The sequence below is a fragment of the Gopherus flavomarginatus genome, chromosome 14, assembly GCF_025201925.1.
Source record: "Gopherus flavomarginatus isolate rGopFla2 chromosome 14, rGopFla2.mat.asm, whole genome shotgun sequence".
Taxonomy (NCBI): domain Eukaryota; kingdom Metazoa; phylum Chordata; order Testudines; family Testudinidae; genus Gopherus; species Gopherus flavomarginatus.
The window spans coordinates 32,627,211-32,771,389 of record NC_066630.1 but is presented as its reverse complement, the minus strand read 5'-3'; the positions used below and the strand labels follow the sequence as shown (position 1 = coordinate 32,771,389).

At 40.5% G+C, this 144,179-nt stretch overlaps 1 protein-coding gene across 1 annotated transcript; it reads right to left on the bottom strand.

The window, feature by feature from the left end:
• Nucleotides 1-25,166: 25,166 nt before the first annotated feature.
• Nucleotides 25,167-137,647, bottom strand: SLC6A2 (solute carrier family 6 member 2). The gene is made up of 15 exons (XM_050922700.1): nucleotides 137,492-137,647; nucleotides 135,083-135,395; nucleotides 107,915-108,046; nucleotides 103,112-103,349; nucleotides 88,960-89,098; nucleotides 87,423-87,557; nucleotides 82,771-82,874; nucleotides 77,131-77,255; nucleotides 75,809-75,921; nucleotides 70,965-71,093; nucleotides 63,995-64,094; nucleotides 45,195-45,295; nucleotides 36,001-36,168; nucleotides 32,093-32,164; nucleotides 25,167-30,489 (listed from the first exon to the last, which is right to left on the bottom strand). The coding sequence occupies exons 1-15, from the start codon at nucleotides 137,519-137,521 to the stop codon at nucleotides 30,466-30,468; spliced, it is 1,923 nt and encodes a 640-aa protein (XP_050778657.1). The 5' UTR covers nucleotides 137,522-137,647; the 3' UTR covers nucleotides 25,167-30,465.
• Between the last annotated feature and the right edge of the window lie 6,532 nt (nucleotides 137,648-144,179).

The window sequence follows — 144,179 nt, the reverse complement described above, 5'->3', positions numbered from 1 at the left end:
TATTTCAGGTATGTGTGTTTTGGCTTGAGTGTATTGTTTGCAGTCTCATGCTGCATGTCTTCCACCCTCTCCAGCCAGATATACTTCTCATGGAGATTGTGTGGCCTAGTGGCATAGGTTTAAGAGAGGATGTGAGGCCATTGTTGGAGCGCTAGTCTTTCAGATGGAGACACTTGAGTCAAATTGGAGTAAGTCATAATTAAAAATATGGTTGGGTTGGTTTTGGTGGTCTCATCCAGTTCCAGATTATGCATGAGATAAAGTTGCCACACAGCTTGGTACAATGCACAGTGATTAATGGAAGTAAGATTGGGAGGAACCCAGGCCTGGAATGGGGAGGATGTGTTTGTTGTCAGGACTAATGTTTATTCATGAGCTTAATTTCTTGAGCCAATAATATTGTAACCTGGTTTTCAGCTTCATCTAATTGACTCTCACATTTTTAAAGTCAAATATGTCATCAGGTTTAAAGTGCCTAGTGATCAGAAGACTTGGAAAAATATGATGCTAGCTAATATGGTAATCACAGAGGAAATGCATTGTATGGAAGAGATAGGCAGCTGCTTGTCTACTAATGTCTGGCTTCTATGAAAGATTGCCTAGCCCATGAGTAGGCCCACTTGATGTCTTCCCTCACTCCATGAGCTGCTGAAAGAAGGTGTTGTAGTTTTTCATGTTCATCTCTGGTGCATGGCAATTGTGTGTTCAAATGAAAAAAAACTGCACCAACTGTATCTTCTCGGGTGTTTATACTTACGCCCATCTGTTTGGAAGACATCAAGTGGGCCTACTAATTGGCTAGTCAATCTTTCATAGAAGCTAGACATTAGTAGGTAAGCAGCTGTCTCTCTCTTCCATACAATGCATTTTTTTTCTGATTACTTGATCAGTCTGCTCAGCCATTTCACCCATTATAAAGTTCTCTAGCGGACTGATCTCTGACTTGTGATGGGTAAATATTGTCACAAAAATTTCCAACATCAGGTAAAATATTAAAAGACATTTGCTTTGACTTGATTGAGGCCCCTTTTGTGTTTGCTTTCCACCCATGTCCTGGAGAATGATTGCAATGGCAGGATAGTCTGCAGGAGCTGCAACTCTTAAGTGAAAGATGGAGAACATTCACAGAAAGCAAACTTTGAATTCATCACTATTCCCCCGGAACACTGTGAAGTTAGGCTCATCTAATCAGAGAACAGAACTATGCCAAGTGACTTTTGTGTCCAATCAAAGCAGTTGCAAATTTTAAATATTGAATATTCTCAAGAAACTGCAGAAATTATTCAGTGAAATAGCTTAAAATAAATTTGGGAAAATTACAATCTACTTACAGACTGAATTATTTCAATCTTTATCAGACGTAATCATATTGGAACACCAGGTGCTACTTTGCTATGTGTTTGAAGATATATTAGCTCTGCCTTGTTACTTAACAGATACGCTTTAATACAGTTTAATCTTTTATGCAGTCATGCAACAGGAACATGTGTATGTCGTGTTAATAAGCACATCTAAGATGTACTAAATTATAGTGTCCAATACTATATCATTACCTGCTGTGAAAATAAACACTCCAGTGTGAAAACTTACAGTAGATCAGCTCTTATCAGTGCTATATCACAGTTAGATTTAGACATCAACATGTTAAGTACTCATCTCAAGAGGACACCAGTGTTTATGTGAAATTCTCTTTTCTTAATTATTACTTCTATAGGAAAAATCTGTAAACCACCCACTGAGATCAAATAGAAATCTTTGAAAAACATTCTAGTTGACTTCTCAACAGCATATTTTCTGTATTGTGTACCCTTGGTTCTTTACTACTAGTCACCTTTGCATGAAAATAAGATCTTTCCTCCCTGGAGTTCTTTTACTCTTCTTGGTTCTCTCTCACTATAAGTCGTTATTTCTGTGTATGACACACACATCTCCATGACAACTTCAGGTGAAGGACCTCAGAGGAATTGTTAGTAGGCTGCAAATTTTCTGTTGCTGTGCTTTGCCTTCTCTTGCCATTATGACTTTATTGGCAATTGTAGTAGCAAGAGAATAGGTGAGTAAAGGTAAGATCCTTGGGATTTGGTTGCCACATGTTGGAGGGGCTGCAGTATCGTTGTGAGTCAGTCAGCAGGTGCTGTGGCAAATACCTGATTGATTCTGGTGTAACAGTTCCTCAGCCACTCACATCGTGTGACATCAGGAAAGGGTGGGCAGGCAGTGAATGGCAATAAATGACTCATTCATCCAGCATACACTACTAGAAGGATTTTGTGTGTGTGTGTGTGTGTTTGGGGGTAGGGGCAGCACAGGTGTGGTGTGTCCAGGCATAATAGAAAGCACAAACCTACACCCCTTACTCTTATGAGTAATACTTATTTACACAAGAAGTCCCATTGACCTCAATTGACTCTTTTTGTAAGTAAGTGGTGAAGGATCAAGCCCACTGTCTTTATCCACCCCTGTACGGGAGGGGGAGGAAACAATATTTAAGATAGGTTCTAAGTCTAGTTAATCACCTCACAATGTGAAATGGTTCAGAATAAAGGAGAACTTTACTCTGGGATGGATCAAGTAAACAGTCCAAGCTCACAGCACTCTGATGGGAACACACAGTTATGCTTACACAGCATGACAAACAAATTCAGTGCCTCATGGATTTGCTCTGCTAAAATGAGCTAAAAGCAGCATAATGGTGAATGTGTGAATGTGTCATTCTGCAATGCTTCTATATTATGGGCAGAAGATGCCATGATGAGATTGTTGCTTCATGCAAATTCAGCTTCTCCACTGTTTTAGCTTGTCAGGTCTGAGTTTGACTACCATCATGGATCTCTCTGTCACTGAAAAGAGCTGTGAATGATGGGTCCTTAAGAGGAGGTGCTGACCTGAAATCTCTTTCTTTGGAAATCATAAATTCACAGCATGAAAGAGGGAAATTTCCCTTTTTGGTCTTTAGGCCCCAGATAATAAAAAGCCAGAGCATCAAGCAGTTCTGTGCTCTGATAGACCGCAACCTTGTCAGGGTGGAGAGGCTTGCATGGGCTAAAGACCTTCAGAGCTACATCATCTGGAGCTTTTATACTCCTGGTAGGGTCCCCCTTGGCAAGCAGGCCTGAGGTGAGGCTCCTGACTAACCACAGTCCAAACTTCACAAGACCCCAATGGTGGAGCAAGTGCATATAGAGGACCTTCTAGTACACAGTGGCTGTAAAGGCGAATGGGGGCTGCAGCAGAGGGAGGCCCTGGTTGTCTTGGATCTCCTTGCCACTGGTTCAGAGTTTTTCTCCTGTGATGTCTCATGTGGTCACCGCCTGCACACCAGTTTCCCCACGTTAAAAGATTTCATGCGCAGGCCTCTGCCAAAGGGTTCACACCCACACAAAGTCCTGCAGCAATGGATGAGTGGCGGGGAAGACAGGAGCAGTGATCTCTGGGAGTCATTGGTCACAAATCTGCATGCAGGTGGCAGCCATGTGATGGTCTTTTTGTGCTTGGATGAGACGAGTGCATTTTGGCAGCAATGGCTGTGATTGAACAGGCCTTTTTAGGATCCCCTCTGTTCACCCCAAATGGGGAGGGGGCTAGAAAAGGTGCCCCAAACATAGGATCTCTCTCACTCTTCTGACTGGATGGCTGTATCCAATGGGATTCAACTCCGTGGCCAAAACAAGAGATAGAAGACAATGAATTTTGCCATCTGGAATGTCCACACCCTTATGGACTCTCAGAGCAGTGAATGCCCAGAAAGAACTGCCATAATTGCCAGAGAACTGGCAAGACTCAACATTGACATTGCAGCTCTTAGTGAGAGCGCCAGGCCGATGATGGCCAAGTAAAAGCGGATGGAGGTGCCTACACCTTCTTTTGGAAAGTGAAGCCACCGAAGAGAGAGACAGTCATGGGATTGGCTTTGCCATCAAAAGTAAGATCACAGTCAGCTTTTGGAGCTTCCCGTCAGGATCAACGAGCGTCTCATGACGCTCAAGCTCAGCAACAATCAATATGCCAAGGTCATCAGCACATACTCCCCAACACTCGATGATGAGGAAGACAATAAGGAGCAGTTTTATAGAACCCTTGATGCAGTCCTCACAGCCACACCTAAGGCAGACAAACTCATCCTCCTGGGAGATTTCAATTCCAGAGTCGAATGGGATTCCCAATTCTGGAGCGGCACAATAGGCAAAGAAGGAGTGGGAAATGTAAACCCAGTGGTATTCTCCTCCTCAGCAAATGTGTGGAGCATGACCTGCTCATCACAAATACCCTCTTTAGGCAGAGTAACAAATTTAAGACCACTTGGAAACATCCTCAGTCCAAACACTGGCACCTCCATGACTATGTTATAGTCAGAGCCCAAGATTACTCCAGTGTCTGTATAACATGAGCCATGAGAGTTACAGATGACTTTTGGACAGGCCATTGATTTAGTAGGATCAATCCTGTATCTGCAGCTTGCTCCACCACACAGCAAACATCCAAGGACTAAGCAAAAGAGGTACAACGTCAAAGCACTTCAAGACCAAGCCAGTGCAAGAAGTTCCAGCAACACCTGTCTGAGAAACTCTCTAACTTGCCTGATAACATCATTGACATTCAAGAGCACTGGGCTCAACTTAAAATTACCATTCACAGTGCATGTGCTGAAACTCTAGGATATTCCACTCATTGGCACCAAGATTGATTTGATGAAAATAACGAGGAAATCCTAGCATTAATTCAATAGAAAAGAACTGCATTCTGTAACTGGCAAAATGATTTCTCTAACCAACAAAAACATGAGGCTTATCACCTGCTCAAAGCCAAAATCCAAAGGAGGCTACATGACGTCAAAAATAAATGATGGCAAGAGAAGGCCTCTGAGATCTAGGATTTCGTAGATCAGGATGACATGAGAAGCTTTTTTCAAGAAACAAAAACTATATATGGGCCAAGATCCAAAAGCCCAACCCCCTTACATTCTCAGGATGGCTCTACCCTCTTCAAGGACAATGCGACCATTAAACAATGCTGGAAGGAGCTCTTTGAGAGCCTACTAAACTGCAAATCCACTGTCTCTGAAGACACCATCAAGTCTATTCCACAATGCTCACCAACGGAACACCTTGCTGATCCCCCATCTTCTGAGGAAGTCCGGCATGCCATCACCCAGAAAAAAATCACAAGGCACCACTCCCAGACGACATCGAAGCTAAGGTTTTTAAAGTTGGTGGAACAATGCTACAGCACAAAGTTTACCAACTCCTTGACAAAATCCGGACCTGCAAAGAAATTTCACCTGACTTTAAGAACACCAACATTGTTACAATATTCAAGAAACGGGACAAATCTTTGTGTGGGAACTACAGAGGTATTACCCTCCTCTCAATCACAGGGAAAATCCTTGCCCAGATCCTACAAAACCACCTTCTCCCCCTTGCCGAGGAACTCCTTCCCAAATCACAGTGTGGCTTCAAGCCATCCCGAGGCACAACTGACATGATCTTTGTGGCAGAAGAAGTGCAGAGAGCAACACCGGGAACTGTTCATGGCATTCATCGATCTAATCAAGGTCTTTGACTCAATTGTGATGTCCTGTGGAAGGTGCTGTGTAGGTTTGGCTGTCCACAGAAATTCATTTCCATCATCAGACTACTCCATGATGGGATGACTGCCACCATTCTGTGCAATGGCTCAGAGACTGAACCATTCACAATTCACACCGGTGTCAAGCAGGGTTGTGTCATTCCATCACTCCAACATTCTTCTCCATTTACCTTGCCGTAATCCTGATTCTCATCCATGAACGCCTTCCTGATGGAATTGGGATTGAGTATCGTATGGGTGGTCAACTCCTCAATCTCTGATGTCTCCAAACAAAATCTAAGGTGACAAAGAATTGGCACCACTGACCTTCAGTATGCAGATGACTGCATCATTCTTGCACACACAGAGGCTGACCTGCAACGTACCCTAAATCTTTTTGCAGATGCCATTCTGGGTCTCTCAACATCAGCAAAACTAACATATTCTACCAACCCTCATCTGCCCAAATTACTCTTCGTACTCCACAAATCACCATCAGAGGAAAGGCAAAAAAAAAGTCTTCTCTCAATTTTATTTGCAATTTTTAAAAAAATCTGATTTTTTTAACAAAATAAAGGGAAAAAACAAAGCACTTTTCAGGTTTTGAACCAAAAATATAAATGTGGTGTTTTTTGGTGGTTCAGTTTTTGGTTTTTTTTATTCTCCCTTATTTTCCTTCTTTTGCCCTTCCTCTGTGTTTCTTTTTCTATTTTTTTTTTAATGAAAGGGGGGGGACCAAAAAAAGAGATATAGGAAAACTTAAAAAAAAACAGAGAATTTTGATTTTTGTGACAGGCCATTCTTCAATTTAAAAATAAAATTTCAAATGAAAATTTTCAGCCATATCTGGACCGATTTGTATATGTTCAAATTTTGCAAATGTTTCTTCATCTCTTCTGAGAAATAGGTGGTGTGAACTGTGGTCTTTTTGTTTTTCAATGAGAGACATTTTGAAGTCAGCAATGTGTACATTAGTCTCTAAAGATGGAATATGTCAGTGTAAAAATAAGTTTTTATTAAATATTATATGCTTTGAAGGGTATGCTTATGGTCGTTTTGGATAAAATGTGGTTTGCAGGGTGCTTATGCATAGGGAAGCATGCTGTGGCTCACCACCCTAGGAACATTCTAAAGAAGGCCAAGGGGAGGGGCTTCTTGCTGGAGGGACTCTGCCTGATTTTCGTACCAAGGGCTCTCTTTTTGTACATATTAAATAAAGCCTTGTTGAACTGAATCGAATTGCATTGAATCTCATCGCATCGAATCGAAGTCCCTTGATTCTACCCAGCATCAAACTCACTGGGAACCACAAAATCCCAACAGTTTCAAGTCTTTAGACAGGTTGCTTGGCAATGTATGAATATTATCAATTCACATGTAAGAAAAGTATGTAAAACTTCTAGTGTTTAAGTGAGAAAGAAATGAAATGTGCTAAGAAAAAGAAGTTAGGTTATACTCACCAATGGAAAACAACCACATTCTTTGTGATTCTGAAAATAAATATATATTTAATGTAATACTTTTTATTTAGTCATGGGATCAGCCATGTACATTTCTGCCACATCTCATCACATTCTGTTTGTACATCTGCCCACAGCTGGTGTCTTCCAATTTTAGTTAAAAGCAGATGAGCAGATTCATCCCTAGTGTTTTGGTGGTGGTATACATCAACTTTATGCAGCTGTAGATTGTGTTAATTTGTTCTGAATCTGCAAAAGGAAGATATGATGATTTTCCCCTTTAGCAATTCTTTTTCATGCATATTTATTCCTATGATATGTTCCTGTTGTGGGACCCATGTTTAATCCAGATTTCAAGTGCTGGCTGAGATTGGTGCTTTAGTATAATGCTCTTTTTTGTGAGACTGAAAGGTCAGTTCCTTGTCTTCTGTCACTGTAACCTGGCCACCATCCTTGAGTGTACTGTCCATCAGGATTCTAATGCACAATATAATCTGATGTATTCCAGAGACGCCTACAGCCAGAAGTACTCAGCATGTGGATGCACATATTAGCTTTAACTGAAAGTGAGTTTATAATGTTCAGATATGGTGTTCCATTAGCTTTTCAAGTAGTATAAGAACAAAATAAATGGACACTTTCTGCTGTTGCCAAACCAAAGAATTAATGTCATAGCAACTTGACAGCACAAAGATGAGCTTTTGGAAAAACATGTAAGCAATACGGTGGTTATATCTGAGATAAACTAGGAAATTGGCAAGCAGGTTCAGAAAAAATGAGGCAAACACATCCTCAAGTGTTTGTCCATTTACAGATTCAAATTCAACTGAATCTGTTGTTTTAAGGTTCCAAAATGTTATGGTAAGGATGTAGGTATATGTGGAAGTTCCATTCCGTTTTGCACATCTTTTCATTTGCCATTAAGATCATAACAGAAAGTGCCAGTGCCCATGGATGAGTGTATGTTACAGATCTCCCTCTTGCGGGGTCAGCATCAACATTAACAATCAACATTAACATTTCTTGAATGCAGATGTATGGTTTTTGTAGGGCTAATGACTTACTGCACATTCATTTTCTCTATAGCATTGTGTTTAATTTCTCTAATCCATATGTACATTGCTTTTGTAGGATTTTATTGGGATCAGGATTAGGATAAGTACGCAAGTGTTTGCATAACATTCAGACAACTAAGAATAGATTCAATAAAAACTGTCTCCCCCTATAGTTATGGAATACTTGTTTTCCTGTGCAGAGATGTGCTTGGCTGAGTGTTTGCTCTTTGCTAGCTGTCATTTATAGAAAGAGGAAGAACATTACTACATCTCCTCAGGGAAAAGTGGCAGCTTCACTGAAAGGTTCTTAACAACCCTCCTTCTGTGATTGAATATGGTACAAATTAATTCCGCACAGTCATGGGAGACACCTTGCTGCATTGGGTTCTACACTGGCATTGTGCTGCTTCTATCAAACAGTGACTGCAATAATGCATTGTTCAACTGCTAGTATGTCTGGTTGTTCTTGGTGACTTTAATGGACTTTGAATCAGGCCCTTAGACAGACTTGTGTCTTTCTAACTCTTACAATGCTTCTAGCTTTTGCATTCCCATCTAGTATGTAGATTTTCATCAATAATGTCTTCATTCCTCACCTTGGATTCCTTTCCATTATTTGTGGCCTGTTACTAGTTTTTTGTTGTTGTTGTTTTGCATCTTATTAACAACAGGAGATAAACTTCTCTGTCTCCTTTTACCTTGTGGGATGATGAGCAGTTACTTATTGCCTAGTAATTGACGTCACGGTAGAAGCTTGCTTATAATATCTCAGCACTTCTGGTTCTAGTGCATGGAAAGGTGCAGGAAAATGAAAAATAACCAAAATCATCCATTTTTTTAAATAATCTTTTTAAAAAACCTTCCACTGCTCTTCCCATACCAGGAAGTAAAAAGTTGCCAATCTCTATCAAACTGAAGAAAATATGGAAAAGAAAGGAATTTTCACTTGTTTTGTCAAGAGCAGACTAGAAGTTGGTAGCAGTGTGCGAAATGCCATAAAAGAAGAGCTGTGACTGTCTGGCCAGTATTCTCTTGGTCCTTATTATATGGTGTGATGTGGTTACAGTGGCTCAGTTGTTAGGATCCTACCCTGGGACTTTGAAGACATGGATGCATTCTCTGCTCCATCACAACCATCGTTGGGCAAGTCTCTCTATCTTTCTGTGCCTCACCGGTAAAAAAAAGATAATACAGCTTCTATAGATTACAGAAGGATTTCTCTCCCACATACGTCCATGCACATACACGCATGAGTGTGCGCACACAAACATTTTCTATCTACTCATATAGGCCAGTCTAGGTTCCCACTAGATGAAAGCAGCAAGTAGTCTACGTTACCAGAAAGTTGGTAAAAAATAAAAAAAATAAACTAAATCTCTATGTAGTGCCCTCCAGCCGTTAGACAACAATGATTCCATATAATCAGAAGTAATGTTTATGGTAGCCAACAAGCATACTGTGAGAGCTGGGAGGGTCATTTCTCTGCAGAAAGGGCTTCCAAGAGCTTTTTGGGGGCCTTTAAAAACAACAACAACAAAAACACCCCCAAAATAACTCCATCTGGCTGCGGAGATGAAATATACAAAGATCTAACATGAAAGGAAATTTCCAAACATTTATACCACGTGCTAAATATATCATTGCAGTATGAGTAAAGCTGTATGTTTGTCACAGCCATGATTTCCTCAACAAAAGTCACAGCATAGGTTCTTTTGTCACAAAAATTGTTTGCCTTTTCTCACCTTGACCTGTGCTCCACCTAGTGAGATTTGTCCATGATTGCCTACACATTTTGCTTTGTTTTTTGGTGGTGTGCAATCGTCACCTGCTTTTAAACTGTTGAGGACTGTAGTTTAAAACATTTCCATCATGTAGAAGAAGCGTAATAAATATTAAAGTGTTATTTGGCATGACTTTTCCTTTTTTATTTTTTTAAAGTAAAATTGCAATTCGCATTTTCTGCCATCATTAATTATTTAATAAAACCAACATTAATTATTATTTTAAAATATATTTGTGTCCTGCTACACTGCTAGGGTATTTCCCAATATGATTAAAAATATATTTGTTGTGTATGTATGTAACAGTATTGGCTAGGCATCATCATAAAAAGTTGGCCCTGTTTTGCAAGGTGTTGTGTAGACATGTAACAAAAAATACAGCCCCTGCCCTGCAGATCTCACATTTTAGGACCTCATTCCTATAAATTCTTTGGCTTTGATAGAGCTACTGATGAACATAAAAGTGAGCATGTGCATAAGTGTTTGCAGGATTGGGGTCTAGTTGTTCAACCAGATGCAATGGGTGGACAAAAGGGATGAAGGGGCGAGCAGGGTTGAGAAGCTGAGGTAACAATGAAAGAAAGAGAGCTTTGCAGAAGAGAAGCTCCAGCTTGCCACCAGACTACCCAGTTCTAATCTAGTGGTTGTAGGGGTCCATTTCACGGAGGATTTAAAGCAGTAGTTTAACCTAGATATTTGTTTATTATTATTATTATTGACCTGGAGATGGCAATATAGTTGCTAACATAAGTTCAACAGGTCATTGTACGTTTAATATTAAAAATCTATGTTTAGATTGGGCCACACTATTGAAGATATTGTAACAGTAAAGATCATCTTCAATAATGTGGCCCAAACTAATTTCAAGGGATCTGCTAGCTGCAAGAACTCCCCATAGATCGCTCAGTTTCAAGAATAGCAGAAGTCCTATAGCAGGGACTATCATCTGCTCTGCGTGCAGCTTAAAGATATATACACATATCTAGGCAAGAACTTTGCTAATTCACATGACTGACTGGGAAACTCATTGTGAATGGCTGAATTTTCTGAACCTTCAAGTAAATGAATGAATACAAACCTAATAATAATACCGAGCTCTTATACAGAATTAATTGATCACAAATTATACTTTGTTCATGTATTTTGCCAGTCACCATTTTAATTATTTATACTCTGTAATAGTGTATGTAAATACATATTTAGTATATTTTATATAAAAATATAATCTAAGTAATATACGTATAAATCTAAGTAACATACATATTGCACCCACTCTTAATTATTTGCTGAGAGGTCAGGAAAGGCTGCTAATTTTCTATACAGATTGTAACATGTATAATTCAACAAAGCGAGGATTAGCAAATCATAGTTTTTCTGAAAAAAATTGGAGCTATATAGCACAACACACAAGCCTAATATAGAATAACATGAAATTCAAGAGTTATACTAGGTTTTTCAATAGTCAGAGCTTCCTAGAATGTCACCTTTGGTGATTTTTTTTATTAGTGTTTGAGTATGTATTTTCACGGATCTCAAAGATAGCTCCTGAACAATACTTCTGATGTCAGTGGCAAAAGTTTGGGTGATGGTTATTTTTCACATGGATGGAAAGGTTTCAAATTTTTACCTTTCCAATATAAGTTTCTGCCTGTTTTAGAAAAGTTTCTGTGTCTTCTGTGCAAGGGAAGAATAGTATGCTAGGGCTTTTTAAATACTACATTAATATTATCAAGCTGATTGCAGTGTTGCCTACTCTTGAGATTTTGTTACAGGTCTAGTAATATTTGGCATTTTTCTTAAACCTCAGTCAAATGATTACCTGAGCATCTCTGCTGTCTATATTAAATAAAAGTTTCTATGCCTATTGGTTATGGAGAAAAATTTGAAAACATGAACCTGAAAGGCTCAGACAGCAGAAGGCAAATAAAAAGAACCCCAAACTTAAAATCATTGATAAGGAATGGCTTGATTTTACGTGATTCTGGTTGTGGCTGTTGATCTATTGTTCATCTATTGCATTCTAATATGCTTGTCACAAAACTGTACAAAACATCTGCTGCTGTCAAAGGTCGAAAGAGAATGGTACTGGCAAAAAATCAGGTATCTATCAGGATTTGTTAATAGGAGAAACTGAGGATTGCATAAATAAGAGTTGTAACTCGATCACTAAATCCAATTACATGCAGTTTTCCACCATTCTTGTTGGCTGTAAACTTTAAGCAAACTGAGAACAGGCCCTGGACTTTCATGATAAGTAATAAATTCACATACTTGTATGTGAGATTATGTGAAAATCAGGGAGGGAGAGTATGACAATTGTGGCCGAATGGCATTGGGCCTTGAATAATAAGAGGAGATGATAAAGGAAACCACCCTCAAATCATATACTACAATCTATCCACAGCACACAGTGAGAATTTGGAGAGAGGCTGCTGTAAAAGTTTGTTATGTAAGGTTAAGTTCTTGTATCCAAATCTTTCTTGTTTGTTTACAAATGTGAGAGTTTTTATTAATGCAATACAGCCACTAGAAACAAATTGCCTGGTCATGCTTTTCTACTGCCCCAAGGCAATGACACTGAAATCACCTTTCAAATCTCCTTTAATGTTTTTATGTGCCTGTGTGCTCTCTAATTCACTTTAATGTAGGCCAACGTTCTCCAGATTTTAGCTCTCGGCAGGATAGATAACCTGTTCTGTTTCTGCTACCACAGTATACCAAGAAGCTTATGGTAATTTTGTGAAAACTATAGAAAAAGACCATTTTCAGAGTACATTTTGTATTTATTGTGCTTTAGTACATTTTTTAATGGAAATAGAATATGATAATACTGATATTTGGCATGTGTATTTTAGTTCGTTTCTGCTCAAGATCATGCAGTGTTTTGCAATGGTAGGTACAGTGTTGTCTCCATTTTTAGAGAGGTCTTATCCACCTCCTGTGAGGAGATAATTTTGTTTTATTGCTGAAATTACTGATTGGGCTGCCAGACTATGCAAATGATGCAACAGAGCACATCTTGCCTACTCCCTGCTATGGCACTAGAATTGAAAAAAAATATATATAATTTTTTTTTGATAAAATGAAAATTTTCCATTTTAAATGTGATTAGTGTTATCACAGGGATGATCCTCAAACACGTCACACCTGATTTTCCTTTCAATGTCACCACCTGTTTTATACCAGTATAACTCCACTAGCTTCCTCGGCAGTATCCCCGATTTGCATTGTTCTGAGAAAAGAATAAGACGCTTCCTCTTTTTCCCTACCCTCCATTCCAAGCCATTTTTTTTTTTAAAAATCTTTCATTGAATATGGAACATAACTCATGCTTCAGGTAAATGGTAGGGGTCAAATTAAGGTTCACATTTATTCATAAGATTCCAAAAAAGCCAAAGAGTAATAAAACTGCTACTTGAAAATGCAATTAACACCATATATTGTTACCATTATTGAGTCCTCAACTTGGAAAGGACATGCAATTTTAATTAATTAATTCATATTAGATTTAGCTTCTCTAACAGAAGAGGCACAATGTAATTGGCCAAAAGCAGAGAAGAAATAGTTACTTCCATTACACTTTTAGGAGGACACACAAACTAGACTTTCTCCAATCAAAGACTTATATGGGACCACTTTAGTAGTACTAGTTGTTAATAATGCTGATTTTTAGAGGCTTGAAAACAATTTACAGAAGTTTGATGCAAAAAATAACATGGCAAATAGACAACATTTAAGACAATAATGAGAAGTGTGGCCTGAAAACAGACTGACAAAGTGAAATAAGGAATATCAATAACTGATACCTGCAACTCTGCTACCTATCTAGCTGAAAAAACACCGAAGAAGGGAATATTTTTCCTGGCTAGGCAGAGCAGTACTTGATGCCACTGTATTTGATTTAAGGGGTATAATCTCTATGGCTCTGAGCATTTTAATCAAATTCAAAAGAGGGAAAGCAACTTCTCTGAATGGGGTCAGCTTTTGAACTGCTAGATTTAACACACCACAGGGGACAAAATATTCTTCCCTGCTTGCTGTAAGTTTCCATAGTAAGCATAAATTCTGGGCTCACTTACATTGCTGCTACCTCACTGGCTGGAAGAAGGTCAGTGGGTGGATCAATAGTAGAATTTGGACCTGTAAACTAAAACAACACCATCCTCAGACAGTTTAGACCAGTTATGCTTCTAGAAGTAGACAGACATTCAGGAAAGGGTAAAAATAAGAGATTCTTTTTTGGTCTTTGTTTTATTGCTGAACAAGTCAACTCCCTAGTGATGGTTCCCTTACTTAAAACATCTGGAATGTTTCTACTGTGGAAAGAAACAAAACAATCAGTTGTTAAGGCATCCAACACTTGACATATTCTCTTTGCTAGTGGTTAAAATAATTTCCTCATCTGCAGACTGAACGAGATGGTTCACTTTTTCTACCAGAATATTGATGATCTGAGCAATGCAAACTAACTGCACCAGGTATAGCAGTGGGTTAATTCCCCCTGCAGACTCCTGTACTGCTTCAGCACGTAGTGGAAGCAGAAGAGGAGGGGTTGATGGTTTGGGAGTAGGATGAGGTTTGAGAAATGAAACAAAGTACTTACACTTGTGATTAAGTTCCATGGGATTTAAACAAATGCTTATTTTAAAGCTAAGCTAGCATTTAAATGCTTTGTTGAAGCAGGGCCTGGATCAGCAAGATATGTAATGTAATGGGTAATCATTCCAATTAGTGAGGAATACAAATTAATGGAATGTGATTTGCCTGTGTTTATATTAACTTATGTAAAACAAACTTAGTTCATTATTTTTAACTTTTCCTTTAGCACCTTCATTCATCATCCAAGTTTACACAAGATCGTAGACAGCGTATAGAATAACTTACTCCAGTGTTCAGAGTGTACACCCAGCTGCTTATGTTCTCTATAATTATTGCCACATTATTTCGAACCTTCTTGACAGGGCACATTAAACATCTCAAAAACCTAGTGCATTCTCTCATCACTGGCAGTTTACATTTTGGGCTGTGATCCTCATCTTGCTGCATAAATGCACCCAGCCAGGAGAGTCAAATAGTTTATTCCTACCCCACATCAATGCATTGATTGTCAAGCTCAATGTACATTTTACAGGAGAAATGCCAACAATAAACACAGGACAGTTTTGACCGAGTTGTATTGTTATGCCCTAATCTTGGGAAAATGCAATTTCTCTCCTACCCGCTGCCCTCATCATAGTTAGTTTTCAGTTGACTCCGAAAGCTTGTCTTTTCTGAGGCCTCATTATCAATCTTGAACATGAGTGATGGTGAATTATGAAGAATTTCATAACAACACAGCAGTCCGCTGACAACACAGTGAGTGAACGCAGGATGGGGTGATACACTGCTGAGAGTTTTAATTCACAAAACAAGCTTATGTTAAAATAAGCCTCTAGCTTACAGGATTTGTGGTGATTCATTTATGATAACAAAGTACATCTTATTTGAAAAAAAATACTGTTAAAATATAGGAGTCAAACCTTTAAAGTTTCTGGCTTGCTGTACTTTTCCAGTCATACAGTACTGGAAACCGAATAAGTTTTTCCTGAGGATATTTTAGCCTTCTAGTTGCTTGTGCATCATGCTATATTTTGGCCTTCAAACATCCCTACATTGCAGATGTGTACTGTTATGTGTAACTTCTCTAACACTTTAGTACACTGTGACACCTCAAATATCTAAAGCAATGCTATAGTACATCCAGAGTGAATAACTTGCTAAAATCAGTTAAAAGACCTCCTCAAACATCTACATTTCTGCATTTAAGTGCTTTCAAAACTAAGATTTTACAAACTGACTCTAGATATTGTATTTATTTTATTATTTGAGATGTTGGTCTTATACAAACTCCAGACAAAAGGATGTCCATCCAGACTTCTAGGCACCCTTCCCTTTTACATCTGCTTATACAATCAAAAACATAAGAGATGCAACATTAAAAATAGTCCAAAGCCACTGCACTTCTTTCTGCACCATTCATATGACAAATTCTGTTTCTTGACCACGTCTACCAAATACACACAGATTTTGAAAACAAAATGAATATTCAGCCCACTTGAAGATCCAGCCTTCAACCAACATTTCACGAATTGGGCTGGACAGGACTGGACTATCTGTTGGTAATTTAGATTGTAAGATTCTTGGAGAAGGAACTGCTTTCTCCTTTGTACAGCACCAAGCACAATAAATTCATTCTCAATAAATAGTAATCTGGAAGTCGGCAACTTTTTGACTCGGTACATCAAGAAGTGGTTAAACTAACTTCAACTTTGCAAAATCCTTAGGGAATCTTTGCTGCTTTTCCCTAATGCTTTCACCCAATCTTGAACTTTTGTAGTATGTATATGCTGTGTCTGTCTAGCTCTATTTATTTGTCACTCTATTCCTGAGCATTCACCATAACAACATGAGAGGTATAAGTGACAGTAGACTGAGTGTGTTGTGTAATGTGTCACATACTATATATATATACATACACTGTACCATTGCACTCTCCTGAAGTCCATTTGTGTTCAGCAATACACTTTTATTGAGTGTAATATGTTGTTGCTCCTATTACCCAAGGGTTGGAGATGTGAGAACCCAGCTTTAATTCTAATGTCATCTCTGGATGTAGTTGTATTAATGCGTGGACCATTCCTGCAGTCAAAATGTCCCTTTTTTTTTTTTGTATCTGGATGGAACAATGAATAGGGGAAAGATTAAAATTTTAAGAGCTGTGGGAGTTTTATGATGCTTTCGCAAATCTCTTGGCATTCAACATGGATATTTCACTAAACATCTCACAACTTCTGGACTGAGCCCTTTGACTATACTTACTCATTAAATAGAATCCACAACACGTTGCTGAAAATATTTATTATGTACACTAATCCACACAGCCAGTTATGATAGCCAAAGCCATGGACAGAAACAAAGGGGAGAAAATTGGAAAAACTGTAGTGTCAAAATTAAAGCAATACAATGACTAACAGATTTTTCTCTTCTGAAAAATATAATTAACTTTTTTTTTATACAATGTGGTTACTCCATGTTTGTATCCTTTTTTGAGCACTAATATTGGAATCCCATGTACTTATAATTAATTATATCTTATTAAAATACACTGGGCCTCAGTTCAAGCTTTTTGCTTTACATGCCTCACAGCAAATCTGTGAATGGAGTGATAGGATCTTTAGCTACTCCAGAGTAAGTGCTGGTGTCCTGTCCCCCACTGCACCTGAGGTAGCAAAGGGAGGCAACCTGCTTCACACAGCAAACTGGTCCTTTAGACTCCTGGATAAGTAGGGGGAGCCATTTATGGGGTACAATTTGTTCTCCCTGTGCAAAACCAGACTGCAAACTTATGTCTCCACCTCCTGTCTGACCTTTTGGGGGTTCCATATGAAGCAGGTTGGAACATTTTCAACTAAATTAAATTTCATTTAAATATGCTCTTTTGCCAATATGTACATCTTTTGACTAAGTTTTCATTGGAAAAGTTCTTTGGGCTCTTCGGTCACTTCCGACCAGAGCGAGAGAGCAAGAAAAAAATTCTCTCATGCTCTAATAGTCTAGTGGTCAGGTGATTGGGCTGATTCAGAGGGATCTGGGATGACAAACTATGCTCCTATTAAGATAGAGCAGCGCCTTGAACCTTGTTCTCCTAGGTGGATGCCCTGGCCCCACAAACTACCAGGTTTTGATTTGAAAATAGACAGTTCAACACAATTTCATTCTTTTTGTGAAAATGTTCAAAAGGTTTTTTTTTCATTCCAGTGCAGAACACAACCCTCAAAAGTTGCCACAAAAGTGAATTGTCTTCCTTTGGCCTGCTTTAGTTCTACACACTTTGGGGGTGTAAACATGAAGTCGGTGCCTTCCTCAGTTCACGGGGACTTCAGCTCTGTATGGATCTTACAGAGGCTAGGAGGGAAAGCTCCTTATACCCTCCTTCCCATGGGACACCACAATCTGTAGTTATGGCAGAGACATTCTCGATGTACCTTATGTATTTGAAGATTTAAAAGGGCCTGATCCTGAAACTGTATTTTTGTGTGTCTAATCCTCATTTAGCTTCTTGGGAAGTAATTACATAGCATGTAGCTCAGGATGGTCCTGGAAGTGTTAATTGCAAACTAAGGTCTCTGTTTTGGCTTTGAGAACAAGGTGGTCCGTGCAGGGCTGGCTCTAGCCATTTTGCCGCCCCAAGCACGGAAGGTCCACTGGAGCCGCCTGCCGCCCTCCTGGCAACTGGCAGAGCACCCCCCGCGGCATGCCGCCCCAAGCACGCACTTGGCATGCTGAGGCCTGGAGCCGGCCCTGGGTCCATGCTGTGGGGGGTGGGGTCGAAGCAAACAGGTGCAGATGCAACATCATTCTGCCTCCAGAAAACAAGGCAGCTAGAATGTTCCAGGGGCTTGAGGGCATGTGTATGTTAGGGAGTAATGGGAAGGGGGGGAACACGCTGAAAGGCAGCAACAATATTTATCTCTTAAGTTTAGCTTGTGCCTCCCACAACCAACCTGCAGCTGCCAAGGAGTGAGCAGTAGCCAGGCCCCCAGACTCCATTTTCAGTGTGAAGTGGCCCTGACTTCGCTTGGGTTATTTATCTCAGTTTCCAAACTGAGGCAGCAGTCGCACAAGCTTTATATACTTGATGAACACATCTGACATTCTGATTTAATAGAAGAACAGTTTTTCACGGACAATATTTATATTGTAGAAATAATTCTACCACATTATTTAAAACCAGATAGATAAAGTAGGTAGATATTTTGTATCCCCCTATTGAGCCATTACCCCTCTAACAGGCTTGATTGGTCCTCTATAGTCTAAGCTGCACCTGAGAGGGGATATCCTCTGCTATATTCCTTCAATAGCAGAGCTGGTCAAAAAGAGTTGTGAAACATTTCAAAGCATTCAAATTGGACCCATTGTGAGTAGGTTTTAAATTATTTTATAAATTAAAAAATAAACTTTTCAATGGTACATTTGATGGTTTCAGCTGTAGGGAAAAGAATCAAATTATCCCATTTTAAAAAAAATAAGTGACATCAATTAAGGGGAAAAGCAGAAGTAAATCTTTTCTTCCTGGCTAATCCATCGATTAAGGTTGTTTTTTGTTATAGTTGTTACTATAGTTATGGCATATTTTATAAGCAGAATATAAATGACAGCAAGTAGTTAAAAAGGTTAACCATGTTTACTTTGGGAAATAGCAGTTCTTGCATCTTGCATTTTGAGAGAGGTTTAAATTGTTTGATTTTCACTTACTGTGTGTTTAGTATGACCGCTTTACAGAGTTACTTGGATTACACTCACTCTAGGAATTAATAATCCCTTTACTTTTGCTAATCCATTTGATTAGCTGAATGGTAAAAGGATGTGGGCTATAACTGAGCAAAGATAAGAATTTTGTGCAGTTTCTACATTTTGCCTGCTATTTTTAACTGGCTACCAGCCTGGAGGATCAGCCGGAGACAATGTTCGATAAGAGTGGCTAGTTTGCATATTTTTAATAGGACTGGTGTTTCTGAACCCCCACTCACGTCAAGGCATAGTTTCCACCTGGTGGAGATCATTTCAGGATTATCCATTCAGAACAATTTGGACATCTGAACTCCATTTTCATTTTAACAATTTCAACACACTGCATGCAATATTACCATGACTAAATTGTAGATACAGAAGATACTCTTTATTGTTTATAGTCTTTTTGTATGTGCATATTTGTCAGATGTTTATTCATTTAAATAATACTTTGTACACAATATTGAAATAATCTATTACATTTATGGTGCACAGCTTAAAACAGTTCTTATTTACACTGATCACAGAAGGACTGAAGAATGAGGACAAATACTTTACATTCACCAACTTTATCAACATTTTTAACATAGTTAACCAGCGCATCTATCACATGTACACCCATATTTATAAGAAATGTAGTTGTTTCTGGTTACATACGTATGTAGCTATGTCCCTCCTTTTAAAAAAATAAATGAAAATGAAATGCTGTTTCTTCCCAGACAACAAAAGGTGTTAATGTATGATTTACAGAAATGAAATAGTTGATAAAGGGCTCTGCAGATCATACAAACCCATGGAAGTAGATGTGAAAGTTTAGTGGCATTATTCAAACATTTGTGGCCGCTGGGATACTTTGCAGAACGTTCAATCACTGGTAAATTGTCAACTTCTATGATTTTTTTTTTAAATTAAATACTATTTCTTGACTTGGATAGGGATCTATATTAGACACTAGTTTGTTTTATTTAAAGTAGAGTTCTCCATAACAAAACAAAATTACAGGCAAAATATGCTCTGATTAGTTCTTCAGAATATAGACTACAAATGCATGACTTCCTTTTATGAAATTAAGGCAGTGTTGGAGAATATTGTTCTACAGTGCCCTTTGGCTGTAGACAACAATTCTTTATTCTCCTTTATCACATTTACATTTATAATCAAAAGGCCAACATACTGAAGAACTAGACTGACTGATTACATAGATTTATAATGGAGAGACAGGTCCTATATGATAACACAAAAGCTCAGTTTCTCGCCTTACAATATACATTTACATTTTGTTAAAAATAAAAAAAAGGTAAAAATATTAAAATATTCATATATAGAGATACCCTTATTTCAGATTAATTCTAATCACTGCTATAAAAAGGCATTACAAATTAAGTAAAACATTTGTGTAAACCAAGTAAATGCTCACTATAAAGCTTTCATTTGTAAGGCAAACCTTGATAAGTTACTTTTAAAATGCAGTATTTGGAAAAACGCCCTTAGTAAATAATATTTTCCCTAAGTGCACATATGTTAAGCTCTCACAAATAGGCTCATTGAGAAGGTGCAACATAATAAATGATGAAGGCAGGTCACCCGCAAATTTAACACTGTCTTGGCAGTGATCAAGAAGCAACATGACACATTTAAACAGAGACAACTTAATGCTTAGTGATTTTCTGAGTTCACTGCATTTTTGCATGTTACCCTGTTAAAGAAATCTAGCAATCAAAGAGCCATTTAAAGTTGCAGTAAAAGAGGAAAAGTAAGCACCTTTTTACAAAAGAAAACAAATATACAAGTGGCACAGTCTTGCAATCAGTACTTAAGCAAGAGGTCAGCTGATCTCAACGTCAAAGCTGATGCAATAGAAATTTTACCTAGGTGAAGACTGCAGGGTAGCACTGAAAGAAGTTAAAAATGTTTCACATAGGGGCCGATCCAAAACCTTCTGAAGTACACAGGAATGCTTCCAATTAATTCATTGGGCTTTGAATCAGTCCTATTAAAATTACCTAGCTCAGGCACAGCATTTTTCTTCAGTAGATCTGAAAGCACTTTACAAAGGAGATCAGTATAATTGAAAACATTCATTGTTCTATACTACATTTGGTCCTTTTGTTCTCCTGGATTTCTCTGTCTGCTTCTCCCCCCATATCAATTTCTTCAAATAATGATTGCTATATGACTAAATACATTTGCTTTTGGTACTGAGGAGGTGGAGAACAAAAAAAAACAAAAACACCTTTTGTAAGTTGTCACTTAACTAAAACACAAGGAAAATTCTTATGCAGGCTGAACTGTAGCCTAATTCTCTCTGGTAGCCCAAATGATAAATGTGTGATGGACACAGATAAAGAATTTAAATGGAGAGCATCCAGAGGTGGTGGTCTTCTGGTTGTGATAGTATGTCCAGATCCTTAGGGGATGAACAATGCAGCTATGCAGAGTTACAGCCCACTGAGGATATGGCCCTATGTTTAAATGAACTTGCCATTCTTAAAAGTTATAGTGTGCTTTGGTGAATAATTTGAAAATGACCTGAGTGCATAAAATCTACAGCTTCTGTCCCTAATGATCATACTCCCCATGTTTGTACCGACAATGCCTTTTCCTGCAGAAACACCTAGGCATCAAAAGATGTACATTGGGCTGTATAGTTATCCACGTTTGAAATGTTTTCTGGAGTGAATGAAATTTGGGGAAGTGGCTTAAAGATAAGCAGAGGGTATTCACATTTGTGGTCCTGCAAAAGGAACCACATCATCTTGACACGTGCATGATATGCAACAGGCAGTAAGTAGCACTCATGAGAGTGTAGCATGCAAGAACTGGTTCATTTCAAATCAAGGTAACGTAAGAACTTACTGAAAAACTGCTACAGATGCTCTGTGTTGCTGCTCATCAACCTAGTTAGTTACTGCTACTCCACCTCTTGTTGGTGTCACTACACGATACTGTGTGATGAGGGGACTAAAGGGGACATTCTAGTCTATCAGATGCTAAGGTGAGAAAAATCCATGTCAATATCCAAAAGTTGGGTTACTAGTGTAGAAGAGAGCCCCCAGCTTAGTGGCACTGAAAAACCAGTGAACACATGCAGCACCAGAGTGGACAGGATACTTGCAAATACAAGTATCCTGTTAGCTTATTTGTCTCACACACAATGCTACCAATGTCTCCAACACTGCTGCCAAATGGCACTGCCCAGTTTTAAAATAGAACTACACCACTTCTTTCACATAGTTTAGACAAACTTTGCACATCAGCAGAGTTGTTAAAGTGCCCTCTCTTTGCTAGTGTGATGCAGACCATGTCTCTCTTCTGGAATATTTTGTCAGACAATAGATATTAGAATATTCCTCCTCACCAGTGATGTCCTTGGAAGTGAAAATGAATAGTTTCTTATAATTCTTATTCATTTTTTCCCTTATATTTGCCATAGTATTTTTTTCTGTTCAAGAAAACAAGTTTTGCTAGAAAATATTGACACTGAAATTAAAGATATGACTAATACATTGAAAAGTTGCTCAGTAATAATCTACCCTTATTAATGTTGACATCCACACATTTCCTAAATCACATCAACTTGGTTTTAGTGCCAATGTAAAAAGCAAGTCAACAACTTCTGTTCACAAAAGTTCGGAGGGTTAGATGAAGGAAGTGCCTGTTCTTGCTTCTACTTTTATCCGGATATTTTTGTCTTTTTTCCCCATTCCCTTTCAGATCAACACACTGAACCACTTGTGATACAAAGATCAAAAGTCCTAGATGTTCTACCACCGTCATGTGACCTTCATGCACTGTGAGTGGGAAGATCAGGTTCAGAAACATTTTTTGTCTAAATAATAATAATAATAATAAAAAAAAGCAGTTATACATGGGGTAAGGTCCCTCTCACAATAGGCCTTTCAGGGCATTGCAGAAACATGTTAATTGCATTTTTCATCAAAGCTAACGAACATGTACTCACTTGATTGGTCTCATTGACTAACATTATCCCTACCTCAACAAAACCTTGCCTCCCAAGCATATTGGTTAGGAAAAAACAAACCAAAACAACAACTCATTGTAGTGCAGTACAAAGCACTGGGTTCCAATGCCTAGATTGGAATTAAAAAATGTGACTGCAAAAATATATCGAGGACTCAATTCTATAACACAGAAATCCCCACCCCCATCCCCATGGCCTTTTTTAGATTCCTTCCAGGGAGAAGATTTTCATTAGAATATGCTTCTTTGCCAAACAAAGAGGAATAATTTGGTGGGGGAGGGGGGTGGAGGGTCAAAGGACTAACTGAGGCTATGTCTTCACTACCGCGGTAAGACGACCTATGCTACGCAACTATAGCTACGCAGTTGGAGTTGACGTACTTTAGGTTGAGTTACCACAGGATTTACACTGTGGGGGGTTGCCGGAAGAAAATCTCCTGTCGACTTACCTTACTCTTCTCGTCAGGGGTAGAGTACAAGGGTCAACTAGAGAGTGATCTGCAGTTGATTTGACAGGTCTTTACTAGACCCGCTAAATCGACCACTGGTGGATCGACCTCAGAGCATACATACTCAGAACATACATATTGTAGTGCACACCTGCCTTGAGTTTAACTCTAGGGTTTTTTTTATTTGCTATAAATTAAATGCCAAAGAACCAGATTCTGCAACCACTTTGCACTGCTCTCCTGTCATAATCTGGTGCAGCCAATGCTTGGATACTCATCAATGCTTTGATTAGGGGGTTGGACTAGATGACCTCCTGATGTCTTTTCCAACTCTAATCTTCTATGATCTCAGTATAAGGGTGATCCGTTGACACAGAGCACAGGTAGGTAGGAACTTTTATACCATTCCTAGGCACCCTTTTTATTGCCAGAGTGGCAGAGGAAAGAGGGCAATGGCCTGGATGCCCAAGCACTGCACTGATCCTCTGCTTCAAATTCAGCTCCTTAGGGCTGTTAGCCAGTGTTATTTAGAAAAGCCCTCATGCTGTTGATGCAGTCCTTAATGCAGACGGGCCAGCCCTGCAGAGGCAGCTCCAGGAGCTGTAGGTCATGTTTACCCCCCTTCTTTTGAACGGAGTGTGTTCAGACAGCACTAACTTCATTCTACAGTCCACAGTAGCTTGACTTCTAACTGAATAGCTGTTATAGGTTATAGTATGAGTCATGCTAATCAATACAGAATACAAAGACTTTTCCCTTTGGATGAAAATCTCCAAGGATTTTTATTATAAAATCTACCTCTTCCTGTGTTGTAGCCAAGAGTCTAAAAGAAAATCAATGATTTTTGAGGCCCAGTTTGAGACACTTTATCAGGTCCTAACTTAGGACCCTTTTTAAATGTCTCAACTCAAATGAGACAGCAAATAATCACTAGTCATGTCAGAAATTCTTGGTCTATGTTTTTGAGTTGATTCACTAAATCTGTTCCCTGTGTTTAAGGAAATGTTTGACATAGCTTCAAGATATACAATAAGACAACATTCAAAACACCCAGGAAAAACAAATGTTGTTTTTGTGCCTATCTGATGCATTCCTTCTGAATCCAAATTAATGTTAAATGGAACAACTTTTTTGGATTATGAAAACTGTTTGAAAAATGAGATTGTTTTCTACGTGACATTTCTCTTATTAGGTTGGGGGGAAGTAAATTAAACTCACCTCTAAACAATAATGTAAGAAGAGAAATGTATATACTAGATGTTTGAATGTGGCTGTTTTATCAATGTTTCATCTTACTGTGGAAAAAGGTCAACTACAGGGAGCTTCCTCTGGGAAAATTACATACAACATGCATCTTACGGGCAATTGCTGTACACATACAATAGAACAGCCAAGTGTTTCTCCCCCTTTACTTTATATTTATCCTAGATTTCCTGCCAAATCACTCACTATGGTAAAATACCTTTCAAGTGCTGCCAATGTATATGCCTCAGGACATGCAGAAGGCAAGATGGAGCCCTGCAGTGGTTCAAATTGAGGCCAAGCATTAAATCATACTGGTACTTTTTGGATTACTGATTTAAACGGCTCTCTATATTTCCATTAGAAATCTAGGTCTCAAGGGCTTTAACCATGGAGTGATGGAAAGCTGCAGATATTTGGAAAACTCACAGCATTACTGCTGAGCTGCAGTAGAAGAATATGAAGGGAAAGCAAGTTCTCGTCTTACCTGCTAGTTGGTTTTCTGTGGCTTGGTGAGACAGTGTGGATAATGGCTGGGTCCTAAATTTCAGTTAGAGCTGGGCAAATAATGGACTTTTTTTGGTTGCTGGCAATTCCAAAAAATTGGGAAAAAAGAGTTTAGAGTCAAATGAAGTGTTTATTTTCAAGAAAGATAAGTTTTATGTTGATTTTGATCATTTTCAAATATTTTTTATTGTTTTTAAATAAAATTAAAGGAAATTTTAAAATGAAAAGTAGTTTTGAACCAAAAAATTGAAATATTTTGTTTCATAAAAGATAGACTGAATTTCAGAATTTTTTTCTCCAGTGAAAATATTTCAGGGAAACAGAGATGAATTTGCAACATGTTTTGGTGTTAGCGAACTTCTGGTTTTTTCAGAAAAAGCTTTGCATGAAAATTTTTGCCTGGCTCTAATTTCAGTGTCAGGCAGACAGTGAAAGACTGCCCAGGAGCAGGAGACATGGCACGGAGCCCCCCTCCTGGCTGGCTCTGAAACAAGTCATAGAGCACAAGTTAAAAAACAAAAAGGTGTGATTTTACCTTGGATTAGCTAACATGTGTTTGCTACCTTGGGTTAAAATAGCAACAAAGACACAGCAAATTGGCTTGTAACTCATGTTAGCTGCTTGAATTAAAGGTTATATGCGAGGATGGGGTTGAATTTGGGCTGACTTAAAAGTTGAGCTGCAGTGCCTTCGTTGCTGTTTTAACCTTAGCTGATGCAGTAATGCCAACCTGAGTTAAGAACTCACTGGTTTTGCAGAGTAGCCATACAATGACTTCCAAAGCTCTCAAATAAATCTGCTTAGCCCTACACTATGCTCCCTACAATAGTCACTTCACCCTTTCCCTCAGACCAAGGTGAGCGTCCGCACTGGCTCACCAATCTACAGAACTAGCAAGCACATTTTAAAGGGAGAGATAATGCTGCATCTGGGGGTGCAGATGAACAGGGCCTTTCCTCTATCAGAAAATGGGTTACCATTCCACCTCTTACTCTACTAGGGATTGTGTGTGTGGTGGGGTATCATCAGAGTTTGGGATCTGTGGGGGAATATATGGGGTGGGGGCAGTGAAGTGAAGTGACAGAAGTTTGAGCTTGGAGTCATAGCCCTCTTCTGAGGGAGTCTGTTTCTAGGCGATAGGAGGGGAAGGAATTTTTATTCCTCTGCAGAGGCTGCGAAGAGGTCCCAGGAATTACTGAGCTGTGACAAGGAATGGCGTAAGAGGGGCATTCATTTAAGAGACTTTAGGCTTTGCTAATCTTGAGATTTATGAGACTCTGCCTCTCCCTAAATAAGCATGTACTGGAGTTGGATGGACTCTTTCTCTCCAGTGTCCAGTGCCTTCAGAAATGGGTCTCACAGAACTGCTCCAAGCCATGGGGAGTGTCTGCTCTCTCAGGCAAGTGTGTCTGTGTGGGAAATAGTGAGTTGCTGCATGGCTGGATGTGTCAGACACATTGGTTCTGTTATGGTGGGAGCCATTTAGCTCAGCCACCTCACAGAGGTGGTGAGCCTGCTTTGCCTAAGCAATCTTCCATAACTGCTGTGGTTGAAGCCTAAAGAAGCTGACTCCGTGCGAGGCATTTTCTACTATCCTCAGTGAGACACAGGAACACACTGGGGAGATGGTACCTGAAAGGAGTAGGATGTGGCACCAAATCTCTCTAATTCCTGACTGATGGACATTTTTGATGGACTTCGATGGCTTCTTTGATGGACATATTGTCCATATTGTCTTACAAAGAACAGAGTGAGTCTTTAGCACCTTGTTCACACAATCAATCATGGCTTCCTTGAAAGTATTTCATTACTCAGCAGGCCCTGAGGTTGCATCTAATAGCAACACACTTTTCTGTCATCCAAGAGATGTGATAAAGTGACTCATATTGCTCCCTCATTTAATGGAGAATCAGAGACAACGTTTTCCATCTCTGGGGCAGAAGAAATGCCTCGTAATAATTGTGAGAGACTCCTTCTGGCTGACACTCTGAAATAAGGACCAATCATGCAAGCACTTCCTATCCTGAGTAGTTCCATTGACAACAGAATTCCTCTGTCTCTCACCTCCACCTATTATCTCCTGTCTTATACTTAGGCCTGGTCTATACTAAAAAGTTAGGTTTACCCAGTTATGTTACTCAGAGGTGTGAAAAATCCACACCCATGTGCAAGCTGACCTAACTCCCAGTGTAGACAGTGCTAGGACCTAGCTATTGCCTCCAGGAGATAGAGTACCTACGCCGAGCGGAGAACCCTCATGTCAGCATAGGGAATGTCTACTCTGAAGTGATGCAGTTGTGCCACCGTAACATTTCAAGTATAGACGAGCCCTTAGATTGTTTGTAAGCTCTTTGGACAGGGACCATTTTCTTGTTCTGTGTTTGTACAGTGCCTAGCACAATTGGGTCCTGCCCCATAAGTAGGGTCCTAATGTGCTACCACAATACAAATCAATAATAATTTAATGAGGAATCACCCTAGCCCTGGGCATAGCCACCTGTGGAAACTATTCACAGTAGTAAGAATTACTATTACTACCAGAGTAAGAACCCAGTGAGTACTTGCAGGATCAGGCCCCTAACATGCTGGTTGGAGCAAGCTCCAACGTCCTTTAGGGCTAGTCTACACTGGCAACACAAAGCGCTGCTGCGGCAGCACTTGAATGTGGCTTGTATACTCACAGCAGAGCACTGGGAGAGAGTTTTCCCAGAGCTCAAAAAAACCCACCTCCACAAGAGGCGTAGTAGCTCCCAGCACTGGTGCACTGTTTACACTGGTGCTTTACAGCGCTGAAACTTGCTGCACTGGGGTGTGTGTGTTTTTCACACCCCTGAGCGAGAAAGTTGCAGCGCTGTAAAGTGCCAGTGCAGACAAGCCGTTAGATAGAAGAAGGAAAAACCACAAAGGCTTTAGGATGTAAGAGTATTACATCGGCCGCCATTTCACTGTATATTGGCAGATTTTCACAAGTAAACATTGCCATAGCTTATTAGCCTGTAAGTTTACCACTGATGTGCAGAGCTAAAGGAATATGACTTGATGAGACATGATGATTTGCACATTTAGCAGTCCTCTGGTATTTCTCAATTTGATCACCATAACCATTCTGAGACGCTTTTCGGTCACCTCAGAACATTGACTGCGCAAGCTATGCCATTCTCCAAGTAAGATTTATATCTACAAAATAAGGACCCCAGCATAATTTTAAGAAGCAATGTTGATTAGAGTGACGATATAATGACCACTTAAAAAAGAATTCTAAACTTATTTTCCTCTTTATAGAAGATGTTGTTTGGACTCTTAGGTAAATACAGTACTTTAATTTTAACATTTTAAACTCCTTGATTTTTGTATATAAATTACCATAGCTGTCCTGCCAGGTTACTGTTCATTAGCTTGGGTAACAAACTGACAATGCCCTTTCAGTTTAAAACACTGTGTTTTGAAGAAGAAAAGAAGACAATGACAATACTTTGTCACTTAGACACTGAAAATAGAAAAGAAGCTATTTTTAAGAACTGTTAAATATTTCTGGCTTTTCAATCATGCTGGGACATAAAGAATAAAGTAAAAAAGAGAAGCAGATATATTTCAATTCTATTAGAAACATCGGGGGTTGGAAGGAAGTCAATGGTGGTTAAATGGAAAAGGACAAAATCAATAGGGAAAACTTTTATTTTCAGACTTCCAGGATGATATTATAAAAAATGAAGAATTAAAAAAAATATAAATAACGATTAAAAAAGGAGACGCTACATATATTTTAAAAAACATTAGGAAACTGAATTGAACTTATAAAGGCAAAGAAATTCAGCATTAAGGCTCTAACTCCAGACTAGATTCAACTGAGAACCTGCTATCTCTAAAATTTAGAATAGTTCTTGTAATAAGTAGTTCCCAGTTACTGCAATCTAGTGATCACTGAGAAGATATGACTTTAAAACAGTGACCATACAGAACAGCACCCAATCACACTAAGATTGCTCTGTATTTTCTAGCTGGCATAAAGCTGCTTGAAATATACAAGAGAGGGAGTAGGCCTAGATAATTCAGTTATGCCTAGAAGACCCCTCCATCCAAGATGTTCTACACAACTCTTAAAACGTTCTGGCAGTTGAACCTAGAGGACATTTAGAATAATAGTGCACTTGCACAAAGCCAACATTTGATATTTTGGTGCCACTGGATAGCGTGGCTTATTCTAAAGATCATTGCCTTTGTTCCTATATATTTATATATACTGTACATTCTTTGTCACACAATATAACAGAATGTAGAAGGAAAATCTGACTACTTGTAAATATTTTTGGTGCTTAACTCAAAGTCTGTAGAATACGGATCATGTGATAAATAAAGCCATTTCAATAGCTGACATAAAGGAATATGTTTGCATTGTTAAGTACAGTGTATTGTTAAAACTACTTTCTGTACTCAATAGCCACAACAATAGGAATTTAATTCCATCCCTGTTGCTTTTCCGTGTGTATAGTTCAACTGCACAGAAAATGGCACAGACATATACAGCAAAGACAACCTTCTTCACCAAAAGAAGAGACTAATAACAAACCACTGAAAGTGAAGCACTGAGTCTTTACTTCAGAAGGATGCAAAATTATATCCAAAGGATAGTCCTGAAAGAAAGCAAATGGCATGAATGTGCACTTAAAGTCACTCTTGTCTCATAATTGAGATGCATCCATCTCTGAGTATATAGTTGGTCTCTAAACAATGTTGTGGCAGGAATTATTAAAGGAATTATGTTTTTTTATTTATTTCTCCAAGACAAGAGTTTCTTTAATTAATGATGATTTTCTGCTCCCTCCTCCACTTCTATCTCTATCAAAGCTCACAAATTTGCTCAAGTATGGATCTCATGGCACTGAAAGATATAAGGAAATGGAAAACCAGTCTGTAAGTTCATTTGAAACCAAGTAATAGAGAAAACAGGGAGCAGAGGCTGTCTTCCCTCAAAGGAATCAGTAGATGAGCTCTGAGCCAGCCTGGTCCAAGCACAATCAAGAGAGCTTTGAACTTGACTTTTCATTTAATCCCAGTTTAGTTTAATATATTGGCTTTTTCCTCAACCTGTCAGTTGTCATATTGATAGCCAGTGTTGAAGCTGAAAGGAAACAGAAGCCATTATTTATTTGATAATATATTATTGATTTAAATGATACTGATGAGAGTAAGTATGAAATAAGGGAGATGACAAATCTTAAATTACAGAAAAGCAGGAAAAATTGGCTACCAGTATTTTCAGAATTAATCCCAGTTTCTATTAACAACCAGCTTGTCTGATACAGCAATCATTTAATAATTGGACAGTTTTAAAATATACAATAATTGGACATTAGGGAAACATAACTAAGATACTAGTTGCATCATGAGATAGGCACACTGCTTAATGTTTTGTTAAAATGCTTAAACAATGTCCAATAATCATGATGTTTTTCTGCTACTGATGCTGGCTATTTGGAAACAGTAATTTAAGTCAATAAACAGGCCTAAGTGATTGACACATCATCCAGGAATTCCATTGTCAGAGCCCCACTCCTGCTTTTTTCAAATTATGCCTTTCTACTTTTTGTATATTTTCCCAGCCTCCATAATTTAAATCCAAAACTGCTGAAAAGATACATTATACCATTATGTATTTGGGTTCAAATGTTCAGAATTGTGCAGAAATATGTGCATATAGCCCATGTTCATGTGCAGTAATTACAGAGAAAATATGGAAACACACATTTGAAATCTTGAGCCATAATCACTTACATTTGAGGTATTAAAATATAAGGGAAAATATCTACTATATCACTCTAAAATATATAGAAATAATTCTCCTTCATATATAGCAAGTATTTCGCCTATTCAGTTTCTTGCTTTTGTTTCAAACTAAATATAAAGAGCCAAATTTTCACTTTATTTTTCATGACCAGTACCTGAATCTGAATCAGCAAGTTTTGAACTATTGTACATAATTATTAGTTACTTTTAACAACGGAGGCAAAAAACAATAAGAGTATGAATGTTGATAACAGAGCAGAATGAGATTTTGTATCCTTTTTCACTTTTAGGAAAGAGTTTTTCAACAGGCTCATTTTATTTGCGAAGTCGAAGGCCTCATTGGAAACTTACAGCATCTTTGTCATGGTTGATTAAAGACCACCCATGCAAACCAAAGAACATGTTCAACCTGTAAGCATATGGGGAAAACCTATTACATCTCCATATCGGGTCATCTCAGCATAACCACTTTGTAAATGAGTTCTTGTCACAGGATATTTGCTTGCCTCTTTGTCATGACCGGTGGCACATATTTGGAGTTTGAGGTAGAAACCATCAGTCCAGATCCCTATGAAATAACTTATGTGAGAAGCATCTCATAATACTTAATTTTTTCAAAACTGCATGATGGTCCAGAATTGATCATTGCCAAGATGTTCTTTGATGAGATCTCACCATGACTGCATATGAACAAAAATGCTTGGAACTTGAACTGCTGTGGGATAACCTCAGGGACTCTATAGGGTCATATTGTTAAAATGATAAAAGGCACCAAAAGTCCTACGAGGCCGATGCACATGGCATTTTCCCACCCACAAAAGCCACATACTGGCAAAAAGGCAGAAAGGAAACAAATCCACTTTCATTTGCCAGTCAAACTTGCTAAGGGTGCAAAGGATAAGGGAGTGGGCAGGGAGGTAGGGAGAAGGAATACACACCTTAAACTGCCTCACGTTCCCTTGTGCCACAAGATGGTGTTCATTCTCGGGTGTGATGCAGTAAGCTAGTCTCTAAACAAGAGTGGAGGCACACAGAAAAGAAAGTTAGCCATGTTAAATGGGTTAGATCTGCAGATAGGGGATGTTATCCCTGAGTTTACAGGGAAATAGTGTGTGACTTAATTTTTAATATCATTGAGCCCAGAGAGGACGTAATCATTGAGAGACCAAAGTGTATTATAGTTTGAGCTTCTTGATGGTAGTCCTAATCTCACAGCAACAACAGAATGTTTATGATAAATTTTAGCTGGTTCTCCCCCCTGTCCCCACATCATGGGAAAAGGGCTCCAGGAGCTACATGGCACCACAGCCCTTGAACTTCCTGACTGCAAGGATTGCTGGAGGCTAGTAACAATGCAAACAGGTGAAGAAAGGCGCAGGGGAGGGTACCCCTCCACGTTGTCCACAAAGGCTAGGTTGTAGTGTCATTTGGGAGCACACACAAACATCGCTCTGGCATGCACTTCCATGGGCAGTGTGCACGCCTCTAGGAGCTCTACTAGAGAGGTTCCCTCCTCTCTCCCTCTATTGCAAGCTGAATAGCCATAATTTAGCCCTTGATATCTTACACTAAGAATTTTGGGCATGGCTTCCCCTTTATCTGCAGCCCTTTTATTTTTGGGTATTGCTAAGCAAACCTGAGCTTGCCCTATAATTTTGTGTCATCAGCTTTTGCAAGCAGGTGAAACTCAGTGGACTAAAGTGAATTCTGCTGTGAGGTTTTGGTGTTGCTTGAAAGGGATTTGCAAAGAGAACTGAACAAAATAAAGGGTTTGCACAAACCCCAGTGAAAAGGAAGCCAAAGGTTTTGCAGAACACTGATTGCACGGGGCTGGATCGTAACCCTACAAACCAGCAGGCAGGAGTAAAGGGCAGTGCAGGAATCAGATTGTAACTCAGAGGACCTCAGTCAGGTTCCTGGCTCCCTGTCTACACTGGTTTTGCTAATTAACCTGATGTGCTGGGGGGTGTAGTAAAGTCTTCATCTGCTCCCTGCCCACTCTCATCCATTTGAGCAGGAGAAGGAATAGCTGATCAGCAGTGGCCGCTGTCTTCTCCATGCTTGTACTGTAGCTAGCCTGCCCAACAATATAAGAAGGATCAGACTCCCTCTTACTCCCCTGTGCATGCAAGAAGGCTCCCAGCTGAGCCTATGGGTCTCTTACCTTTCTCTTGTCCTAACATATTAGGAGACTATTTGAATTTGAGGCTCAGAAATAGAAGACTGAACTATAATAATATGTCTGGTTACCTCACAACTCTATTTGAATAATAGGTTTAAAATATAATTAAATTCTACCTGAACTAAAGGACCTGATCCAAAACCTTTTGAAGTCAATTGGCACCTTTCCATTGGCCTCAGCAGGTTTCGCATCAGACCCACAGTGCATTTTCTGCACTTGTTCCACACACAGATCTTCTGCTGAGATCAATAGAACATCTGCGTGCAGAACACATGAAAAATATGAAGGATTCATGTCATTTGCTGGGGAGAAGAAAGGAAAAATAGGTGCAATTGTTGGCTATATCAATTGTTTCTGAGAAACCATAAAATGCTTCTTTGTGGCAGTCTGAATTTTGACAAACCTAAGGGCATCTTTTCAGATTATGGATAGATACTATGATTGAAATCCAACTGTTTGCAATAAACCAGATGATATTCAAACTGTGCTTGCCTGAGTTTTAAAATACTAGACTATAATGAACATAAAACAATCAAAATTTCAATGTTTTAGGAGTATGTTTGGTATTTTTAAAGGGCTGAAAACAGATCTAAAGGTGGCTTTACTTTCTAAACCCTATTTGTGGATTCCTTTGGAGCATGGATAAGAATTTCCAGTGACAGTGATGAGAAAATTAATATGATCAGTGAATCTTAAACTTGTGTCATTTTGAAATGGTAATTTGAGGCAAGTACAGAGCAGTGCGATTGTAATGAAAAATAATTAGATGTATTTTTTTACCATAGAAACCAGGTTCCTCTTAAGCAGAACAATAACACACTAGAGTAACATTACACACAATAACACTATGTTAAAAGAACATTTTTAAGGTAGCAAAGTCAAGCACTCAGAAGTTAGGAAATTAGCAAAGGAATGGTGAGACAAGGGAATCTTGGGTTCTGTTCAAGGCTGCGGAGGGGAGTTTGTCTAGTGGGCACAGACTCCTCTCTGCATTTCCACCAAAGCTTGAATTCCTTTTGTCCCATCCCCTCCAACCTGCCTGTCTCAGCCCCATGTATTCTGCATCCCTGGTTCCTCATCTCAGTTTCCACTCCTGAGGAGTCTCATCCAAGTGCCAGTCTCCGTGCCCAGTAAGTCCTAGTCTCACCCCTCTGGACTCCCCGGACCAATCCCTTTGCCCAGCAATTCCTAGTCCTCCCCCAAACACACACTTGCACATGTTTCCCATCCCCACAGAATCTCAGTCCCAATCTGCCTCCCAAGGGCCCTCATCCAATCTTAGTGTCCCTCAGCCCAATTCATTGTCCACTCTTTACTCACCTACTGGCTCTGGTATCTCCCCATTTCCCTCCCTAGCCACTCCCAGTCTCCACCCCAACCTAACTCCCATTCCCAGTTTCCCTTCCCTATCCCCTCACTCCAGCCTCAGTCTTGCCCTACCCCCTTGTCTTTTTCCCAGTCTATTCCGCTTTCCTCTTTCACAGGTCCTATTCTTGCCACTCTGCATTCAAATCAGGCAGCTGCCTGGGTCCAGCATGGGGTGTCATTGAGAGTACAGAAGAGACAGTCTCCCTGCTCTCAGTTCAGGTGCCCAGCAGAGCCTGTAGGAGCCCAGAGCTGCAACTGCAGGAAACAATATGCTCCAGCCCAGTGTGGACTGAATCTTTGGGGAATCTAGCTGCAAAAATCTGCTTGAAAGTTAATTTGAATAAAGATATGGTGTTAATTTAAAGTTTAATCACTATTCGTGAATAGCTGTAGACAAGCCTTAAGAAGTCTTTACTGAGCACATGTGAATGGCCATTTTTCAAAGCTTATCACTTGCCCACGTTTCGGCAGATTTCCATAGGGATAGCAAAAGGCACATTCCTGACAGAAAGTCTACCCCCTTCCAAATTCCAAGTCCCTGCTCCAAAGCATAGGGGCTCTAGAGCAATTCAAATTTTCCCCAGAATTTTTTAATACGGGAAATAGAACTTATTTTTCGCAGCTTCATTTCTGGTAATGACTCTTCTATTTTGGCTAAAGTTTTCCAAGAATATTCAGCCTGACCCTGCGCAGTAAGAAATTATAAGCAACTGAAAACAGGGTCTATGAATGGGAACTGTCAAGCAACGTTCACAATAGATAATGTCACTAGTTCTATAATTACCTACCCTCCAACTTTTTTTTTAAATATCAACTATACAATAAACATTTAGAACCATATTTTCAGATGAGTGGCCTAATCTATTTTAAGCACCTCAATGAAGTGCCCAGATTTTCAGAGAGGCACAGCACTCCTGTTGAGAATCATGGACCAAATTGCTGTCTAAAGAAAGCATCTAGACTGGGTCCACTCTTTATTCTGGATGCTGTATTTGAAGGCATCCATTTATATATATTTCTACAGTTGAGAAAAATCTACTAATTCAACTTTAAAACGTGCATTAAAAATGCTTTTATGAACTACAGTGGGGCATTCTGGCAGACTGATTTCTGTCTAGAAACTGGAATAGGGTGTATTAAATCCAGCCTGTAATTTCAGCCAGTTAGAAAGCTGGAACTGAAAGGTCACACAACGAGTAATGTGTCTGGGGAGCTAGAGAAGCAAACTGTTAACGCAAATCCAGCACATTCATTTCATAATAACATTTCATGACATTTTATTAGCACTCCACTTACTTCCTTAAAGGTCCCACGCACATTCAGAAATTTATAGATAATGTAGGCAGGCACAAGGATCATTGAAGATAATGCTATCCCCCAGCCAATGCGATTTGCCCAGAGAGGGAAGGTGTAGTCGTCATAGGTCAGAGGTTTGAAGTTTATAATACTGACTATCACCACAAACTAAGGAAGAAAAAATAGAAAGAACCACAATTTTAGCCCTTTGGAAAAACTCCAACTGGAAAACAAGCCTATCTGTTAGATCAGGCAGCTGCCCAGTGCAAAGGGGATACCTAGACCTGTGCAATAGGCCCTATCTTCAGCCTATTTACAATGTATCCCTTTTAGATGACAGTGTGGAACCACTTAGGGCACTCATGAATGATGTTAATGGTCAGAAAAATCATAAAATTCCAGCCAGGCTATTTGTATCTGCCCTGTGGACTAGTGAACATCACTGGCAGACTACTCACTGCTGTGAAAGGGGGATTTCCTCCCCTACTTCTGAAGCAGGGGAGGTTGACTTGTTATTCTGTAGTTTAAACTAGAGTTAGAGATGGGGAAGGTCTCAAGGCTGAAGTCATGGGTCCAGGACAGGATTATGCGCAGAGATTTTCAAAGGGTCCCTGAGGACTCCTCAAGATCCCTCTGTCCTTTTCCCCAGGAGTTCTAGCAATGCTTCATAAGGATGGAACTGTCCCAATATACTTTTCTCTGCTAGACTGAAGAGCCTGTTATTAAATATTTGTTCTCCATGTAGATACTTACAGACTGTAATCAAGTCACCCCTTGAGCTTCTCTTTGTTAAAATTAACAGATTAAGCTCTTTTAGTCTATCACTATAAGGCAAGTTTTCTAATCATTCGTGTGGCTTTTCTCTGAACCCTCTCTAATTTATCAACATTTTTCTTAAAATTGTGGGCATCAGAACTGGGCACACTATTCCAGCAGTAACTGCACTGCTGTCAAATATAGAGGTAAAATAACCTTTCTGCTCCTATTTGAGATTCCTCTGTTTGTTCATCCAAGGACTGCATTAGCTATTTTGGCCACAGTGTCGCATTGGGAGCTCTCAGACACCATGAGCCACCAATATTTTTCAGATAGAATCCTGTATCCTATAAGTATGACCTACATTCTTTGTTTCTAGATGTACGTTTAGTCATATTAAAATGCATATTGTTTGCTTGCGCCCTGTTTACCAAGTAATCCAGATCCCTCTGACACAGTAACCTGTCCTCTTCATTATTTACCACTTCCCCCATTTTTGTGTGTCATCTGCAAACTTTATCTGTGATGATTTTATGTTTTCTTACTGGACATTGATAAAAATGTTAAACAACACTGGGTCAAGAGCTAATCCCTGCGGGAACTCACTGGAAACACAGCCACTCAATAATTTCCCATTTACAATTACATTGTGAGACCTATCAGTTAGCCAGTTTTTATTTCATTTAATGTGTGCCATGTTCAGTTTATATCATTAGAAAAGTTTCTCAAGTGTGTGTGTCCACCTGTCCCCAGAATTGCCATTAGCCCAGGGGCTACAGCAAAGATGTGGGAAACACAGATTCAGGTCTCTGCTCCAAATCAGGCAGAGCAGGAACTTGAGCTTGGGCCTCCCACACCGCATGTGAGTGCTCTCACCACCAGGCTATTTGCTATTATCGACTAGTCTCAGACTGGATTCTATGTGCGTTGGTTTTATTTTGTGACAAAAATTGAAAGGTTTCTAGTTTCATCCTGATGTGGATTTGGAGTGGGACAGTTTTTGAAATTTTGAAAGTGTTTGTGGGTGAGGAAAACCATTACTTGCCCAGCTCTAGGAAAAAAAGCCTTGGTGGGGAAAAAAGCTCTTCTGTCTAAAGATTTTTGAGACAGCTTGGCCAGATGTCCCATTCTCTCAATGTACAGCAGCACTTTCTATCCCACTTAAACAAATAAGATGCTTGAGGGTATTTTTTTTCTTAGCTGCTGCTCCATGTTGGACATGAGCTACTGAAAATTGACAAACTCAGCCACTCTTATGCCCATCAAAATGTATCTTCCTTGGATTGTGTGTCCTATTGAAAGAAAGTTAGATTTATAATACAATGCAGGCTAGGAACATTCTGAATCACTTATTGATTCAGCATAATATGTTCGAGTTTTGTTAGAGATATTGTAGTACAATGCCAATAGAATCAGTCACCAGAAACATCTTTAAATGTTGTATTTGTCAGAAGATAAATTGGATGACTATCAGTATGTGTATATAATCTCAATGTGCAAAGTACATTGGTAATTTCTTTTTGTCCCCTGGGTTATTCACCCTTGGGCCATGCAACTACTTCAGATTAAAATGTTCAGAGACTGAGGGCTTCTCTACACTTGAAGGGCTATAGAAGCACTTTAGTGTAGACACTACCTGCTGACAGGCGGGGTTCTCCCACCAGCATAGGTAATCCACCTCTCCAAGAGTTTGTAGCTAGGTCAACAGAAGAAATCTTCTGTCAACTTAATGCTGTCCACATAGGGACAAAGGTCAGTTTAACTATGCCATTCAGGAGTGTGTAGTTAAGCCAACGTAATTTTCTAGTGTAGACCAGGCCTAGAATGTCAAAGGCTACTGAGATAGCTTTATCAAATCAGCAAGAATGCTAGAAATGCTATATACTCACAAATGTTGGTTCACCTCATAATATTTTTGGCTGGCATTCAATAGCTGTGAGAAATGTGGGGATAATGTTTCAACAAGACACTTCCTAACGCTAACATAGATGTGTGGATATCTAAAACTCCTAAGATAAATGTTTGATCTAGTATCCTATGGAAAGACCTGTTTATATTTGGGAACATAGGAATTACTATACTAAATTAGAACAGGGAGCCTTCTAATCCATTATCCTGGACGGTGGTCAGTACCAAATGCTTCTGAGGAAAGTGAAGGACCTCTGAACTAGGCAATTATGGGGTAACCTTCCCCCAAGTAAAATTTTCTCTTAAAAACCACTTGTTAGAGGCTGATTTATGTTGTGAAGCATTCAGGTTTACATCCCTTCCAAAATACTTTTAAAATTAAATATTTAACTATTCTAACTCATTATTTTTGTTATCTTTTTTGACCAATTGTTTTTTGAATCCTGAAAAGTTCTTAGCCTCATTGATCTCATGTGGCAATGAGTTCCACAGGGTACATTGTGTTAAAAACTATTTCCTTAATTAGCTTTGTATTTGTTGTCTTGTTCTTTCATTATAAGAGACAGCTAACAGAAGTTCCTGATCTACTTTATGCCATTCATTATATCATATAAAATTTATAGCTCTTCTTATTAATATCCTATAAATTAAACAATTCCACTCTTTTCTCACTGTCTCTGAGCCCCCTCTAATTCTGCTACATCTTTTCAATTCAGATTTTCCCTCTGGTTTAAAACAAACAACAAAAAAAAGCATTTCCATTGCTTTATTTTCACAATTTATAATGGAAACAAAATATAGGTAATAAAAAATTGTATGGACTATGTTTTTCCCCTAATATATCATGCTTACAGTGTCCATATAACCTTTTAAGACACCTGAAAAACCCCAGACCATTAGAATCAAGCTACTCAATGTTCTCTAAAATGTGTGTACTCTCCCCACAGGTATTAGAAAGTATCTATATATAGTAGTTACACTCAGTCAATGATTGACAATATTGGACTTTAATTCTGGAAGTCTTCTAGGACTATATGCATGGCTAGAGGATGCAGCATCTACTGATCCAGAAAGGTACATATTTTCATGTTTACAGTAGATATTAAAGCATATACTTTAGAGAGATTAGCAATTCTTTTTTAATTCGCTTTCCAATTATCACCTGTCTACACTGAAGGTGGGTAGTTATCTAACCCTGACCATGCAGTTCATCACTAAATAATTTAGAGAACAATTGGTAACATATTTATACCAGAATAAGCTTATTTGGAAAGACAGTGACCATTATTCTGCATCCCACATCCTACACACAGACATCTGTGAGCAATTGTGTGATGGAAAATAGAGCTGAGGTTACATACCAAATACCCAAAATTGACATGAAGCCTGGTAGCCAGGAAAACACCATTAGAACATCTTTCATTTACTTCCCTAGAGCTAGGTTCATGCTGTAAAATTGAATCCATAACTGGGCTTCCCATTCTCAAAAGTTGGGTTGGAGGGAGTGTGGTACGCAAGAAAGCTAGATCCAGCATTTTCATTCGAACTATTGTAGATTGGGATCTGGATCCAAAAATGTGTGTGGATTTGGTTGCAGGATCTATCCTTGAGGGTCACAATTTATACTAAGTTTATAGTTATAACTAGTGTTTAAAGGGCTACTAAATGGTTAATCAATTGTTAGAGCATTTAACAAGTCAATAGGTTGTTTATGTAAAAATGATTTACAACCATCTCTATATATCTTCTACTGATGTGGTTATAATCTTCTTCAACATACAGTCCTCATGTCTGTAACATATTTATAACATCTTTTGATCATTTATTAACCTTGTATAAAACACTTACAAATGGAACATTAACATAAAATATGACTGACTGACTTCAGTGTATGCTTCATTGGCTCATTACTGAATGGATGCTATCAGATGCTAAGTATGCTATTAAAATGTTTTCCGTTTTAAAAATGTATTGTGTATCCCATCATAATTATGTCTTGATAGGAATGCCTTGTGTCATTAACTGTTTGATAGCTAATTTTGAACTTTGAGACGATATCTGATCCAGATTTGATGTAGCTATTTGGCAGATCGCTATTGCTTTCAATTTTATATTGAAAGCATAAACTTTAATGCAACAGAAAATATCCTAGGTCACAATGATGTCAAAATCTCCATATATTCACCATGACCTTTTGATCTACAAATAACCTGGAGTGAATGTATAAATACCCAATATAAAACTGCAGTTTAGTTCCAACTTTAACCTTTACATAAAACTACCAAATGCTACCTTCACATTTCAGGGAGAAAAAAAAATCTAAAATGTAATGAAACATCTGTTTATTTTCCTTAATACAGGTCAGAAGGCTCACAAGCTATATTTAATGTGTCTCTTTCCTCTCTATGTCACACAGCTAACCATTTGGAGTAATTGCACCCTACATATTCTAATGCATTAGTCCACATTTGTGATCTTCATACCCTCCAACTAAAAAATACACTAATAACTGAATTATGTTCTTTAGTACATATATAACAAACAGTTGTAAAATTTTATATGTAGTCACATTCTTGTGCATATTGTTGATTTTACTATTCAAAAACAAGCACATACATAAATGGTAACACCTCAAGAAGTTATGTGCTTAGTTGACACACATTTGTTTAATGATGGTTGAGTGAAATTTAGCACAGAATAATGCCCCCCCCAATATTTTGATTTGCCTAAAACATTAGGTATAAACATCACCACTCCATATCGAGTTATTTATCTTACATTTTGGGGCTGGATCTGAATTGGCAGCATGTTATTTGTGTTGAGATTAAGTTGATTGGAAGACAGCATTTGTACATTTTGCTCTCAATGTTACAAACATGATAGTTTCAGTGGTATAATCATTAAATAGTTTCACTTTGTACTGTGTGTATTACACTTTTGAACTCCATCAATGAAGTATCAATAGGAAACATACTGGATACTGCTTTTACCAGTTAAGTTTCACATTTTTGCACCAAGTATTTGCCTATCAAAAGCTAAACTCAATTACAGTCAATGGCGTTACTCATCAAAAGATAAATACCAAAGCCCCAATAGCTACGAGAAAAACATTTCTCCCCTTTGCCAAGTTATCGCAAAATTGTATTGCAGGGGCTTTACATCTTCCACTGAAGCATCTGATATTGACTGTTGTTAGAGAGAGAATATTGGATTAGGTGCTAGATTTGGTTTAACCCAATTCCTATGTTTCGTTCCTTATGCAGGGCAACCTGCAGTTCTGTATAACTCTGGCAACAGCTGAAATCATGTACCTATTACCATATAGGTTTCTTTGTGAGGAGGAAAGGGTTGTTCTTTTGGTTATTTTTAAACCAATTTGTTTGACATCTGCTAGGCATCACTGAAGTCATAATGAGACACATTTTATATCCTTGAAGTGGAAGCACAGAATCACAACCTGTGATGGGCAGAGGATCCGGAATACACAAAGGTATATCCGATTCAGTTTCCATCTATAATCCTACAATTCCTTCCAGACAGTACCTGCAGCATTTTCTTTAATATCCAGTAACTGGGTATAGTTAGCTTTGGCTTTTTAGTTATTTTTGTTTTTTTGTTTTGTTTGGTAACATCTCCGACAACTTTGGTAACATTAGTTTCAATCTCAATTTCACCTTTAAGTGAAAGACATTGTGGTTAAAAATCAGAGAATGGGAGTCAGGAGATTTTGGTTTCTTCCCAGCTTTATCGCAGACATTCTCTGAGATCCAGAGGATGTGATATAAACACTCGCTGCCTCCATCTCTCTCTCTAGATAACAAAGATAATATGTACATGTGCCAAGGATGTTGTGGGAGCTTTATTTAGTTTTGTGTAAAGAACATTGAGATTCTTGGATGGAAAGTGATGCATAATATGTACAACGTATTATTGCAGCTTATGGTTATGATCAAAATTGGGCAAAACTGGTGACATTTTTTCCAGGCAGTTTCTCTCTCTGGTTTTAACTACTCATTTTATGTAGCTTTTAAGTCCTCGGAATTGAACTTCTCTGAAACTGCAGATGCCCAAAACATAATACAGATCAGTTTGCAGATAATACTAACAAATTTGAAGCTGTCATTTTATACATTCAAAGTTTTGTACAAAAGTACTAGGACAACTACCATCTTGGGCTTATGGAGAGGAGATAGGGAGGGAAAAAGCCCTCTCTCACCCTCATATCAAACATGGTTTCCAGAGGCACAACTGGTCAAAAGGAGGTGGAAATGTACCATGGTGTGATGAAGGCAGACCAGGTGCGGCTCATGCCAACATCCCAGACCTTACTGAACACTTACAAATGCATAGCTGGAAACCAGCCTAGCTTACCTGTGTGTTAGCATTATCAGAATAGATATTAGATGTTAAGTTGATAAGAATGTGTTTAGTGTTAGACTTTATATAATGCTTGTAGGACTCTGCATTATTGATCTCACTTATAACCTCTGTAGCCCATGGTATAAAGTTATATTGAGTGTTTGCATTGTAAACCTCTATAATCGTGTAACTCACTGAACAGGAAAAGAAGCATTAATTAAGAGAAAGTGCTCATCCTGAATACAATCAGATGGCCCATTGAAGGCAAATGAAGGACAGAGGCTGTGTTGACTGCATTCCTCACTCCCTCCAGGAAGGAGAGACCTACCCATGAACTCATCCCATCAGTTTTGGGCTCTGGAGTGGAGGGTATAAAAACCCCTGACAAGGGGAAACTGAGGCTATGTCTACACCACATCATTTACAGCAGCACAGCTGCACCAGTGCAGCTGCACCACTTCTGATGAAGATGCTTTAAGCCGATCGGTGACGAGCTTTCCTACTGGCTTAATAACTCCTGCCTCTGTGAGAGGTGCTAGCTCTCCTGCTGACATGGTGCTGTCTATGCCAGCATTTAGGTTGGTATAAACTTACGCTGCTCAAGGGTGTGGATTATTCACATCCCATGAGTGACATAAATTATACCTCAGTAATTTATAGTTTAAACATAGCCTGAATCCCTTTTATGCTGTCTGGATTCTGAGGGACAAGGATTCTTAAATATAATTATTGAGATCCCCATGCTTGGTGTGGGGTAGCCTTGAAAGATACTTTGGTTTGACAGATTACTACAGCTCTGTCACTTTTTGAATCACAGACTGAAACTCATTTATGTATATATGCTTGTTTGCATTAAGCTGTAAGTAAGTGGAAATAGGTAGGAGCCCATATCCTGTTGCAGTGGAATTTCTGACTCTACAGGACTGAGGAGTTGAGGACTTGAACAACCAGGAACTTTAGCTGTACTGTACAAGAGGATGATCTGCCTGCAGTAAAGTCATGGGCTGATATTCTGTGTCAGATAATGCAGGTAGCTGGGTAATCTAGGCCTCTACTTCATTTCCAGTGAAGTTCTCTTCAGGAGCACAGGTCCTGACACTTGAGATTTCTCTACCCCCCTGCCCCCAATTCATGTTCCCAAGAAGGAAGTCAGTCCAAGAGGGGTGTGATTTTAAAATGGAATTCATGGCAGCTGAAATGCGGAAAGTGAATTTGAAGCTGGGGGCATAATGGCTGTTTTTGATAAGACAGAACATAAACTTGACCTATAACCCAATAAGACACCAAGCATTCATCAGCCTTATAGTCTGTACAGTGATCAGAGGAGAATAAAATGAGAAAATGTGTAAACCTCAGCATTAATATAAACACGTACCATCACACGCATACAAGTTCTCCAAGCCAACTTCAATATAGCCAACAGATCTACATACAGATCTGATAATGGAGAAACCTCAAAAGTTTAAAATGTTTAATTGAACCTGCTGAGAACCCTTCCAGGCCAAATGGGCTTTAAATCCCATACAGTTAACCTCTATCTCCTACCTGGTGTACACTTTCTGCAAAAAAGAATCTGAGGACAGTACCTCTCCTTCCTTCAATACACGCATATGCACAGTATCTTGGGATAGGGAAAGCATTCCCACCATCAAGATTACCAAGCAGAGCCACTATCTCCTAAACCAGTTTGGGGAGAAGGGGCTACAAGTAATACCCACAAGTGCATTAGGTGGTCTTGACCACTAACCATTTTTTTTCCTGTCTAACAAATTTCACCCAAAATGCAGCCTCTCCAAATATGAAAATGAGTCAAAATGGCTTCTGCTATCCTGGCTGACAACATTGGGGATAACAGCGAGTAACAGGGCCAGTCTTAGGGTCCAGAAATCAGGGCAGTTGCTCTGGACACCTGGTTCTGGGGATGCCAAATTACATCCAGGGTGTGTGTCTGCATCAAAATTGGGTGGGCAGAGAATTTGTTTTGTTCTGATCAGCTGTTTGGGGAGCACTGAAAATCTATACTGCCCTGGGCAACAAAACATGTAGCGTAGGCCCTGACAAGTAATGTTATGAATCCACTTAATATCTTGCTTTTAGTATGAATAAGCTGGTAGGAAGCATCCTCACAGTGTTCTTTCCAGGACAAAATAAATAAATAAATCCCCTCTTACCAATAAAAAAGCAGGGCTAACAAATTTCCAACACAGTCGCCAGTAGAGGCCCGGTTTGAAGCCCATCATTTGTTGGATATCTTCACTGAATCTGTCCACACCTGCAAGTTAAACACAAACAGAAGACACACAGACTTCAAGTTGGCAAAAATGATTAGACAGTGGCAAAAAACCAAACATATTTGTTATTTGTAATCTCAGAAAAAATATAAATGAGTTACTTCCAAAGCAGAAATAATGTAAGGATGAAATCCTGACCCCATTTTAGCTAACAGGAATTTTGCGATTGAGTTCAAAGGGGCCAGGGTTTCTCCCTAATCGTCTATTCATATGATACTCTAATTGTAAATTAGATGACTACTGAGAAAGACATAACAAATTTATTTGGGCATAAGCTTTCGTGGGCTAAAATCCACTTCATCAGATGCATGCAGTGGAAAATACAGTAGGAAGATATATATATATACACAGACAACATGAAAAAATGGGGGTTGCCATACTAGCTCTAATGAGACTAATCAATTAAGGTGGGCTATTATCAGCAGGAGAAAAAAAACTTTCATAGTGATAATCAGGATGGCCCATTGCAAACAGTTGATAAGAAGGTGTGAGTAACAGTAGGGGGAAATAGTTTTTACTTTGTGTAATGACCCATCCACTCCTAGTCTTTATTCAAGCCTAATTTAATGGTGTCCAGTTTGCAAATTAATTCCAGTTCTGCAGTTTCTCGTTGGAGTCTGTTTTTGAAGTTTTTTTGTTGAAGAATTGTGACTTTTAGGTCTGTAATTGAGTGTCCAGAGAGGATGAAGTGTTCTCTGACTGGTTTTTGAACGTTATAATTGTTAGAATCCTGTGGTATCTTATAGATTAACAGACGTTTTGGAGCATGAGCTTTCGTGGGTGAATACCCACTTCCTCAGTTGCATGTAATGGAAATTTCCAGGGGCAGGTATATATATGCTAGCAAGCAAGATAGAGATAACGAGGTCAGTTCAATCAGGGAGGATGAGGCCCTGTTCTAGCAGTTGAGGTGTGAAAACCAAGAGAGGAGAAACTGGTTCTGTAATTGGCAAGCCATTCACAGTCTTTGTTCAATCCTGAGTTGATGGTGTCAAATTTGCAGATGAACTGAAGCTCATCAGTTTCTCTTTGAAGTCTGGTCCTGAAGTTTTTTTGCTGCAGGATGGCCACCTTAAGGTCTGCTATAGTGTGGCCAGGGAGGTTGAAGTGCTCTCCTACAGGTTTTTGTATATTGCCATTCCTAATGTCTGATTTGTGTCCATTTATCCTTTTCCATAGAGACTGTCCAGTTTGGCCGATGTACATAGCAGAGGGGCATTGCTGGCATATGATGGCGTATATTACATTGATGGATGTGCAGGTGAATGAACCGGTGATGGTGTGGCTGATCTGGTTAGGTCCTGTGATGGTGTCGCTGGTGTAGATATGTGGGCAGAGTTGGCATCGAGGTTTGTTGCATGGATTGGTTCCTGAGCTAGAGTTATTATGGTGCGGTGTGCAGTTACTGGTGAGAATATGTTTCAGGTTGGCAGGTTGTCTGTGGGCAAGGACTGGCCAGCCACCCAAGGCCTGTGAAAGTGTGGGATCATTGTCCAGGATGGGTTGTAGATCCTTGATGATGCGTTGGAGGGGTTTTAGCTGGGGGCTGTATGTGATGGCCAGTGGAGTCCTGTTGGTTTCTTTCTTGGGTTTGTCTTGCAGTAGGAGGCTTCTGGGTACATGTCTGGCTCTGTTGATCTGTTTCCTTATTTCCTCGTGCGGGTATTGTAGTTTTGAGAATGCTTGGTGGAGATTTTGTAGGGGTTGGTCTCTGTCTGAGGGGTTAGAGCAGATGCGGTTGTACCTCAGTGCTTGGCTGTAGACAATGGATCGTGTGATGTGCCCGGGATGGAAGCTGGAGGCATGAAGGTAGGCATAGCGGTCGGTAGGTTTTCGATATAGGGTGGTGTTAATGTGACCATCACTTATTTGCACCATGGTGTCAAGAAAGTGGACCTCCCGTGTAGATTGGTCCAGGCTGAGGTTGATGGTGGGGTGGAAGCTGTCTTATTCTAGTGAAGTCCGTTTGTATAGAAGTTTGGTTATTAATGAGAGTCTCCAGGTTGGAAAGCTCTTTTTTGATGTTTTCCTGTTTGCTGTATAGGATAATGATTAGGTGGTTCCTCAGTTTTTTTGATAGAGTATGGCATAATCTCTCACTGTGGTCTGTGTAGTATGTAGATAGCAGTGGATTTTTTACCTTTAGTCCATTTGGTATGATGTCCATCCGTTTGCATTTGGAAAGGAAGATGATATCTGTCTGTATTTGTGCAAGTTTCTTCGTGAGGTTGATGGATTTCTACAGGAGATCTACATTACTCACTTCACCTCTCTACAAAGGAAAAAGGACTGTAAGCTGTCTAAACTCCTACCTGCCACATGGGGCCACAACCGTGGTACCCCTAACCCACCCAGCAATATCGTCAATCTATCCAACTACACACTCAGCCCAGAAGAAAAGTCTGTCCTATCTCGGGGACTCTCTTTCTGCCCTGCCACCCCCACCAACATGATACAGTTCTGTGGCGATCTGGAAGCCTACTTTTGCCGTCTCCGACTCAAAGAATACTTCCAGGACAACACTGAACAGTGCACTGATACACAGGTGCCCTCCCACCAACAGCACAAGAAGAAGAACTCCACATGGACTCCTCCTGAGGGTCGAAATGACAGCCTGGACCTATACATTGAATGCTTCCGCCGGCGTGCACAGGCAGAAATCGTGGAACAACAACATCGCTTGCCTCACAACCTAAGTCGTGCAGAACGCAATGCCATCCACAGCCTCAGAAACCACCCTGACATTATCATCAAAGAGGCTGATAAAGGAGGTGCCGTTGTCATCATGAACAGGTCTGACTACCAAAAGGAGGCAGCCAGACAACTCTCCAATACCAAATTCTACAGGCCACTTCCCTCAGATCCCACTGAGGAATACACTAAGAAACTACAGCATCTACTCAGGACACTCCCTACACTAACACCAGAAGAAATCAACATACCCCTAGAGCCCCGACCAGGGTTATTCTATCTACTACCCAAGATCCACAAACCCGGAAATCCTGGACGCCCCATCATCTCGGGCATTGGCACTCTCACTGAAGGACTGTCTGGATATATGGACTCTCTACTCAGACCCTATGCCACCAGCACTCCCAGCTATCTCCGTGACACCACTGATTTCCTGAGGAAACTACAATACATTGGTGACCTCCCAGAAAACACCATCCTAGCCACCATGGATGTAGAGGCTCTCTACACAAACATCCCACACACAGATGGAATACAAGCTGTCAGGAACACTATCCCTGATAATGCCACAGCACAACTGGCTGCTGAGCTCTGTGCCTTTAAACTTACACACAACTATTTCAAATTTGATGACAATATATATCTCCAGATCAGTGGCACTACTATGGGCACCCGCATGGCCCCACAATATGCCAATATCTTAATGGCCGACCTGGAACAACGCTTCCTCAGCTCTCGTCCACTCACGCCCCTTCTCTACCTACGCTACATTGATAGCATCTTCATCATCTGGACCCATGGGAAGGAGACTCTGGAAAAATTCCACCACGATTTCAACAGCTTCCACCCCACCATCAACCTCAGCCTGGACCAATCTACATGGGAGGTCCACTTTCTTGACACCATGGTGCAAATAAGTGATGGTCACATTAACACCACCCTATATCGAAAACCTACCGACCGCTATGCCTACCTTCATGCCTCCAGCTTCCATCCCGGGCACATCACACGATCCATTGTCTACAGCCAAGCACTGAGGTACAACCGCATCTGCTCTAACCCCTCAGACAGAGACCAACCCCTACAAAATCTCCACCAAGCATTCTCAAAACTACAATACCCGCACGAGGAAATAAGGAAACAGATCAACAGAGCCAGACGTGTACCCAGAAGCCTCCTACTGCAAGACAAACCCAAGAAAGAAACCAACAGGACTCCACTGGCCATCACATACAGCCCCCAGCTAAAACCCCTCCAACGCATCATCAAGGATCTACAACCCATCCTGGACAATGATCCCACACTTTCACAGGCCTTGGGTGGCTGGCCAGTCCTTGCCCACAGACAACCTGCCAACCTGAAACATATTCTCACCAGTAACTGCACACCGCACCATAATAACTCTAGCTCAGGAACCAATCCATGCAACAAACCTCGATGCCAACTCTGCCCACATATCTACACCAGCGACACCATCACAGGACCTAACCAGATCAGCCACACCATCACCGGTTCATTCACCTGCACATCCACCAATGTAATATATGCCATCATATGCCAGCAATGCCCCTCTGCTATGTACATCGGCCAAACTGGACAGTCGCTACGGAAAAGGATAAAAATAAGATATTAGGAATGGCAATATACAAAAACCTGTAGAAGAACCCTTCAACCTCCCTGGCCACACTATAGCAGACCTTAAGGTGGCCATCCTGCAGCAAAAAAACTTCAGGACCAGACTTCAAAGAGAAACTGATGAGCTTCAGTTCATCTGCAAATTTGACACCATCAACTCAGGATTAAACAAAGACTGTGAATGGCTTGCAAATTACAAAACCCATTTCTCCTCCCTTGGTTTTCACACCTCAACTGCTAGAACAGGGCCTCATCCTCCCTGATTGAACTACCTCATTATCTCTAGCTTGCTTGCATATATATACCTGGAAATTTCCACTACATGCATCTGAGGAAGTGGGTATTCACCCACAAAAGCTCATGCTCCAAAAAGTCTGTTAGTCTATAAGGTGCCACAGGATTCTTTGCTGCTTTTACAGATCCAGACTAACACGGCTACCCCTCTGATACCTAATACCGCATTCTTTTCTTCTTATTTGTGTGTGTGTGTGTGTGTGTGCGCGCGTGCATAGTACGTGTCAGAGGTATCATGTTTACAGCACTAAAAGCTAGAACCCCCTCTGTGACCAGACACAGTATACACAGTGGCGGTACAAATTTCTTCCCACTGTCCTATCAGTGAACTGTCAGAAGCCCCTGTGTCTGTCCACCTAAAGTCTTTCTAAGGCACCTTTGAAAAAGTGTTATTTGGGCTGGGACTTCAAGATCAGAGTATAGTTCAGCTTCCATCGTGACTCAGTCTCTGGAATCTCTGTTGAAATAGCATCATGGTTGTTAATTAGTGCCAGTGTGAAACTGTTGTGAGAGGAGAATCAGGCCTTTAAAGGCCATATCTCACCAGGAACATAAAGCCAAGGATGAAATGTGCTTATTTTCATGTATTTCCTTTTAGGTAATGCACCTAAATTCTCGTGTATATATATTTGATATATAGACATAAGCAGCAGTGGAAGCCAGAAAAATAAAAATTTCCAGAGCCACCTAACCTATCTAGGCAAGCACCCATCATTTACCTCACTTACACCATCCTCAACTTGTCCCTTTCTCCGAAGCCTGGGAAAATAAACATTTTTGTAGCATGTTCTTTAAGTGAAGGGTGTCAGGTTCCATGGGACCAAGGATGGACATTTGTTCCAGAGACGAGAACCTCTCATAGGAAACATCCTTCCTCCAGCCACTGCTCATTTAAACTAGAGGTCTGTTAGTGTGAGTACCTATGCACATATCATATTCTGTGGCATTGCATGAGGAAAGGGATGTGTGTTTTTTTTCAAGTAGGCAGGACTTAAACCCTAAAGAGCTCCATAGGGCTTCTAAACCAACACCATGAATTTCACCGCTGAACAAGTTGGGAGCCAGTGTGTAGGCATGAGGTCCTTCCTGTGAGAGTCTGCAGCAGGCTACCCAAGTCTGCACTAGCTGAAGGTTCTGAGAGTCTACAGGGGTCAAATGTATTGCAACTAGTCTCAAACTGATAAAGACATGTCTAATTGTAGAAAGCACAGTATGTGGACAAAAAAATTATAAAAATCATGCTAACTCATATTCATTGGACCTTTCTTGAACTTAATTCCTGACTGGAAATATTTACTTTCCACCCATAATATTTTATTAGAACATAAATTTATATATTAACTGGCAGCTTAAATTTGTTATGCAAAATAATTGTTAAATGTCTACCTTCCATATGATTAGAATGGAAATTACTCCCCCTAAGCCCTGGCTTTGTATCTGTTGTTGACATTCTTGAACTGAATTTCTCCTGGTAGCATTTCCCAATAGGAGATATCACTTTGCAAAAGTTTAATCTGTGCCAAGACTATTTTCCCACATCAGTTTATAATTACATGACCACTACTGCTGTGATAGCTTGGAAAAATTTTCCTGGTCAGAACCACCATAAAAAACCAAACACATAAATAAAAAAGATTCCTTGCTTATAAGCCTAGAGACAAGACAAAGTAATTAGAGAAATCTCCAAGAGATAAAAGGGCTCTTGGCTCAGTGCTCAATATTTCTTTTTGACCAGTGTCACACGCTTATGTAGACATACTGAACCTCCAAGTATTAATATACTGGAGAAGTACTGTATGTTGCAGATTGCAGGTTTGTTTTCATCCCCAAACTAATGGGCAAAGAGCCATAAGTTTGAAGGCTTTTCTCACTGGAACTTGTTTACAAGAGTTGAAAGGTGTTACCACAGAACTAATGCCTATTCTTAGGGAACAATTCAAATGGAACCAGTTGACTTGCATAACTTTGCTTCAGTACCCACATTTAACTCATTCTTTCCTCCCAGAATGGTTAGACTAGCTAACTAGCTATTTTCAGAGTTGCATAGTCCTATATACCATGATCAAAAAGACTTTAGATACAAATGTATCTAAAGTCTTTTTGATCATGGTATATAGGACTATGCAACTCTGAAAATAAAGGAACTTTGTTCCCCACATCCCCCACTGCAGATTCAATATAGCAACCCAGCTCTGCCCCATCACTGTCAATATGAAGAACATACCAAATCCATGATATTCTTAACCTATACTTAACCTACAATTCTTAACCTATAGAAGGACTTTTCTTCTATGATATGTTTCCGTGTACAGGATTCAACCCACCTGTTTGCACTGTTTCTCATATTTTATTAAACTTGTTTAACTCTGATATGCTGGCTTTAAAATTTTGTAGGAGCTGATTCTCATTTACATCAGTGTCTCTTTACATTGTCAGAAGAGCGATTGAGAATCAGGCTCAGAGTCCATTAGACAATACTGCTGCTTAGTGCTTTAGAAATGTGCAGTTTAAAGGCCCCAGTTCAGCAAAATACTTGAGCATGTGCTTAACTTTAAGCTCAGGAGTAATCCATTCCTTTTCAGCAAAACACTCTAGCCACTTTAGTGCAGTTACAATACATACTTCTTTGTTCTTTTATTTCTGTTCATACTCTGACAGTCTCAAACTACCTCTGCAAACCTGTGCTGACTATCTGCTCTGTAAAGTTTGCTTTTATTTTTAACATTTTAAATTGTCATATATAAACTCTTCTCACCCATTTTAATCATGTGACTTTAACGTTTGACATTCCTAATTCTGCCCAATTCAGTTAGGTAAAGAATTCTTCCCAGCTTCCTATCCTAAATTCTTTGAATCTTGATTTGTACTGTTGATCAGTGGCTGCATGCCACCAAAACAGCTATATGTTACTATGGGTGATGTATACACCCTCAACAACCTTTTGCAACCCTGACAACAAAGCATGTAGGTTCTATAAATATAAATTAGTAAAGTTTATGAAGTGCTTCTGAAATCTTTGGAAGTAAAAAGAGTCATATACTTTCAATGTAAGAGGTGATGATACATGCTGCAGTTAGTTGCTTTGTCTTTTAGGATCAAACTCTGCTCTCTCTGGCATCAGTGACAAAACTCCCACTAACTAGGTTTTGGCCCATCTGGAGATTGGAATAGACAGTGTAAACCATGGCATACACACATCATTTATCAGAAAAAAGTTATTACCCAATAGTGCTGGAAGAACCAGGGTATTGTTTGGATTGTGTGTAAAACTGAGTTCTGAGAACTATTTGTTCATTTAATTGGATTTTCTTTTTTTTGGAAGGAAATTTAATATCCATTTAATTTAAATTAATTTAGTTTTTTAACTGTATCAAATTGTTAGCCTGTGGCAGGCCACCAAACGGCGAGAATACACCACACCCTATAGGCACAATATTCATACAAGAGTGAAAGTGCCTTCTGAAGCAGTACCGAGCCATGGTAGGACATGCAGATACCTTAGGTACTCAGTGATATGTTCTGTTCACACTTGGCACAGGCAACTCAACAGCTAGTGACAATAATAGCAGGACAAATGAAAAAGCAGCACTGCAATCATGTAGGGAGAAAACATATCCTAGACTGTCACAACTGGGCGTCCTTCTGGATGCTATGTAATCTGGCACCAGTAGAGACAGTGAAAATGGAGGTGGAATTGAAGAGCAAGGGGCACAAGCCAGGACAGTTATGATATGGGATAGGTATAGCTATGTTTGCAGTGGCATGTGAATATAAATACAGCAGAAGCATTATGGATCCCATCTAAATCCTTCTGACGCCAAGGAAGTCTTTACAGGGACTCGGCCTTATAAAACCATGGGTTGAAAGGGGCACCCTCCCACTAACCACCCTTCTTTCTCCTTTATTTCTCTTGTCTGTTTCTCTTTGCCAGCTTCTCCCCATATTCCTGTTCTTGCTCAAAACTTGAACCGAATATCCACAGTATTTTTTGGACACAGAAAACTTTGGTTCTCGATTTTAATAATTACATTTCAGTTTTGTACATGACCTCCTTGTTTCCAGGGACAAGACTGGAGCCAAAGTGAGAGAGAAAGCCACACGAAATGGAGAAAGATGCTACTGACATGGTACTTTTGGTCCAGCAAGCGGAAAGTTCAGGGAATCTAATGGGAGTGCCTATACTTGTGAGATTATCACCCAGTCTTGCAGACCCAAGATGGTCAGAAGCATTTGAACTTTTGGCTGCTTATCTGAACAGACCTCCTGAACTGCTTTGAGTTTCACATTTCCCTAATCATAATACGGAGACAGGGTGAAAATCACCCAAAACAAAGCACACTATCATGACTGGCTCTCTGCAGTGGGATGAATTGCACCCTTAGAGTAAAATTCTGGTGCTTTAAAGTTCACGGAAAGCATCACACATACACTCAAATTGAATTCAAAAGAGTATGTGTGGACTCTGTCTTCCACTAGCCCCCCAGTTCAAGCATGAAGTATGTGACCAAGATACTTTGGTTAAAAATCCTTCAGAAATAATATTAAAAATACCTCCAAGTTTACCCCGGTCTTAGAGAACTTCCCTTTGCAAAGCAAAGAACAACACAGAATTCCATTTCTACTGAATTAAATCATTTAAGTCCTCTAAAAGTAGCTTTCAAACAACATGCTTCTTTTTAATGCTGTATTTTTGTTTTCAAGTAACAGCTCTGAAAAGGGGCCTCCATAGCAGGTGGGTATATCTATCTATATTTATCAATATATATTGCTCGCTTTCTTCAGGTTTCTTGAAAGCCACTCACCCGATTTCATTTGTGCTTCTATAATGTGGCACATGGGGGAGGGGGAGAACCCTACATAGTGGTGGCTGTTGCAATCACGAGCAGGATTTGGTATTATAAACCCAACATTTGATTTAATCACCAGTTGAGAGAACCTGTATCACTCTTAATATATGAGTGCCAGCGTGAACTTCATCTCTGTTTCTCACTGGGAAAGCAGTTATGATGAACTTAAGTTTTATGACCAAAGACCTTAAATAAATACATTAGTGCTAAAGAGAATTTCAGTGTAATACATGAATTTCTCTGAAATACATAAACAGCAAAGCTGTTTTATCAGTGTGTCCACACTAATGTTTTGTTACTCCACTTACGACCATTGGCATGGTTCTTGCATAAATAATTGTTCTGGACATGGCAATCAAATTAATAGGCATAAAAGAATAGCTTAGTAAAAAATATGACAAATAGATCCCAGCTGTAACTGAAAATTATCCTTTAACATAGCATTATGCTTTCATCTCAACTGCATAAAGACCACTGTATTTAGTCAGGATGAAATTTCATACACTGCAGATGCCCCTGCACAATGCTTTGCTGTGTGATTTGCTTATGGCCTCATTATGGATTTAGGGAGTAAATCATTCCAGTGCTGAGGGCCAGCATGAGGCCCAGAGACCACTCAAGCCCTCCATAAACCCCTGTGTAGTCCATTGGCCCTGGAGATAAACTGTTTTCTCTTATCTGAAAGAGGTAGGTGTCCAAAACATGATGATCAGTTCTCAGAATCTGGAATCCTAAAGTTATACATATATATATATATATATCTCAATCACTTATCTTCTATTTCATTTTGCTATGTTGAATATGTCCTGATCCATACTCTTTTAACCTTATGTTTTATACAAATTAAAATTATTTTTGAATTGAAAAGAAGATATACGTCAATCACAATTTAAATGGCATATCTGATCAAAGAATGGCAGGCAAACTTAATCTTTAAAATTGGACTTGAGTTAATTCAACCATGTTTACCCTCTTTGTGCATTTTCCCATGAATGTGTATTCACAGGTTTTGTTTGGATAAATATTAGGTGAGGTTTTATTTGTGTAGATATGGACAGCATCGGGAGGATATTTGTATTTGCATGTTGGAAGCACTTGATTGTCACATGTACAGGCCTTTGGGAGCAAGGTGTTAGGAAGCAGGAAAAGAACAGAAGAATGAGAGATGTAGCAATTTTTCAATCAGACAGTTGAGCCACCACTTGACATGAGCAGCAATAAGGGAAGGAGGATAGAGGGGGATGCTACAGAAGCTCTCTTTAAAATTGCCCTATGGAACCAACTCAGCAGTGTGCAGGGTGCTGCAGCCATGTGGTCACCCAACACGGAAGGACTGCTGTGGTTAGGAGGTACCCTCATGAGGTGCGCACGGAGCAGTAGGGTGCATGCATAGCCAGTGTAGGAAGGTTTGGAGGCCACCACAATTGACACTTCTGTTAGACCTGGGAGAAGAGTGGAGAACATTTTCCCCAATTTATTCATGAATTCCAAATTTCTATTCATTCCAACCACATTTGCACCATTTGTGTTTGCTTTTCTACGACTATTTCTGTGACTACATAGATTGCTTCCGTCAACGTGCACGGGATGAAATTGTGGAAAAGCAGCATCACTCGCTCCATAACCTAGGCTGTGCTGAACACAATGCCATCAACAGCCTCAAGAACAACTCTGACATCATAATCAAAAAGGCTGACAAAGGAGGTGTTGTCGTCGTCATGAATAGGTCGGAATATGAACAAGAGTCTGCTAGGCAGCTCTCTAACTCCACATTCTACAGGCCATTACCCTCTGATCCCACTGATGATTACCAAAAGAAACTACAGCATCTGCTCAAAAAACTCCCTGAGAAAGCACAGGAACAGATCTGTACAGACACATGCCTAGAACCTCGACCAGGTGTATTCTATTTGCTACCCAAGATCCATAAACCTGGAAATCCTGGACGCCCCATCATCTCAAGCATTGGCACCTTAACAGCAGGATTGTCTGGATATGTGGACTCTCTCTCAGGCCATATGCTACCAGCACTCCCAGCTATCTTCGAGACACCACTGACTTCCTGAGGAAACTACAATCCATTGATGATCTTCCAGAAAACACCATCATGGCCACTATGGATGTGGAAGCCCTCTACACCAACATTCCACACAAAGATGGACTACAAGCCATCAGGAATAGTATCCCCGATAATATCACGGCTAACCTGGTGGCTGAACTTTGTGATTTTTTCCTCACCCACAATTATTTCACATTTGGGGACAATATATACCTTTAAGTCAGCGGCACTGCTATGGGTACCTGCATGGCCCCATAGTATGCCAACATCTTTATGGCTGACTTAGAACAATGATTCCTTAGCTCTCATTCCCTAACGCCCCTACTCTACTTGTGCTACATTGATAACATCTTCATCATCTCGACTCATGGAAAAGAAGCCCTCGAGGAATTCCACCGTGATTTTAACAATTTCCATCCCACCATCAACCTCAGCCTAAACCAATCCACACAAGCAGTCCATTTCCTAGACACTACTGTGCTAATAAGTGATGGTCACATAAACACCACCCTATACCGGAAATCCACTGACCACTATACTTACCTACATGCCTCCAGCTTCCATCCAGGACACACCACACAATCCATTGTCTACAGCCAAGCTCTAAGATACAACCATATTTGCTCCAATCCCTCAGACAGAGATAAAAACCTACAAGATCTCTATCAAGCATTCTTAAAACTACAGTACCCAGCTGCTGAACTGAAAAAACTGATTGACAGAGCCAGAAGAGTACCCAGAAGCCACCTACTACAGGACAGGCCCAACAAAGAAAACAACAGAACGCCACTAGCCATCACCTACAGCCCCCAACTAAAACCTCATCAGCGCATCATCAAAGATCTACAATCTATCCTTAAAGATGATCCTTCACTCTCAGCTCTTGGGAGACAGACCAGTCCTCGCTTATAGACAGCCTCCCAACCTGAAGCAAATACTCATCAGCAACCGCACACCATACAACATAAACACTAACCCAGGAACCTATCCTTGCAACAAAGCCCAATGCCAGCTCTGTCTACATATCTATTCAAGTGACACCATCATAGGACCTAATCACATCAGCCATGCCCTCAGGGGCTCATTCACCTGCACATCTACCAACGTGATATATGCCATCATGTACCAGCAATGCTCCTCTGCAGTGTACATTGGCCAAACTGGACAGTCTCTACGCAAAAGAATAAATGGACACAAATCTGACATCAGGAATCATAACATTCAAAAACCAGTGGGAGAACAGTTCAACTTCTCTAACCACTCAGTGACAGACTTGAAGGTGGCAATTTTGCAACAAAAAAACTTCAAAAAAAGACTCCAAAGAGAGACTGCTGAACTCAAATTAATATGCAAATTAGATACAATTAACTCAGGCTTAAACAGAGACTGGGAATGGTTGGGTCATTACACTAATTGAATCTATTTCCCTATGTTAAGTTCTCCTCACACCTTCTATGGGTCATCTTAATTATCACTTCAAAAGTTTTTTTTCTCCTGCTGATGATAGCTCATCTCAATTGATTAGACTCTTCCTGTTGGTATGCATACTTCCACCTTTTCATGTTCTCTGTATGTATAAATATCTCCTGTCTGTGTGTTCCATCCTATGCATCCGAAGAAGTGAGCTGTAGCTCACGAAAGCTCATGTTGAAATACATTTGTTAATCTCTAAGGTGCCACAAGTACTCCTGTTCTTATTTCTGTGACTGTTTTTGTTCACATGAATGTCTGTAGAGGTATTTCATTCATGGTTGTACTGGTATCTATACATGGGTGCCAGAGGTGCGGAAGGAGAGTCACTGTCCCCCATCACTTTTTAAATGAGGAGGGGGCATGCCTACCCCCCCCCCTTTTGAGAATCTGAACTCACAAGGGGCCCAGCTGAGGTCAACACCCTCCTAGTCTCTGACTAGAGCTGGGTGGTGTAATGGCAGATTCCCTTCACTGCTGGTATGATGGAGTGGTGGCTGTGCCAAATTTGAGTGAGTGGCAGTGTGACCTGGCATACGGGATTACAATGCCACTTACATTTGGCCCATTTTGATTGCTTCCCTTCCCTCTTTTGCAGTCTGTTCAGTGGCACTCCTGTATCTACATGTGAAAGGATGAGTACATGAACAAAAGTATAATGTAGAAAGTCAGTGCAACTGAAAATGCGAGGCAGGAATGAAAGCAGGAATTCATTTTTCACAAATATTAAGCTTATTCCTTCACAGAAACATGCTGTGACCAGGATTGTGACTTGTAAACCCTACATGGAGCTTTTCCTGGCAGTGATGCTAATGAACAGATTTTAATTTGGGGTGGGAGGGGCTTTTCCCAGAATGTGTATCAAGCAAAGCATACCTTTATGTTAACAGAGGGAAAACTGAACGCCAACTAAAGTATCGTTACTTGCTAAAACAAACCACTTCCCCCTCCCCCGTAAAAAAATCTTTGGAACAAAAGCTTCACAGTTAATGAATGTAGGTATTACTTGAACTAAATATTTCCACATTTCTGGTCTGTGCCAAAATGTCAAGTTTGCCTTTGGGCTAAGCTAATGTTCCTGCTGGGTCACTAAGGCAACTGGGGAGTATCAGAAAACAAGAGGTGGTCAAGTCCATGCCAGATTTAATCAGTCAATGATTTAAATAGCACCTGGGGCTGCAATAAGTTGTTCTTTATAGAGCATCAGGTTTTATTATGTCAGTAAAAACATTTATCAGCTGCTTGAGACAAATTAATAGCCATTTCCCCAATTATCGGGGGGGGGGGAGGGGGGAAGGGAAGGAGGTGATGAGCAAAGGGATAAGTTCTAACAAGTAAGTGAATTCTGACTGAGCTCGGATGATTTACTTTGTGGACTTCATTCAAGCCTAGCTATGTGAAGCACAGTAAATCTCATTTTAATAATGGAAGATAACCCTTCATCACTAAAGAAACAATGCTATTTTTATGCCTCAGCTGCCAAACTGGAGTATGAGTATCCCTCTCTTTGACACATTTACCTCTCTTAAAAAGCAGTTTACTCTAAAATCTAGGGCCTGTAACTGTTTTATAAGAAAGCTGCATTATAACCTGTGAGATTTACGCTACCTCTGATGGACAGAATTACCATTGTGAAGATTGTGTGTTTGACATTCTTTGCTTTCCTTAGATGCAGCAATTGTGGACATCACCCCTTCAGATCACTTCCTTGCCAAAAGTTTCCATTTGGGAGTTTAACTAGAAAAATAAAGTGATGTGTGCAGGTGGGATGAGATGATGGCCGAGGGAGGTAAATGGCAGTAGAGCAAGGGTACCTGATAACTTTATAAAGCACACAATGACAGCTATAAAGCACTATCTCTAAAAAAGAAAATAAGATGACTGTCAGGAAAAGAAGAATCATTTCACCAGTAATCAGGACAGCTAGCTCAGTATATACTTGGATGAGTCACATAAAGTTTCTAGGTTGATTAATGTTATTGACTTTTTTAATGGCAACTATCTTAAGGTATGATAGATGGTTTGAATTGATGCTGTCAAAACAGGACTATTTGCCATGAGTAAGAACTATTTACCCAAGTACAATTTATTATTATGGGACCCTTAGGACATTCAATATATTCTTAAAGTGTGTGGCGGAGCAAAGAGATAGGCTTACTATTAATATCACATTGTTTAGACAATTATCGTTTGAGTGGTCTACTGAATTGCCAAAATATTTAGACTGCCTTTGACAGAACTGAAAAAAAGAGTCTTCCTAGATGGTGTCCTCAATAACTGGGACACAACTGGCTTGAAAGCAGAACAGGAATTAAAAATAAGCAAAGTAACCTCAAAGTCATTAAAGGAGGAATCTGGATGGTGCATTGTATTTTGAAAGAGGAAAAGTGGAATTGTTACATGCACCTTGTATCTGAGCTCAATACTGAGCTGCATTTATTTACAGACTAATCATTGGGGAAGTAATTTGGAAGCATGTTTTCAACATTTATGCTGTCTGAAAAGTCGGCCAGAAATATGACAGATGATGTTACAAAAATCATGGCAAACTTTAGTTGTAGTCAGAGCTTTGATCCACAGTTGGAGCATTAGTTATTTGCAGGAGAATCTTGAAAAACTCGCAACAACAATAATACACCAAATGATTTGGGAATAGGTGGTTGGGAATAAAAACAGGCCATTACAACTGTATTATGAATTACACTGCCTAATGTATAGTTGTGAAAATATACACTAGCAGATCATTTAAGGACAAAAACATGCCAGAGGTTTATAACATAATATAGTTTCCCACACTCATTTCAAGTTACATTTAGGAATCCCCAGGGAGAATCTGGAATTTCTTTGAACATTTGGCTATTCAGAAAAGGAAGTTGTTATAATTTCATCAGCTTTGACAGGGACAAGTTCAAGACATGTTACAGTCCCTCCCAAGGGAAATGAGTATCATTCATTACATATGTAAAATACGATATGTCTAATACAGACCAAATTCTGCCCAGTGTTCAGCATGATTCAGTGACCAATAGAGCTTTAAAGTTCCCTCCATTTCTCAGCTGGTATTCTTCCTTGCATTGGACAAACATTGAGTTTCAGGGTTTTTTAAAAAAAGAAACAACCTCCTCCAGAACAGGTGGAATTTTAAGGCTCCAGCTCTTTAACAGCCCCTCAAATTTAGTCCTTTGGGTTGAAAAGACATGAGACGCTTCAGGAACAATGGCTAGTGAGAGTTAAAAAACCCATTGATCATCACATGCTGAACAGAAGAAATATAGTCCTGATTCTGCCACTTTCACTCACGTTTATTTTCTTCCTATCAAGTAGTCCCATTGCTATCAAATAATTGGCAAAACTGAGCCCTGTGTACATAGGATCCTATTAGTCCAAGTAACATACAGTTTAAGTTTTCATTTTCACTCTTCAGGAACAAAAATCTGGTTTACTCTGTTATCACTTAATCGTACAGGATCATTATGATGCATATATAAACACAATCATATTAGTATACAGTAAAAAATGACATTTTATTGTTGATACACAGTGGAGCAACCTAGCTGCCTCACAGACACGAGGCAATCAGAACTCTCATTTTAGCAATAGAAAAGCATGCCAACAATATAAAAAGGAGTTCAGGCCCTTTCTAAGACAGATAATTCCTTGTGTCTTCTCAAATCAGAATGAACCACAGTTTAAAGTTCTAAGGCAAAAATACTGACACCCTGCACCTGAAACCAAAAAGTGGCAAGCACCACTTGAGAAGTTTAAGCTGGAAGAAGCTTTTATGCATCTAAAACCCAGTCCACTAAAGAAAAGAATTCATTTTCCAAAGCAAAATATGTCAGAAAAAAAATCAATTTACGTAATGTAAATTCTCTGCATAAGGACAATTTAATACAACTGATCACGTGTATACAGCAAAGCAGTGAACAAGATGGAAGAGTTGTACATTTAGAAATAGTAGATGCTACAATCCAATTAGCATTCAGGGTTATCTTAGATTTCAAGTGGCTTTCCAACAGTTTCATCACTAATACACCGGTTTCTTGGCAGACATATACAACACAGGACATTTTCCACAAGATTACACCAGTTTTAAAATTTCTGTCATTTAAGTACTGGGTCTATCCAGATTTAGTGTCCCATTATATTAGTAAACTAAATACCGTTGCTCTTCTTCTGGCTAAGGTCACCTAAATGCATTCATATTGGTTTGGAGGAGAATGAGCAGTGGCTGGCTGCCAATGTTTGGTTATTTTTGCACTGGGAAAGCAAAAATCAATTTCTGTTTCTTCTTCCTTATATAACTGTCCTGTATTTTTAATGCCCCATTCTGTGTTTATAATACTTGAGGGAGCAGAAAATATGAATGGCCAAATTCTGCTTTCAGATATTGTTTGTGCAACTGCCAAGGAGGTAAATGGAAGCCATGTGCATGCATCTGAGAGCAGAATTGAACCCATACTTTGTATGAGCATTATTCTCCTTTAGGGTACACTGGCATATCATTGTATTGGGGTAGGTGCAAAGCCACTCTGGTATGAAGGGAGTTCCAGGTGGCCATCAGAATATCTCCTGAAGCCTGGCCTGCAAGGGAGTGTACTGTGCACCCCCGAGATAACATGAACACAGTTGTCCCTAAATTCCCACTGTGCCTTGCCCTTATGGAAGGCTCCTTACACCCCTCCAGACCTCCAGTATGCATCCCTTTTGGAGGACATGCAATTAGGTGTTAGGTGCCCAGCTGTCATTGACTTTTAGTAGGAGTTGGGCACCTAACTTCCTTTTGCACCTTTGAAAATCTCTCAGAATTACCAATGTGTGTCAATTGGGAAAGATTGCTGTTTGGATTTACGGAACAGTCTCACACAGACCTTAGTGTCTATGGAAAGCTCCCAAGCCTGACTCATCATATCCTTGTTAATATATGTAATTAATGCTTACAGAGGGAGATTTTTAAAGGCACAAAAGACAGTTAGGTGCCTAACTGCCATTAGAGACTAAACTGCTACACAATACTTCATATTAATATATATGTCCTATTTCTAGTGTTCACCAGTTCATTGATGGATATGTTCATACACTGGGAATCATACGTTGAAGCATATAACAAAACAAAATTCAGTGCTACAGGAGTATTTCATCATGCACTATATTATTAAATCAGACAAGAACTGCCCAGGAAGAAATTAATACAAGCCTATAGGGTCAAGCCACCATGTGTTCATTGTGTAGGTCATGGAGAGACCACAAAGATTCCAAGCTCCTTGTGGGTAGCAGAGAGGTTCTGGGGGAGGTAGAGGCAGTGTCCGTGTCTCTGCAACCAGGCTAACCCACTGGCCTGAAATTCTGCATGGTTTAGAGGCACAATTGCAACCCACAGGCTGTATTTACAGCTGTAACACCTTGGGAAGAGTGGGAGGAGTCTCTCCCTACAGTGAACCTCAGCCCAAAGCAGTTTATTTTGGCTTTGTGCAAGGCTCCAAAATTTGGCCATAGAACATATGAATTCGTGTCACTATTTGTAAATCAGATGAAGATCACTGCATTAAAACTACTGCTCCTCTGATTTCTGCTATACAGCACACTTCCATTATTACTTACAGCTGTGGGCCATGGTATCATGGGGACAGCCAACATTTTACAAGACTTTTTGTCATGACAAAAAACAAGAGAAAAGAACTTACCATAAAACCAGGACACTCCAATTGCCTCCATTAAAACAGCAAACAGGATTGAAGTCCCAGCTGCAAATGTATCCAGTAGTGTGAGGATGTAAATTCCACCCTGTGGCATAAAAAAATCCAACAAGTATGATAGATTCATAGTTTCCAAGACCAGAAGGGACCACTGTGCTCATGTAGTCTTGAGCTCCTACATAACATGGGCCAAAGAATGTCCCCCAAATTATTACTAGAACAGATCTTTTATAAAAACATCCAATCCCTTGGTGCAGTGTTCTAATGGTTAATTATTCTCAACATTAAAAATGTATGCCTTATTTCCAGTCTGAATTTGTTTAGCTTGAATTTCCAGCCATTAGATTATGTAATACCTTTCTCTGCGAGATTGAAGAACCCATTATTAAATATTTGTTCCCCGTGTAGAGATTTATAGACTGTAATCAAGTCACCCCTTAAGCTTCTCTTTGTTAAACTAAATAGATTAACGTCATTGAGTCTATCACTAGAAGGCAGGTTTTCTAATCCTTTAATCATTCTTGTGTCTGTTCTCTGAACCCTCTCAATTTATCATCATCCTTCATGATTTCCCCTGTTTATACATTGTAGGGCTACATTAGGCCTTTTGGCCACAGCATTGCACTGGGAGCTCATGTTCCCCCAAATATCCATCATGACGCTCAATTCTTTTTCAGAGTCACTGCTTCCCAAAATAGAGTTTCTCCATCCTGTAAGTATGGGCAACATTCTTTGTTTCTAGCTGTACACATTTACATATAGCTGTATTAAAACTATCAGTGACCTGTCCTTTTCATTATTTACCACTCTTCCAATTTTTGTGTCATCTGCAAACTTATCAGGGATGATTTTGTGTTTTCTTCTAGGTAATTGAAAAAATGTTAAATAGTGTAGGGCCAAGAACACATTCCTGTGGGACCCCACTTGAAACACACACATTTGATGATGAGTCCTCATTTATAAGGCCTGTCATTATCTGGGTCATCCCATTTAGCCTTTTAAATATTGCCACATTTTCTTTCTTTTGGAACTTTTCTCGTGTTCCAAGACATTGAAAAGCAACATTAACTATCCATTGGATTCCTTAGCCGGATCTTTTAAAACTCTTGGATGCATGTCATCTGGACTTGTTGATTTACAAATGTTTAACTATAGTAGTTGCTGTTTAACATCCTCCTGAGATACTATTGGAATGGAAAGAGTGTTGTCGTCGTCATATGAGACTACATCATCTGTTTTCCCTCCAAAATACAGAATAGATATTGATATTGAAAACTTCTTCCTTTCTGCATTATTACTGATAATGCTACCATTTCCATACAGTAATGGGCCAATACAATTGTCAGGATTGTTCTTCTTCCCAGTATCCTTAAAACTCCTCCTTGTCATTAACTCTGATGGTCATATATTTCTCTTTGTGTTCCTTTTCTTCCTTTATCACCTTCTATAGTTCCTAGCTTCTGATTTATATTCATTACTAACAACATCCTCTGTCTTCTATTGTTATATAGTTTTATTTTTTATATTTACCTTCACTTCCCCTCTAAACCAGATCAATTTTTTAATCAATACGGCCTTCCTCGATTATGAGATTGTGACTTTTTGGGCATCTAGTTAAGTGTTCTTAAACAATTCCCAATTATGATTCAGATTTTTCTGATTAAATTCTTCCTCCCAGTTGATCTGATTCATAACTATTTTCAGCTTTGTGAAACTGTCCCTGTTAAAGCACCAAGCATATATATTACTGGTCTGGACTTTATTCTGCTTCCATATTGTAAATATGATCAAGTCATGATTGCTTGTACCTAAGCTACGATTAGTTTTTAGTTCTGTGATCAGTTCCTCTTTATCTGTCAAGAGTCGATCTAATATAAATTCCAACATATTGGATGCAACAGCTTTTCATTTAGCAAACTGTCATCTATAATATTTAGAAATTCCAAGGATATTTTAATACTGGCAGCATGAGACCTCCAGCATATGTCACTCAAATTGAAGTCCCCCATGATCACGCAGCTTTCCCCCCTACACATTATGGTTAGAGGCATAAGGAGCTGGTCACCCTGTTCCCTAGTGTGATTTGGTGGTGTGTAGCAAATGCCAACTAATATTCCATCTTGTGCTTTATGCATTAGAATATTGATTCATAGGCATTCAAGATCATTTTCTTTGGAGTTATGAGTGACTCAGAAACCAATAATGCCATTTTTGTCATAGAGTGCCACTTCCCTTTTGCCCACTCAGTCCTTCCTAAATAGGTTATAACCACTGATTTTAATATTCCAGTCTTATACATCATCCCACCAGGTTTCAGTAATACCAACTAGATTGAATTTATGCTCATAAATAAGCAATTCCAATTCAATCTTGTTTGTTATCCTGGTTCCTAGCACAGGGTGTATGGGCAATTAAAGAATTGTTTCTCTTCATATCTTCTGGTTCCTTCATTAATTTTGTTTTCAACATCTTGTTTCTGTGCTAAATGAGTGCTCGTATTTCCCCTGTTTTTACTCTCCCCTTTTGTTATTAGTTTAATGCTCGCCTGACTACTCTAGCCAGACTAACCCTGAGGAGATTGGACCGCCTCTACCAGTAGAAGGGAAACCAAACTATTCTGCTCCCTCTCCCCATAGAAGGTCGACCAATGTACCACAAAACCAAAATCTCCCACCCTCCGCCACTTATCTAGCTAGTGGTTCATTTCTAGAATCTTCTACCTTCTGTCTTCCTTCACTTGTGGGACAGGAAGGATCCCAGAGAAGATTGTTTCACGTTTATTCTTCTTCAGGATACTTCCAAGTTCTCTGAAGTCATCTATTATCTGTGAGATGTCCCATGATGCCGAAGTGAATAATCATGAATGGATCCTTGACCATTGACTTCAGAAGCCTACCAATCTTAGAGTGAGGTCTTGTGTCTTGGCTCCAGGAAGACAGCACACCATCCTGTTATCCATCTGTCCCTTTCAGAATGATCTTTCAATTCTTCTGAGTACAAAATATCCTACAAGGATCATCAGTCTTTCTTGGACAGTTAGAAAACTATTTGTGGATATGCTTGATTTTCATACCAGTTGTCCATTCCCTGGGACCAGCTGGATCTTGAGAGGAATCTTCTATAGTTTCCATATGGAGGACCTGGTATTGATTGGAAACGTCTAGCTGTGTGGAATTCCTCCTGGTCAACATCCTAATCTGTCTCCAGCTGTGAGGAATGCTGATGTGATTTCTTGCCTCTGGTGGTTATGACCTGCCAGGCCTCCTCTCTGATTTCCTGTTTCCCTGACTTTTTGGCATTCAGTTCCTTTCTTCCTTGAACCTGGGGGTACGGCTGCTTCCCAGACCTGTCTAGGAACAACTCTGCTTCTCAGTAGCACCTCTATTTGCCTCTCCAGTCCAAGAATGTTTTCCTCCGGCACAGCCACCAACTTGCATTTCATGAACCAGGAAGTCCCTTCTTGTTTCGGCAGGAAAGAAAACGTGGCAAATCTGCTGTGGGTCACCACCACTGTTCCATCACTGGTCATCTTAAAATCAGATGTAGAGTGAACCTGAAAGGAAAGGCTCTCGTACGCCTTCTCTCAGCTCCGTCCAAAACTCTCCAGTTAGCTGCCTCTGTTCTTTGAATTTGCCGAGCAAGTGTCTTTTTATACCAGATCTCTCTGCTTAGCTCAGCGTCGTCCCCAGCACCAGGAAGTGAATAACTACTCAGAGACTTCAAATAGCAGGGCTCATCCGAGCTCTTAAAGAAATAATTAAAATTTTTCTACTTTCAAAGTCTATCCTCCAGGTACCAGAGGTCTGATGTGTAGAAATATAATAATCTCAGTATGTTTAACCAAGGAGTGGAAAGCTTGGGCATCCCTTGGTCTGCATGGAAAATGGTGGGTTTGAATGAACAACCCTTGCAAATGGACTTCGGTTGTTCATTCAGAATGGGAGCTGAAAAATGGATGGAATTCTTACTCAGCTTTGCTGGAAACACAGTTAGTGAGCACCGTCAGTTTCCAATAACTTCAGTGGGAATTGAGGTCTCTTGGTGCCTTGCAGAACTTCTCAGCAACTTGGAGGATTGAGCCCAAACTACAGCTAGCGTAGAGTTACTTCTCAAAGTAGCTGCAAGGCATTGGTGTGTCACAGTCATGGCTGCTATCACTCTACTTCTTCCCATAGCCAGGTTTGTGGTCCAATGGATGTGCAATCTTGGATCCAATGTCCCATCCCCATGCTCCTGTAGAGTGGCCCAGTGCATACAAATGGTTGTGAAGTCTCCATTGTCTGCTCTCCAGTACAGTAGGAGAGCCCTGGCTATGCTGTGGTTTGTATCTTTTTCTGTGGCTGAAGTGTGGTGACAGGATTTCACCTTACATAAATATCCCCTCTCCTCCAAAATATACATCCCTTGAAATGCATTGATTTGGAACTGTAAGGTGCATTTACAAGATTCTTGCAAAATTGCTTTTCAGACACTCTGAGCTGAATTTGACTTTGTTTTATTTGATTGGTCTTTGAGTAAACTATTAAATATCTCATTTTATCTAGTATGGAGTGAAGAGAATGAGGCGGGGGGTTGTTGGCATATGGAGCTCCCTATCGTTTTGAAATGAAGCAAAGCAAAATGTTTTAAGACATTGATACCATTTCATCCCATGTAAACAGCTGAGAGAACTCCCAGCCTGGGTAGATTCTAACAATCTTATTTATAAACAAACCCACTATGAATATGCCTGCTCCTCACGTGGATTTTGTCTTTAGTATCTTTAACAATTTAAAAAAGAGGCTAAATACCACTCGTTCTGTAGATCTGATGATGATTTTACTGTTTAATCAACAAAGACATAGTTTAGCTTTTCTCTTGTTATAGCATACAGAGACTTTGTACCAGAGATGTCACTATTTACAGTAACCAAAGGAGAGAGCTATCTAGGCTTTTCTGAGTTATAGACTCTGGAGATGTGGAGATCTGGCCAAAGTTTGGATTAACATAGGGCATCTAACGAATTGTATGGCAAATATTTTAGCAACAAGCAAAAGACTGTTTATTGAATAGTGTTTTAGGTGGGAAATTCTGCTCTACATCTGCTCATTATTTGAATGCCTTTATTTTAGAAATCCAGCAAGGTGACTGATGAAATATGTGTGTATGAAAACCAGACTGCTTTGAAAATCAATCCCAAAGATTTTCAAGAAGAAATTCAGCTGATTATTTTATCTCTGTGTTCTCACAGGGGATTTGATTTCTACTTTATACACATGTGACATCAACTTTTTCTTTGACATGAACAAATGTATTGATACCTGTCAAGGCAATTCAGTGCAGTCTAGCTTGCTTGAGAATTTAATCCCACAGAGGTGTATAATTTGAAAGACACTGGACTAGATTCTCATGTGATCTGAATTGTCATAGCGCAGTTGAAGTCAATGGAGTTACACCAATTTAGACCAGCTAAAGATCTGACCCATTGTGTTTCTTCAAACCCATTGGTCCAAGCCTATTGTTAACCCAGATGAAACCTTGAACAAGGAAGTACACCTCTACCCCGATAGAACATGAATTCGGATATAACATGGTAACGCAGTGCTCCGGGGAAGTGTGTGTGTGTGGGGGCTGCGCACTCCAGTGGATCAAAGCAAGTTCAATATAACGCGGTTTCACCTATAACACGGTAAGATTTTTTGGCTCCCGAGGACAGCGTTATATTGAGGTAGTGGTGTAGTATGTCCAGCTGTATTAGATGACAGCGAGAGCTGAAAAATGTAAAAAGGGTCAATATTTATTATAAGTATAAATGATCTGTATTACTATTACAAGGCTTACTTTCAATCTTTGAAAACCCTTTCTAGCTAATGAAACACTGTAGTGAAAAAACTACCAGGAAAATGCATTTTGTTAACTTTAAAACTTCTTTAAAACTTCTCAGTTAATTAATTAGTACCATTTTAATAACTCTCTGCTAACTTGTTGATCTGTGAGTCAGTGGAATGCTGATCAACAGGGATGTGGCCATAGGATTCCAGCACTGGTGCATTCATTATGGCTATGTAAGGTATAATGCTATGGTAGCATTATGGGGTGCATGCTTAGCAGTGGCACTCACCTTCCTGGTTCTAGTTGGCATGCAGAGAAGAGCAAGGCAAGACCAGAACAGACATGTCCTCTCTGTGGTGTGGTGTGCTGCCAGCACTTGCAGTGCATTGCTCCTTTGCCCGTAGACAGGAAAAACAGCCACAGTCTGACTGCCACCTGTGCAAAGGGTTCCCTGCAGCCTTTCCCCACATCCAGCACATGTATGAAGCCATTATTTTTCTGCTTTATATTTGTAATGAGGGGAGCAGGTTGCATTATACCACCGATTTTCAAAAATAGGAAGGTTCCTTCACTGAAATGCATCCAACCCAATGCATTAGTAACTATGATCTGCTACGCTGCCAAGCTATTACCATGCTCAGGGAAAGGGTGATAGGATTATTGTACTGAAGTGTAATTTTACAAGAAGTAAATGTTTCTTATTGATTGATTATCTTGTGCTATTGCAAAAAGGGAGTTTTCAAATGCTTATGGGCGTGGTCTCCAAAACGCTTTCCCCTACACACGAAAATAAGCAGTGACCATAGTCCCATTTCAGATGATGAAGCTACAGTAGAAGTAAGCATAATGCATGGGAATAAAGGTTTGTGAGATCAATTGATAGATAAAAAACACGAGGGGAGAGGCATCATTTATAGAAGAATTAATATAATATTCAGACAGTAATGTTGGTTATAATTAAACTTCCCAGGTACACAAAATATCAGAGGGGTAGCCGTGTTAGTCTGGATGTGTAAAAGCAGATTGCTTTTGCTGATTTTACCGGTACACAAAGAGATCAATCTCAGCCTACAGTAATTCTGTCTCTTTTACAGGAATAGTTGCATTGTTAAGTTAACTTGGTAATGGAAACGCTTGCAGTACTTACATTGGTGATACAAAAGAGAGCCGCTAGGAAAGTGCCAAAGGAGACACATAATGTGAAAAGCTTTCTGTGCCGCTTCAGTATTTGGAAATCATCTGCTAACCCAGTGATGACAGCTTCCATTCCACCCATCTAAGGAAAAGGAATACAGGAGTCTAGTTTAGACAGTAATGACAGAGACATTTTGCCCACAAACAAACAGAAGGTATAAATATGTTTGCAATTCATCTCTATTTCCTTTTGTGATCTCTAACATTGATTGAGTTTTTTCTCTTTATTTAAAAGGTGTTATACCTTCTGTAAAATGTGCATTATTCTTCCTTGTTGTTGTTCATACTTGCACATAGTGGAAGTGTTAGAAATCAGAATAAATAGGTCTCAACTTCCCTCACCTGGTGGCTGCTGTTTTTATTGATAAGGAACAATAAAATGGAGAGCAGAGCTAAACAATGTGGCAAGTCAAACAACATTGTTACCTCTGTATACTGGGGATAGAGAGACAACCCTTAGTGCTGAGAATTTTATAGTAATAAAAATTCTTGATAATACCATAGAAGAATTTTGGTTTGCCCTCTGGATGTAACCGCTATATGTTAGCCATTTTTTGCTGTTGGGAGAAATTGACTGTGGCAGCTGAAATATTTTTCACGCTTTCATTGATCCTGCTGTAGGGTACAGGTTCCTGATCACGAGCTTTGTCCTGTGCTGTAATGCAAACATTTTGGGTTTTTTTCATAGGGTTAGATCAGAATGAATCCAAGCCAACCCTCAGTGTTTTGCTGCCCAGGTGGGAAGGTATTTTTGGCACTCCAACACACAGCTGAGCACCAAATAAATAAATAGCTAAGCAGTGGTTCTCTCCCTCCCTCTCATGCCAGTCCTGCTGTTGCTTTGGTGATCCTGGAAGCTCATGCTCAGGGCAATCACCCGATCACCAACCCCTAAGGCCAAGCCTGCTCCTGCTAGGGATGAACAAGCCATCTTAATTTCTTTAAGAATCAGTCAAGCAGTGGGGGAGGCTCAGTATAGGGTATTTCCTGCACATGGAAGAGAAATGTGGCAAATACTTGGGGGTTAGGAGAGAGTGGGAGGGCAGCAGATTGGAGAGAACAACATCTCTGTTTCAAATCAATTGCTGAGAATAATCTCGGTAGTATCTGAATGATTCACTTCCAAAACTAGAGGGCTACAGAGGGAAGGGCAAACAGTGTTTTAGCTAATCTGACAGTCGAGTGAACTGTCAAAGCACAGTATGGGGTTTTATCCATGTGACTTCTGTAAGCATCAACAGGAATCGTACGGTTACAGTGCACTGCTTAAATATGGGTTAATATTTTTCATAGTCACAAAGATTTACTACATGGCTACTTTGAGAGACTCAGAGAAGTTAGAAGTGGAAAAGTAGCCTTCAGATTCTCTACTCCATCTATTCATTTAGGACTGCTTCCTAATCTAGTGCTTTGTTCATCCCCATTGTTAATGTCCTATGTAGAGATGGTTGCATGCTGAAAAGAACATTACAGACATTCACTCTAATTCCTAATCCTTTTAATTTGCTGTCCACTAACACGTTCATGAGAAAGTTTCTCTTTCCATAAACATTTGGGGGCATTCCAGAAAAATGTTTGCATACGTCAATAAGGGGCTTTGTTCATGAACAAGGGTGTTGATGCATTATTTCTCTATTTTCTTTCTGTTTTTGTTTCAGTTTCTAATCAGGGATAAGTAACAATACCAAATGTCCTAGGTGACCCAACTCACAGCCTGTAGAGTGGGTAATCAAGGGAAACAGTCTGCAAACAACCCCACAGTTGCTTGCATAAAACCAGTAAACAATTATGAGCGGCAGCAGCTTAATGTAGCTGTGGTGGTGCATAGAATGGAATTCATCTTGAATGGTCCCCTGGAAGATTTCTTCTTTTGGCAAGAGTCAGCATGGGTGTGGGTTGGGGTGCCTATCCCACACAAGCCTGACGAGAGAAAAGGGCCAATTAACCCTGTGACAGGCTGCACCTGGTGGAGAGTCAGGGCTGATAAGCTTTTAGGTGATGATGAAGCCCAGCTGGGCAAGGCAAAGGCTAAGCTGCCATAAAACCAGGAAGTAGAGAGCAAGAAGAGGGTTGCAGTACAGAAGGCCTGCAGTTGCTCTTTGGGCTTACAGCAGGAAAGGCGCAAACCAGGGGGAGAATAGAAGCCCTGAGACTCTGGGCCTGAGGGAAGGGTGTACCTAGAGATGGGTGAAGAAGGAGCCTGATAGAGGCAAAGCAGGAAGCAGCCCAGGGAAACAGCAGAAAGGTTTAGGATATTGTAGGCCTTGGCTGGGGAAGTGGTACAGACTAGACAATGGAGCAGAAGACTGCTTGGGACAGTCATTCAATGGGACTTTGATACCCTGGTAGGACAAAATGATAGTAACCTGGCTGGAGGGCCAAGCCATGAAGGGGGAGCACCCTGAATGATGATGAGGGAGTGACTCCAGAAAAAGAGTGAGAGATCATAGGGCGAGAAACTGAAGGAGGGGGCATCAGACTGGGTGTGAGCTCATCCCCAGATGGGCCACAAAGACACTACATAGCAGTGAGCAGAGCACCTCATGACAGGGAGGATTTAGGATTCTTAAATCTCTCAAAATTGCATCTTCCAACCTCCTTCATTCATGGTTGGCCTTGTGTTCTGCTTCCTTCAGCCTCAACTCTACAAAACTTCTGTAAAACCATACCTTCTTCTGCACATGACCCCACCATTGCAGTGTCATCTTGTTCTCAACTTGTGCAAGATGGCAGCTGGCCAGGATCATCTAAATGTCTCCTTGTTTTTGACAAAAATCAAACCAATGGATGTTAAGAGTCCGCTGTAACTTCTGACACTGAAAACTGTTTAGTTTCCTCTCCTCAGCTGTTTTTAATGGCCATGTTTGTGCTCCAGACAGCAGGGTGATGAAACTAAAACTCTGCATGTCTCTAGAAAATGAATGACTTGCTGATGGTGCATGTAGATGGCAATGACATTGAATGCGGTAAATACTTTTATATGTCTGGCTAGTCAATTGAAACAGGAGGTTCTATAACCAAAGGAGTCACACATTGGATTGGTCTTCTCTCAGCGGCATGTCAGTGTCTTCAAAGGCCTGTGACTGTGTGGTGGGATGTCACTAAGATATAAGTGTTCAGTGTAGTATGTTGACAAATCCCCTTCTCTTCTCCTGCGAGAAAATAATTCTGAACAGCAAATAAATAGGCAAACATCCAAGCCTAATCAAGAACAAGAAAATGCTAGATTTACCATAGTTTATCCACTTTGAATAATTTGACCCCTTCCATTGAAAAATTATTATTCTACAATTTAAGGTGCCGACGCTTCAAATATTTATATATGTGCTTTACCATGGTAAAGTTAAACAAGTCCCTAAATGTTTACAAGATTGGGCCTAGCAGAGCTCAACCCATAATATACAACCTAGATTTTACTTTTCTTAATTTTGACTCATTATTACTGGTCATTCTTGGCACCTTAATCTACTCTTCTCCTTCCTTCATGTTTGTTTACAGTACAAATAGTTCCAGACTGGAACCCCAGATCTGTCTTTGCCTCAGGTTTTTAGAATAAGGTTCCAGCATCTCAATTTTACAACTTGATCTAATCGCTAACAGGCCTGATGTGAAATCCAGAATTTAAAGAGTTAGGACGAGTTCAGAGCTAGAGCTGAACTTCACAGCTCAGATCCCTTCTAGAATAAGTCATCTGCAAGTATTTGAAGGACAATCAAAGCTCCTTTGTGTGATCTCTTCTTCCCCCTCAGCTTTGTTCCCTCTCTTGTCCCTTTTTATCTCTGAAAATGAGTTAACTTTCTTTCTGGCCATTTTTATTTTAGAATAGTAAAAATATCCTTATGAACCTGACTAGACTGTTCAGAGTTCTGTTCTTTGAAGATCCTATTTACTTCTTCCAGAAGAAAATTAGCTTTTATGTTAAGTAGAAAAGGAAATCTTGATGCCTCTTTGGCAAGAACAAGGTGGTACAAGTGCTGTTAGGGTACTTAGAATATTTCATTTAGGGTTGAAGTTTCTGTTATCTTTTTTATCCCAAGACAATATATTTTCACTTTGTAGACAGTATAAATACTCCTCCTTCATGTTGAATGAAGTTCGGACGCTAAATCTAAAACATCTTAGTGTTCATTTTTTACCATTCCTAAATATTTATTATCTGTCAATGTACAGATTACATTGTTGCCTTTTGCCAAGACAGCGAACAAACACAAAATAATAGTGTAAATGAAACTGATTTTTAAAAAAGTGTCACAATGAGACTATTGTTGTAAGGAAGGTATCTTAATACAGTTCCATATTATAGGAAATCAAAGATATAATTAGATGCTATCCTCAGCCTTTGTGTCATGAGTATCATTTAGGATGTTGTGGGAAATACAAATCTCTGATACAAAATAGTACTGAACCATAGGCAGGCAAATCAGCATCTCATTTCTGTGCTTTTTCCAAGTTCATTTTTAGGCTCTGAATGTGCTGCTGTAGAAATGAATGGTAAAATTCTCATTAGCTTCAGTGATGCGGTATCATATCCTTAAAGTGTAATAGCTTTTGCTGCTTGAGCCCAACCTAGAATCGTAAACTAGTTGGCCCTCCCAAGCCTTTTGCACACCGTGAATCTATGATTAAACAAACTGCTGTGTGCAATGCTATATGGCATATTGGCCTCAAGTATGAAAACAGATATGTTGAGAGCACAGCATGTGGCTTCTGAAACCTAGTGGAATCAGACTGGTGCCTCTGTACTTATTACCAGAAAATGTTATTAAAGGAAAAATGACAGGCATGGAAGATACGCACAGAACTGTCAATGCCTAGTGTGAGAAGCATTATGAAGAATACCACTGCCCAAAATGTTGATCCTGAAAGAGTTGAAATGGCTTCTGGATAAAGGATGAAAACTAATCCAGCTCCTGAAAAGCAAGAGGAAAGAAAAACTCATTTCTGCTTTTGTTAAATTTTTAAAGCTGCAAAAAGGTTCATGAAAATAAGATTTGACCTACCTAGATTCTTATATTGGTGTCCCTCACCATAGTATATGAACAACTTAGACTCATAGACTTTCAGGCCAGAGGGAACCATTGTGATCATCTAGTCTGACCTCCTTCATGTTGCAGGCCACAGAACTTCACCCACCCCTCCCACTCCTATAATAGACTCAATCTGTGGCTGAGTTACTGACATCCTCAAATCATGATTTAGAGATTTCAAGTCATAGAGACTCCACCATTCACACTAGTTTAAACCTGCAAGTGACCCATGCTGCAGAGGAAGGTGAACCTCCCCCCACCAGAGTCTCTGCCAATCTTCCTGATCTCAAATATGGTGATGAGTTAGATCTTGAGCATGTGTTCAAGACCTACCAGCCAGACACCTGGGAAAGAATTCTCTGTAATAACTCAGAGCCCTCCCCATCTATTGTCCTATTACTGGTTGTTGGAGATATTTGCTGCTAGCAGTTGCAGATCGGATACATGTGATTATAGGTAGTCATCATACCATCCCCTCCATAAATTTATCAAGCTCAGTCTTGAAGCCAGTTAGATTTTTGAAGCTAGTCTCAGGCCCAGATGCACAACAGTACTTAGGCATTGCAACTACAGAATCAGTCTCACACTCTATCTGGTCCAATTAATTTTTAATTTTTTAAATGCAAAATGGAATCCTTTCAACTAGAGAGACTGAAAGAGAGACACATCAGAATATCCCTGAGTGCAGTGGCTATAGCACTCACCTGAGAGGTCAAGGACCCCTCAAACTCCTTCAAATCCCTTGCCCTTACCAAGAAGAAGGAGGAATTGAATCAGGGTCTTCCATATCCCAGGTGAATACCTTAACCCCTGGCAGCTAGCCCCAACCACCACCTGTGCTCCATCCAGCTACACTGCTATTTTGAGAGTGTTAGCTCAAGCAAAGCTAGTGTGTGTGTCTATTCACACTGAGAAACATGTTCCCAACTGCAGTGTGGACGTACCCTAAGTAGCTTTCTGAATCAGGGCCACAGCTGGGTCCATTGTAGGTGGGCTTCTTTGTCTTGTTTAATTTGAAATGAACATAAACAAATTTGTAAGACAGCACTGGAGAAGCACTCCAGTAAATCTGGAGTAAAATGAACTTCCTACCTTCAGTGGCTACATCTTCAATTTTCACTTTGTGCTCATGAGCCATGTAGCCCAGTATAGAGAAAATTGCAAATCCTGAGATGAAGCTTGTGACACAGTTGATTGTACTAGTCAGCAAAGCATCCCTAATATGAGAGAGAGAGAAGAACAATTGAGTGAAAAACAGTTTAGGAAGTAGGTAGGAATTGTGTTGTTATGATAAAATTCTGGATGGAAAAGAGAAACATGCCAAATTAAGTAATCATCCTGATGATCAAAAGCTTACACGAGCATATTGTGCTGGGAGAGACCCACTGTTATTTCCTATATTGTTTTGAAATTAATCTGTGTTCAAAAATTTTAAAAAACTATATTAAATTGTAAGTTGGTCTTAGCTGGCAGCAATAATGGAACAGGGAAGTAAACAGATGTGAACAAAAGGCTACATGAGGAAATGAATACTAGCAAATACCAATCTGTACCTATAAACTCTTGTGAATGTTTTCAGATAACACCAAGTATGCATTTTAGTGAACTTTGATGCCATTTTCAAGGTATTGCATAGAATCTGTTCATCAATCCTTCCAGTTAAGCAGGCATTTCAGATAAGATGCTTGGAAAGACCTCATCTGGCTCCCACTGAAATCAATGGCAAAACTCCCATGGACATCAGTGAGAATCTGACCTAACCATCATCATTGTATAAATATAAAGAGGTAACCATCAGTTTAGTCATGAATCTGACAAAAACGCTGATAACTTTATTATTAATCTACTATTGTTTTAGATCAATGACGGGACTCACAAAGGAAAATCCAGATTCAGCCCTGGGGTAAGCAGACAACCCTCCTTTGAATTCAATAGAGTTATGTACATTTATGTCAAAATTAAATTTGGCCACAGTTGTCAACATTAATTTGGAATGCCAGCCCCATCCTAATGCACATATTTACAACTGGCTATGTAGTTTTGAAGTTCAAAATGTCACTGAACATTTTTTGTTGACATTCCAAATGTTTACAAAAAGAGGAGATTGTTCCTCCCCACCCCCCATTTTGCACTAGCTCTAGAATTTATTTGTGGTGTGTACATTAATGCGAAGAATGTGATCGCAATTTGTTAGATATTTCATGAGTCAGAGGCTGGCAATGTTTCCCCCTTTCCTCCCCATTGTTAAATATCAGTAACGGCAAGATTTTATAAACCTCATTGTCTTTTGCAAAGCTGTCATCTTCATAATGAAACCTGCAAATATATCTCACAGGCTGTTTGCTGTAAACTATTCTGTTCAAATTTTCTCTAGCAAATCTGTCCATCATAGACTTTATTTTTTATTTTTTTAAGTTTAGCCAGCTCTTCAATGTAAACTTATGGTAATAGGCTCCCCTAGAGCACTGGAGAAAATTCCACCTCAACGTGATAATTCCCCAGAACTGTGAATATTTGATGTTTAGTGGCATCGGGGAGCCAGTTGCAGCAGGATTGGTCTCCTAGCAACACACTGGGCATAGCTGACCCTAGCAGGAGCTGCCCTGCCTCATTGACTGTACTTCCTGACTGGAGGGGATGGCAGAGCTAAGCTACCCTTTGGCCAAGTAGTGGCCAGAGTGCTTGACTCTGCTTCCTGTGCCTTTTCTTTCTCCTGCCCAGCCTGTGCCTGCCCATGCCCTGCCTCCTCTTGTGCCTACTTCAGTTCCGGCCCTTCCCCATCCTTGATGTCTTTGACTCTGACCTCCATCTCAGCTGCCCAACTGTGTCTCCAGCTAGCCCATTGGCTCTGGCATTGGTCTTCTGATCCCTGTGTCTGACTCTTGGCTCTGTTCCCATCTACGTCCATGGCTGTCCTTTGACACTGATCCTTGACTCCAGTTTGGCTCTGTGCTAAGCCCCAGACCAGGCAACCCCTATGACTCCGACTGATAGGCCCAACTGCCGCGGTCCTGGTCATGATCCTGACAAGTGGCATAAAGACAAGCCTTGTGAAACATGTAAGTAATATGATTCACTGGCTTTAGTCATGTCATGAACTCCATTCCACAGAGGATTGTTCAATGCTTTCAGCCTTAAGTATGAAACACTCAGGCTTCATGGGCCCCTGGTTAAAAGGGAACGAACCACAACAGGGTTGTCAAAATAGATCTGTTTTAGAAGTAGATATAATGAGTTCCAGACAGTCTACTGTTGGAGAAGACCTTTACAATTGAGGTCCAGTCTCTGGTGTGTGGACACCACTCACACCATAGTGCTTTTGTTAATGACAGGGTTTGCCTTAGCTACAGTTTCCACTTCTGTCACATTTAATTACCCCACTGCACCCCAGATTTGACCGGATTGCTGTAGAGTAGCGTGTACGTAAGAGGAAGGACTAACTCAGACCCATATACTTTTTAAATTATTTGGACTCCTTTAGGACAAAAGTTGCTAAGTATCTGAAATATTATGGCCAAGGTCATCATTACCATTTCCCTCAATTACAGAGCATTCACATGCAAGTAGCTTTTTCCTTTTGCATGATCAGCCCGCACACTTTACCCCTTTAAACTGACAGATTTACATGCAAAATATAGAAGTTGGCAAAATGCTGTGTTGCAATGCTTCAGCGCTTCAGACTCTCTGGCTCTGATTTGCCACTGTGTTGCCCTAGGTTTACACCTGCGTAACTATTGATTTCAATGGACTTCCACTGGCATAAAACAATTGGAATAATGTGGTGGTGAATCATGCCTTTTATTTGGAAATACAATGCTAATTTAAATTTGTTTTGTTCCACTTCAGTAAAGCATTGCCAATGTAATAAAGATGTCACTGACATACTCCACAGTATTTTACCAAAGAATGGATTCATTTAAGTGTCAATTGTCTTTGAATGGAAGCTTGTTATAGGATTAAAGATAAAACATAATATTTTAGAAACACTGCAGATCACTCTACAATACAGCAAGAGTGATTCTGGTAAACAACATAAGACAAGTGTAATAAGTTCAGCACAGTTTAATGTAATTTTGGGTATTGCCTGAAGGCATTTTTTTTTAAGTTCCAGAGTGTATTTCTTTTTCTGTTTCATGGCAAATTTACTCAGGATACAAAATAAAACAATTATGTAGGAAACGTCTTAAAGCCAGGCTTCCTAGAAATCTGTAAGATTAATGTTAACCTAATTGTAGAATGCAATGATTGCCACTTTGGAGAATAGCTATTATTACAAGTGTCATTTTCACTACAGCATTACCCACATTAATGTCACCTAACATGAAACTCACTTGTGAATCTAAAGTTACAGCAGGCTTGGTCCAAAGCTCATTAAAATCAATTGGAGTCTCTCCATGGACTTGAAAAGGCTTTGGATCAAGCCCTGTGTTCAGAGAATTGAACAAATTTAACAGATCATTTCAGCAAACTAAAATCTATATGGTCTGTTGTGCTTTTTATAGACTGCTACAGGCGTGTTTGTTAAAGGCAATGTAGGTGCCCATTTTCCTCTTTATGGTAATATACACTACTATATTCCTGCAAATATTAGATCTTTCTAAATCAGGCTTACCATTCAAGTGTCACTGTGTATCTGTGCAAGCCCTTTTGGTGAGACCCATGACTAGGCTACTGGCTGAGGCAGGGAATAAGGACTCCCTTATACCCCTTCATGGGCTTCATGCCCACTTTCTCCCCTTCTGGGCAGGCTGGTGGAGATGGGTGGGAAATGGGAAGAGTGTTGGTTCTACCCCATTGCTGCTGAGCTGATGCTCGGTGTGCTGCCTATACCAGCAGCTAGCTGCTACCCATCTAGAGCAGGGGAAGTGATGTGGTACTGTGATTGAGAGGTCTGTCTCAAACACACTACTTCTGCGATGGTGTGGCTTATGCACCACTCAGGGCTGTTTCTGTAGTTACCACCAAGCCCTTTGCTTCCTAGCTTTTACTAACAGGTATTTTCAAAAGGAGCTACTGTAGGTAACTGTTAGCGCCCAGCACAGGGCTATCTAACAAGCAGTGATGTTCTCTGATGCTTTCTATTATGGGTATTTTCAGTCACTCCAGTTTATTCCTCTGGCTATATTACAGGAACTCCATTTTTGTTCTTTCTGCATTAAAAATATTCTACATTAAAATCCATATTTTTGAAAAAAATCCTAAATTGGATTTACAAGCAATGCATTATTAAACCTGAAAGACATTTTAGAGTTTACTTGTCACTCTTCGTGCTTTTTGCACTTCTCATAGCTAGGGCATTTCAAAGAGACTAGTCAGCCTGGCCCACAAATGCTGACATACACACAAACACTAGGCAAATGAAATGCCCCAGAACGTGAGTCCTTTAAGGCCAAACTAGCCAAAATAATGGAGTCCTTGGGGAGTCGCTTTAATTAAAATTTGTACCAGAAAAGTATCCCTTTGATTGGTAAAATCCCTTCAAAATTCAAAGTTTTTCAGCTAGTTCCATTCTATAGGTCTTTTCAATAAGGCAGCATAGTAGACACACATAGAACAATTAAAACACATATTCAAACAATTGACATTAAAGTGTAAAGTGACAGTGTTTGTCTCTTACTATCTGTCTGTACAGTGTCTCCCACAATGGGACCTCCAGCCCTGGTTGGGACCTGTACGCACAATAGCCCTGATTCAGCAAAGCATATATGCACATGTTGAATTTGAACTATGTGTTTTGCTGAATCAAGGCCTACTGAAAAAAATCACAGATAGGTAATCCCAAAACATAAAATCCCTTTAGGATTTGACTCTAAAACTCTCATTTCTGTTAAATTTGAACAAAGGAGGAAACATCCTCCTGCTTCTCTGGGGTTGTGGACCAATCAGATTTAATTTAATATTCTCTGTTGTCTCTAGTGCTACTTGTGAAAGACAAATATAATTGCAGTTTACACAGCTGTCTAAAGTCTAGAATTAACCCTGTACTTTTGCACAGGAGAGCCAATAACTTTGCAGGTTCTTACTGCCAAACTTCCAGCAAAGAGGTAATTTGGGTGAGTTTGGTTCAAGTTTTGGGTTGGTCCTCACGTGCAAATCCAGAATGCCTGTCAATAATAAAATCACAATTAAGTGACTGAAGCACACTGGTGCATATTAGCTTGTAATTATCAGTTCCACTGGCTAAATAAATAATAATAAATAATAGAATATACCTGTTACCTGTATAACATACTATTATATAAAACAGATATATTTTATTATATTATAGGTATATTATATAGGATAGCATTATATATATATATATATATATATATATATATATATATATATATATAAAATCAGAAGTTAAAAAAATTCCAAAGCTAACATAAAAATAGAGTTCTTGAATTGTGAAATATGTATCAAGAAATAAACATATTTCAAATTTCTCAGATACACCTCTACCCCGATATAACACTGTCCTCGGGAGCCAAAAAATCTTACAGAGTTATAGGTGAAACCGCGTTATATCGAGCTTGCTTTGATCCGCTGGAGCATGCAGCCCCGCCCCCCTGGAGCACTGCTTTACCGTGTTATATCCAAATTCGTGTTATATTGGATCGTGTTATATCAGGGTAGAGATGTATTTTATTGGAACCTTGGTGTCAGAATGTAAGTAAAGTGAGTCTGAAATCAAAGCTTTTTAAAATCAATTGTCATTATCAAATAGTAATGAGAAATAGACTCTCTTACCTATAACAGTTGTTGTCAAACTTATTATAACTAGCAAATGCAATTAAAACTCCAAACCCAGCTCCTAAAGAGTAAAATATCTGAGTGGCTGCGTCAATCCATACCTGCAGAAAGAGATGGAAATTATTAGATGTGTTTGCTCAGTTTAAAAGAGAAAAGTTGAGTGACATGCCAGAACTGTACAGTTAGAACTAGCTTTGGATATCTATTGAAATAATATCTGATCACTCTCCATGACTACAGAACCATAAATGTTTCCCAGCCCATCAAGAACCAAGGCATGGGATAGTGTCAAGGACTGGACTATTTCAACAAAGAGGCAAAATCTAAAGCAATAGCAAAACCTAAGTATGTGCAGAGTGGCATTAGAGGAGAGCTGGTTGCTTATTGAACTTCCACAGAGTAGAGAAATGATTAATTGATTTTTTTGCTGTGCTGTGGCAATATACTTCCCACTAGTGCTGGGTTAATTTGGATTGCACAGTCAGAAATAAAAATAGTTAACAGGCTAGATGTTATGGAATGTTGTCCTTCCCCATAGGAGAGTTTATTGCATGGGGCTGTAATTACAGTTTATATGATGCTTTCTTCCATCAGAGGTCGGAGTCTGATTGACATGCTGTGAATAGGACTTCTAAGAGAGATTCCTCTTCCATTCTCACTCATTTAAAGGGCCAAGAATTATTTTATGATAGTCATTAAGTCCCACCACTTCATCTATTCAGACTGTATATAGCCCGTGTCCAGAGACAATGCCTGGATTTTAAACTAGGCAGAGGAGTTCAGATGAACAGTTTTATGAAGGTTTTCAAAAGTCTCTGTTCTCAAGTGTCACACTGAGAAATGAAAAGCTCACGGCTCAGTCCCAAGAGGTTTTGAAGGTAAGGGGAGCTGAGAGTACATAGCACCTCACAGACTCAGAATGTTTGGGTTTAGCGGAATCTGCCAAATATAACCGTAGGCTAAAACACCCGTGGGTGTGTGTTGAGCAAAAAAGCCTCTAGGATGTATTGCTATCAGCTGCTGGTGCTGCTAACACTCCGCATCCCACTTGTTGGAAAAGTTGTACAAAGTCTAAACCCAAGGATATTTTAAAAATAAACTATACTTGGGAATGCCATATTGACCCCCCAAGGTCCTTGTATTGCTTTTTGATAGGTCACTGGCTCTTTGCCACTGCGTGTCCTGCCACTGGATTTGTAGCTGCTTACGCCAGTTCTGTATTTTTGGCTCCATTCAAAAGCACTTAAGTCTCACTGGCTGTAAGAAGACTTTAGCACATGCTGTAGAGGGATGTATTTAAGCATGGTTTTAGAGTTAGACATGTGCTTTTGGGCCTTGCTAAATCTGAACCTTGGATTGAAATAATCCTCTGTGTTAACCCAATTAGCTGCTGTGAGGATCAAGATAAGGAGTAAGAAGCAGTTTACACAAGTCACTAAAAAGTCAAGGTTCCATGCAAAATATTCCTTGTATTAACAAACAGGATGCAACACAGAGACAATGGGGCTGGGTTCGTCTACAATTTACATCAATGTTATTCTACTAATTTCAATAGGGCCACTTCTGACTCATGCCATGATTCAGTTTAACTGTATCCTTTAGTATTTAAATTTTTATGTACCATTACCAAAAAGGCTGGGAGGCTGTAGCCAGTCTTGCACTCCAAGCTTCCTTCCTGTTTATATTACTCTAACTTTTGTTCCTACACTTTCTCTTCCATGTATGGACTTTCAATGTTACTGCACAATACAGAGAGGAAGGAGAAATACTAAGTGAATCCCCAGACATGATGTAACTTTCAGGAAACTTTTTATGACGTCCAAAGCAGCAAATACCTCCTTCCTGGACTAGAATTCCTGATGGCTCCGGTTTTATTAAGCACCCACTGCTGTTCCTTTTGTGGAACAGAAGTACAGCTGCCATTTACACTGATTTTTAAGTCAATCACTTGCTTTTTGTGCCGTGGAGCCAACAGTATCAAGCTTTGTGCTGCTGGACTTTCAACAAGGAATGCACGCAGGCCCTGTTTCCTTCAGATCCCTTCAAACCAACATTTCTATCTGCATTCTTGATGGGTCTGATCCGGCACAGTGCTGGGGTTGCTGGCAATGGAAGCCTCTCACGAGGTGCTGAACACCTTGCAGTAGTGAGCCTTATAAACTCTTGGCATGAGGGGACCTTATGCCTTTTACATTAGGACTTTTGATCCAGTGGCAGAGCAGATTGTAGAACAGTGCAATTTATCTGTGACTTTTATTTGCTGCTGTTCTTCATGGGGAAAAAATATTCATAAGTCCCAGGCTCTTTCAGAAACACACTGAACTGATACTTGGGCAGCTGTCAAATCTCCCAGAGGCCCAATAACAAGGATTAAGCACATAAACACTCAGTAGAGCCAGCAGGGGCCCCAGGCTCCTCAACAGGGGGTTGCAGAAAGAAGAAGGCAACTTGGCTTTCCTCTTCCTTGTAAGTTGTCTTCCATCTTTCATCATCCTGCAAGCATTGTCTCTGTCTGTCTGTCTGTCTGTCTCTTTTATATAAGTAATCTGGAAAACCTGGTCTCAAACAAATATCTTTGTGGCTAGCCAAATAGCAGCTGTGTAAACTTAAATCCCCCAAAAGCAATACACAAATATAGTCTGCAAATGCAGAACACAATTTGAGGACCAGACGCTGAGCTGGCGTGAAGTCAGCATAGCTCCATTTACTTCCAGCTGAGGATCTGGCCCTGAATATTTATTGTTTTCCAAACATCACTTAAAATACTAAGGAAAATGAAATCACTCACGCCCCTTCCCTTGTATTGTATAACATACAGTAACGGGTATGTGTCTGTATAGTCCATTTCTCGTATGATGGGCGTGACATTGCTTTGGTGACAGATGTGGCTCAAGCTGTACTATTTGGATCTGGATTCAACGCACCCCAAAGTGGAGTGGGCTCAGATTTGAAGACGTGCTGTGCTATACTGCAACCTACCGTCAATGAGGAGACCTGAACATTGGCTGCTGCACACAGTGGATAAAATTAACACTTCCCCAAAAAAGGAGTGGAGAGGCTGTTTTCATTACAACACATGCAGTAGTTCTGGATTTTGGTACTCAGGCTTCGTATTAACTTTGTCTAGTTTTTCTAACTGTGATGGGCCTCTCTTTAAGTGTTTTCATGCCAGTTTGTTTATTCTTCTTGTGTTTTTCCAGTTTTCTGTTTTGTATCTATTTGAAAAGCACTTAACATTTTCAAGTTGGTCTTACCAAGGGGATGCCATTGTTTAAGCACTGGTTCTTTTTCCTCCACTAAGTAGAAAACAAAAAACAAAAAACAAACAAAAAAAGCCCTGGGATAAAATCTGTTTGTGATCACTAAATTACTGCCCTCCGGGGCTTTGGAAAGGCAGGTAATTTCATAACGAATTTGAGTGAGTTGACTTGCACATCTTTTTAATACTGTGGGCTGAGGGCAGAAGTTATTCTAATATATAGTAGGTTGAATGTTCTCAGGGCACTAAGGACTATATTGACTACAAATTGAAATCATGTGGGCACATTTGCTTAGGCTGGCTTACAATGTAAGGAAAAGCTATAAACACATGTACTTCAAGTTGCTAATTCCTTACTACTGAAAGTCTCAGTCATTATAAAGTACAATAAAATGGCTTGCACTGGAATAGCCCTAACAAGTAAGGTATTCAGTACCAAACCTCAGTTCAGATACTCACCCAAAATTTCAAGTGCCTATTCAAACTGGTTTCAGAGTAGCAGCTGTGTTAGTCTATATCCGCAAAAAGAACAGGAGTACTTGTGGCACCTCAGAGACTAACAAATTTATTTCAGCATAAGCTTTCATGGGCTACAGCTGACTTCTTCGGATGCATAGAATGGAACACACAGACAGGAGATATTATACAAATATCTATTGTACAAATATCTCCTGTCTCTGTGTTCCATTCTATGCATCTAAAGAAGTGAGCTATAGCCGATGAAAGCTTATGCTGAAATAAATTTGTTAGTCTCTAAGGTGCCACAGGTACTCCTGTTCTTTATTCAAACTGGGAAACATAATCCAAAATGATTTTTCCCCCATGAAAATTTTCATTTTCAATTAAAAACTATTTTCTAGACATTAGTTTTCAATGGAAAAATTTCAATCTGCTCTGCTCATTATCTTCTACTAGCAACTGCTCAACATAAAGGGCCAGAAAATAACCAGATCTTACCAACTATTTCCTCAGTATGCAGGAGCTCTCAGCTGGCACAGAGCTTTTGGACCACTCCGTGGCCAGCCAGGAAGCACGTCATCATAGGTAGGGTGTGTGGTCAAAACATGTACAGTTTCTTAGGGACCACTGGAAGGAGGAATAAGCTGAAATAGCCCCTAGACTATTCTACCAGCACCAACGCCCAGAGTTGTACAGATTCATCCTGATATGGCTCCCTGATGCTCTCCTCATCATCAGAAAGCCACAAACTCAGCACAGTAGAGAAACTAGAGTAATGTTCATGTGCCAACAAACATAAATACATCCTTTTAGCAACTAACACTAATAATTTAATAACCGCTTCCATTTCTATTAACGTGGACAATAGTTAGGAGGTTCTGTGAGTGCTATTATTGCATTATAGGAAGCGAAGATGGAGGAGAGAACTTACCGTAGCTTCTTTTAACCTTCTGAAATCTATGTGAAGGTAAGCATTTATTCCATTGTATGCACCAGGCAATGTGATTCCATGGATTAACAATACAAATAATACAACGTAAGGCAAAGTGGCTGTTATCCACACAACCTGCAGGGAACAGACAGACACCAAATGTTAATTAACCTACTGTTACACAAACGGGAAGTTTTATAAACATACTGGAGAATCTGGCTGTCCCTTTGTTGCATTTGTCTCTTCTGTTCTCTGGAGGACGTCTTGATTGTTTATCATAAGGGATGGATTTAAGCAAAAATTGTCCTAGCAAAAAAGAACTGTTAGCTACCGGTCACACAGACTAGGAAAATTCCCACAAGTAAAGATAGGTAGTATGTTAAAGTATGAAATGGGTTAGGCAAGTGAGATTATATGTCAGCAGTGGAATGACTATATAATTAATGGTCATATTAAACTTCTGAGCAAGCTCAGTGTGAATTATTTCCAGAGGTGTAAGTAGATATGAGCAGATATTTGCTGCAAATACCATAAAAATATACAAAGCAACCACAGATAGCAAGAATTCTCCGATGTCTTCCACAGCTATGATTTCTGGAAGCAAACAATACGTTGAGATTGAGTCATTCACCAGACGTTGTCAAGAAATGTTGCATTTATTCTAATCAATTAAGTAAAATATCAACATGAAAATGAGGAAATGCTGGCATTTACTGAAAATATGTGGCATAAATGGTGGTTTAACCCTATTGTAATTGAAAAGCCAAATAAAGAAAGGCTGTGCACTGAAAGAATAAAGAAAGGCTATGCATTGGACCACATGATTGAAATTAAACCATGGTATGTGAACTTTAGCTGATGAAAACTGTTGAGGTGGTAGCTAATTTATCAAAATCAAAAATATTCTGAGCTTTGGAAGCTAGAAACTCCTTTTCAAACAAGTTAATAGAGTTGTGTCAAGGTCTAATGTCTTAATTTCAAAATATCCAAATGGTGTGTAAGTAAATATCCAGGAGGTTTTATTTCAGCTCTTGAGGTACTTTGAAGAATAATTGCTGAAACCTTTGGAAGCGATAAAGTGTTTAAGTTAGAATGGATGTTTATTTAATAAAAGAAAAGGCCCTTAAAAATACAATGAAAGCTTTAAGCAAGTTTTGCAGAGAACAAGAGACAATCTTTAACCTTTATCCAACGCCAACAGAAGTCAAAGGAAAGACTCACCCATTGACTTTAATGGGCTTTATATCAAGCCACTAATACTGAACTTAAAGTTAAAAAGCTAACAGAATTTTGCAATGCTGGACATCACTGGAGCAAAGATGACATAAATGTTGAGTCAGATAAAACAGGAGCTGTATTTGAAATGTCCACTCCACTTTGTAGAACAGATATACAGAGATCTACAGCTTTGGTCTAAGTGGCATCCTTAGGTACAATGATTTACAACCCCTATTCCCTTCCGCCCCCACCCCCCAAAAGTCACTTTCTAAAAGGGACAAAGAACAATATTGAGATACAAGAGCAATATTAGCTCTACCTTTCCTGAAGTCTTCACTCCTTTCCACAGACTAAAGAAAAGAATTATTACTACCACCAAGAGGCACAGCGAGAGCTGCCATTGGGGCGAGCCAAGGTCATGGATTCCACCACTTTCATGCAGATGCAGTACACCTCGTCTAGACATAAGAAGGTAAGAGAGACAAAAAAACAAACAAAACCACCATCAGGTCATTGCTTAGTACTTCTCATCCTGTGGGCTGCAAGTAGACATGAAAGCTGAATGACAACATCAGTGGCTTCTCTGCTTGATTTAGTTTTTACTAGAGCTGGTCAACATTTTGCATATTTCAATTGACAAAAAAGTTAATATTTTTTTCTATTTTGATTAAACCACAGAAAATAAAATGAATGCATGGACATCCACACCCGCTTATTCTCCAGCCGGACAGCTGGTTGAAATATTTCAGATTTTGAAATTGATGAAAAAAATGTCAATTTTCATATGTATGTGTATACAGTATATTCACTAATATTCTCCCCTCATTTTTGACGAGTTCTAGATTTCACTTAGGCCAATGCCAACTAGAAATCTGGGTCACCACAGCATGAGGAAATGGGAAGTTAAATAATATAACTGTTTTGCTTTGCTAGCTCATCATATCCAATAAAGATTTGCCATAATCTTTTGGCTAGTTCTTCAATTTCAGTCTTAGTTGGATGAAAAATGCTTTTAAAAGTATCATGTCACAATGGGTAGCTGCTCTGTTTTTATTTCATTGTAAGGCCAATAACAAGTAAGGAATGAAAGCATATGGATCAGTATGTATGTGATGCCCATTCGAGAATCTTCTCTTTTTTAGAAATTAAAAGATGAGCTTCAGTTTATATTTTAAGAATGAGTGCTAAGACCTGCAGAAACATTAACAAAATATACAGATAGACTCCGCATGATGCTAAACAAAATAAAATTCTTCAGCCAAATTTAGGGACATAAATAGGTTAGGCTTCTTTAGAATAAACCCACAAAGTCTCACATTTTGAGCAAAGGTTTAAATGAATGGAACCCACCTCAAGTCTTTGATATTCAGAAAAGTTAAACCTGATCCTGCATGCCTTGTTCTCATTGAACATTCATTTTTCCTAAATATTCTTTTGAATTTTTAAACAAATATGCTTCAATGGTGATTGTTTTCCATGAAAAATCTCACAAATGATCTTACTGGTAGGAACATTTGCCAAAAGAGCAATTTCAAATTTGGGTTTATAAGTAGTTGCATTGGAAACTTGATTCCAAGAGGTCTGTTCCTTTCATAAGGAAAAAGAATTATAACATGGGGGAGGTTTTTGTTTGTTTGTTTCTTAAACCTCAGCAATTTAATGTTAAGGCAGTTGGGGATCAGCTGGACTAAGGGTGTCCTCCTAACCATTCTCCCTGTAGCAACTGTAGGGATGAGGAAGGTGACTTCACAGCAGCTATAGGCCATTTGAGGATTCCCTGACACATGAGATTCTCCAGGGTTGAAGCATCTGGGTGGAGGGCCACTTGGCACTGGGAGAGTAATGCAAAATGACCAGAGTCCATTCCTGGACAGGGACCTCTTTCTCCACCAACTGAAGAACAATCCCATATCTCCTCCAACTTTGTGCAGATGTGCTTTTGAGCCTGTCATTTAATGTGTTCTGGGGTAACATAAGCCCTACAGACCTATTTAAAATATCATCAGCTTGAGTGAACATAAACAGGAATATTTATTTTCAAGTGAGACCTGTCATCACCTGTCTCTCTTCTCAAAGCCTTAATTGATTCACAACTAATCCAGAAACCTGTCAAAACACAGTATTAATGGAATCAATCTATTTATTTGGTGTTTTTTTGCCACTAATCTCTTTAAGCAGGTCTACATCTAAAACTACCCAATGGAGGACGGAGTGTGAAACTTGCTGAGAGCCATATTACTCCTGTTTTATAATATATTTCTCTAACTCCATTAGCAAAACAAGGAAACTGTCAGATTAGTGACAGCCAAAGAGAAAGATGACAAAGGAAGGCAAAAGTCAGAAGATGTAGTAAAATAACCAGTGATAGTATGAAAATCGGTAGACAAAATACTAAGAAAAAGTGATGGAAGATGAAAAACAAAAGAGAGGAAAAACATTACCATATTATTACCGGGGGGCAGAGGAAGAGAAGAGCAATTAGAGAGTAGATAAGGGACTCATTACATTAGGCTGAGCAAGACACAAGAAGAGCTGATAAATCAGTATGACTTTTTGGCTTTGTAATATTGCAGCCTGACTGCAGAACTCAGGGCCAGTGGTATTCAGCTGGAACAGCATGAAAACATGACTGAGGAACCTGCAGATAAGAAAACAAGAATTGCCATAGTGGTGCATCTAGTCCAGTTTCTTGTCAAGGGTGCAGATGCAAAGGGCTGAATTCTTGTAATTTACACTGAAGCTACTTTACATCACTCTGGCGATGTAAAGGGGCTTTAAAGTGGCCAGAAATTACATTTGCACCACCTTTGAGGCCCTTTGCATTCTCAGGGCTATAAACTACTATATAATCAGGCCTGCAGAGTCTTCCTGCCTATCTGCTGAGGTGGGAAAGGCAGGGCTCTGTGGGGTTTCAGGCTGGAGGATATTACTATCAGGGACTTCGCTGTCTCTCTCAGGGAGATTTTATGTTTGCCCTTTTATTGTTATTTTAGAAACAGCATGTTTGGCTCTTTGTGTCTGGAAAGCAGTTCTCCCCATGGGCAGACTCCTCCTACCTGCCCTGCTCCCTTCAGCTTGCTCTTTCTGGACAGAGTTCACTCCCCTACTTCCTCCTGGATGGACTCTTGTTTCCCCTCCCTCACCTGAATCCTTGAATTTCCATCCAAGTGAGGCCACTCATCTCAACTGAAACCAGAACACAACTGGCCAGCAGCAGTGAGCTATATATTACACCCTTCCCTTCTGTTCTGCCTCCATAATACAACTAGGTTCTCTCTGATCGCAGATCCTGGATCCCAAGAAGCCAAGATCCAGTCCTGCATTTACACTCACAGCTTTCATTAAACTGAAGAGGCAGGGTAGCCTTAGTGATAGAACACTGGACTGGGACTCAAGAGATGTGTGTTCCATTCCTAACTGTGCTACAGGGTAACCTGGAGCAAGTTGCTGCTCCCTATGTGTCACTTTCCACATCTGTAAAGGGATAGTGATATTAACCCCCTTGTGAAGTGCTTTGCGATCTATGGATAAAAAGTGTTATATTATATTAGGTAGGCATTTTTATTAGGTCACCTCTGACTTGGGTCCATCATATCCCCTTTGTGAGCTATTTTGAGACCATGTCCTTTATGGAACTGTTGAAGTATTAAAGCATAACAAGGAAACCAAACTCAATAGAAAGAAAACTTCATATCCATATGTGAAAATAACTAGATTGTTCATACAAATATTTTTAAGCCATAGTCTGAGAAAAACAAAAAAGATAGAGTGGTATTGCCCTTTGTATAACCAAATCCTATGGAGAGATTCCTCAGTAGCTTATTTGTGTGACTAACTCTTAATGAGAGATTCACAGTGCTGTACTTTGCAAGTATAAGAGATTAGGGTACAAGCAGATTAACTTGAGTATATTAAAATGGAGGCTATGCTTCCAATCCATGTCCAATGATAATTCCAAGTTCAATTAAAAGGCTTGTTTTGCCACTGTGATACAGTTTATAGACGACAGACTAAGGGAGTGAAGGAGCACTACTTGGTCAAAAAGGCCCAGCCCTTCAGCAGCTGTGGAACATGTTCCAAATGGATGAGCTGCTCAGAGGGGGACTCTAACAGTCAAGCAGGGGGAGAGAGTGGAGGATGGCTGAAGGGAGGAAGCCAGTTTGCAGCCCTGGGGAAAGAACAATCCACAGGAGAAGGGTCTGGACTGTGGGTAAGACCCCAGTTGGGCGAGTAAAGGCCTGAGACTTTTCCCTCCCCTGATGCCTGCTGAGAGAGAATAAGTGAACATGAGGAAGAGAGCTGGGGAATGTTGGACCAGCTGAGCTGCTGACACTGATTGGGAACTCCCTGCTAGAGGGGGCGGGGGCAGCAGACACACACCAAACTGCAGCGAGAGTGAGGGGAAGTAGGAAACAGCCCAAGTGATGCCAGTAAGGTGCACCAGGAAGAGGTGACGGAGACATTCCACATCTCTCCCCTTTGGGTCCTGGCCCAGGTCCCTCTAACTTCACCCCCCCTCTTCCATCCAACTGGGAGAACCCTGGAGCACTGGGGAATGACAGGCTACAGCTCGACTGCTGGACCAGCTGATCTCCAGGCAAATTCATCTCCGGACTTCGGGGGTGGAAGGACTGTCGAGCCATGGCCTGCCAGTCTCTGAGTGAAACCAGCTACAGTCATCCTCAATTTTGTAGTTGAAAGAGGTATTGGTTTGCATTTGTGTTGGACCAGTGGCAGGAATTTTACACAAACATGCTCGTACACAATATACAGAAAGGCAGGTTTCAATGGCAAAGTATATCTGTCCTCAGAGTGATTTGTTGATGAATTGATATTTTGGCAAAAAAGTCATTTGTTTTGACAAGCTTATATTAAAAACAGAAGTATGTTTCTAGCCCTTATGTTAGAAAATATAAACTTCTGGATATTAACTGATGCAGTGATGTTTGGAAAACTTTTGACATCTAAATCTGATGAGGACAAGTAGTTTTAGGGTATGTGGGTTATGGTATAGGCACCTATAAATATGTCTCTTGGAGTTGCAAGTGGCCCAGTTCCTCCAAAATTCAGACGTTAAAGACTTATCAAGTTAGCCTCCCCAAATTTGTGGCACTTAAAATTAGAAGCTGCTTTTGAAAATTTGGGCTTAATTTACTTTCCCAGGTCACAGAGCAATAAGGCCAATAGAAACACCTAACAGAGAGACAGATGGGAATAAACCAAGAGTCCTAGTCCCTACTCTGATCTAGATTAATTTCTTTATCACTTTAATTTTTAAGTTCAGACAATCATCCTGGTTAGAAGATGTTAGAGGGACTTACGGTATATAGTGTATGCCAGTGGTTATCAATCTATTTACCATTGTGGGCCGCATATGCAGCCCTCTGTATGTTATGTGGGCCGCAGCCACACTATATATATACACACTACTTGTATGGCCCTCAGGATGTCACATGGGCTACATATGTGTGCTGATTGGGCCACAAGCGGCCCATGGCTGCAGGTTGAGAATGACTGCCGTATGTAAACTACAAAAACTAAAATTACTGCTCCCTCCTAATGACATTTATAATGCAATTTGCAATGTGTTCATTGTGCTCATTCCTGCAATTGGAAGAGTCATCTGGGTGTGTCCATCAGATTGTGGTCATAATTTTAAATAATTATTGGTGCTGGTTTCCTTAAATGTGTAATGTACAATGTATACTAGGAAGTACCTACGCAGAGACAGGTAATTTATCAATGGCCCTGGCTGGTATATTATGAACTGCTGGCTGATCTAAATGAAATGGTATTAGGTTCTGACGAATGTTAATCCTGAGCTGATAAATGGCTGCTTTGGGATTTAACTTTTCACAGAGAGAGAATATTAATCCCAAACCACGGAAGTCTTTCCTCTACTTAATGTTGCCATTTAAATTATTAATACTGGCCTCCCTTGTTATGTGTACAATGCTTAGGCACATTAAAATATGCTGCACTTTGAAGCAGCTGCTTGTTAAATCTGATTTTTGCACCAACTCTCTTGTGGTTTGCCAATAAAAATAGAAGACTCTGGTTTAACCCATTGGCTGCTCTAATGACTAGCAGATGCACAAAGTGAGGCAAGTTAGCCATGTCCAAGTTCTTTAGAAGTAAGACGCAAAACAGCAAGGGCACATCAGGAAAATTCATGTGCTCCCAAGTATGTATTGTTTGTGGTTGCCAATGGAGTATTCCTTGACTAAGAGTTTTGTAAACTCTTCCCATGCAGGTCAGTTAACCAAAGTCCCAATCCTGCAATGAGCTTGCTACAAGTAAATCGACGCTTGCATGGAGACACTCTGATTTCAGCGAGGCTGAATGCAAGTACAGGGGTTTGCCAGTATGAAGCTCATTGCAGGAGCAGGGCCCAATGCTCTTGACTGCTGCATGATAAGGACATGAACACACATTCTCATATTATGGCTAAAGTTTGCTCTAATACTAAGCTGGGGAAAGTCCACATACAGAGGCTCTGGCTCAGGTTGTCAAGATTTCAAATCTAGGGAAACTCAACAGGAGCTCTAGAGCTGACTTCAGCTGTTGTAATCCTCTACAGGGCAGTTGCTCAGAGAGCTAGATACTCTTACCAAACCACACAGGGCTTTATTCATGAAAAGTAACACTTTGAATTGCTCCCAGATGTTAATGGAAAATGAGTGTATTGCATGCAGGACAGGTGTAATCTATTGACTTTTTGCAATATAGCATTGCTTGGAGCCCCACTAGAAACTTAAACTAGCATAGACGTTACTAAGTCCCCTAGTTTCAGGTTTTGCCATAAAATCTACATTCAGATCATGTTTGCTAAGGCTTATGAACCCTTCAAACAGAGCTAGCCAGTATGACAGTTTCCTAAGAACATGCAAGCACATGTAAATGACTTCGTTTGCTTTGTACTCACATTTCATTTGTGTTCCCCCTTCTATGAGTTGGCATCAAACAAATTTTACTGATGTGAATTCTTGTGGAAAACAAATATCACAGGTGTGCATGAGAGTATTTGTGGGAAAGCGATTTTAAATCTGCATGCAACTATTTGTACCAGAAAGGCTTGCACACTCATCCAACCAGAGAAAAGAATCTATATCATGTGACTTTGACTTATTTGACTGTCTCAAAATGTCTAACATGTTAAAATAGCAAATATACAATACTCACAGAGAACTGCTCACCGTCAGTTCATGGGCTTCTAAACAATTTGCTAAAATATTTCTTGAATGCTTCTGAACAGCTAATAAACCTGAGGTAACTTGATTATGGCTCTTCTGATGGCAGAAGATGGCAAGATTCACTGGATACATTATTCAGTATGGGGCCTGATCCAAAGCCCACTGAAGTCAATTGGAGTCTTTTTATTACCTTCAATGGATTTGGAACAGGTCCATGGGCAGACACACAAAGTTAGAACCAAGCTCAGTGTTTGCATGTGTCCCTCTGAGGAGAAACTCCCCAGTGTTACCCAGCCCTAGGTGATTAAATTAGGGATCCAGAAAAATTATGGACTTTTCTATTTCCTAACCAAACCCTCAGATTTGTATTTTGTATCTGGCTGCAGCAGGAGAGCAGGGAAAAATAAGAGGTTCAAACATGAACAATGATGTACACATTTATGAACTAGATCTTATTACCTGCTAAACTGGAATATAACTGAAAGTTGCTGACAACTCCTGCCCTTTTTCAGCCTAGCATGATCTAGGATTTTTCTCCTTATGGAACATAATCAACAGAATATCAGGCTGTCTCTTTCCATTCATTGTTCGCACTGCTTAAAGAGGTGCCTGGACTCAAGCAATTTTTTTATTTCATAACTGATACGCCAAGCCCAGAGGTGCTGGGAATCAGCCGTGGCACAAATTAAGCACTGGATTTTGGCCTCTGATGTCATTTTATTTATGACCAGAATTGCTGACACTTGCTCTTGAAACAATTTTAAATGAGATACCTAATTCTGTTCTATTATATTGAATGGAAGGCTAACAGGATTGTGTTAGTCAACATTCAATGGAGCAAGCCAACACAATTTTAAACAATGTATGCTGAAGTAGAAGAACTCACTGGCAAGAAATTGAGGGTAAGAATTCAGCAGGATTAAAAAAAAAAGGGTTAGACATTTTGTGTGTGTGTCATATGTATACACATGACACACACATATACACACATCTGCAGTTACTTAAGAGGAAACAAAAATTAAGGGATAAACCCTCATACTTAAGGGATTACATAAACTACTGATTTATGGTGATTAGGAAAAAATTCTCTCCTATAGAGAGTTTATGCCATAACTGTCTACACTAGGGTTTGCTGCACCTTCCTCTGAAGCATCTAGTACTGACCTCTGGCAAGAGGCAGGATACTTGACTACGTGGCCCACTAATCTGATCTGTTACAGCATTTCCTATTAGGAATTACAGTCCAACCCACTATCCATGCAGTTGGCCAACTAAAGTTAAGTCACTTCCATTTTGATTTCTGTGATTACATTCTCAGATGCGGAATTAATGTGCTGCAGAAAACTGTTACTTCATGTATCATACATCTACGTTCATAAGTATAATAGACATGGACTGTGTTGATTCATGCTTGTTTGAACTTCCATGTGGTTGCTTACCTAGCCATTTTACAATTAATTACTCATATCTGGGTAGCCTTGTATACATTCAGTGAATTTGCTCCCCTGAATGGGGCATGAAAATTTGCTTGTAAAACACGTTTTTTTTATTACACAGGAGAGAAGGATTAAAGGCCTGAGAAAATAGCTGTAGCTCAACGCATTGCTGACAGTTTGGTAACAAAACCTTCCAAGGAGCAAAAAGGGACAGAACAAAGATACAGTATGTCTATATTCAGATAAAATGTTTGAATAAGTAAGATAGGTTTGGGAACAAGTTTTTTTCACTGAGGCACTTTAAGTGGTAACTTTTTTATGACTTATTTTAACAAAGTTAAAGTGGGTGAAAGGCAGTTTGCATTCTCCAGGGTGAATTCCAAACCACAGGATAAGAAAATAATTAAAGTGAAACATGTCTCTAAAGTAATGTGGGGCTGACATTTTATTCCTAGCTGGATTTCTCTTACGACTTATTATTCCCAGCAGCAGAGCATAAGCTGTGAACCCTATCACTCCACTATTGGCATGTGATAGGAAGAATAAAAGAAGCAGATTAGATAACACTTATCTTGCCTGATTTTAAATGTACAAATAAGTTTATGATTTATTTTGACCATCTCTAATGAGGTACTACAGAAGGCCCATTCCTGTAGTCCATGTTCAGGCAAAGTTCCCATTGACGTCAATGGGAATTTTGCCTGTTTGGAGACTGGAGGATTGGAACCAGAATTTGTCTAATGAAACATGGTATTAAGCAGACATAAATGGAGAGTTCAACCAAAATTATCTACTAACTTGTATTGCCGGGAAATGACATCTTGTGTTTCTGTGCAAACCAATTAACTGTGTGAGCTTCCCCCGACTAAACTAGATTCTCAGGAGATGCATATCAGTTCCAGTTAAGTCAGTGGTGCTTCACGGCTCTGGAACTTACCCCAGTTAAAATAGGACCTCCCCTCTTCCCCCGGAGCCATTCTACCATCTCAGGGGTGCTGGAGTACAGCTTTTTGACCTCAGCCCCTGGAATGCCCCATTGCTGGGAGGAGCCAAGAGCAGAAGGTATACAGACAGCTCTGTCAGTCGTATGACTGCAGGGGTTCCCTTACTTTAGGTCTCCAGCTAGTTATTTAAGCCAGCTTTGTTGCTAAGCATACATGCAACACAAGCATGTGCAGGCAAAATTAGAAGGCCAAGGAAAGATTAAACTAATTAGAGACAAAGGGTAAGAAGAAAACATTCTACAAATATATTAGAAGCAAGAGGAAGACCAAGACCACAGTCGGACCATTACTCACAAGGGGAGAAAGACAATAACAGAAAATGTTGAAATGGTGGAAATGCTAATTGACCTTTTTTGTTTGTTTATATAAAAAATTTAGTAGCAATTGGTGTCTGACACAGTGAATGCCAGTGAAAATGAGGTGGGATCTGAGGCTAAAATAGGAAAAGAACAAATAAAAAATTACTTAGACAAGTTAGATGTCTTCAAGTCACCAGGGCTTGATAAAATGCATCCTAGAATACTCAACAAGCTGACTGGGGAGATATTTGAGCCATTAGCAATTATCTTTGAACATTCCTGGAAGACAAGAGAGATTCCAGAGCACATGAAGAGGGAAAATATAGTGCCAATCTATAAAAAGGGGGATAAGGACAACCCCAGGGAGTTACACACCAGTTAGCGTAACTTCAGTACCCAGAAAGATAATGGACCTAATAATCAAGCAATCCGTTTGCAAACAAACACCTAGAAAATAAGTCAACATGGATTTGTCAAGAACAAATCATGTCAAACCAACCTAACAGCTTTCTTTGTCAAGGTAACAAGCCTTGTGGATGGGGGAAATGGCAGATGTGGTATATCTTGACTTTAGTAAGGCTTTTGATACATTTTGCATGGCCTCCTCATCAACAAACTAGGGAAATATAACCCTAAATGGGTGCATAACTGCTTGGAAAACCGTTCCCAGAGAGTAGTTATCAGTGGTTCACAGTCAAGCTGGAAGGGCATATTGAGTGGGGTCCTGCAGGGATCAGTTCTGGGTCCAGTTCTGTTCAATATCTTCATCAATGATTTAGATCAGGGGTTCTCAAATGGGGGGTCAGGACCCCTCAGGGGGTTGTGAAATTATTACATGGGGGGGCCTGAGTGGTCAACCTCTACCCCAAACCCTCCTTTGTCTCCAGCATTTATAATGGTGTTAAATATTTTTAAAAGTGATTTTAATGTATGGGGGGGTGTCGTACTCAGAGACTTGCTGTGTAAAAGGGGGTCAACAGAAAAAAGTTTGAGAGCCACTGATTTAGATAATGGCATAGAGAGAGTACACTTATAAAGCTGATAGGGGTTGCAAGTGCTTTGGAGTGTAGGATTAAAATTCAAAATGATCTGGACAAACTGGAGAAATGGCCTGAAGTAAATAGAATTAAATTCAATAAGGACAAATGCAAAATATTCTACTTATGAAGGAACAATCTACTGCACACACAAAAAATGGGAAATGACTGCCTAGGAAGGACTACTGCAGAAAGGGATCTGGGGTCATGGTGGATCACAAGCTAAATATGAGAACAGTGTAACACTGTTGCAAAAAAAGCAAATATCTTTCTGGGATGTATTAGCAGGAGTGTTGTAAGCAAGACATAAGTAATTCTTCTGCTCTACTCTGCGCTGATAAGGCTGCAACTGGAATACTGCGTCCAGTTCTAGGTGCCACATTTCAGGAAGGATGTGGACAAATTGGAGAAAGTGCAGAGAAGAACAAACATTATTAAACATCTGGAAAATAGGACTTATGAGGAAAGATTGAAAGAATTGGGTTTGTTTAGTCTGGAGAAGCGAAGATAGAGGGGACATGATAATAGTTTTCAAGTACATAAAAGGTTGTTACAAGAAGGAGAGAGAAAAATTGTTCTTAACCTCTGAGGATAGAACAAGAAGCAACAGGCTTAAATTGCAGCAAGGGAGGTTTAGGTTGGACATTAGTAAAAAATTCGTAATTGTCAAGATAGATAAGCACTGGAATAAATTGCTTAGGGAGTTTGTGGAATCTCCATCACCGGAGGTTTTTAAGATCAAGTTAGACAAACACCTGTCAGGCATGGTTTAGTTACTACTTAGTTCTAGCATGAGTGTAGGGAACTGGGCTGGATGATCTACTGAGGTCCCTTCCAGTTCTATGCTTCTATGATTCTAAGCAGCAGTCAGGGGCAGCTCCAGGCCCCAGCACGCCAAGCGCGTGCTTGGGGCGGCATGCAGCAGGGGGCACTCTGCCAGTTGCCGCGAGGGCGGCATGCCTGCAGAGGGTCCGCTGATCCACGGCTCTGGTGGACCTCCTGCAGGCGTGCCTGTGGACGGTCCGCTGGTCCGTGGCTCCGGTGGACCTCCCGCAGGTGTGCCTGCGGAGGGTCCACTGGTGCCGCGGGACCAGCGGACCCTCCGCAGGCACACCTGTGGGAGGTCCACCGGAGCCGTGGGACCAGCGACCGGCAGAGCGCCCCCCACGGCATGCCGCTGTGCTGGGGGCGACGAAATGTCTAGAGCCGCCCCTGGCAGCAGTGGCACAAAAGAGTGTAGAGCTTACACCCATGTTTGTCCCCTTTATGTGCCACCACAGCAGCCTCGTTAGAGCCTGCTTTAAAAATATGGAGGCTGTATAGGAGTTGTAGCTTTGTTTGCTTATGCTCCGATCACAGAATGGATCTTTGCTTCTTTTCTATTTTCCCCAGTGAGAGTTCAATGTTTCTCCATATGACAAACCAAAACACAAAAGGGAGATTGAAACCTCCCACAGCAAAACTATTGCCCTAAATAACTGTTCTTACCATTATCTGTACCACACAGTGGCCAACACAACAAACCTTAAACCACTAAAAGCACTTGCAACCCCTCACAGCTTTATAATTTACTTCTTAGTAACTACAGGTATTCAGATTTCAAAAACACCCAAGTTTTAGGACTATGAATCCCAGGAAAAGCTAAATGCCATGTATGTTCCTAATTCACTTAGGCATTTTTTAAAATCCCACCAGAGATATACATTACTTGGCAGAGCTGAGAACACAGATCTCTTGACTTTTAGTCTTGTGTTTTAGCAGAGTCACAAGTTGAGTTGTGTTTTATAGAGCAGTAAAAGTTCACTCAGGCTGAAAGCTGTCGGATATCACACCACCTAGAAAAATGGTGAGTGTTTGATTCAGAGAGAACCACAACAATTCCTAATTCTAAATAAGATGTGATGGCAAAATGGATAGAACCCAAGGGTTACTAGTCAATTAGTGAGCAATATAGAAGTAGACTGAGCAAGTAAGATGACTATGATGATTGTTGTAACAAGTCTGAGGGCCAGATTTTTAAAGCAAATTAGATACCTAGCTCCCACGGAAATCAGTTAGGCACCTAAATACCTTTACAAATCTGACTCCAAGAATACACGCAAGTTTTAAAAAGGAAATTTTCTAAAATGACATTAACATTAGAAGTTGTGTAATTACCACTTGGAAGTGTTCCCAGGTTGTTCAGATCTCTTCTTCTTTCACCTCAATAGCATATTCTACAGTGTATAATATTTACTGCATTTTTTTGCTGTAATTAACCACAATACTAAGAGAAAAGTTTTTTTTCTGTAGAGAAGAGGCCAATTTCCTGGCTGACATTACTCAGCATTGTATCAAGTTCTTATACCATCACCTCCAATACATCTGTTAGTCTTAAAGGTGCCATAGGACTCTCTGTTGCTTTACACCATCACAGCTACTCAGTAGACTCTTGCGAAGTATAGAATGTAGCCAATCTGTATCTTCTCCCATTGGTTGTACTCTATGCTACTCTGAACTTTTCAAATTTACTAACATTAAAGAGGAAAAACGAGTCACTAATGTGTCAGTGCAGTAACCACATACCCACAAGATCCCAACTGTAGTCCAGCCAGGTATGCCACACTGAACAGGTTAGGCTGCTTGTGGGATGAATGATGACTGTTCCCAGTGTTGAGAACATGGTCAGTGCTCACTAGATAAATATACATTGCCATGGTTACAATTACACAACAGAAATACCCATGAATAGTCTGAACCAATTTAGCAGTTGATGAGATTAGTCTGGTGTCCAGCCAGTGCTCCCCTTTCACTAATCCAATCACATCTTTCCCTGGAAGAGGAGAGGGGTCCAGAACCCAAGCTTTCATAGTGAGACTGATGCTCTACTATCTCAGATATTCTTGTTTTGTATTTTCATCAGTTATTCGTATTTCCATTTGCAAGGGGTCCTGTTACCACTACACACCCGAAGAGGACTTTTAGTTTGAAGTGTCTGAAAGCCTAACGATTGCCTATGTGACTGATTCTGATCCTGTTACCATCAATAGCAGAACCCAGCATCACTTAAATGGGAACAGAATCAAGCCCTGTGTTTTGCAACTGCTACCATCTCCTCCCTGCGCTGCACTTCATCCCATTTCACTGAGCTGCTGAAACAGCAAAGGAAAAAGATCTGCTCAGAGATATTTGGTAAGCAGAGAAGCAAAATTTGTTGGGTAAATGATTAGTTTCAAACTATTCAGACAGCTTTATTCTGTATGTATTGTTCCTTTGCTTAACACAAGTGTCACCTTGGTATAGAATAAAAAAAAGCTGCACATGGGCAGGGGGCGGGGCAGAGATTTTGTGCTTTGTCTCTGACTCCACATCACTTAGTGGCATCACTTAGCTGAACTGGGGAAACTGAGGCACAGAAGGAACATGTGACTTGCCTAAAGAGAGAGACTTTTAGAGACATATGAGCAAACACCTCAACTAAACTGGAAATTTGAAGCAACAGCAAAGGCGACTCAACACTTACTCATAAAATTCGGCAGCAGGAGTGAGTTTGTACTTGGAGTACTTGGTGCCATTGCCAAGCACCGAGGCGTTGAAGAGTTTGGGATCTGTACAGTTTAGGCTATTCCAGCTGTTGCCGCAGTTTGTCCAGGGAAGCTCAAATGTGAATGATGAAAACAGATAATACAGAGACCAAGCTATGATAACGTTGTAGTAGAAACCCACGTAAAGAGCTATGAGTATCACAGCATAGCCTACACCTAAAGACAAAGGAAAACTAGATTATACATTGCATTTCACATACAACAATATACTCCAACCATATTGTCTGAAAGCTAAACCATGCTTTTTGTTTGTTTGTTTAGATAAGGACAGTTCCTAAACACAAGCTTGTTTTTGTCTAGTATTTTGAAAGAACTAAGCAAAGGGTTATAAATATAGTGGCTGGACACAAAAACTGACCGTTTAAAATAATAATTCCATGAAACTGACTGGTGTTTAATAAAGCTTGTTGTGTTTGCTGGATACTAGACATGTTGCTATTAAAGGACAACGCTCTGCTCTGATCCAGTTCTATATTCATAGGGGAAAACTCACCCAGAGCAGAGGGCCGTAAGCCCTGTGTTAATAGGGCCATTCATTTCACCTGAGTAAAGTTCAGGTTCAGTGTAATCCACCTCCCTCCCCATAAAGTTAAGGCGAGAGCGTGGGGCTGCAATGAAGTAGTCCTACAGCTGCTGTTCCCATCTGTGGGTGTCAGTAGCGGCTGCTGCCCATCTCAACCTGCAAACAGTATTGTGACTACAGACTGATTTCCATTGCCATTCTCCGTACTGGTTTACATGAATCTAACAAGAAAACTCATTCCAGATTATGCAAGGTGTGTGGAGATCGTGGAACCCCCAATGAGGGATTTAAGGGCATCCCAGACATTTGGCTGACTCTTCAACCATGGAGAATTTCAATGTTAGGGCTAAATTTTACCCTGACTTTCACCCCATGCTACTGTATTGCCTCAATGGGTCGGCAGAGTGTAACTAAGGGCAGAACTTAACCCTAAATCCTTAAATAGTACGCAGGGCCTTACATGGGCCCTCCAGCCTGGGGTGAACTCCACTCTGCACATTCCCTATTGGCCCGTGTAGATCTGGGTTTCTTTGGAATATCGTGAGGTGTGTTTGGAGTTTCAATGAAGACTTTCTTCAGTGAACATTTGTTCTCACCATGAAAACAGACCCTTGTAAGCAATTCGTCACTGTCACATATTCTCAGAGGGAACTCTGGTACTAACAGCAGGTCAGAGTGGAGGTTCATTCTCAGAATTGTGCAAAGACGCTTGCTCTGCTTCAGCCAGTGCCATCGGTTTCTTTCTTCTATGGGCAGCAGTGTTTAATGAATGCTGCATTTAAGCCATTTGGATTATCTCTAATAGGTGAAGACTGTCTAGTCTTGTACAGGCAGCATCACTGTGGTATCTCAGTACCTAAGTGTAAGCCTTCAGTTCTACTTTTAGTCAGTCCCGAAATGTGATGCTGCTAATGGCATGATATTCTCACTAATAATCATATGCCACCAAGTTTTTATGCACCTTGACAGACCAAAGAAGACACAGCTTGCTGCAAATCGAGTACCAGGGACTTGGGGAGATGGTCTGTGAAACTGCTACAAGAATATTGTTCCATTATGTAATAGAAAGAGGTTGTTAATTCATGTAAGGAGTAACTGCCGACTCCTTAGGAGCCAACACTCTTAAGAGTAAATTGTGTCAAGCATGCTCTGTGTTGGTCAGGAGAAAGTTAACTAATGTTTTACATAGGAATCAGTTTTTACCTCTGACTTCTAGCAAAAAGTGGTGAAAACAAACTTGAAATGCTTAAAAATCACGGGACTTGGATGGCTTCTGCATTTTGGCAGTGAAACTATATTGATAAATGATAGTAAAGAAAGCAGTGGAAACCTCCCTATATGATGTATGTTAGAATGTACATACCTACCACAAAGACAGTATACTGCATTGAAATGGGGGATTTTTTTTTTTTTTAAAAACACCCCAGGCACATATTCTGTTTCCACAGTTCTGGAGAGAAAATGGTTGCAATTTAAGAAAATTCAAAGGAACTAGACCAAACCTAGCCCCAGGGTCACTCCACTGATGACAATAGGATAAATCCAGGCACTAATCTGTTCCATTGTTTCTGGATCCAGCCTTTTATTTATTTTAACTTTGTCCCACCCAGGCTGCTAATATAAACCCTGTAAAATCTTGTGATGCAAATAGGCTGTGCTGTAAAGGTTACAAGATACATTTTTGATCCCTTGCCTTATGGGAGTGCTTCATTAAGGTTAGAGTCTTAGGTTTCATAGCAATATTATTCAGAGCTAAAATTAGCACTATAGTGCTTTTTTATTTGGAGAAACTATTATAAATTTGAGGCAGGGCTGGCTCCAGGGTTTTTGCCACCCCAAGTGGCAGGAAAAAAAAAAGAAAGAAAGATTTCAGCAGCAGCTCCACCGCACAGCTTTCTTCTTCGGCGGCACTTCAGCAGCAGGTCCTTCCCTCCAAGAGGGACTGAGGGATTCGCCGCCGAATTGCCACCAAAGACCCCTTCCTCTTGGCCGCCCCAAGCACCTGCTTGCTGTGCTGGTGCCTGGAGCCAGCCCTGATTTGAGGGTAGACCATACACATTTCATGTCAGTGATGGATTTGAGTTAATCCAGAGATATATCAAAAGAACTCTGGTGTATTTAACAAAGTACTGAAATATATTTATGCCTCTTATCAGGAGCTGTAATTGAAACTTTACTAACTGTGTAACTAACTTTACATTGCTGGGATTTAAAATATAACAATATTTCTTATTCTTTTAGAATCCAATATTCTATGTCCTTTGTATTGTACTATTCAGTAATACAAACATTTAGCAATGGATTCTAATGCACACTTAGGCAGACTTGAAATTAAAAAACAACTGGATTGTTAATGAAATCCTAAATATGAAATAAACCTGGAGTTTCCTTTCTCATCTTCTTGTCATGCCTGAAGTCAGTGAAAAGACTCTCGCTGACTTGAATGGTTTTTGGATCAAACTTTGTGAGATCCTCCAAGCCAGATTTTACAGTTCTGACAAGTAAAATTCCCATTGCCATTAAAATAAAATAAATTAAAATAAAAATTAGCTAACATCAGTGAGATTTTTTTGACTAGAGATGTCATAATTCTGGGGGTGGGAGGAGTCAGGGCGGCTCCAGGCACCAGCACGCCAAGCGCGTGCTTGGGGCGGCAAGCCATGAGGGGCGCTCTGCTGGTCGCTGCAAGGCGGCAGGCAGGATGCCTTCGGCGGCATGCCTGCGGAGAGTCTGCTGGTCCCGCAGCTTCGGCGGACCTTCTGCAGGCTGCCCCCGAATCCGCAGGACCAGGGACCTCCCGCAGGCAAGCCACCGAGGTCAGCCTGCCTGCTGTGCTTGGGGTGGCAAAATACCTAGAGCCGACCCTGGGAGGAGTATCGCTCATGGGTTTAGTAACAGGATAACAGGAATGGGCAAAACTAAGCAGTTATATTTTGAAAGGTTTCATGCATACTCTTAATTAGGTGTCTGTCGGTCCTTGTCTGTTCATCTCAAACTTCACTATGAGTTTTGGGTGCAATTGAAAGCAAGATCTCAAAGCAGAATGCAGTAAAACTGCACTTGTCTCCTGGTTTTGAGTTCCAACCTTCACAAAAAGGAAAACTCTACAAGAGTTCAACACAACAATAAAAGCCTAAAATTAACTCAAGATAAGCCATAGTTAAGCTCCAGTTCAGCCAAGAGGAGATTGCCAGTGTGAAGCTCATTACCCTTCACCAATTGTTTTACAAATGTTGTCTAGCCTTTATGCCTCAAAGAAAACCAAGAAGCCTGGTGAGCACATATGTTGTGGGTTTGGGTTAGTTGTCAGTCATTTCACACAGCTCTGAATTGCAGAATCTTTCATCTAGGAGGCTAGATGGATCTAATTGGGTACAGGATGGGAGCAATTCAAAATCACTGCAAGCTGGCACTTTTTTGATGGGTCCTTATAAAGTATTAATATTTTACACTGAAAGCATATCACATCTTACATCCTGAAGGATGCCACAAGCACTGAACTATATATCTCAACACCCACACAAACATCTACACGCCCACAAAAGATGCCACTGGAATACAGCCACCTGTTTGATGGAGAAAATGTAAGCACCTAGTATACAGTATGCAATGCAACTGCGGGGTGAGAGAGGGGGAAGAGACCTTTAGGCCCAGACCCTCAAAGCTATTTAGGCACCTAACTCCAATGGGAGTTAGGGACCTAGATACCTTTGAGGATCTGGGCCGTAGTCAGTTTTAATCCCCCAGGCTTTCAAGGCCTCAAAAAGAAAACCCTAGAGAATAAACTGAATAGTAAAACCTGATTTATCTATGTTCGAAGTGTGTTGGGCTCACAGGACCTTGCTTGGATTTAAACCTGTGATTCCAAAGAGTTTAACATGAGAGGTTTACATCACAAGAAACAAATGGCTTTAATTGGCACCCTTGATGGAGTTTTGACAGATGTAAAACTGCAATGAACAAGGAGTCTCAACTAGACTCTCCTCTCCCGCCCCTCCCCCCGGAAGATTCTCCTGCTTTTTCCTGGGTTGGGCTTGTTCTGTGATCACAAGAGGACCTTAGACTGCAGGCTTGTCAAACAGGCCATCAACTTTCATGCTATTTAAGAAAGAAGAAAATAGATCCGTTCTATTTTTGTTATCTGACTTGTTTAAAACCCTCACATTTTCCACAAACCAAGTGGAAGACTGGAACGTACCTTTGAAAACTGGACAGATTTTCCACACTGTAGCAGCCCCTTCCCGGTTGTACTGTCCCAGTGCTAACTCCATGTAGAACAAGGGCATTCCAGCAATGATTAGGAAGAGGATGTAGGGGATAAGAAAGGCACCTGGAAAAACAGAATGACAAGCAGCCATTGAAATCTAGGCTTTTATTATGGTTTATTATAACCCCATGCTAATTTTTCCCCTACTGTTACTCACACCTTCTTGTCAACTGTTGGAAATGGGCCATCCTGATTATCACTACAAACTTTTTTTTTTCTCCTCCTGATAATAGCCCACCTTAATTGATTAGTCTCATTATAGCTGGTATGGCAACACCCATTTTTTCATGTTCTCTGTGTGAGTGTATATATATTCCTACTGTATTTTCCACTGCATGCATCCAACAAAGTGGGTTTTAGTCCATGAAAGCTTATGCCCAAATAAATGTGTTAGTCTCTAAGGTGCCACAAGTACTCCTTGTTCTTTTTAGTATAAAGAGTGTGTGTGTTATTGTGGTTGTTGGTATACCAAACATCGTCCTTTAAGAAATGGCTCCTCTGCTGTGGCAGGCGGAGTCTCCTAACTGTTTGTTGATGCTTTGTCACTATGCAGGATGTCTGTAGGCCACAATTGTCTTGCTTTAATTTGTAAGCAGACTTTCACTCCATGACATTGCAACATGACAAACCATAGGGCATGCCCCATATTCATCTTCATGGGGTGCCTAACCTGACTTGATTTTGAACATTGGTCCACAAATTCTCAACACACACAGATCCTTAACAAATGGTAAATCCTGTTGTGTCAGTGCTACTCTCATAAAAATGGTTTTAAGCCACTTGTACGTTAAAAGATTTTTTTTTTTGCCAAGGAAAAAAGTAAATAATTTAATATAGAATTGAGCTGAGCATTTCTTAGCTATATCACACCATGATATCTAAACCACAAAAACTAAAGACTCCCAGAGGAATGGATATCCTCATGTGAAGCCATAAAGCAGTTATAGCATGTGTCATGTTTAATCATATGTTCTGTCACGGTGTTCCACAGACCATGGGCTTGTGAGGTTATCAAAATATGGTTTTCATTTTTATTGCATAACTAGGTCCAGAAAACTTTAATTCTTTTATAATTTGTGAAAATAAAATACAGATGGATTCTTGTACTAACTAGGTTGCAGAGTAAATACATATCCAGAATGACTTCTCTCCCTAGGAAGACAAATGTATTCTCTAATCAGTATGTGGCTAATTTATACACCTACGTGTAATTAAGGTTAGTGGGAGATACCTGTTTAAATGACTCATATAATCAAAGAATAAATAAACTGTCCAAATTACATTTGCGGAGGTTTTATGCACTACAACAACAACAACAACAACAAAAGTTGGGAATAAAAGGGAGGTGTAAACTTGGTTCTGTGCATCATGCACTGCTGTACTGGTTTGTGTATTTGAAAACTCTTTTCCCTTGCAAGGCAAAATGTTAAGTTTCTAAAAATAAAAACCTAGAATAAAGTGTGTTTAATCTATCCCTATAATGTAGCTTAAAGTGTTGGCGCAACTGTCCAAAACATGAAAATAAGTAGAGCTGATTGAATACCTGAAAAAACCAAAAAACTTCTGCAAATATTCCATCATAGTTAAAAAGCTTGCATGGCTTTGGTGTTTGTTTTCCACAAATATTCTAATAAAATAACTAGCAGGAGTGTTCAGAGAATGAATTTCAAGTGAACATTGAAGAACTTGAATGGAAAAGCAAACATTTTTTTAGTCACAGCAGAAATTGAATTCAAAGGATTATGCAGCTCATCCAATCAAGGAAAGGAAATGTGCTATGCAATCAAGAGTACAGTGTTTGAAAATTGAAACAGTAAGAAACCAAGAAATATTCACAGAATAAATAAATTTAAACATAGTTTGCAGACAAATCATGACTAGATAAGAGGAGAAATACATTATATCTTTCACCATGTTTTTGTTCTGTGCCTAGCACAAAGGAGTCCTGTTCGGTGACAGAGGTCCTACATGTCACCGTAATAAAAATATAATAATTCAGTGCTGATCATATGTACTTTTCTAGCAGTAATGCTATTGTGAGCTGTAACATTTTAATAAGAATTTGGGGATCCATTTTCAAAGATATTTAGGTGCTTAACTCCCACTGATTTCTAATAACTCTGAATTGCAATAAGTGCTCAAACACTGTCTAGTATAGGATATATTGTTCTCATGATGGCCAAAATCTAAATAATTACATTAGGTGTTATACTTTCAGAGATCTTGTGAGTGATGATCTCAAAAACACAATGCTTATCTGTCTTGGGCAGTATTACAATGAGTAAAACTGACTCACAAATCTAGCATGTTGTGGAGAGGCACTTCTTGTAGGAGTTTTCACAAAGAGCTATTTGATTAACTTTAATGTCAAGAGACAGTAGAAAACAGAACACTACATATTGAGCAGGGATGTTTTTGTTTGAAGCAATTAATAAAAAGGCTGTGTAATGCACATAAATATTAAATCATAGTTACAAATGTGTGTTTTCCAAGTGTGACTAACATTGATTGAACTCTGAAGTGTTTTGTACTTAAATGATACTTAAACAAACAAGCCCATTAGGCTGCAAGTGAACCCAGGTTTAATGAGGTTCTTCTGGAGAGGTTCACTATTTGTTATGGTGTCATTTTCAACAAAAAAGGCTGTTATGTGATATAGCATTATCTCACATCAGAGAGTTCCTTTCATGTAAATGTATTTATAATGGTGATGGGTGAAATTTTCCAAGTCTGGACAAACAACCAAATGCTTATCCTTATTTGAAAGGTATCTGTTTCCAAAAATGATCTGGAAATCTCATGAGACTGCTGGTGCAGCCAGCTTCAGAAAACAGCAAAAGTTTGGCCTTTCTGGCACTGTTTTCACATTTCCTTTTCCACTCCTAGCCAAAGCCCAGAAGCACACAGGTATGCAAATAATGAAAAATAACAGGAAAAAGAAATTAACCAAGCTCTGTTTGATCTCCAAAAAGCTTGCTTCAGGCACAGTTTGAGTTTATGGAGAAGGTTGAGTATGTCATCCCTAATATGTTCAACAGGACTGTTGACTAGTTTTAGATTGGACCCTATATTTGTCTGATGGACTCTTCAAAGGAGAATAGGATTGTATTCATGTTATGTCAGCCTGACTATGGCAAAGCTAAAAGCCAATCTTAACTGCATTGCCTTTGCCCTTTACACCCTTCACTATTAGGTACTGATGAGAGAAGGTGTGTACGTATGAATGTTGTGGCTCCGTAACACAGGCCAGGAGAAGCTCCACCCCAGGGCAGTGTTCCATGGGTAGGAGCTGTAGCTGGGAAGGGAGAGTAGAGCTGAGATTCCCCTTCCTCAGATTTTATCACCATATTGGAAGGGAGTTGGATGGCTAACAGCAGAAACCCTGTGAGTGCATGGTTTCTGGGGACACAGACTAGTGCAGAAGACCTGGACTACTACATAAATGCCTCATCTCAATACAACAGATGCCATGATCCCCATGACATTTCCTTTTAGATCTCAGAATATCTGTGGATGAATGAAAACCATGCCTCCACTACTCACTTTACATGAGATCAAACTTTGCACCTCTTTCCACTCACACCAGAACCAGTTGTAGGAAACTACAGGCTGAAACCTCACAATTATGGTTTCCTGTAGGCTGGTCAAAATATGGCCCAGAGTTTACAATCACAGTTAGCATCCCTGAGCCCAGTGACAAAAACAAACATCTTATTACAACAACATTTATAGTAGTGAAATCTACTAAGAGTTTTCAACAGTTTCCATTCTGCTTCAATATTCAAAATATTTTTGAAATGGCATTTTTTTGGAGGGTAGAGAAGAGAATTGCAACAACTGTCTTTCAACAATCAGTCCTAAAAGAAATATTTATCTACATTTTAAAGATCAAAGAAGGAAAATTCTAAATTGATGAGGATCAAAGCAAGGTGATTACGACAGCTGCCACCTATTTTGAATGAATTTATTAATACAGATATAACACACTGGGCAAACTTACCTAAAAACAATTTGTACTGGTGCATTCATGACTCTCTTGAATTTGCTTTCCATTAATATTCTAGTGAACAAGTTTGCTGGCAGCAAATTTTGAACATACATTGTAGGGCATTTGCAGCAAAGAGTGTTTCAAGTATTCATGCTAGAAACTTGATTCTAAAAAATGATGATGTTTCAGGCAGAAAACTGAAAAATAAACTCATCTCTGTGGCCAGTCAAAATTGCTTGACTTTTTTCAAACTGTTAAAGAATACTAAAAGTAGTATCAACAGTTCATAAGCAATAAGAGAATGAAATATATTTGCTTAGACAATTAAGAAAATGTGTGGAAGTGTAATCTGTTCAGACAGTTGTGAATTGAAGAGGGTCAGATGCAATTGTTTTTATTGTGTTATCTTTCTTAAGCTGTTGTCCAAGAGCCTGACTTAGCTCCTGGGACCCTATTGTGCCAGGAACTGTACAAAACACATTTTTCAAAGGCAATCCTAATGATCTTGATATCTAGGTTAGAAAAGACAACCACAGATAGAGAAACCAGGGAAACATAATATAAGAATGTCCTAGCACAGCAAACATTAGTTCTGTCTCGTTGCCTGAATAACTATCAGCTGGCATGCATAGCCATAGAGGAAGAATCTGAAAGTGGATAAACTTATGCTTAGCTGGATTTTTTCAGTTTTCCTGAACACAGGGCAACATGGGAGAAAGCACAAAGGTGTTGGAGGGAGCAGCTCGCTAGTAGTTGGGGAAGACTGAGAATATTGATAGAGTAAAGGCAGCATTTGATGTGTGGAGCAGGTGGAGCTACATTGTGAAGGTGCTTGTGCATGATACAGAGGAAGGGGAGTGGTCCAATCTGGCTAGTCCTTGAAAAGGAGGTGGGTCTCAGCCCCACCTGTAAGAGCCAATGCTCCTCTCCAGGTGCAGAAAATGAAGAGGGTCATGTGACTGAGTACTGTGACCCAAGCAGGTGACTGGAATAGATAAGGGACAGGCCTGGATAGCTAGCAGGGAAAATTTTCTGTAAAGAGTTAGAAAGGGGCCTACAGGAGCTTATGAGATACTAGGGAAGAAAGAGGTACTAGGGGAGAGAGAGTTGTAGGAAGTTAATAAGCCCTAGGGGGAGGCACCAGAGGGAAAACTGTAGCTAGATAGGCCTGGGTGTGACCTGCTAAGCCAAGAAAGGCCTGGGAGTGCCTTAAGGAAGAGTGGGGAAGGATGATATGTAAACCTTAAAGAGCATGAACTTCTGATTTGTACTCTCAGGACCTGATTTTGGAACTGTCTGATAATAAGCCAGAGGAAGTAAAGGTGTTATTGGCTATGAGAAAGCCTTTGTGAAGTCAATGAGGAGCCCAGTAGAGAGGGAGATTGAGGCAGGGATGTTGTGGATGTTCAGAGGAAGTAACCCTATTACAGGGAGAGAAATATAAAAAGGAGGAGACTTAATCTAAGTGACAAGCCAAAAAGATGACTTAGTAACAGCTTTTTGAATGATGATGAGGTTGTCGTCAAGTACAGATAGATGCAGATTACAGTAGTTAAGACTAACACTATATTCTAAATAGTTTGCCACATCTAACAAAAAAGGATCACAGTGTTATACCCTGCAAATGTCAGCAACTCCTTTGTAATATTTCATACTGCAACACCTTCCAAGAACGCTAATAGGTTTTTCTCATAAGCTTATTCTTTCACTCTACAAAGAATGGAATTATATGGTAATGAGAATTTTATAGCATCTCTTATGATGCACTCTTATTACACCCCCCTTTAATGCTGCTTGTTTTTAGATGTGAGTCAATTTATGCCCTCATTTTCAGTTTTGGGTTAACACTTCTGATATTGTTGGGCTCCTTTCACCCAAGTGAAAGGGGGAATAAACAGGCTGAAGTCTCCATAAGTGTTTTAGTGCAATTCACTGGCTGACCTCCTTCAAAGTCTAAATACACTATTGCTAATCTTTCACTGCCATGTTACTTATGGCTGTGTATTTTTAAACTCTGATCACTGGGTAGTAACAGAAAGGGTTACCACATCTCTGCCAGACAAACTCAGTTATCTCCTCTGCTTTCTGTTGCAAGAGTAATGAGCTAAAGAGACCCATTAGAAGCTATTTTGAACATATTAAAGAGAGTTAAATATATCCAACCACTCAGAGCAGCATGATTCATTCATAAGTAATAGCTAAGTCATTGAGTAAGGTCCTATTTACATAAATTAATGAAAAGATCACCTTTTACAATGGTGTGTAATTTAGAGATAATCACAGGAACAGCCAAAAGGGCAGCAAAGGCCCATCTGGTTCATCAAGCATTTTAGAGTAATCAAAGCAGAAAGCATGAGTTTGAGAAGACATAGGCAATCCAGGAAGAGAGTCAAGAGCCAGTGGAGATGACAGTGTGGTAATGGTAGGAGTGCTGGTAGCTGAAGCTTCAGAGGGATTGTCAAGCATTACTGCATGTATGTTGCACTCCAGTGATCTCAGTTGGGGAAGGAGGGTGTTATAAAAGCACAGATAACATCAGTGTGAGAAGATAGGCAGAAACATCTTGGTCAAATCCAGTTATCTCCTTTGTCTTTCCACTGGAGGAAAATGGAGAGCTCTCTAGAAATGGGAAATTCTCTCAGGTAGAGGAGGGCTCAGTGTAGTAATTAGATTACCATGGAGATGGTTTGTGGAAAGATGGAAGAGGCTTAAAATGAGGAACTAGCTCCAAAGAAAATTTATAGATGAGTCTAGGGGGAAAGAGGGGAGCAGCTTTACTGATATCTAACTTATATTTATGGAAGATCTTGGAGGACACCTTAGACTTCATAATGCTAGAAAGCAAAAGTAACTCAGAAAACAATTCTCTCTTTAAATGACTGAGCATAGCTGTAGACTTATAGCTTTGTACAAATTCTGGTTTCCATAGCATACCAACTAGAGTGACCAGATAGCAAATGTGAAAAATCGAAACAGAGGGTGAGGGGTAATAGGAGACTATATAAGAAAAAGACCCAAAAATTGGGACTGTCCCTGTAAAATCAGGACATCTGGTCACCCTAGTGCCAACACAAAAAAATAGTGCCTGGTACAGCCTCCTTCCTCACAAAGTACAGCAAGTCCCATACTTGAACAGACCACTGGTGTAGCTTGTCCAGTATTCTAGTCTGTGTAGATTCTTATACTGTACTTATCACCATACAGTATATTTGTACCTTCCAGTAGTGTATTTTGTCATACGATTACACATCTGTCACATCCTGCTAGTGCTCTACCCACCTTCCTCTGAAAAATCAGATGTAGGCCACTGCCAGCTCCATGGCACTTGCCTAAACGGAGCATTGCTCTGTTTCAGTATGACACATACTAGAATAAAACCTGAGTTGCAGCACTTCTGTATAGACTGATTCCTTTTCTACTGTCTTCCCCTGCTGCATGTTTAGGGGCCTAGCCAGGCGTTTGTTTAAAGCCTTTTCCATCCTCTGTTCTATACTTGATTGTAAAAAGGCCAAAATATTGTTTTGCCAGGGCTGCAGAGATCATGTTATCTTCTACATTATACCATCTTAAAGCTGCATTACTGTCACAATAACATAACCCCCTTAATTATAGACACAGATTGTGGGTTGATATCAATTCTAACAATTACATTCAAGAATGAAATGACTTGAAAGTCTAGCTGCCACCTTTCATGCCCACATTTTTCCATTGGCACCGTGACTCTTTGCAGGTGATTTGGCCAGTTTAGCCAGGTCACAAATATCCAAAAGGTCAAGTGTAGCAAAGGCTGCCTGCAGAACATCTAGCTCTATCCCTTAGGGAAATCTCTCTTCCATCACTCATGTTCAGTTAGCACTCAAGAGATAGGGAGGCTGATGGAAGTTCACAGCACTAAAAACCTCAGCTCAGAGTGAGACTGCTAGGCTCTGAAAACATCTAGTTCACAGTGGACATGCTTAGAGGCTCAAGAGAATTATTAGCATAGTTTTCCCCGTTCTATTATCTTACTGCATTAGCATAGGTGCCCCTGTACTGGGAACATGATGTATAGCCTTGCAATCATCTGCGGTACAGCAAAGTCTCTATGAGAGAAGTTCATCTATAAATGAATGAAGTCAATGAGGCTCCAAACATCTTGGAAAGTCAGCAAGCAAACAACTTGTCAACCTGTACATTAGCAAATCTGTGTCAACGACAACAAATTCAAGGCTTCCCCCCCCACCCCCATTGTGAATAAGAAATATTTGTGGACGATTAGAACAGAAAAGAGCTGATTTTCCAGTTCATGGATCTGTGTAACCAGGTGCAAACATTAGAAGTTAAAATATGTTTCTTAAAAGGCCTGTTACCAGACCCTCATATATTAGGTTTCCCTAGACAGATGATGGCCTGAGCAGTTGTTTTCTGTGGAGTTCCATAGGAAGCTATGTACATAATACGAGATGCAGAGGGTTCCCTGCTGGCTGCAAGGATGGGCTAAAGAAACATTTTGTTTCCATTCAGAGGAAGAATATTAGTCACAGTTCTCTCATTTGCTCTCAGGGGGGCTCCATTTGTTCATTTCTATTTGTTTGTCTCAATCCAGAGTAATCGAGACTGAATGTTTTCACCATTCATAGACTCGAAGGGACCGTTAGATCATGTAGTCTGGCCTCCTATGATCATAGACCGCAGAATTTCACCCAGTTACACATGCACTGAGGCCAATAACTTGTGTTTGGCTAAAGCATATCTTACAGAAAGGCATCTAGAAGACATCAAGCAATGGCAAATCCACAAAGTTCCTTGATAGTTTGTTCCAATGGTTACTCGCCCTCACTGTCAGAAGTATGTGCCTTATTTCTATTTTGAATTTGTCTGGCTGTAATTTCCAGCATTTGGTTCTTGGTTTTTATGCCTTTTTCTACTAAATTTAAGAGCCTTTTAGCCCCTGCTATTCTCTCCCTATGAATGTACTTTTACACTAATCAAGTCACCTCTCAATATTCTTTTTCATAAGCTACAGAAGATTGAGTAAACTAAACTACTGTACTGTAGACTGTCAGCTTTCCTCTTCTCTACTGAAATGCTCTGTTTACTCAGTGGGCTTTGTGTACTAATTTCACAGAGGGCATAATGAGGAAGGATGTGTCTGTGACTCATGGGCCATTTTATGAGCTGCACAGTTGCCATGGGGGAGACTCTGCAAGCATCTGAAAATTTGGTAGGAAGTGCGTGAAGTGCAGTGCTTGACTTCCCTAAGTGGTGTTTTAGCTTTTTAATAAGTGTGACTTTGGTCAGAATATTACACGGCTATTTCTGGAAAACCGAAGCATCATGCTATACACAGCAGAGAGAGCACGGTGGTTCTAGTGTATTCTCTTTACAACATAGCTCTAAACATTTGCCATTACGTCAAGGATGAGTGTTTTTGAAACACTCATTGAGGTAGCTAGGAGCTTAACCCTTGATGTCAATGGGAGTCAAGTTAGACCAGCGTTGGATACTTTTGAAAATCCCACTTTTGGTTCTTTATGAAAAATGAACATGACAGGTAAATTACAAGTAGTACAAATGGAATGAAATTCCGCTCTCTGTTGTTGCTCTCTTGTGGGGAAAGTTTAAAGTGATGCTTTAAACATTACTTGTTAGGTCAGAATGGAGTGTCATTGCTGCATTTCTAGGAAGGCTTCTGCTGCAAAATGCAAACTTAAATGTGGTTTCTAGATGCATAGGGCGAGATACTGCAAACTCGAGGGTGCTATGGGAGTGGGGAAGAGCCACGATGCTGCTGGATGCCTGCAGCGTGAATTCTGCTCGAGTTAGCTAGAGCTGGTCCTGAGGGGGCTCTTGTGTAGTTCAGCTTGCATCCAGCCAGCTCTGGGAGCTGCTTTAAGGGGTTTCCACCCCCTCTCAGCCCTTCAGAACACAGTTAGCATCTATGAGGGCACTAGGATGGAGCAGGGATTTACAGCTTATGTATCACAGACCATTACATTTCAGTTACCCCTGTATTGAGCCCCCTTAACTTGTGTTTGGCTAAAGCTTCTCATTCAGTAAGGCATCCAGTCTTGATTTGAAGACATCAAGAGATGGAGATTCTGCCTCTTCCTTTGATAGTTTATTCCATGACTAATCACCCTTGCTGTTAAAAATGTGTCTTATTTGAATTTGTCTGGCTCCAGCTTCTAGCCATTGGTTCTTATGCCTTTCTCCACTAGATCAAGAGCCCTTCAGTACCTGGTATTTTCTCCCCACGATACACTGTAATCAAATCACCTCTGCTTCCTTTTGATAAGCTAAACAAATTGAGCTATTTAAGTCTTTCACTATAAGGCCTTTTTTTAAAAAAAACCACATTTTTGTGTTTCTTTTCCTGCACACGCTTAAATTTTTCAACATCTTTTAAAAAATGTGATCAGAACTGAACACAAAACTATATGCAAAGGTAAAATCACCTCCCTGCTCCTATTCACAACTCCTCTGTTTATACAACAAAGAATGTTAGCCCTTTTTGCCACAGTATTTGTTAGTCTCTAAGGTGCCACAAGTACTCCTGTTCTTTTAGCATTGCACCAGGAGCTCATGTTGTTGCTTGTCCACTACAATCCCTAAATCATTTTCAGAGTCACTGCATTCCAAATGTTCTGCATTCCTTGTCCCTAGCTGTGGAACTTTGGATTTTAAAAGGCATTTTGTTGGAACAGGCCTAGCTTCCCAAGTGATCCAGATTGCTCTGTACTACTGCTCTCTCTGAATCATTATTTACTACTCTGCCAATCTGTGTGTCAGCCACAAAATATATTAGCAATAAGTGTTGATGTACTTCCACATGCTTGATAAAAATGTTGGGCCCTGTTTGCACATGAGCTTGATGCTCCTGTGCAGGGCACTCAGATTCTGTCTTAGGGCATTTGCTCTAGCAGATTCACAATCATTAGCATACACTGCAAAGCTATGCAGCTGAGAGGCAGTATTTTTAATACTGTGTCATTCTGCAAGCTTAAAGGAGTGATGTAGTTTCTTTTTCCCAGAGCAACTTCACATGGAGGCAGCCACATTTAAAGACTGGGTTTTTTATTTCCAGGTTGTCTTTAGTTATTTGACAAAACAAAAAACTACCCCAAATGCAAACACCCACTGGTGTTTTTAGGCTATTCTTAGGCAGCATGAGATTCATAACTGTACCAAAGTGAAGCAAAGTGCTCAAGACATCTTAAATCAGCTCTAGACAAGTGCCAGGCAGCTTTCAAGAGCGTTAATGTACAAACCAATGGGAGGTAAATGATTCTTCTCTAGCAGAGTTTTAGAGAAAGTATAAACATCATGAGGCACACTTAAAACTTGTCCTACTGTTCAGTGATTAATCCTATCTTAAGTCCAATTTTTGGACTGAATGACCAAATCAAAACACCCCCTGTCCTTCCAGGTTTTACTAGAGGTCTATCTGTAATATCTAAGTACAGCAAATATCTTGCACTCCTGGCACAGCAGAATCCTTCAAATTTCTGTTATCAGCCAAGGAAAATATTTTGTCTTGGTAGAGAATGATAGTTATAATTTCCTACCTGTAAGAATCCCAGTAAATCAAGGTGTTGTTTTGCTCTCAGTCATTATAAGTAGAGTTGTCAGGACCAATGTTTTTGCTGATACCAGTATGGGCAACTGATGAAACACACTCTAGACCAAATATTGTGCATATTTTTTTGCCAACAATATTGAAAAATGTCTACAGTTGAATTATTTTTTGTGTTATAGAACTAAGAACCCATAAAATAGCTAGCGCAATTGGATTTAAATAAAGAAAAATATCATAGCTAATTATAATCAATACCTTACTAAAGTGAGGCTAACTAGGACTTTGTACAATATTTAAATTAATTTGTTTGTAAACTCTCTCTGGCTGCAGTGATTTACATAAGGGATTATGCTGGCACCAAATTTACCATTACAGTAACAGCTGCTGTTGCCCAAACTGCCTTGGAGAAGACAAAAATGTTCTCCATTTATTTTAAAAGATTTCAGGCACTATCAGCTCAGACCACTATATGATTTTAAAATCACTGAATCAGAGTAGATTCCAGCTGATTGCAGATTCTTTATCTGACCATCTTTCAAGTAGAGCTGTGTGGGAAACTAGAGAATTTCACAAGAATATTGCTCATTTTTATTGAAAAGCACTCACAATAGGAAAGCTTCAAGGAGCCCCATTTATTATGTATGATAGGGTAGCACTGCCAACATGCTAGATGCAACGCACCTATAAGATGATGCCCCTGCCTTGAAAAACTAAGAATCTTTGGGATAGATTGCACCTTACGGCATGGTTCTCAGCAAAAAGTCTTGTGTAAACTGCAACACCCCAATAGTTGCCACAGGAAGACTGGATCCCTGAAACCTTATTGCCCAGTTATCTTGCCACTGTCCTTTCCCCTCATCCAAAGGGATTAAGGGTAGTAATTTGGTTCTGGTCTAAACCACAGCAAGTTACAATAATCGCGGCATTAGCTCAACCATTCTAGCTGGTGCATTGGAATGGCTAGACACTAAACTTCATCCTTTCTTTGCCCACTCGGTCTGGGAGGGGAGAACGCAGGCACACAGGGATTTATCTAGGCTACAAGCAAAGGTTTTTTTTCAGTTGTTTTTATTTAATAGATTGTCTTATTAGTCCCTTAGCAACAAACATAGAAGCCTAGTTCTCCCTCCATCCAAATTCGCCTATACTCATTCTGTCACTGCCACTGTGTCCAGGGCCTCTTAGCTAGAAATTCCATCTAAGAATGTGAAAATGACATCAGGGCCCATAATAACTCACTGCTAAGATGAAATGAAGACCCAATAAAATTTGAAAGCAAGGCATTTCCAATCTAAAGTTTTACATGGAAAACAGAAAGCAAATTTCATGCTATGACTGCACAGTACTCTACAGTAGATCAGTGTTGCCTGGGTAGTGTTTGTACTGTGTTGTGCGGAAGAAAAAGGAAACCTCTCATTGATTATTACTTCTAGTCTCTTTATACCTCATTACTGTAGGGCAAAAGTAGAAAACAATTAAGTGAACTCTAAGAAATCCAGATCTGTTCATTTAGGGTTAGACATTGTCTTTGTCGCCAGCCCTTTGTAAGAGGCAATGCATAACTGTGACTCCAGGACTAAATCAGGAGGGACCAAATTACGACTCAGAGTCTGATCCCAGGCTTCCCCTGCTAGCTTCAGGGGAGAAATAATCTGCGCCAGCCACATACCCAGTGTTCCCAACATTAGAAAAGGTATGAATCAGGTCCCAGAAAATCATGAGTTTGGCTTAACACCACAAGATTTTTTTTTAAAAAAAATTGAGTTCTTTTTATTTGCCTTCTGGCCTTTTGAGCACACTAGGTTCACATTTTCAGACTTTCCTTTACAACCACGAGGGCTAGAAAGTTCGTTATAGTTTGGAATGAAAGCTGAGAGTCTCTCCCAATCACTTGTCTGTGTGAGCTGGGACTCTAGGTAAAATCCCTAATGCATCATAATTCTCATGATAAAATGGTGATCATTTAGAACCCTGAATACTTTGCACAAGTTACTTCACCCTGCACTGGCTCTGCTGTGCTGGCTGGCATGTGGGAGAGCGGGGCAGAGTCAAAACTCCATCCACTCCCCACCCATCTGCCCAGGTAGGTAAATAGTAGCCCCATGGAGGCTGCCGTGCTCTCCCCGGTGAGGTTTGATCTGTAATAAGAAAGCTCTGTGCAGTGCAGGAAAGGAGTGCATAGGCCATAATATGACCTTTATGGAGTTAGTTTAAATCTAGTGCCTTTAATGAGAACCACAATTTATACAAATCTAATACTCTGTTCATTATTTACAGGGCGTAGTATTGAGTGAAGACTAGCTCTTACAAAGTGAAAAATCTTCTGCACCGGCTTAGTACCAAGACTTTTTTCTATTGCCTTCCTCTGGAAGTCTGCCTACTCAAAAGCGCTTAAGATATTCAAGTCAGCTACCTGGGGTGAAATCCTGGCCCTGATGAAAATCTTGCATTGAGTTCCTTGGGGCCAGGGTTTCTCCCTTTTGTTTTACATATAAGAACAAGAACATGGATCTATGGATTTTTAAAATAATGATACAAAACTACATATGTACCAGTAACAAATTACAGACAAGCTGCAAATTATCAAATTCTTCACAAATATAAAATCCCCGTTCTCCTCAACTAGTGATCCCTAGTGATCTCATGTACTGGTGCCTTTTACTTCTTTCTCTTTAGATAAGACACAAATGCACCCCTTAGCACATGAAATTCCTTGATTTTGTCATAAATCTTAAAATGTGCATTTGAAGCAATTTCATTACTAATCTCCTAACAGTGGGGCACAAAAGTTTTTCATCCTCCAAAGGATCAGTCTCTTTGAACATCCATGGATAGTTGCAGTCCCGTGTCCTGATGAAAAGTCATGCAACAAATGTAGTTCTGATTCAGCTAGCGACTTCTTATCCTTGCGTTTCTATAACACTTGTGTGAAAATTTCTAATATTGTAATTACTCCAACTTATTTAACTGTTCTCTCATCAAAGCAAACATTTCACTTGTATCCCCAGCTGTTTGAAAGATTGTCATGCACAAGTAGGATCAGACTTTGAGACCTGGTGAGAGGGCGATGCAAGCTTTAATATTGTAAAAAACACAGGATGTGGTTCTGTGTTCTAGGATTGCAGTAGTGAATGTAATATGGAAATGTGGATTGTTCAGTCCATTTTTAAAACAGTTCTGTAAGGTTGCACAGGTAACCCTCTAAGATTTAAACTCTTCTGAGAAATCATCTCTGCCCTTTTCCTTCCTTCCAATAAAGGGATATGCCTCCACTTCTATGTTAGCCTTGTTTCAAATGGACCAATGGCTGGTTAATTTGAGTGATACGCTGTTCATTTTTGCACAGTGTTCCCATCACCATTACTACACAAGCCAACTCATGGGTGCAATTAGGCAGCACTGAAAGGTGCCAGTCCTAGAATGTTCTAATATATGAAGTGCATCAGAAGATTCAAGAAAAAGAGCCAGTTGTGAAAGACCATTTTCATTATTATACAGTTGTCTGATGAGCTCCAAATGTTCTGGCTATTTAAATACAGTACATTGACTTTACATTAATTATCCGTTTATAAGGTTTTATTGCTCCACCTTGTGGTCTAAAAAAAGTTTTGGTCTGTTTCACATTTTATAGAACAGCGTGAGTATCAGAGAAAAATGCCAATCCTTCTTTTCCCCCTGCATTTAAAAAGACATTTCTCCTTCAGTAGTACCACATTGGACCCATTCTAAAAATGTCCTAAGCAAACCTTTGATTATTTTTTTCTTCAGGTTTGATCAGCTCAAGATAAAAGCTTATTTCATTGACAATACATAGAGTACATTTGTCCATGCCATTGATGGACCAGAAGACCCACTGTTGGGCTCAAACAATTCTGCAGGCTCATATGAAGATGAATTCTATGTAGTTTTCTACCACCTCTACTCCCAGCACATCGACGACACACACAACTCTTACTCAACCTAAGGATGCTGTAGTAAGATGTGGTTCTTTAACCTAGGTTCCTGCTCCTAATTTCAGTGTTTGGAAATCAAGGGCTATTCTTGCCACCTGCTTCCTCCCCCCGCCAGAGCACTGATAAAAATGTATAAGGGAGTGAGACTTTGATCTTTCTAGCACTAAAATCTAAACTCCCATTGACTTCAGTGGGGCAGAATCAAACCAATAGGCAGCTCTTGTGCTCCAAGGTTTCTTTGTTATGCTGATGTGACAAGCACGATCTAAGGAAGGAGTTTATACCAGCAGGCTGTGAGGCATATACTATATACATAGTCTAATAACAGTCTGATAGTGATGGATTCCTATTTTACACATGCTTAAAAGGTAGAGTTTGAACTCGAACAACAGTGATAACTAAACGATAGCAAACCAGTTAATACACAGCAAGAGAACAGCATCAGCAGTGGTCTATATTTTTGCAAGTGAATGATTGTGTTCATGACTATTTAGACAAAGATTGGGAGCACTGGAAATGAGCATCTTCTAGTGAAAGGCAAGTCAACAATGAAGGCAGCTTTCTTCACTGCTCTCCCAACAATCAGAGAGCTCTGATCATAAAGAACTGCTTAAGGGGTGGCAAAAGATAATTAACTGTCCATTTCTACCTGACTTCTGAATTTTATGTCACTGTGTTTCATGGAATTTCTTCCACTGGAAACTTTGAAATGTCATTTTGGATGAAAATAAGTAAGACAGACAGTCCTCTGTTGGACAGATTCTGCTTCAGAACTGTAGTCCTTAAATCTCAGGGTAATGTGTTGTCACCTCTGTTATATTTTGGTAGAGACACTGCAAGGCATATTTAATTATAGAATAGGGGGGAAGATAAGGACAATAGAAAATAAAATAGTGAATAATGCTGATAAGGTACGTTAGTTTGAGAAGTTCACATCTGTGACCTTCCCAACATAAGCTATAAATAAATAACAAAAGAACAACATACCAAAATGCAGGCAATGCTCTCTTGTGGTTCTGGTGCTACTGCTTAAGGAACAAGGCCATTGCTTTCAAAAGGCTAAAGCTAGGCAGACAAATCCTATATCCAGGCACATAAGCCGCCTAAAGGTGCTAAGCAATTGCAGCTCAAGCATCATATCTATCCAGTGCTTTCAGTGGGAGCTGTGAACGTTCAGCACCTCTAGAAATTAGATTTTGTCCCTAAAATAAGGATTCAAGTGCCGGATTTTTTTGTTTGTTTGTTTTGTTAAGCAGCCAAGCTTGGAAAATGTCTGCATGATGCCTTTAATGTGGAACATGTATTCTAACTTAGGGAATAATGCAGCAGCACTAGTCATTAGGGATGAAATCCTTCCTGAGCTGTCATGGAAGACCCAAGATTCAGTGGAACCATCACATTTCTAATGCAGGGAGGAGAGAGAGAAAAGGGAGGACTCAAGATCTTCTTGCACATCATGGTGGTTGGGCGAAGGTGGTGATGTGGGGGCACAGATAACAGATAAGTGGCCTGTGTGGATCCTGTGACCACAGACCTCATGTGGAGGGGAAGCTGGAGGATGCAATCACCACTACAACCTTAGGGCCAATGCTGGAGTCTTTCCTCAATCAGTGCTCAGGTCAAAGGCATTTCAGTCAGATTATTTCCCCCCTGAACAGGGACTAAATACCGTGTCAGAGAAAGGTTTCCATTTCCAGATGTGGAAGTCCCCACTCACAACCCACCGTAAAAGAAATGTAGTTCTGAGATGCAGGACCAGCAAGATTAAATACGAGATTCATGACAGATTAAAGCTTCAGTGACCCACCTTGGCTAGTAATTTGAGATTTGTATCGCTGGGAAGGGAAGAGTCTCAGCTTTTTAACTGGATTAGGCTCTTTCTTTTAGAAAATCATAAAATCTTGGATTAAAAATCAGTGTATTTGCATCTCTTCAATGTGAATAAATAGAGACTTTTGCCAGAGTAAGAATGGACTGATTCTTTAAATCAGGATAAATTCCTGCTCACCCAAGCAGCTTCATTGATTTGAGTGGGCATCTAGGGTGATCAAGATCTGCCTCATCTTCTCCTGAGTAACTTTCTACTAACATTGCTCACTGTCACTCAGTGCTCCAGTGACAGGGTTAGTATTAGTTCCAAAGTAACAGAAACAAGGTTTGACTGTTTTCAATGCAAGATTCCCTGGAAAATCTCATGTCATGTTTTTGTATCTGCTGTGTGAATGATTTGAATGCTGTGTAGGAGACGGAAAACACTAGGAATGAGGAAGAACTAGTCAACAGATCTGGACTTGTGCTATGTCCAAGAAGGTACTCATGCAAAATGGTTATTGAAAAATGTCTTTTATCGGACCCTGTCTCCTGCAGTGCAATATTTTACAATGACTCTGATGCCTCTCAAAATATAGGAACTTGCATCAATGTGCATGTTACAAACCATTTCCCCCCATGCTTTTGAGAGAAAATAGGTCCATAATAACCCTAGCTATGTTAATGCTATGGTGTTTATGAGAGAAACCAATAAGGGAATTCAGTACTTTTGCCCTAGATTCCTAAAGGTTCTTTACTCATTTTAATCAGACAGTGAATTGGGGCAAAGGCACTAGTAGTGATAGCCATTAATGCACTCTCAACCAAGTGGTGGAAGGATGAAGACGTGTTCTATTTTAAATCTGTTCATTTAAAGGTGATGCTTCTTAAAACTACTTGCAATGATTTGAAACTTTTGCCTGCATTAAAATTTGCAGCAAGTGGACCAGTATATGACAGACTGATTTTAATCAGGGCTTATTTAAACACAAGTTAAAATATTACACCTCCCTCAAGCCTCACTCCCCCCACCCCTTTGTGTGTACACAGTTTATTAGAGCTCTGCAGATCCAGATATCCACTTTATATCTGCAGCTATCCACATCTGTGGACCATTTCTGTGGATCACAGATGGATGTGGATCCAAATTTTATACCTAAAACCTTGCAAATCTGCGGATATCCACAGATCATTTTTGCAGATCGGATATGGACACAAATTTTGTATCCATGCAGGGTTCCAACATTTATATCAGTACAAAGGTGCTTTATCGAGATAGATATACTGCATGGAAAGCAGAATACTCTATAATGCTATAACCATCTTTATACTGACACAGCAATGCAATGTGTAGTGTGGATGAAGCTATAACTATTTCTCTTAGGGGTGTGACTTATTTTTTACTAAAAAAATTAAACTGGTCAAAAACTGTGTGTAGACCAGGCTAGCACTATGGGCAGATCAGCATGAATTCCCTCCCTCAGCTGTCTCTTAAAATTTTTCAGCAGGTGCAGTGAAAAGGGTCTGTTATTCTCATTAGGGGTCTTTTCTGCTTTCCATTGCCTCTGTAGTTCCCACTGAATTCAATAAGAGTTTAAACAGCGATCAGTTAGAATGAGTCTGGCATTTCAGCTTGGATAAGTATCCAAAAATTAGGATTCTTAAACTACACTGAACTCCTGGGTCTGCTTCACTAGGCTGCTATACTTACAAGAGAAGTCTTTCTAATGTGACTTTTAGAACTTCCCTCTTCAGATAAACTAGAAATATGATGAGAATAGGCTTTCTGGTGATAATTCAGCACTCCCATTTCCACACCAAACCAGCAGAAGCACAAGGGGATGAAAATGAAAACATGAACCAAACCTTTCAAATGACACCCACTTTTAATTGTTATGTGGTGCTGTTTTGCCCATCTTTGCGGTAGATGCTACTGAAATTGTATCAATGGATTTCTAATCCTTAATTGTGCATGATCTGTTCCTTCAGTCCCCTTCAGCATTGTTAGAAAGGGACATCTGCATTCTGTCAGCAGCACTGATTAATCTGCCAACAGTAACACTAACCTTGTTTATTATATGGCAAGCACTGCATTAAGGAAAGGTGTTTAGCACCTACTGTAGTTCCTAGAACACCACTATTTTCTTTCTGTGGGAGTGTGGATTGGGGCATCTCTCCAAACAGATCAGAAAAAGGATTTATTAGTGGCAAATCTGGTCTGCCTTACTCAGGGTACATCTTTACTACCTGCCGTATCGGCGGGTAGCAATCAATTGCTCGGGGATTGATATATTGCATCTCATCTAGAGTGATATCGATCCCCGAACACACTTATATAGATTCCGTAACTCCACCAACCCGAACGGATTTGCTGAATCGACATGGGGAGCCGTGGACATCGATCCCGCGCCGTGAGGACGGTGAGTAATTCGATCTTAGATACTTCGACTTCAGCTATGTTATTCACGTAGCTGAAGTTGCGTATCTAAGATCGATTTTCCCCCGTAGTGTAGACCAGCCCTCAGTCTTACAGACCTCAAGATAATCCTGAATAGTATGCAGCCCTAAAACATTTCACTATCATTAACCTGCTGTTGAACATCAAACTACAGCCCACTGGAAGCAGTTCAGGGAGATGCAAGTTTTCAGTTCAGAGACAATTTAACTGGAAGTTTGTATTACCAGTGTTGCCAACTCTCATGAATTTGTCATGAGTCTCATGATAATTATTTTCCTTAAAGCCCAAGCTTCAGGAGTCAAGTGGATGCGTGATGATTTCAGGCTTCATTCTTAGAGGAAAAAGTAAACTTCTAGTCCTCATGACTGTGGAGAAAGCTTCAAAATGTGACCCTCCCTCCCATGCACCCTAAAGACTCAAAAAGCAGAAGGCAAATAAAAAGAACTCCCAATCTATTATTTTTTACATAATCTCATGATTTTAAAGCCAATCTCACGATTTTTTATTAGCCTGACTCATGATTTTTGAACATTTGGGGTCAGTAATACTGTATTATTATTACTATAAATACTTGTCATTTATGTGAGATTTCAGAGTGCCCTGAATTCAGAAGTCAGAAACTCAATTTAGAATAGGTAGGGCTTTGATCTCTTGAGACAGGAAGAATGTTATTCCTTCTCAGATACTGGCAACATCTATTAAGTATCTGATGTAAGTCAAGTAAGCAGGGCTACACTCACCTATAACCCCACAAGGCCTGGGCCTGGGACATTGCAATTCTGGGGCACCATTCTGGTGAGGTAGCAAGACTGATGGTCAAGTGGAAGAGAAGCAGCAGGGAGATTGTGAGAAGCATATGACCAGTATTCTGTCAGCTGCAATGCTGGTTAGCTAGGAGAAGAGCTGGCTGTGTGTATGGCAGAGGACTGATGGCCAGCCAGCAGGGGCTGAGGAATGAAGAAGTGGTCCTGTGGCTCTGAAAAGAAGGGGATGTTGTCATGTGGTGGGGACACTGCAATCCCTTAATCTGTGATTTTTTTTTTCAAATCTGCCATTTACATGATACATTGGGACCAAAGGCTTATGAACACATTGCAGAGAGGGCCAGGCATAACATTTTGCAGGATCTATGGGAGTTCACTGGCTTGACACAGCTTTGCTAATAATACAGAGTATCCAAGTTTTAGGAAACCAAACTTAACCACTACATTTGAATTCAAACTTTTTATTGCTCAGTGAGGCCCACTCCAGGGTAGAGCTTTCAGTGAAATTGACTGAAATTACTTCAGATGTTGATTACATAATTTTGAGGGAATACAGAAGACAATACTCCATAGGTTACTGTCATGTGACACAAAAAGTAGAATAATCAGGTTTTTAATGGCGTGCAGCATTTCTCTGCTAAAATATAGTGATTGTTGGTGTGAATTGTGCTTTGAACGAAATATAGATAGGTACAGACCTGGAAATCAATCAGTCTAAAACACTGAGGAGAAAAAGCCTCTCTGAGGAGATTAAAATATATCTGTTATGATACATATTTTAACAGTTCCTCAGGTATATGACTTTTTTGTGAATGTATGAAAAGCTTAATTTGACTCTTGTGGTATAATAAGGATCTGGTGACTAATCTGACAATTACATGCTTCCTAATGAAAAGTTTGAACGTGATCTATCTTACCAAATAGTTGGATCACAAAAAGTGCATGATAGTGTAACAAGTCTTTTCTCTTAGAAATTGAATTCAAAATATCCTAGGTCACATTTCATTTTGTTTACAAACTACAGGAAAACATTTAAAAATGAATACATATGAAAAGAATATGTTGTAATTGCTCTGTTAATTAATGCAAAGTATCACCTTACATGCATCCACAAGGAGTACACTAATGAATCATACCAGTCATTACTCAGCATGTAGTTGCTCAACTTCATTTGGCATCAGTTTGGGATATTAGATACCTTCTAAACTACCAATATAACTCCTATTCCAAGTTTCTGAGAATCTAATTTTAAAGCAACTAGATGTGCTGGAGAACTCTTTGGGGCTCTATTTGGCAATCCTCACTCGGAAAACATCCCACTGAATGCAGGCTCATGAGAAATGTATAAGAAGTCAGGCATCAGACTTGACTTAAGTACGTTGATATTACCTCATTAAGGAAGAGTGATCAGACCTTAGATACAGAAGTAAAGCCAGGAACTGCGTTTAAAAAAAAACAAAACTTCTTGCCAGAGGTTTATAAGAGAAATTAGTTATAATAAGGCTCAAGAATTTATGAGCATAGGGAAATCAGAGAAAACTGGCATACTTGATATCAAGGCATTTCACACTTTACCTACTGAAAACTATAGTTTTCTTTTGTGTTGTGAAGGCTAGTCAAGTACAAATAATTCACAATAACTTCTGATAGCCCAAACCAGTTTAGAATCAGTCAAGGACCTCCCAGCTCTAGAGTATCATTTTGTCTGTCTGCCGGAAGCTGCAGTATCTGTATGTAATTTTCACTGTCACAGAGTAAATTAGCTTAGAATAATATACAATGGCCTTAGTCCTGCACTCAGTGAAATCAATGAGAGCCAGCTCAGGACCAATATATTTGAACTGAAATTTTCCTCTTAAATAAATCTTTGACCTGTTTCAAACTGTAATTCTGGCAGACACTGAATGCCTTCACCTGCAAGATAAGCAAAATCAGTGACCACAGGTAAGCAAAATAAAAATGAACACTCAGACTTTTTAAATCTCACTAAAGTTTTTTTTTTCATTTTGCTTTGCTTTTTAATGACTTATTGCAGGATATTTTGGAGCGCTACAGTTGCTCAGGCAGGGTTACATTCTATCTCTGTGTGCAGAAATCCCATTGGAGTAACTCAGCAAGATATGCCAAAAACACAGATGTTTCTAGCTATTCATTTAATAATCTAAATGGATATTAGAATATTAAATGAATAGCTGAGTCCTTCTTACTCTTTGTTGTTGTTATTTTATTGGGAGCTAGTAAAAATAGAAACAAACAGATTTTTTATTTTTATTTATTTTTAACACCAGTGATGCAGTTTATGGACTTGCACACTGTGACAAACTAGCAACCAATTATATGTCCCCGCACTCCTTGCATGTGCGCTATTCCCATTCAGGCTAATGGAAATTGTCTTTGTGTGGAACTTTAGGTTCTAGCCACAAAGGGCCATATCTCCAGTTCTTACATAGGAAAGTCCCTGGAGTTTGCCTGACAAAGGAACTCAAGGATCTGGCTTATAAGAGGTGGGTATGTATATACATACACATCCTTGTAACGTTCCACTTTGAATGAGGTGAGTCCGGTGAGTATTCAGACTTCCCTCCTGTAAAAAGCATGTTGCTTCCTACAAGTACTCTCACTTTGACATCATGAACAACTTAATCTTTACAAGCCTGGAAAGGCTCTAGTATGCGGTGTTTTCATTGATAATGTCTAACCTATTCAGAATAACACAGGAACCCAGACAGCACTCACACAGCATCCCCCCTTCCCATTGTAATAGGGGGATTTTCCTCCACATAACACTTTCAGGAAGGATCTTTCATGTGCTTGGATATTCCTGTGTGCAGTGAGCCCCTAATATTGCCTTTATTGATTACAGATTTTGGATTGGGAATATAATTCTGTTCACCAATATATCACAGTACTTTGAATCTAAAAATCACATGTAGCCGTAAGAAGAAAAACAGTGGTTAGTTCTGCCCTGGAATTTGAGAGAACTTGTTGCAGGCCACTCCCTCGACTATAGGAACATGAGCCTTAATCACATTTGTCTACTAGTGTTATAACCGGCCCTAGCTCTGTTTATTTACTTTGTAGATCTTGGTACACTCTATGTATAGAACGTTTCACTCTTTCCCCTGTACAGTCAGGTCCTTTAAGAAGACCCTTTTAAACATCAAAGAGGAGAACAGAAACCCTAAATGATTTTTTAAAATTTTATTTTTAAAGTCTTGAACGTTCTATTCAATTGGTGCCGTTGCCAACTCCAGGAATCCAAGTGGATACCGCATCTCTGGCTAACTGATTAGCCAAACCAAAAGCTACTTTGATAACTGTATCACTTCTTTTTTTGGTTGCTTTTCGAATCACATTTTGTGTGTGTGTGTGTGTGATCTCCTGAATGGATGTGTAAGCCAGCGGTTAAATTCTTAGGGTGACCAGACAGCAAGTGTGAAAAATCAGGACAGGATGGGGGTGTGGGTAGGGGGATAATAGGCACCCTAAGACAAAACCCCAAATATCAGGACTGTTCCTATAAAATCAGGACATCTGGTCACCCTATCTATCTCTATATATATCTATGCTCTCTGATCAAACTCTTTACTACATTTGAGTCAGCAAAACTCACTTGAATGCTAGTGGGATTCTCTTCTACAGCAGTGAGAGAAAAGCAGCATTGCCATTGTTTTGCGCCTACAATAGCAACTTTCACAGGCACTGCTGTATTTGCAAATCAAGCCTTTGAGAACACCTGTGGTTCTCAAGGATGGAGAGAAGGGAGTGAAACCCAGAAGGCATTCCTCTTCTCTGCATTGAGTTGCACTCCTCAGCACCTCTGCTGCTGCAGGGAAAACACCTGAAAAACCAGAACCCTTCTATGTCCAAATGTGCAGCCAAACTTCACCCCAGCAAAGCACTGAGCTGGCTTGAAACTACCTAAAGCAGGTTCACTCACCCTTAGTCTCCTCTGCCCAACTCGCTGAGACAGAGACTTCTACTTCCTCATCAAACAAGCCCAATGCCTATATCAAACATGGTGGTGGTGGATGGAAAAGCATTCAGATACCAGAGAGATAATTGTAGTCGAGTGAGACTAGACAGAAGGTAGTAGCCAAGCCCACTCTGTGGTTCTGTTTCCCACTCCTCGGGCCTGAGCTGTACTGAGAAACGGGGCCATGTCTGAACACTATTAGCTGACACGCTACTGACCATGGTTTAGCAATCGGCATAGATCCAGTCAAGTCATGTTCAGTATCTAGGTGTGATTAAGCACTGCAGTTTAACCAAGGCTCTGAGGCAGCCCTTCCCTGGTTACCTTCCATGCTGAGAACAGCACTTAAAGAAAAGCCCTGGCTAAGTGACTGCCCTCCTCTCAGAAGCTGACACGCCTGAGCACTAATGGCAACCCATCCTTTCCCCCTCAGCAAAAACAAACCTCCTCAAGGGCCAGAAGGAGCTGTCCTGCTAAGACTGTGTTAAGGGAAAAGGGAAGGCTGACTGTGAAGGAGGAAGGTGGAGGAGCAGAGGCAGCAAAATAGCGTTTGCAGTCTCCAAACCAATAAGCAGAGCTGCTCTGAGTTTCTGAAGAATCTAGTTAGCATTGGGGGGCCCCGAACATTCAGGGGCCTCTCAGCAATAACCCTGATTTCACTCTCCTGCTGGTGGGAAGAGCGAAAGCTTCCGAGTGGCAGCTCGCAGGGTGCTCTATGGGAGAGTACACTAGCTCTGTTATCTGTGTATATTTCCAGAGAGTTCAACAGCACAGTTGACCCTCTGATTTAGTTTTTGGGTAATATAATTTTAAGAAGTCATGTGGGAGTTTTTGGTCCAGTAGAAAGAATCCTCTAAAAAGCCAGGCAAATACCAGCAGCTATCTCACACTTTTTTTCCAGAAAATCATGCTAGCTGTGTCTAAATTGCCCTGGCTGAAGTTACAATAAACAGCTAACAGAGAGCTCACAGAACATGAAGGAAGATGCAGAATCCTGTCCCCCCTGTGCCTGAACTACTATCAGACTACTAAGGAAAATGGGAAGAATCTGACCGGAAGTGACTCAGAATCATGGGGGAAATGAGTTTGATCATTGTAGACTTTACCTCTTTCTGTTTCTCTACAGTGAAATACGGGGACTATGCCTCTCTCCCCCTGAAAATAAAATACAATCTGTTCACTGAATGTCAAGTAAACAGAAGCTCTCCAAATAGTGGATACATGTAGAATGGCATGAATAGTGATGTTGATACACCTGCAATAGACCTCAAGGGTCACCTACCTGTCTCCTTACAAAGCGGCAGTGCATGGCGCCACAGTATCTTGGCATGTCTGAGCTATCTTGGATTGAATCAAAGTGTATTTGGGGGTTATTTTTTTCAGTTGCTAACAGCTGGCACACATCTGTATGGGTAGCAGGAGTATGGTTTACCTGATCTCCCTCCCCCACCTCCAAATATTTGGTGGTATTAAAGCAGGCTAAGTTTTGAAGTACCAGCCCTTACTGCTATCAGCTTAAGTTTTAAGGAAGAGATAGTGAAGATACAATGACCTACCGTACAACTCAGTTGCAGCTATCTACATGGAGTGGGATTTTCCTGCACCATGTATTTTCTCATAGGAAAGAAAGACTTTATGCTACAAATGTGAAACCGTTAGTCTTTATCACCAAGCAACCACATCACCGAGACATAAATAGCTGCGTCTCACAGTACATGCTTTCTATCCAGCCAGCCATCTACCCAGAGCATTGAACGTTCAGGCAAACAGTCTTCCATCTGGTATATGGGGTCTGTTCTATGTGTGATTTGTAGGCACCCACAGATGGTGTTGCCCCCCCCCACACACACTGTGCAATGGAGTATCACCACCAGCAGCACCTTAAATTTCACAAGGGATGAAAGAGGCCTCGTGTTTAAGGTCCTGGAATAGATGTGCTAGATTATTTGAATTGAATATGATTAAGGTGGGTTTTTTGGCTTGTTTTTGATGTGCAGAAGGGGTTTTCATTTTTTGACAAGTCTTCTGCCCATTGGAGACAACACAAAACCAAAAAAACCCCTCAAACTGCACACTAGATAGTGGAAATCAAATCCAGAACAAAAGCTGTGTCTCCCTCAGAAACTTTTCACTGGCCAAGCTACAACTTTTCCAGATGCTCTTTTACTATTCACAGGTATTTTGCCCCCATATACTTCCCTCAGATCTTTTGCAAAACTAGCCAACTTACATAAAACCAGCTCTAAAGGACTAAAGTGGCTGCCGACAGTAGTAGCATCAGTTCAAAACTTTTACTCAGAGGGGTGCGTGTGTAATTCGTATCTGATCGATTTCAGTGGAATAAACTGCAAGGGAGCTCTGAACCATGCTCTGCAGGGAAGGGAAGAGGGTTTCTAGAGTGGAGGAGGGAGCACTCCCTGCCCTAGTGCCCTATAGCTATTAGCCAGGAAAGGCTAGAGAGACTCAGCGCAGCTTTGATTTCAGCCAGCCTGCAATACAAAAAAAAAAAAAAGGCTGGAAACTCTGGGAAGTGAATACTGCCCTACGGTCTAGCCCCGGGGATGGGAAAGACCCAGTAAAATTGTGCTCTTACCCCCTCCGTTTTTGTAGCAGAGGTAGGGAAATCTCCAGACATTGGCCAGGTCCACAGCGAATCCAATGACCGAGAGAAGGAAATCGATCTTCTTGCCCCAGGTCTCCCGCTCCGGCTGCCCCTCGGCGCTGTAGCGCAGGCTGGAGGCGGCGGGCAGGAGGCTGCTGCTGGTGTACTGGACCCCATTCTGCTCCTTCACCAGAAGCAGCTCCACGTCCTTCCTCGGCGGCGGCGGCGGCTGGCCGGAGCAGTCCTGCGCGGGAGCCCTCGCCGCCACTCTGCGCTCGGGCTGGCTCCGTTTGCTCATCCTCGCCTTGAACACCCAGAAAGAGAGCTCAGGAGGGGGTGGGGGAGAAGGCGCTAACGGAAGTGCACTTTCCGCTGGAGGCGATGCTGGGGACGCCGCGCTGAGGCTGCAAGTGAGCCGGGGGATCCCGCGCGGGACGGAGCAGGTCCCTAGAGTCCCAAACTCCGGGCCCGCTTCCCCCCGGGAGCGCCGGCTGCCAGGCTCGCGGCGAGCCCGAGCCCCCTGCCCCTGCCTAGGTGAGGCGCGGGACCCGTGCCCAGGCCACCCACCGCCGAGGGGTCCCTGGCATGGGCGCTCCAGGGGCTGCCGGCTCCACGTCCCGCTGGCTAAATAGGGAGCAGCCCCAGCCACTCCCCTTGCACCTGAAAATGTCAAACCTCCGCCCGCCCGCGCCACAACCTCCCCCCCTCCCCAAGCCAGGCGCCCGGTCCTACCGCCCTGGCAGAGCCTGGCCCCGCTGCGTCTCCTCCCTGCCGCGCCCGGGGGCCGGCCAACTTTCGGCTGCCGGAGCTCGGACAGAGGCGGCACCTCCTGGTCCGGCAGCGCCGAGTAGTTGAGCAGGGCAAGCGGGGGGGCTGGATCCAGCGGGGACGCCAGAGCTGGACGGTGCCAGCGCTGTGGCACCACGATGCATGGGCGGCTGGACCCCCCCTGCCCGAAGCAGGGGTGGTTAGACTTGGTCTCTGTTTCGCCCAGGGACTGTCTGGATCCGGTGGGATCCAGGTGCCAGATCGGGGCACAGGTGCTGGAGCTAGGGGTGCTGCAGCGCCCCCGGGCTTGAAGGGGGACCCGGGCTTTCCAGTTTGTCTAGAGAGGGCTGAGAGCCATTGAACCAGCGCCCCTGGGTCAGAGTATTCGCAGCCCTGCTGCAGGAGGAAGCCCTGTAAGAGGAGTAGAATTAGGGGACAGAATTAGGGGAACTGGGGTCTGAAATTGTCTGAATCCAGGGGGATAGGGAGTTCTCCAGAGCTGATCTGTTGCATCAGGATCTAGGGCAGGGGTGTGATTCCTTCCCCACCCCCATAGCAGGGACTAGACTTGTTCTCCCTTTAGGCAGTGGAATTTGGGGGTAGGGCCAAACATGGCAGGGTCCAACTTTTTTGCCTTTTCCCCAGTGATTCCGCTAAGCAGCCCTTGCCCCTGCCGCTGCCCAACTTTAGGTCAGGTCACAGGCCCACTTGCGTACATGCCTCCCCCAGTGAGGGGGGGCCTCCTCCTGCATTGGGAATGGATTTATAATATACTGGTGCCAGCTGCACTGTGACAATGCCAGCGTGACCTGACAAGGCATTTCAGGTACCTCCTTGAGTTTAGAGGGTGAGAAAGGAGCCCGGTTGGGAGAGGGGGAATGTTTGGGAATGTAAATCCCTCATCCCAGACCTATGTGATCCTCAGCTGTGCCTTGGCTCCTACCCCTGATCTAGGCATGGCATCTCAACACTTGCCGAAACTCTCCAGAGTTAGAGCACACTGAGAACACATGGCACCTAGATATTTGTAATTCCTGCCTTCAGCCTGGCAGAATAAATCACACACACAACTCCTCCCTGCCCCTTGCACACACCCCCAGACATATTGCTCATGCTTCCAATTTACACACTGCCCCATGCAGTACCTTACTGCACAGGTGCCCTCTGGAAAGACTCCATCATCTGTGCACACACATACTACACAACTAGCCTTTATAGAGCCTACATATGCTCACAATGTCCTCTACAACACACACTAGCTATACAGAAGGGGCACATTTACTCCATGCCAGTACAGCCTAGCCCCGCACACCTCTCCATGGCCCGCACTCTGTGAATGCTCCATGCTGGGTGCACATACCACACACACATTCCTGGGAACCACCACCCTGCCCCCTCGCCCCCCACTACAGCTAGAACCTATCAACACATGCTGCCGTAGAAACAATCACCTGCTCTAGACACACATTCTCCAACAACACTCAGAGCAGGTGCACAACCCCTTCCCCCCTCAGTTAGGAGCATCTGCACCTTGGGATTAAAAACAAACCCTGCTTCTAATCTAGTCATAAAGAAACTGCACTCCCAGCCCCACCTTGCAGCGCCCAGAAGCAAACATGCTGGCAAACTCACCAGATGACCCTGAGAAGGGCTCTGTCCCATGTCCTGGCAGCTGGGGGGCAGGGGGCAGTAATGAAGGAGGGATCGCTCTCTCTGGGGTCTACCACACTAGTCCTTCTTTCCTTTGGGGCTGGAAATGCCTCCTGAAGCAGAAGCTGCGGGCGATCTACCAAGGAGCTTTTTAACTCCCTCTCTTCATGTGATTGAATTACTGTCCCTTTGGCTGGTCCCTTCCGGACAAACAAGATAAAATCTTGCTAGGAGCAGATGGGAACACCTTTTTTTCCCACAAATGGGAATTGGAAGGGAGGAGGGGGATTGATCTTGGTTCTTATGAGATTGGGGGCGGGGGAAGAATCCAGGAAGCCCCCACTTATTTTCAATATATGTGATAATTGCTCTTAGGTGGAAAGTGTGGGCAATCTGGCTAATGTAATATCTGCTGCACCCTCAAGGTAAGAAAGTCTCAATTGGATTTTTAAAAAGTTGCTTAATCTTGAATCTGTCTGGATACTGTTATGCCTAATGGGGCCTGACAGCAGTTTTGAGTTACAGGCAGGAGAAGGGAATATGAAGTGTGGTAAGAAACCTCAGTGGGGCAGAGCAAGATGGCAGGCAGTTGCATGTTACTCTGAGCTAGGGCATATCTTGAGGTGGGTTTTGTTCGCGTCGGGTGGGTGAATGCCTTTGGTTGCTTTTGAGTTGGCCTTAATTGTTCAATTGCCCTGAGATCTCTAACATTTAAAAGTAGGCTGGAGCACCGAAAACCGTCTTGCATTGGCATAAAAGTAGTCTAGATTTAGCATTATGCTTCCAAATTTCCACTGAGGCAGCTGGGCTATTTGCTTGTGTGAAGCCCCACAATGTGGATTGTCAGCAGGGTCTGAATCCATGGCCTAGCAACATAGCACAGATGTCTCCCACTGGAGTTAAAGACAGGGCTTTGGAGCTGTGATCTGGCTCTGCTCCAGCTCCAGGCAAAAACCTGTGGCTCCACTGCTCCAGAGCTGCTCCACGCTCCAGCTCCGGACTCCGTTACAAAGCCCTGGTTAAAAAACTAGCTCTATTAGCTGGAAGCAGTAGTAGGCTGTTATCCCTCATGTGGCCCAGCTGCTCGAAAAGAACGTGACAAACACTGTGTAAATGTAACATACTTGCCAGCTAACGTTTTAGGAAAATAAACTGGATACCTCCAAAATGATCATGACTTTGCCAGTAGTCAATGGATAATATCAAAAGGCTGACTGCAACTAAAATTGTAATGGAAATGAAGCTTGTCTCCTGCACTCTAGAACCAAAGCTTTTACATGTAAAAAGTAATTAATGTGAAGAAACAAAAGAAATAAGAATACCTTATGTATACATTGCCTTTCATCCCCAAAGGTATTAAATTCCTTTACAAGTTTGATCTTATACAGACTATAAATGGAGCCACCCCTGGGATGGAAGGCGGGAGCTGTTGAAGTTGCACACAGCAACCCTAGCCACCAATTTTAGGACAGGAAGGAAGTAGCATATTGCATAAATTGAAACTTAATCACTAATACAAAATAGTGTTTAGTGTTCCAGAATAGAGCTAATGGCTGGGGAAAGATCAGTACAGATAGCAAGCTGGGAAGAGATTGAACAGGGGTGGGTGTGGGGAGGTTGAAGTCTTGAAGGGAAAAACCAATGTATTCCTTGAGGGTTCTGCTCAGGGAAGACCATTTTAACTTAGGATCTAGGAGGGTCCCCAAGAGATGCTACATCAGTTTATGTCCTGACCACTCTAACCCCTTCCTAGCTAGTACTAATTGCCTTTGGGGCTGTATTAGGTGGCTTCAGCCCTTCCTCACCTCAAAAATGAAGCAGGGGCTTTGGGATATTTTGTGTCACTGTAATTCCCTGTCCAAAGAGACATTTAGATGCTGGGGTCCAATGTATCTCAGGGCTGAATCATTCATTGTCTGGCTATGCTGCAAGAAAGTCAGGAGGCAATCGTTGTAGGTTCATTAAGCCAACTTTATTAACTTAAAATATCTGATATTTGGCAATAAATTGTAAAGTGCAGGTCATCATCATTTTCTTAATCACTTCCACATAATCTCAACCTGGTGCCATCATTTCCACGTGATCTTAACCTGCTGGTGAGATCCCATCCTCCTCCTCTTTGAAGAGGTTTAAAGTGCTAAGAAAGCAGGAGGAGGATTGGCTCCCTGTTGCATGAGACATAGGAATTTTAGACCCTCTCTTACTCAGATCCCTTAAGGGATGCTTCCTTTTTACTTCCGTTTCCAATTCATTGTTTTCGATAACCATATCTCTTCCGTACAAGTTCCTGCACTGGACATTCACCACAAGTTTTGCATCTTAATTTGTGACATTATAATCTAACCTGCCTGTGACAGTGTACCCCGTAAGGCTTTATAGGGTGAGGGTGCTTATAAATGTATGTATGATATAACTGGAATAGAGTTTTGCTACATATGCCATGTAACATATCTATATAAAGGTTATGTTCATCCTAGTTGTATGCAGGCACTATTTGTGTGTTCAAAGTTATGAACATTGGCTATATAATTGCTTGATTTCTAAGTAGCCTTAGTTAGAACATTTGGTCACTTCTTGGGGAAGGAATGTACTCAATCAAGAGGCATTTAACAGACAAAAGAGCTTGGAAAACTTCAATCCACATAAGAAGTCTACCTGAGGACATTCAAGGTAGCATGTGGGTAATGACTGCTGCCTGCAAGTCCTGAGTCATGCATGGGCATGTGATTCCAAATCTCTATTTTGTGACTGGATTCTAAACAGAATGCGGAAAGGTTCTCCACCCACAAGAGAGAGTCTATTTAAACCCCTGGGAGACCCCTCCATTTGGTCTTCAGCTGGCTAAAGAAGGAGCCTCTCCACCCCCCCAGGATACTTAAAGGAAACTGAAACAAAGGACAGTAACTACAGGGGGTGTGAGTGATTGCTGGACCCAGGCTAAAATGAGATTAGTCTGTAAAAGGGAACATTCTGGAACTGGTGAGGATCTTATCTGTATTCAGTTTGATTAGACATAGATTTGCACATTTTATTTTATTTTACTTGGTAACTTACTTTGTTCTGTCTGTTACTACTTGAAACCACTTAGATCCTACTTTATTTAATAAAATCACTTTTTACTTATTAATTAACTCAGAGTATGTATTAATACCTGGGGGAGCAAACAACTGTGCATATCTTTCTATCAGTGTTATAGAGGGCAAACAATTTGAGTTTACCCTGCATAAGCTTTATACAGGGTAAAATGGATTTATTTGGGTTTAGACCCCATTGGGAGTTGAGCATCTGAGTGTTAAAGACAAGCACACTTCTGTGAGCTGTTTTCAGGTAAATCTGCAGCTTTGGGGCAAATCATTTAGACTCTGGGTCTTTGTTGAAGTAGACAAGAGTGTCTGGCTCGGCAAGACAGGGTGCTGGAGTCCTGAGCTGGCAGGTAAAGCAGGGATAGAAGTAGTCTTGGCACATTGGTTGGCAGCTCCCAAGGGGGTTTCTGTGATCCAACCCGTCACACTGCCTACTTCATCCTACCAGGTCCTGGAACTGCTATGGAAAGGGAAAAATAAAAAACAAAAAAAACCCAAACCCACCCCACCTCTGCCTGCGTGGTGAGGAGGGAACAATTCCTTCCTTTCCCCCCCTCTAAAGGAAAAGGCAACTAGCATAATGCGCATAGTGGGTCAAGAGGGAGTCCCAGCCCTTTTACCCAATTCATGGGTGGGTGTTGTCTGATCTCAATGAAAGAGGGCCTCTCCAGGGCTGCATGAATTATAAATATTGCCCATTCTCTTCTGGTCACCAAGAAGGGCAGTGCAGTGATCTCCTGACTCGGCGCCAACTGCTTCCTCCTTCCCATCTGTTTACGGGTACAGACATGGGGAGCCCTTATATGGTCAAAACCCTGCTCTTCCTCACTAGTCAGACAAAAATCCACTGCTTGTGAGGCTGAGCACAATCTCAATGGCTTTCTGCTGTGGAGAGCTCATGGAACTGGGAAACAAGGGAGACAAGTAATACAGACCAGGATGAAGCCTTGTCTTCTGCTAGATCTAGGCTTACTTGTATGGGTTGACCATCAGTCTGTCTTCGAGGGCTGTTGCAGTATTTCTCAGTAAGGAGATGACGAGGAAGAATAATTGTTTTATAGAACGGTGGTGGGGGGGGGGCTAGAATTGGCCCTATAAACATTGACTCACTAGGCAAAAAAAGACATCTTGCACTACTCTCTAAAGGAAGGATACCATGACAACAGTTTAGAAACCATACAACACTTCAGACCATGAAAAGATTACTTTACTTACAGTTTTGTAAATGGGCTACCAAGCAAACCCTCTCCTGAACTAGGGTGACCAGATGTCCCAATTGTATAGGGACAGTCACGATTTTTGGGTCTTTTTCTTATCACCTCCTATTACCTCCCCACCCCCGTCCCGATTTTTCACACTTTCTGTCTGGTCACCCTACTCCTGAACTGGCCAAGACACCGGAACTAACGTTCCTGCTGTTCATTAAAAGGTGGTACTTGTTACAAATAATAAAGTTGTCCATTACATGCTTCACTAGAAAGCTGACATCCCTAGCATTACAGTGTCCATGTCATTGGGGTGTAGTGTCACTTCTGACTCACTATGAAAAGTAATGCCTACTTTATCATCAATTCCTACAGCAATTGAGTGTTCTCTGATTTTCTCTTCTCAAAGGATAACCAAAACCTACCCTCATTTGGTCTATGAAATCTGGTTGAAAATGTTTAGTCTTAGTTCTCATTTCAGGATGTCTACACAGCAATTAGACACCCATAGTGGGCCCATGCCAGTTGACTTGGGCTTGCGGGGTTCTGGCTATGGGGCTGTTTCATTGCTGTGTAGACTTCTGGGCTCGAGCTGGAGCCCAGGCTCTAGGACCCTGTGAGGTTTGAGGTTCCCAAAGGTCAAGCTCCTGTACGAGCCTGAATGGCTACACAGCAATGGAACAGTCCCACAGCCCGAGCCCTGTGAGCCTGAGTCAGCTGGCCACAGGTTTTTCTTTGTTGTGTAAACATACCCTTCCTTGCATTGAGGTAGTTGGTAAGGCCGAGGGCCAGAAGGTGCTCAGAATTGTTCTGGGCATACGTAAGCCAGGAGTTATAGAGTGGCTGGATGCCCCTTCTTTTTCGTCCCTCTCCCCTTTTATTTTAGTGGCATGGTAGTGGCACGGCTATCTTGTGATGTGCCTGTTGGAGGAACTCACAAAGAGTGTTTTAACTTGTTGTTGTGTGTAAGAATTGTGGCCAAATATGGGTCTCATGGAGTTATGTGCGTGTCTCCAAATCAAGGTAGTCACAAGATACTTCATTAGTAATAGTCATTTACACTAGTGTCTATAGGCCCTAACCAAGATTGTACAGTGCCAAGCAAAATGGGGCCCTAAACACATAGTGAGAGAGCACCCCACAGATCTTACAGTCTAATAAATATGAAGACACTTTGAAATTTGGATGAGCTTGAGATTTAGATGAAGCTTTTCATCATTAGGTTGCCTTTAGGGGGCGTTGGCTGGTAAATGTGAATCTAACATGTTAGGAATTTAGGGGCTGTTACAGCTTCAGTTGAAGAGACTTTAAGCAACAACTAAGGCAAATCTGTCTTTGATACTTATGATAAGTTGGAGCTAGCGTAAAATGTGGTTCATTTGACTTTGTGTAAAGAGTGAGACAATGAGGCCCTAAGTGTATTGTGTACAAGACTGAATATTAAACACACTTGAGGTCAGCTTTCCCTGTAGAGAGGCAACGCCAGCTGACTTTAACAAGACTTGTGTTCAACATCCAAAGACAAAAATGGACCACCAAAGTACTCTCTTCGCAACTGGAAAAACAGCACCTGACTCATTAATTTCACTAAATCCAAAGCAAACAATGAAAACATCTGAATTATTCACTGCGAGAGATTGCTATTTGTACTAACATTAATATTTGGGGTTAAATTATGTCCTCTGATGCAAATACAAAGTTCCCTTTATGGTCAGTGGGAATTACATACCCATATCTGAAGAGAGGGAATAAACAGAAACTCCACTTGTCTAAATCCTACTTGTTGTCATTTTTGGCTTTGCTAAGGAAACCCAGGAATAAGTGATTTATATTAAATAAACAAGCTGCCTCCCCTGTAAAGAATGCATGAGATCTATAGTTCATGCTATTACCTAGTATTTCTATTGTGGTACCACTTAACAGCCATCCAGGTCAGGGACTTGTGTGCTAGATGCTGTACATGCACAGGCGCTGTACAAACAGTTGTAAAAATTAGTTTCACTTTGGACATCTACAGATGATCTTTCAGTTTGTGTATAGCACGTTCAGACCAGTTCAGTGGGGGAAAGGTGTCTATAGGCCAGTATATGAAAAAAGGTCCACAGCCCATTGACCTTTGGATTGACCTTTGGATTAAGCTCTGTTTCTGGAAGAAAGAGGAAGAAAAGCCAATTAATATTTGAAGGTTTTCCCAAGACATTAACCCACTGAGCAGACTCCTTTTTAAACCAAGATGAAAATGCAGGTAATCTTTTTTATTTATTTTAATGGATGCTAATATATATAATTTGTAGTATTAGCAGAGGAGCTGGAGTAGAGCCGCCTACCAGAAAATATTTCACTTCTCAGCATTTGTATATATATATACATGTTTATCTCATG

What these genes read in the sequence shown, in the direction of transcription:
- SLC6A2 (XM_050922700.1), bottom strand. Translation starts at nt 137,521, where the DNA reads ATGGGACAGAGCCCTTCTCAGGGTCATCTG. An exon ending in GAAGGTTAAAAGAAGCTACG is followed by an intron (nt 82,875 to 87,422) that starts GTAAGTTCTCTC and finishes CTCTTTCTGCAG; the next exon opens with GTATGGATTGACGCAGCCAC. An exon ending in TGGAGTGTCCTGGTTTTATG is followed by an intron (nt 45,296 to 63,994) that starts GTAAGTTCTTTT and finishes TTTAACTTGCAG; the next exon opens with GTGTGGACAGATTCAGTGAA.